Consider the following 135,405-nt stretch of genomic DNA (forward strand, 5'->3'; position numbering starts at 1 on the left):
TGGAGCAGGATCTGAGAGGGGTGGTGGCACCCACAGAGGAGACTTAGAGGGAACAGACGTTGGCAGGTGGAGACTGAGGCAGGGTGGGAGGTACAAAGGTGTCAAACTACAACAGAAGGAACTGGGGGTATTTCAGGTCTGCAGCACTAAGAGACCATGCTGGGGAAGACAGGGCCCCGGAAGGTATGGAGAAGATAAATCTCTGCTTGGAAGAAACATCTGCAAGTCATAGAATCACAGAACAGTTTGGTCTTGAAGGGACCTTCCAAGGTCATCTAGTCCAACCCCTCTGCAATGAGCAGGGACATCTCCAACTCGATCAGGTTGCTCAGAGCCCCATCCAGCCTGGTCTTGAGTGTCTCCAGGGATGGGGCATCTAGCACTTCTCTGGGCAACCTGTGCCAGTGTTTCTTCCTCATGTCTAGCCTGAATCTCCCCTTCTTTAGTTTAAAACCATTACCCCTTGTCCTTTCAGCAGCTCCCTGCTCTGTATCTGTTCAGCAATGCCGCCTCAGCAGGTGAGGATGAGGGGATACCTGCCCCTGGGGTACCTCCTCCTTACCTAGCCTGTAGGACCTACTGCCTCAGCTGTTAGTCCTTGCACTGGCTGTACCTGGAGGTCCCCAGGGAGACCTTCTGTGCTTAGCACCCTTGAATGTGTGAGGAAAGAAGGGAGAGTGGTGCATGCCTGTGAGAGCTCTCCTGCTTCAGGGACACTCATCAGAGATACAGGCTGGCAATGAGAATGCGTCACTTCTTAATCAATGCTCTAGTAGTCTGTGGAACAACATTGTTTTCAAAATCACCACATCACAAATAAACTGAAAACCCGAACTTTCTAATTTGTGAACTCTAAACTGTCACGGGCTGTGCCAGACCATGCTTAAGCGCAGAGCACAGCATCCCTCCCCAGCGATCACATCCCAGCACACCACCCAGCCAAGAGCCTGCAGAGGCAGCTCAATGCTCCCTCCACCGGGGCGGTCATCCAGGGAAGCTGAGGAAAGTCTGTTCTTTAACTCCGGTGGGCCTGGGATCAGGTTGTATTCCTTTTGAAATCCCTGCCACATGTGCAAACAAGTTGCACTGGGTGGTGTAATTTGAGAGCGAAATTAAAGGAAGAGGTGATACACCAACACAAAACAAGGGAAGCAATTCCAAATTGCAAGCTGCCACAGAGCGAGGACTTTTTACATAATAGCAAAATTAGGGTTTGGATGACTGGTATTCTTCAACAAACTTTTCAGAAATATTTCCTGGAGCAAACCCAAAGAGAGAATCCTCATTTACCCTATTCCTTTCAGAAGTAATTGAATTCACTTGTTTAGGGTTTCTGCCTCCTCCACCTTTCATTCAGCAGTGATGTGAATTCTGCTAATCTCTCTACAAAACAGTCAATCTCCTCTAGTCTCACTAACCATCATTCAGCCACCCAGTAATGAAAAATTGCTTTGATCCCCTCCATTTGCTTCAGCTCTAAAAAACATCTCCATTAAGAAAAAAAAAAAAAAATTAATAAACTCTGCCACCAGAGGAAAGTGTATGATTAGTTCAGTAGAATTATTTTTTCCCCTGCAGTGGGCTAAGAAACCCTACGAGTTAAGAAGTCTGCAAAAGTAGTTCATAGCTTTGGGAATGGATATACGGCATTAACATGATTATCCAAATGGTTGTGCAAGCCATGGAACATACATATAGGAGAAGAGGAAAAATGCAGGGAGTGGATTAGTAGGCACTCTTTCTGGATACCACACTTACAAGTAAATCTCAGCTACAGATTTTCCAGACTACAGCCATCCTGCTGCATGCAGTTACCCAGTGCCGCATTCACACTGTATTAACTTGGATAAGCAGGACGGTGTTTTCGACATCTAGTTGGGGAGGAGATCTGAAAACCTTTTCCCCGGGAGGTTACATTCCTTGCCAATCATCTATCTACTAGCCAGAACACTCTCCCCACATTTTTGGGAGGCAGCTTACTGCAGCCTGTCCACCTTCATTTAGTGTACACTTTCAGTGGCCCGCTTTCAAATATTAATTTTCACAGCAACTGGTGAAAATTAAAATCTGTTCTGAGAAAATAACACCCACATTCCTTCTCTGTTCTCCTCAGGAAAAGTTCAGAATTGTGGAAAGTGTAAAAAATACTGAACTTCTGTCTGAGAGGGGATACATAAAAATGAATCCTTCCCAGTCCTCATTTTCTTCAGTTCCGAGGAAGCCACAAACACAGCCATTTCTTCACTGGTAAAAGTGGATACCTTTTCTCATGCCTCTATATCCCTCGGAAGAGAGTACAGCCAGCCTGATACAACACAAATCTCCACTAATTTCTGTGATGAATTTGCAGGCTAATTTCCTCCTGGCTACTATTTTGAGTTGTCTGATCATGAGATCTGCTGCTGTAAAATACTCTGTATCACCTGGAAAAAAGTTACCGTGCTTTGAAAGTCATGTAGCACTCTTCAGGCGAGAATCGCAAGGCACTCTGCAAACACTTGGAGCCAGATCAAGGGAACGCTGTGAGTGAGTCATTTTACTTGAATGAAACACACTTCCATTCCCCACACAAATATGTGTCTATATGTGTGCTTTTATTTTCCTAGACACATTAGTTTTAGTTATTTACCCATTTGTGCTCCAGATAATTACATGCTGCGGATTCAATTGGATGCAGATTTATTCTTCACTTCCTGTCCTAAATTCTCTGCAATTAAACAGCTGCTGTGTGCTTGGTGTAATAAATTTACACAAAATCTGGGATGGTTTGGCATAGCAGAAAGGTTGTTTGGCACGGGCTGAGGATGGCTACATTACGTACAACTGGCAACCCCTGCATGGGTTCTGCTTTCTCTCCCAAATGAGAATCGCCCTACTGCTATGCAACCAGAATGGGCTGCTTGCATGACAGAAATGTTTACAAATTTACAACTTGTTTTACTTGGTTGTTTTGAATATTCTCTCCCAACCTGGAAAAAAAAAAATCCTTAGGTTTCCTGGGCAAAGTCTTTTGGGAAGACCTAGTTGTAAAGGAACAATAAGAAGTTCTTCAGGAAGCCTCTGTCTGAGGAAATACCTCCACATCATTTTAGCAGGTGGAGCTTTCTCCCCTGACTGCTGAGAAGGGTGGGAAATAGAGGAGGAGGGTCTTTCACATATTTCTGTACATTCCACAGTATTTTGCAGCATTTTGCACTGTAATTAGTGAAACGCAGATTAGATGGTGATCTTATTCTTTGCAAGGTCACACAGTGCCCAGCATCTCTTATTCCTCCCCAAACTGCACCCATCCATCTCCCCTGGGAGCAGGTTTCACACAGCCTTGAGTCAGACAAGCTCCCTTTTGATATCTGTCCATCGTCCACACAGTGTCCCTATCTCTGATGGCATTTGCAGCCTCAAATGACTGCAGTCAGTGTGCCAGCATGAGCACCACACAGTCCTTTTTGGGGGTGAAGATGTAAAGTCTGCTGTAGTGGGGCCTGCAAACTGGAATTAGTGATGTGCTTCTGCTTGTGAGTTAGCACACGTGTCTTTTTGTTTCCTGATACCTTCTGCATAATGAAGTCAATGAGAGTTAAAGTCCTCAGCTGCGATTCACATATTCATTAATCGCCTGCAGTAACAAGTACAAATTTTACAGCGCATACAGTACGCTTATTACCAGTGTAAACAACTTGCTGGATCCAAAAAAGAGTGTTGCAGGAATTAGGTCCCATTGTATTGAACTGAAGATGAGTTAGAAAAATTTGCTATGCGCTGTTGCCTAGGCCCAGACGGCTGCGATCTGATTATTGCACAGCAGTAATTCTGGATCTTCAGGAGGCAGTCTCAATGTTTCCAGAAGTGTCATTGGGGTTTGCTGAGGACCCGCAGGAATTAACAGGGATTTATCAGACCCTGGAAGCTGCTAAAAAATGCCTAGAGAAACAGAACACGTGAAAGCGAAACACATTGTTTGTTTAACTCATCAGTTCAGGGGTGAAATGATGCACAGGCAAAAGTGGAGAGCAGATCATACTGGGTTTCTTCAGCAGGAGCTCCCGAAGTAGCTTCTTTCTCAAAGATTGTCCCGCAGGCTGGCTTTTGGGGTCACTAACTAAGGCACACCCTTCTCCCAAAGGACTCTGAAGGCATTTCTGTGCTGTATCTTCTCCCACTCCACGATGACAGAGTTGCACTATTGCGGTTCCCTTCAGAAACCCTCGCAGGGTACCCGTTCAACTGCAGGACTGCAGATGCTTCTGAAATTAAAGGGAATGTGACATGCCCAGGATAATCTTCATAGGAAAAGCTGAAGGAACTCAGTTATTTTCAAGAAGAAACATCCATCTCTTTCTTCCAACTCTTTCCAGAGCCTGTATGCCTACTCCTTCCCTGGGAATATCCCTGTTGCTTCACTTCAATAAACAACAAACCCAGTACACCCTTGGGCCTTCAGCATTTGGGGAAGGATAATTTTCCTTTTCTCAAACTCCTTTGCTTTGGTTATAGTGGATTTAGCCACCTTTTTTTTCCCCCTCATTGAGCAAAGGAGGAACAGGATCAGGCCCATGACATGATATTATGATAGTTCTTGTGCTTTCTGCTCCTCAAAGGTTCAGCTCTAATCAACATTTTCTTCCTCCTGTGAAATGAAGTCAGAATTACCAAGGCTTCTTGTCCAACTACCAGGGAGCTCTGGGCCAGATAAAAATACTGCACGGATGGGAGCAGTTAGGAGGTTATTAGCTCAAGGCTGCCTATGAAGATGTATGGAGAGGAGCATCTCTGCAAAGGAGGCTGACATGTTTAGTGACATAAAGTGGCTTGACTGTTAGCTTCTCTTTTTTTTTTTTTTCTTTCTAAATGACAAGACAAAGCCATCTCTGCTCTCCAATACCCCTCACCCTCCCAGCCATCTCCTTCCCCCTAGATGCTTGGTGTTTCTTCTTTTTAGAGGGAAGGAAAAAAAAAAAAAAAAAAGAAAGGAAAAAAAAAAAGAAAAAAAAAGAAAAGGAGAGAGACATTTTCTTTCACACAAGCTCTCAGAATTACAGTTCATGAACTATTCAGTAAACTGACCGGCATGAACCTCCCTTCAACGGCCTAATCTAAGGGGTGGATCTATGTGTTTTGTTGCTTGTCAAAAACAATCACTGCTCGGCCCATTACATTTACAGCACGTCGTCCTTTAATTGGTGTAACACACTGAGGGCTGAAAGGAAGAAAGTCCTACAAAAGCCCCCGAGTGAATGAACCCTGACTCACACAAAAATACTCTTCAGAAGTTCAGAGCTGGGCACTAACAAGGGAGGTAGAGAGTTAGCTTGAAAAGGGGTTAAGTTCAGAAATGTGCCACCTTGAAGACCCTCCCATCAAAGCCATGATAGCATTGACAAGATGCAGGGGGAAAAAAGTTAATATTCTGGCCTTTCGGGCTTGAAGGGAAGGCAGGGAAGGGCTGAAGATTCCTCCTGGCTCCCCTTCCTGGCCTAACCCTTTTCACTTCGGGGCAGTCCTCGTTGTTCTTCGTCCGCTTCAGAAAAATACGAAAGAGAAAAGAAAAACACATAAAAAACCAAACCAACCAACCAACCAAACAAATAATCCACACGGAAATAAAAAAGCCCCACGAAAAGCGAAATGCAGCCCAGCCTGGGCCAGCGGAACGCGGGACAAAGCCTTCCCTCCCCACCCGGCCCCCTTCCCCGGCCGCTCTTCCCGGTCCTTAATGGTTAGACTAATTAACAAAATCGATGTTTAAACGCCCGAAGCCACACTTCGGGGGGAGGGTGTCGAGCTGCGCAGCCGCTGCCCAATGCCCCGCGGCGGGACCGGCCCCGCGCACCGGCCGCACCTCCCCGGGGAGACCTGGATGGGGCCGGGGTCGGATCGCCGAGTCCCCTTCCCTTCGACCCGGTACCTCCGCTGACACTTTTCTCTTCTCTCATATTTTTCCCGTCCCTTTCTCTTCCCTTTCCTTCCTTTTTTTCCTTTCCTTTTCTCCTGTCCTCCACCTCTTACACAGACTATTGCTGCTGCGGGATTTTTTTTTTCTATCTCTAAAGATACAATAACTATTTTGATGTAAATGGCAAGCCTTGGGTGGGTCCCTGAGGTAGGGAGTTAATGATTCTTCTTACACCGGGCTGTTCTTTCACTTTTCCTGCGCACACCATGTTAATAAATTAATGCACCTTTCATTGCTCCTACACGCATCAAACCTCAGCTTTGTATTTTGCGGCCTGACCCTCGTTCCTACACTTTTGTGAGCAAGTTGCCCCATGCTAAGGCTGGGGCACTTTTAAATGCAGCCCCATAGTCCTACCCAGGTTTGTAATCCGTCAAAAAGCCGTTGATTGCTGCAAGCGTTACTTTTCATTAAGAAAACTTAGAAGCAATTTGGAAGAACCCTTCTCAATGAATGCATTTACCCCCAAATGCTTTTTATTCTTCGCCTATACTTGATGAGTTTCTCTGGCACAAATCAGTTCTTACAGGCACAGAATGGGCAATCCCCTGATCCCCATCAATTGTCATCCAGAGTTTGGGCCACTTTGACCGCCAATAGTGGGGAAGTCAGAGCTAATCCTCAGAAGGAATCACGGGAAAAGAAAAGCAACAATAACCAAGTCAAGCGTAAAAAATGAAAGAGAAATCTCTATTATCACTCACTACATTTCCCAGCGATGTACTGAAAAAATCAGCTCGTTTGTCATTCGAGTCAGACACCCGGAGAAGAATATGGGGTCGTGGTGGGTTGGTAGACTCACACGACGTAAGGAACAATATTTTAGAGCAAAAGGCCTCTTCATTTGCCAAATCCTCCTCACATCCGCCATAACCATTAAATACAGACTGACTTTATTCTCTATGGGAAGAACAAGGGGAAAGGAGCCTTCAGCCACATAGCCAGACAAAAGTCCAAAGAGCTGGGGACCGGGGAGGCGAGGCGGGAGGAGAGCTGCCACCCTCCTCCTCCGCACCGGCCCCGGTCCCTGGGTCGGGAGTCTGCGGGGGGACGAGGGGGGTGGTAGTTATTTGGGAAGCGAGGTGTCTGTCTGTCTGAGGGCGTGTGAGCAGGTGAGCTTGCAGGGAAGGTGCGGGATACGTGAGTGTGCTGGGGGCACGCAAAGAGGTGTGGGGGGGGTGCAAGTGTGCAAGAAGAGGTGTGCAAGGGGCTTTGGGGGTGTGAAGAATTCGTGTGCCCAAGACGCCAACGCGCGCGTGTGACTTTGCTCACGAGTGTGCGAGAAACGGAAGGAACACGAGTTTCCACGCGTGAATATGTTAGGGTGGGTCGTGTGCGTGCGCGGGAGATGTACGCACCGCGGCGGGCGAATGGAAAAGAACACCTGTGAAGAAAGGTGTGAACACGGGAGAAAATGAGTGATGGCTGTGGGTGCGTGTAGCCGGAGCACCTGGTCCTGCGTGTTTGTGCAAAGCAGTGTGTGGCGGGGCTGACCGCGGAGCTGCTGGGGGCGAGAGAGACAGTGAGAATTTGAGAGGCGGCAAACATTGCCACTTTCCACGCTGACACCTACAATTAGCCAAAAGAAGGCCGTGAATCCTTTACTCCCCGGCCAAGCGAGGGGCAAAGTTAGCGCTAATCGCCAGCTGCCAAGCCTCCCGCGGCTGATGCCTCTCGGGCAAGCAAAACAACTTTATAGCCACCAGCCCGGTGCTGCGCTCCCTGGATTTTGTGGGGAGCTTCCCGAAAGCCCCATGGGTGTTCTTCCTCCCCGGAGGGCTGCCAGAACTTGAGGGGCCTTGCTTGGGTTTGGGTCTGTCTGTGCGGGCAGAGAGGGGGCAAGACAAGAGGGGAACAAGGGGGAAGACATTAGCCACGGTGAAAGGAGGGAGCACTGGCCCCACTCGTGCTCCGTGGGGAAGGATGTATTCGGGTGCCTGCAGGCAGCGAAACGGGGAGGCGAAGCCCAAGCCTGTCCCGCCTCGGCGCGGCCCCTCGGGCCTCTGCGGCCAGCTTCGGGCGGCGGGGTCGGCGGGGGCGACGGGTGCTCCGCTGCCCACAGAGGTGCGGGATCTGCTCCCAGACTTCTAGGCTATGCGAAACGCTCTCCCTAGCTTTTGGCAACTCGTAGGTCCCCGCAGGCTCATGGGTGCCTGGGTGCCTTTAAAATAAAATTATTTATTATTTTTCATTAGCACGAGACTTACTTTTTATTCTGTTTACTTGAAAGCCGACGGATAAACCATGGAGCAACGTTGAGATTTTTTTTTTTTCCTTCTTGTCGTGTCCCCCCACCCCGCAGATATCAGGGCAACCCCAGCACTTGCTGCGGCCGTGTTTCGCCCAGACGCCCGGGCTGCTCGGGGCAGCCGGAGTCCCACAGGCTCGGTGCGGTGGCAGCCGTGCACACCGGGGCCCGGCCCGAGCGACCGCCAGCCCCGAGGACCCGGCCCGGCCCCGCTCGGCAATCCTTGCCGGGGAGCAGCACCCCGGTCGCGCTGTCCTGCCCTGGATTTACATAAAAGTGCGGTCTCTTCGCATCATCCCTCATCTCGGAAGGGTGCTTGAAAAACTCGAGACACTCTGCAGTCCTAATTAGTGATTTTTGTCCTCTTGTTACGGGGCTCAGCATCTCATGCAAATGAACTCTTCATCGCCGGCACCATTACCCCTGCGCCAGAATTAACTGACTCTTATCTTTAATGATATGCCGCTGAACTTCTCGGAGCCCGGCTAGCTTTTTATCTTGATTACTCTAATCAATAAGAAATGATAGAGTAGAATTATAAACTCTATTGCCTTTTGAATGTTGCCGACAAGTCCTCTAGAAGCGCCCCCCTTTCATTGTTATTTATTAAAATGATCTTCATCTAACAGCGGATGCAAATAGGGAAATGAGCCAGTGAGGGGGCCCGGCACGGAGGGATCCCCCCGGCTTTAGAGAGCTCTGCCGGGGGTGTGCACAGATGGGGGCAGTGGAGCTTTGTAAACAAATTGCTCTTTTTTTACTAGAAGCGCGAGTCAAAAAAAAAACCAAAAAACAAACAAAAACAAGAACTAAAAAAACACATCAAAACAAAAATCCAAAGAAAAAAAACACCACAAAACAAACAAAAAACCCTACAACAAACCAAACCACCAAAAGCCAACCCACAACCTCCCCAAGCACTCTCTCTTCACAACAAATTAGGACATAACCTTCCCACTCCTCCCCGAGGCCCGGTGCCCCCGGGAGCTGCCCCGGGGCGGGAGAGTAGGCACAGGCGGGAGATGGGGTGCTTCCCCCGGGGGAAGCATCCAAAGGGCTCGATCCTGGACTGCCTCCCCATATCCCAAAGGAGCCAAGGGTAGGGGTGCAGGATCCGGCCCGACCTCCCGCACCCGCAAGGCAAGCAAACGCCCGGTCCCCAGCGCCGGGAACAGGGGATCAACATTAAACCAGCAGCAGCTCAGGTCGCCGTGGCGGAGACTTTTCCCCAGCCTCATCTATGCAGGGCTGGCCGGGAATGAGCCCCGCACACCGCAGCCCCAGCTCCAGCCCCCTCGGTCCACACGAAAAGCGTCTTTTCTTATCTGTCAGCAGTAATTAGATATCCTTGCGGGGACAGAGATGCACGGCACCAGCACTTTGTCTCGGACGGAAGAAATACGTGGGTATGCGCGCACACATACACGCACGAACAGAGAGCGCCAATTTTGCCGCTGCTTGCTTTTTTTTTTTTTTTTTTGTTTCCTTTTAAACCTGAAAGAGTGGAACTGGAAGGGCCGGGGATCCGTCCGTCGGTCCCGCTCGCTCCCCGGCGGCCCGAGCGGCTCCTCTCCCGCGGCGGGCGCGGCCCCTGCGAAGGAATTCGGGCACATCCCGGGCTGGCAGCGCGGATCGTTCCCCCGCAGCCGTTCTTCTGGTCCGCCCCGCTCCTTTCCTTCCAGCGAGGAGTCAATTTGTTGTCAGTGCTCGAGATTTTAGCTAAATTGTTAGGTGGGTTTTGGATGCAAATTTTCAGAGCTGTTGAACAGAAAAGGATACATTTAGTTACATGCATTAACATGAAACCTTTCTTAAACGAATTTATAGGGAAGAAACACGTTGGCTTAAATCAGAGTGGTCTGGGGGCCATAATTTCTTCTCATTATGAAGGGCGAATTTCACAGCATTTCCAAACCGCGGGGAAGCTATTTCAAATTCCTGGCTCTTTGCGATCTCCCATCGGAGAACTCTCCATATTTATTTCCTTCCGGAATCTTCAAGCTTGTTCGTAGCGTACTAACTCCTGCAACATTTTTTTAACAGTTTATTTACTTTCAATACTTTCAGTATGAACCTGTGCTTTTGGCTTAGGCAGATAATTGATCAGAGAAGATAAACTGTCGTAAGATTCAAGATGAGTTGGACGGCAAAAATAAAATTAGAAATCCATGAGGGACGAAATTGTTTTTCTACCCTTGTATCTGGCGTACTTTTTTTTTTTTTTCTTATATATTCAGACGACACACAAACACGTAAAATACGTAATTGGTGTATAATGGAGCAGTATACAAAGTAAGACTATCAAAGTAGTCGTAGGCATGAAAATTGAAGTTGTGTGCCACAAAGGCAGACCCTTTCATGGGGGAAGGGTTGAATGTGGCAAAATCATGTAAAATCTCTGTTCTCAGTAACATCTCGTTATTAGGAATGATGACTAAACCTCCAGGATTATTCTGGACTGCAAGTTATCAAGAGCCCACTAATTTCACATTAAAACCCATTGACTGCAACAGCGTGATTGAAGGGTTTTTAACAATTAACATAATCAGAAAATGAGCGGAGATAATTTTTATTCAACTCATTACTTTTTAATCATGTATTTCTTTTAATTAATATCTGCTCCCGGAAAATAACAAAAAGCCGGGTCCCAGCGCGGCCCCGGGCAGGGGAAGCGACCCCACCGGCGGCGGGGCGGGCCGGGCCGGGGGGCCGGGGGCGGCAGGGCCGGGAGAGGGAGGGGGCCGGGGGGCCGGGGCGGGAGGCCGGCATCGCCTCTAAAGCCACCGCCGGGGCTGCAAGAGCGGCCGCTCCTCCAAAAAAAAAAGAAAATGAAAAAGAAAAAAAAAACAAACCACCAACACCCTCCCTCGGGAGCTGACGAGGAGGACACGGCTTGTGTCCAGCTCTCAGTTCTCTGTCCGCCCCCCCCAACCCCCCTGCCAGAGGGATGCAGGACAGCCTCGGCACATCCAAGGTCCCCGTGCAGGGTACCCAGTGAGTCAGCTCTCCCCCATCTCTGCCTGCGGCGCTGCCCTGCCCGGGAGGAAGGGGTGAGGTTTTTTTGGGGGGGTGTGAGGCCGCCCCAGCTCCGGGAGGGCTGCCCGTGCTGCCGCCGGTGCCAACAGGTTGCTGCTGCCTCTATTTTCCGGCAGCCGGTTGCTCAGCCCCGCTCCCCTCGGCTCCAGCCTCACCTGTAATTTGGACGGTGCGCCCGGCTCCCGTCTGCCGGACGCTTGGAGCTCCCTACCAGTGTGTGTGGGGGTGCGGGGCTGTACCTGTGTGTGTGCGCTGGCTTTTCTGAGTCGTTTAAGTCTCCCCTGTGTAAGTTCAGGGCTTGTGGTGAGGAGGGGAATACCTGGCTTGGAAAAACAGACAAACAAACAGACAAAAGCCCCAAATCTGGTCTCTAGATTTCAGCGCTCCGAGGGAAAAAAAATCACGGCAGCTCTCCAGAAGTCTTTGGGGGAGGGAGCCCCAGGGAGGACTGCACCAGCACTACCTACATAGCTGTGAGTGAGGGGAAGGGCACACCTGAAGTCTGTCCATCCATCTGTCCGTCCGTCTGGGCACTTATCTATCATCACCACCCCTCGTCCCTCAGCTTGACGACTCCCCAGGTAAGTCGGAGTCCTGTCGGAAATCGCCGGGATCACCCCATCTTTATGCTTTTTATCATTTGTGGACAAAGATGCGCAGGTTTTGAATAGCTGGAAGACGGTGGAACATCAACTCACGTCAGACACGCAGTCTAAGACACTCACGAACCTGTTACTTTGCTGCTGTAAAAGGATTCTCAAGCTGCTAAAGAATTTACAGGTTCGTGTTGAATGAGTAACTCCTCTCATTCTAAAACTTCTATTAGTACAGTCTAGGGAGAGCAGGAAAACAGAATTTTGTTATTTTCTAGACTCCCACAGCCTGACCTCTCTTTTGCCACTGAAAATTCCCTTCTCAATTAGGTTATTTGCTTGGGATCCCTCACTCGTGCGAGGAGGCAGTGTGACTGTCCCCTTGAAGCTGGAATAGGGCTAAATCCTGCCAGTTTAAGATTTCAGGAGCGTGCTGTGGCCAGGACCCAGGACGGCCAGGGTGCATGCACTGGCTCTGCGAGTAGGCTTCTGCAGTTCCTCCCAGCAGAGAAAGATCGAGTATGTAGTATTAGACCAGTTTTAAGACTGGGAATGGGTTGTGGGGTTTTTTTATTTTTTCCTGTTGTTGTTAGGATTTTGTTTCTTTGTTTGTTTTTGAGGGGGGTGGAACTGACTTTTTTTTAATGAAAAAACTCTAAATGGAAAAATATTTGAAAAAGAAGCTATTAAAAATAAAACATCTGTAAATATCACCCCAGCAGTATAAGATGCATTCACTATATGCGATATTTACCTCTGAGCTACTGTTTGCAGGTTTGGTTTTGTTTTGTTTTTAATAAATTCCGTGTGAACCCTTGGAAGAGGGGAACTGACACTCAGGTCACAGCAGTGGGCAAGGAATGACACTCGGCAATGGATGCTGTGAGGTGTGATGGTGACTGTTTACAAAATTTCATCAAGTTTTCAACTGTGTGTAACCTTTTGGAAGTGCTTGCTGGCTCCTGCTAGCATAAGGAAAGCCATCTGGTATTCAATATTATGTTTGTAGCCTCTTGATCAGAGTGTGCTCCCCTTCTTAAATGCACACAACTTTCGTGAGCTCCACTGAGCAGACCTGCAAATTCACACATGAGAAAGTTTGGCCCTTTGTAGAAATCACAATGGACCAATGCTGGTGACATACCCCGAGCAGGAACAAGGTTTGGCTCTTCCTGAGTCCCTCGCAGCTCCCAACAGCTCAGAGCCCCTGGCCTGTTTTGAGATGTGGTGGCTGCAGAGGCCGGGTGGGAAGCAGCTGTGGTGGATTTCAACCACTGCACCCCAGGTTGTCCCCTCCAGTGGCGTCCTTGCTGACTTCTCACCAGCAGGCATGTTGCTGTTATAATAACCTAAAATTGTGCCAGAGAGTCTTTTTTTTTTTTTTTTCCCACCGAATCAACATATGTGGGGAATACTTCAGATAAGACTGCAACTCTGTAGGATAATCGGTGCTTAAATTTTGATACCTTTGCTGAAATAATTTGTCATGTTTATGTCATCTTCTGTTATGGCTTGTCTTGCTGTGAACTTCTATCCAGAGAAAAAAGGTAAAATTTTACTAGGGAAATAGATTATTTTCTACTACTAAGGGTAAAAGGAAGTATCTCGGTACAATGCAAAGAGGAGATGTAAAGCAAAGAACTCACTGGGACAAATACATTTGGAGTGGAGACCCCTGTCAAAATGTTCTCCTTTAGCTCAGGTGATTAGTTCACATCAGCTCTTGCACCATTACTTCAATCCCAGCCACGTGTGTGCAGGAAGGACTCCTGCTCCTGTGGGGTGCTGGGGGGTGTCCTCCGCTCACCCACCTGGGGGTGTTGCAATACAAGGAGTGAAGCTTGTTGGGTGCCCAAGCATATCCAATGGCTGCTAAAGCCTGGCCATTCTCTTCCCTTATGAACCATGGTTCAGGCCTGTGCTCTGGGAACCTGATGAAATTCAATGGAGATGTATGAGTGGCAAGAAATAATCTGTGCAGAAGAGAAGAACAGGTTTGTGTTGCTTCTTTCTGAAGGGGAGATTGAGATGAAACCACATTGACATCAGGGTAACTAAAATCAGAGCGTGGCTCACTGAGTATTTCTGAGCACAGACAGTCATCCACACTTCAGTGAGCTATAAAAAGAATGTACCTTTCATACCATCTGTGTTGATCAAAAAGTTATTGGTGGTAATTTCACTATTCTGCTGCTCCTGATGTTTCTGCTATGTTTTAAACATCGTTATATTCAAGAGCCTTTTCCCCCACCCCCATATGCTTTCATTCTTTCTCTATACATTAGCTATTACATCAGTATCATCCTGGTTTACTGTCATGAAAAAAATCCAGTCTAACAGCTCTTCTTTCATTTCATAACGAATAGCACAATTAAGACTTAATTAGATGCATATGAGTAAGGAAATGGCACGCCATCCAGGACCTTAAATGTGATATCATTCAATTGCTCAAGTGCAGTATCCTTAAAAATAAAAAATTCCCATAAACTTATTTCAAGCTGGATTTTTTCAGACTGGCATGATTGCCTACTGGCAATTAATTGTTTTCTACTCATTCCAAAAATATATTTTTTTCCCCCAGCAAAAATTCTGACAGGTGTGTGGAAATGACATTTCTACGTGCATTAGATTCATGGAGAGTACTATGTGTAAACATCTAAGGTCTAAGTAAAGATCATATGGCGCTATCTCTGATTTCTCAAGCTATTACACTGTTATACATTTACAGAAAATAAAAGGCTTCATATGAAGATGGGGAGTAGTTTTCGCTCTTCAGAAGTATGATGGTGCTAAATAGGGAAGAGGGTTAGTTGATGGATGGCCTGTCTCGGCACCCTCTCTGTATCTGGAAACAGGAAAATTAATGCTGGCTTTCTGGCTCACCATCTTAGGTCACGTCAGTGCCTTTTGATACCTTCGCCCCAGGATCAGGACTGTGTCCAGAAGCCCTCTACCCACCTTGTTCCAACTGAGTATCCACCAGAGACTACAACAAACACAGTCTTCAGGAGTGGGTGGCTATGGAAATATGCAGACAAGTCCTGGGCAGGTCTCCATGGACAGTGGTGATCAGAAAAGTAATCTCTGAAAACTGAGGATGTTGGGTGGAGGTTTGGCCTCCCCATGAGTGAATCAGCTGCCTGTAAGGAGGAGCTGGACATACTAAGTGGCATCTAACACTGATTAAAGCTTACTCTGGCACAGAGGAGGTTCGTGAGTCTTCAAAATGAGAACATGGGGGTTTCAGTTGGTGTGAACAAGTCATCTGTTCACAATTTGCCATATAATTGACCAAGACAAACAGATTGCAGATCCTGGCCAAGATGGCCAGTCAGGCACAGTAAATCTAGTCAATATCTCTTTGGAAAACTTGACTACTACTAGCTCTTCCTCATTGCATTTGGTAATTTGGGGAATAAACCCTGAATTTGCAGAGCATTCCTAAAAAAGCATTCTATATGAGATACTGACACCCATTTTCTGTAAGTCTAAAATTCCTGAAGTTTTAGTTGGTGATAACAGTTTCTTGTACTCACCCAGAGAATGATGTTCCTGAGTGTGTCTTCACATTTCAGGTGTCTGACCTTCCTTGACTGTCAAGTAGCCAATGCAGCATTATTGCTCCCAAGTGCTTGAGGTTGAAGGACAGGATTTGGCATCTGATTTGCAAAGGCACTAATAAATTTTGGGGTTCTTCTGAATTAAATACTGAAATGGTCGTAAATTAACTGCTTTTTTTTTTTTTTTCCTGACTTGTTATTTTGTTCATTCTTTGTGGTTTAGTGCAGATGTGACTCTGTCTACTTGCCCTGAGTGAAAAGGCTTTCACATTCTTTGCTATGCACACAGAAAAACAATGCTCCAATGAGACAGTGCTAACAGCCACAGTGGCTCAAGCTGGTCGGAAATAGACAAGACAAATTTTCATAAATTGGTTTTAAACAAAGCACATATAATCTTTTGAAAATAAGAATTGGCTCAGACCGTTGTACAGTATTGCCAGGATGATTTTGACTTGCAACTAACAAAAAATGTGTCAACATGATGATAGTTTATTTATCAGATTTATTTCCTCCCAAGCTCATTTTCTTGGGTGTGATGGGGTGTCTGTGCATGCCCTTAATTAATTATGTGCAACTGTCTTCTGGACCTCTTTCTGATGCTCTGAAGCATCTGGAAAATAGTCATTCAATTGGGTAATCTACTGTCAGGCTTCGATATCAGCCACGACCAGCACACAAATTAGTCAACATTGGCCCTGTAAATTAATAGGGACACGCAGGACTGTAATGGAGATGGGGAAGAAAAACTTTCCATAGGCAGGGGATGGCTGTGCAAGGAAGACATAACATGCCGCTCCTTTGCTCTTGTTGAGAGTTGCTATGTTTGCAATGAAATTAGTCAAGATTAAAAAAAATATTTCAGTTTCCACAACCCTGAAGACAGTTCATCATGGGCAGCCCTCACACCATCCAGATATTGCCAGCTCCTATTTCACATGCTGAGCAGTCTGTCTGCTGAGCAGCACTTTTGGCTCTGGAGGCAGACCCCCTTCACCCCTTTTCTCCTGCCCTCTGAGCCGCTGCCTGCCCAAGTCTCCCTTTCCAAGGCCATCCCACTCTCCAAGCACCCAGCCTCTCCCTTGCCCCTGATTCCTCTCCTTCTTTATTCCTTACGTTCAGGTTATCACCTAATTATCTGTCACTGCCTTGACATTTATGGTCTATCCCCCCTCTTCCAGCTCTTTGGTTAAAAGACTTTATCCAAGCCATCATTCTTCAAAGAGAACATGAAAACTTGAAAAATGGGTTCTGTTCTTGGCTCGCAGTGGCACAAATCAGGAGAAAGAGCACTGAAGGCAACAGGGAGACAAACAGAGGGGAAAAGCAGGTTCACAGCCTCGAACTGCTCATTTTCCCTGGTTCGTACTACCATCTCCACAGATCCAGCAAGATGGCATAGGAAATCAATATTAATTTGCTGTGTTCTGTTTCTACACTGTTAAGGTAAGTCTCTTCCTTCTGCTGAATGATACACACTTTTTCTTGTGTTCAGACTGGGTATTGAAATACTTGGATGTGTTTTCACGACTAATTGGGACCATATAACCACAAAATACTTCTGATATTATTAGAATTATGTCTGAGGCTTGCTGGTCAAGGCCAAATCTGCTTGCTTTAGTTTTGAGTTCAACCCCTTTGATGAAACTGAGTGGAAAGGCAATGGCACCACTTGTATAAGAAAACTAAACAAGTTTGCTTGACAGTCAAGTTGCCACTTAGAGCAAATGCCAATTTCTGCCTGGTAACAAAATTCGTCTGTTATCAGAGAAGAGGTCTGTGCCTTCTTCAGACCCTGTTTCTGAACCACAGCTGCAAAAGTGTCTTTCTAATTTTGCCTTGCAATGTCGTGTTTATGACTGATAAAAAGGAGACGTACTTAATGAGCAGACATCTTCCTTACAGATCCGCAACAATGCATTTATTAGTGCCAGAAATGTTTATATTCCAGTTATGCCTCAAAGGTTTAATCTGAAACTTAAGCTTTTTTTTTTTTAACTTTTCTTTTTCCATTTTTCCTTCTTTTTATTTTTTCTTCCTTCCCCCCTTTTTTCTTTTTCCTTTTATCTTTTTTCTTTTCTCTCTTTTATTCTTTCTTCCCCACCCCCCTTCCTTTTTCCCGTCTTTCCCCTCACCCCAAGACCAGTTTTCCACTTGCAGGAGGAACGCATTCCCTTGCTGGAGAATATTTAACTCTCTCAAGACGTGGCAAAACGCATCCCTCCCTTGACCCGCGAAGATGAAGATGCAGCTGTTCCCCCCCGCAGCCCGTCCTGCCTGGTGCCCGTGCAGGCTCACGGGAGGGACAGCCCCGGAGAGGAAGGATGGCGAGCGTCCTTTTTTCCGTCTCTGCCGGGGATGCAGACGCTGTCAGGGCGGTGTGGGACACGCCGAGGGCCCTTTTCAGCCCCCCGGCGCCCCTCGGTGGGGCGACGCGCGGGAGTGCTGCTGCCCTCTCCTGGGGGATGCGGGCAGCCCGCCTGCGCTGCCCCTCCTGCCCGCCCGCAGCCCCCGCCTGCCTGCCCGGTGCCCCGGGGGTGCAGTGCGGGACCACCCCTCCCCCTGTGCCGAGGAAACGAGGGTCTATGGCCGCCGGCTGGGCCGAGGGTCGCTTAGGGGTGGCAAGAGGCCCCTGTCTCCATCTCAGGGCTGCGGCTGCCGGCTTGGTGCAAGCAGTGGCTCTGTCCCGAAATGTCTCAGCGTTTGGGCTGCACCCCTGCTAGTGAACTAAGCAAAGGGGGATAGCCTTGTTGCGGCCTTTCAGTACTTAAAAGGGGCCTATAAGAAAGACGGGGACAGACTTTTTAGCACGGCCTGTTGTGATAGGACAAGGGGTAATGGTTTTAAACTAAAGGAGGGCAGATTCAGGCTACACACAAGGAAGAAATTTTTTACAATGAGGGTGATTAAACACTGGCCCAGGTTGCCCAGAGAGGTGGTAGATGCCCCATCCCTGGAGACATTCAAGGCCAGGCTGGACGGGGTTCTGAGCAACCTAATCTAGTTGGAGATGTCCCTGCTCGTTGCAGGGGGTTGGACTAGATGACCTTTGAAGGTCCCTTCCAACCCAGACTGTTCTATGATTTTACGATCCTCTCTTCCTGGAGCCACCTGGCCACATGCATCTTGCTAAGCAGCTTCAGGCTTCCAAAAGCAGTGGCCTTGCTGGACATGGTCCCCAAAACCACAGGTGCTGTGTGTGGGGGTATTGCCTGGGCTCAACCAACACCTCAGAAGGGCCTGCCTGGAGACTGGGCAGCGGGGCTCAGGGAAGGTCCAGCACTCAAACAAGGGCCCTCACCCTGATCAGTTTGCAAGTACAAGCAATCTGTTGCATTTTTGCCCACACTGTCGTTTTTCTGTGTTGTACCCATGACATGGTTTTCATCTATTTTCATTCATCAATTTGAAAGGCATTTCTTTTGAGCTGAGGTGTTCAGCCCACCCAGTGAAGTCAGCTGCTCTCTAATGGGTCCTCTTTGCCTGTCTGATGGCATCTTCATCATCACCTTTTCTGTTATGTTTTGATCCAACAGCAGGTCCATCCTGGATGTTTCCATGCTGTGGCATGTGACCAGGTGGACCAGGTGACACAGAGCTGGTGGTGCTGAGTACAGTTGAACATGGGGAACCAGTTCAAGCAGCGCTGAACTCCTGGCAGCTGCCACAACCATCACACCATCGCGAGCCAGTGCTGCCTCCTGTCACTGATACCATGTGTGCCGCACTGAACTAGTTGCAAGAAATGGATGTGTCCATTCCTGCCTGACTCTGTTGTTCCCAAAGCACCATGGAGGTGCAGAGCACTGCTCTGCCTCTCTGATGTGCATCTCACCAAAGCATCAAAAAATCCAGACTCAGTCAAAAGCCCATTGAGATGACTGTAATGGGCTTAAGTGAAATGGGACAGGCAGGAGGTCACGGAAAGCCTGGCACTATAGCCCCCAGCAAGGGGGTTACCTGCTGTTGTACTTGCTCCTCCTGCTCTGGAAGGAGTTTTCCTTTGGTGGCTGGAGTTTTATCTGGAAGTGGCCATAGGAAAGTTTGGGGCCACATACCTACAAAAGTGCCCAGCTTGAGATAAAACATGGGAAATACTTCGTCTGCAGAAAGGTGCAGTTTATTCCTTCCTCATCAACTCTGTTTTGGGGATTTTTTTCCTAGTTGTTGCTGCATTTTCAGCACATTTCAAAGCCACTTCCCATGTGACACTGTTAAATCCCCTTTTCGGACGAAGACGGTTGAAATACACGGCACAGAAACCGCGCTGCCCATGGAACACAACACGTTTCGAGTCAGGTGCACCCTCGCGGGTTCCACCCCCGAGCCTGGGGTCACCCCATCGCCGCGCCCCAGGGACACGCCACTGCCGTGTCCGGGGACACCCCACCTCCGCATCCAGAGACAGGCAACCCCCTCCCGCTACTCCCCTCCCCGTCCCGCCAGCCCTCGGGGCCGCCCGCCTTGGCCTCGCCCATTTCCCCGCCCCCTCCCTGCCGCTGCCAATGAGCGGCGGCATCCCGCGGCGGAGGCGGGCTGTTTGCCGGCGCGGCGCTTCCGGTTCCTCGGCGCGGCCGCCATGGCGCCGCTGCGGTGGCTGCTGTGGCTGCTGTCCGCCCTGGTACTCGCTCTCGGCCCCGCCGCCTCCGCCGGGGAGTTGCGCCGGCCCCTGGCGCTGGAGGCCCTGGGCGAGGCGGAGGGGCTGGTGGGGGAGCTGTGGGGCGCGGGGCTGCCCGGCGACCTACCCGAGCTGGAGCCCGAGTGCCGCCGCCTCCTCGCCGCCTTCGCGGAGGGCAGCGCGGCGCTGACGGACTGCCTGGGCAGCCACGCCCGCCCGGTGCGGCTCTGCCAGGCCTGCCACCGCCACTACCGCCGCCTCCTCGAGCAGTACGGCGACATCGCCCGCGCCGTCGGGGTGCGTCTGCAGGGCCGGGACTGGGCGGGCGAAGCGGGGTGCGAGACTGCCCGAGCCGGGGCTCTCCCCGCACCGGTGGCGGGTTGGGTGGCCTGGGCTGTTCCCTTAGGGCCTCCAGTCGCGTAAGTTCTGTAGCAGCGCACGGCTGGGCCGTGCGCCAGTGGTCTCGCCCCTGGGTACCGCTGCTTCGCCCTCCCCCGCGGCGTGACAGTGGGAGTCTGGCCCAGCTCTGTGTGTGTGGTGGTGAGACCCGTGACACTGGTGTGGCCAGCGGGCCACCCTCGTGTTTGGTATGTGGATCTCCAGATCCGTTCCCACGCTGTCAGCCCCACCGCTGGTGGGGGAGGTGGTTTAATGGGCGCTGGGGGTGTTTGGGAAGCAGTGATGTTGGCCTTCGGCTGCCTGGTGGTGTGGCGTGGTCTGTGCTGGCAGCTCCTGGCATGGTTACGGGGAAGTAGCTCCACCAGCAGAAAAAAGCTTTGCTCCTCTGTGCAAGTGGAAAAACTCGAGTTGTTCTTGCTGATGAAGCAATGGCTAAAGCACTAATGAGGAATGCTGCCAGAGCTTAGTTGCCCAGTGCTTCGTGGAAAATTGATGGTCTCTGAAGCTGTGGCGAGTGATGCACATTGTCTGTTGGGAGTCATGTCACAGTGTTCTTGGCTCCAAAGTTGGTAAGAGTGTGTGGCAGCAAACTAGAAGTCCTGAGCACTGGCTGGAGCCTGTGGACCTCCCCCCTGGGAAATCTTGACTGAAGCTACGTCTTGTCTTTACGTCCTTCAGACTCTTGATCATATATATTGTGTTGGTTGGTTGTTGTTTTTTGTTTTGTTTTATTTTTTTTTCACCTTTCTTAGTGCTGGAGATGCTTCATCACTAGTTTTGCATTTTCTTATCCAGTTTATCCATTTGTAAAAGTTAGCCCCAGTGGTGATGTGAGGATGACAATAGTGGATCAGACCAAAGGACCTTTGTCTGTTATGCAATGGTGGCTGGAAGTGGGTACCCTGGTAAGAGTACAAACAGCCAGCAAGTTTGTAGCAGTGTGTCCCCTGGATGGTGCTTCCAGTCTAGAGATTTCTGAAGCTGCATTTAGAATCGCCCTTGACAAGGCAAAATTGGTTGCTGTTTAAACCCAGGTAAACTTCTGATGCATCAGTATCCTGCTGCAAGCCATTTCACAGCTTAATTACCTGTTGCGTGAAGAACTATCACTTTCTAGTTTTGATGTGTTGTCTGCCTGTTTCCTCTCACCACCCTTGTGCTTGTATTGGAAAAGTGCATGGACTTTCATTTGATAATTGTCCTCTCCAGGGCAAATATCCAGCTAGTGGTCTGTTGTTTTAGTTTGCAATCCTGTAGTCTGTTTCTCATACTGAATCTGTTCCATACCAATAACCAGGTAATGTGAAAGTGAGAAATTGAGTATGTAATTCTCCTGGGTGCTTTCAGGATGATGATTTGGCTAGGATTAGGTTGTGAAACATGTCCTAGTACTTTAAATATATATGAACTTGTTGCAGCTGCTGTGCTTGAGAACTGGTCCACTATGTGGTCTGGAAGACACATCTGTATTAGAGAGTGTTTGGCTTTTCTTCTGTGCGTGGATTAACTAACCAGATAAATAAAGGAGGTGACCTCTTGCCACCTCAGTCCATGATCACAAGTGATCAGGTATCTGATGATGTTATCTTTGCCATCCTACAACAGTTACAGTGTGATGTGAAAACAGCAGCCAAGTTAAGTTTTGGACTTCTCTGAAGTGTGTAATCCTCCTCAGTAGGATAACTAAAGAATAAATTAGGCAAACATATTCAAAGAATTGTATGGGTCTACTTGATTCAGTTTTGGATTTAAAGTGCTTTTTCCCCACTCATGAGTCCAGCTGGTGAGGAAGTTTCACAGCTAAAGACCTTCATGAAGCAACCAGAGAGTTTCCTGCATCAACAGCTTCCTTGCATATCTGATTGTAATTTAGTAGATATGAAAGCGGGTGGACGTAGGAGTTACCAGATGTGGCAACATTTGACTTCTGCAGTTGAGTCTCCAAGGGAAGCTTCTTATTTAAAAAGTAAATGTGTTTTAACAAAGAGAGGAGGAAACTAGATCTCTCATAAAGCTTTGTAAGCAACATGTTTCTTGTTAAAGAGATTTTCTTTTATGTCCCATGTCACATCAAAAAGGTTTTTGGCAGCTTTAGCAATTTTGACGAGTGCTGGAGTCAATTTAGCAGCCAGAAACCAGGAGTTAGAGCATAGGAGTCAGATGACTGAAGGTTGTGGTTTCATATCAGTTGTCTGTGGGAGAAAATAAAGCTTTGAAGGAGAAAAACATGGTTCTGAATTGTGATGGGGATGCTTCCTGTTCATTCTGTAACTGCTTTTGTAGTTGCTCTACATTTTTTTTTTTTTTTTTTAATGAGCTTGATCCAGAGAATAAGTGGCTGGAAGATTTGTTCCGGTCCCCGCTTTGGGGATGGGGTGCGCTGGGTGGCTGAGGCAGATGAGCTTGGGATGTGCCTAGTGGGGGGGACCAGAGCCTGGCCTGGCTGTAGGCTTGGGGGATCAGGTTCTGCTTCACAGAGGGCTGTGCTTCTAGTATTGCTGCACTGAGGAGAAGTTTGCTGCTGATAGAGTACATTGATACAGTGGTTTTGGAGGTTGCTTTCTGTTGTTTGAGTTTGTTTTGTTTAGAGACCAGTCTGTTGGTTCAGCTTCTTCAAATGTCCCTTCAGCCCAGTGAGAATGACCCCGTCCTTCTGTCTGGCTGCGCATGCCTTGAGCTGGCTTCTGGAGCAGCAACCCAGAAATGGATGAGTATCAACTACCTGCCAGATGAGGCCCTGTGTCTCTGCTTGCTTTTTTTTTTTTTTGCGGTCACACATTTTTGGCTGACTTTCGTGCAGTCCTAGTAGGTCTTTAAAGACCATGTGCTGTGTTGCTCGTACTGTGAAATGGGGGATCAAAGATTTTTATTGTTCCGTCAGTTCTGCTCTGCCTATTCTAGAAATATCAATGTAATGCATTGTGAGTGTTTAGCTGTGCTTGTCTAAAATACATTTCAAAATTTCCCCTTTGTATTTTTAACATTTAATTGCTTTTTTGTTGTTGTTTCCTTTTTCTTCTAGAATTCTTCTGAGAGCCACAACTGTGCCAAAAGCATCTTGACCTCAGACAGGCTGCAGCTAGTTGTGACCCTTTCAGAGTTTTTTAATGAAACCTGGGAGGCAGCCAACTGTGCAAGTACGTGATTATGCTACTGTGTTATGCTACTGTTATGACTTAGCCCCTAAAATTTGCACAGGTCAGAATTGTATGTAGTTGTGTAAATACAGTCAGTAGATAACATGACAATCCTAAACTAGAGCCACTCCAATGAAGGGTACCAGAGCTTTTTAGTCTCTAATGTGTACTGCCAAAATCTGAGGGCACTAGTCTGTTGAAAAACTTAGTCGTCACATAAATATTTATTTTAGGCTATTATTTCAATAGGTAGTCTTGCTAGTTTTCTGTGTGATTTACAGATCTTGCTGGAGACTTTCCTTAGCTTCATTGTGGTTTCTTCTGTTTTTCTCCGTCTTTCTGGTTTTTTTAGAAAACTTACTTAAGAAACTTTTCCTTGTTTGTTAATAAAGTCGGTAACTCTGGGATGCTTACATGTTGAACAGTATCTGCCTCCACAGCTGTGCTTTTGGTTTCATTTTATGGGTGGAGGGTGTCCAAGTCTATCCCTGTACCTCACTGTCCCCGTGCTGATGGTGCTGTGCCACACTTACAGCTAAACTGTGGCTTTTTGCCATTTCCCAGATGTAGGAAGTGGGACCCTGCACTAGAGGTGGACTAGAAAACGGGAAATAGCACTGTGCAGTTGAGTATTAAAGGTGCTGGGTTGGCTGCAGAATCCCTTGAGAGCTCAGAAGGGAGTTTGTTTTTGTTTGTGAGCCTGAGCTGTGTGAAGACTGGAGAGGCAGCACAGGAGGGACTCTGTGGTCTGTACTGTCCTGCTGTGCTGAGCTTGTGACCTCTGTGCTGCCTTCCCAGCGTCCAGCTGCATAATGCTCGCTCTCAACACTGATGGCGCTTCCTTCTTTTGGGAGAACTTTCTGGGGTGTTGGCTTGCTCTCACAGTGCCGTTGCTGAACATCTAAATTTCCAAACCACTGTTCGTTTGTTTGTTTGTTTGTTTTCAAGAGTCTGTCTGGTTAGATCACCTGAAGTGGGGTGGGATGGATGGAAGCAGTAACATGGTAGGGTTGAGCCTGTGATGGGGGTGGAAAGCCCCAGAGCTAACCTCAAAGCTGGTGAAACAGTCAGCTCTTTTCTTAATCAATAATAACCTACACTCTGATTCTGCTGTTGCATTCATGGTCTAGCTGTTTCCTGGGTGCTGTTTCGTCTCTGCTGCTTCTGTGTTCACATAATGGCTGTTACTGTTGCTGGGCAAAGCCAGATTTGCAGGGTAGAAAATAAAAGTAATGTCTTATTTTATCTTAAAGTCCAGAGATAATTCAGACCCCCTCTTCAGAAAGCTCTTGATGATAGTCTTCATCTTTCACTTAATCAAGGCAAATGAATTCTGAAATATGTTTTCGATGAAGAGTTAGGTCAGCAGGTCTGAGACATCACTGGCAGGCAGATAAGGGAACCGCAGTGTTGACTAGACCCATCTTTTATAGTCGAGAGCTCTTTTTGCAAGAGTGGAGTGTCTGGGGCTTGTTGGCTGTGGAAATGTTAGAAATTAGAATATCCTGATGTTTTTCTTTTTCTTTGACAGATTGTTTAAAGAACAGCAGTGAGGGATTATCGAATTCTACTGTAGAATTCCTGGATTTATTCAATAAATCTCTGACATGTTTTGAACATAACCTTCAGGTATTTGTGCTGTGTATTTGAGAGAAACACTAAATCCTCTAATTGCTAGCAAAATCTTATTTGTGCTGAATAAACTGCAGATATGCATTAGGCAAATAAACTGCTGGTGAATTTGTGAATTTTAGGAAGATAAAGCAACGATCTGTAAAATGTAGATGTTTACAGATTTAAGTCTAAAATTAATTCTAATTGATATTCACCTTGATGTAATTTTATATGTAATTGCAATGCTACTCCACATCAGAACTTCTGAATTCGCAACAGTTGGTAATTATATAGTAAGAAACGTCATGTCTGCATCCTGCAAGTCTCTTTTTTTTACCTCTTTGGAGAACCGTTGTCTTCTGACTTAATAATTCAGTCTTCAAATAGCCTTTTGATAATATAGACTAGTTCAGAAAGACCAGTATCTTAAATCATTGCTACAATTCTTTTGGCTAATAAATTTATGGGTAGATAAAGTTTGTCCATATGGCCAAGTCAATATAATTCACTTTGTGAAATAAATGTGGTAATTGTCCCCAAAGAAAACGCCCTAAATAACCTAAGAAATGGCATGTATTCAGTTTCAAACGGAAACTGGCTACGTTCTGGGATCATTCAGTGGTAAAAATGGGAAATGATAGGTATGAGACAATCTCTGAGGAAGCTGTCTGCTTGCCTTATTATTATGTCTGGGAAATGTGCCCTTATAGGCCTTGGCCAGGAGCAGTGTGGACTGGCCTATTGATTAGCTCAAGTGTCGGCACTAGAACTTAACCCAGTGGTTAGTGGGTAGCTGATATAAGCATTACTGGGTTGGAATATCTTTAGAGATTGTACTATTGTTTTCAGGTGTGTTGTGTTTCATTCGGGATGGTGAAGGCCACAGATGAAAATAATTACTTACTATGGCAGAGTCTATCCCTGTCAGTACACCTCAGCAGCAACAACAGTTACTTGTTAGGTGTGGGCAAATGAGAAACAAAACATAGTATTAAGGAACCTTCTGGGAACTGGTACTTTAAAAATACATGGTAAAAAAAAAAACCCCACAAACAACAAAAAAACACCAAAACCCAAAAACCCTAACAAAAACAGCCCTTCTCCACCCCAAAAAAAAACCGAAAAAAACCCACCAAAACAAAAGAAATAAAACCCACAAAACCAGAAACAACAACAAAACCCAACAACAAACAAACCCAAAAAACAACTGCTAGTTCAGGGAGCAGTTTGAGATGTATAATCTGCAGGAAGTGGATCCTGTCTCTAATGAATTAGAGTTGTTCCCTTTTCCTCCTGCATGCTCATGTGTTTTGTCTGTCTGGGCCTCTATTCAATCCAGGATGCTGGAAATCTGGATTTGGGTTCAAGCTTGTCTCTAGTTTTTAAGTTGTATTGGTGTTTGTTTTTTTTTTTTTTTTCCTTTATAATGGTATAAAATCTGTATTAATGCTGTTTTATAACCCTAGGGACAAGCCATCTATCTGTCAACAAATAACTACACAGAAGTGTGTAAAAACTGCAATGAAACCTACACAATGTTGAATGACCTGTATAACCACTTGCAAAGGATGAACAGGCAAGGTGGTGAGTCTGGGCACTCCACGCACTTGTGCATCGATGTGGAAGATGCAGTAAGTAGTTATTAATACTCGGCAGGGAGAGCTTGTCACAGAAGTCTTTATTAATCTGAGCTATTTGCACTTGTCTTGCTAGGGATTGCCTTTTCCCTTTTGACGTGGGGCAGCGGGAGCAGCAGTGCCTTTGGCAGGCTGATGTCCCGTGGGGGGAAGGCAGCTCGGTGGGGCTGTCTTGCTGGGTCCTGTCCTCAGGCAGTGCAGCAGGAGTGTGGCCCAAGCTCCTGATCACCCAAGCGTGTTCCGGTTTGAGTAGCTGCACTTTAATTTGTTACTGCGAAGGGGATGGATTTAAAAAAAAAAAACAAACCACACAACAAAAACCTCTTAATCTTCTGGCTTTTAATGTGAAGCTTTACTGCTATTGTTCTAGCCAGTGTAATAATTGATTCCTTATTACAGCAGCTGTTTCTAGGGGTCCTCAGCATTGGCAACATATGTTTGAAAGAGCTTTGTTATATTGTGGGGTTTTAAGTGGCTGGGCAAAAGGAGCGCTGTCAAAAGTGTGGGATTAGCCCTGTCCGCGAAGGCTGGCAGTGAGTTCTCTGGGAAACAGACATGTGGCTGTGTCTGCAGTGTATTTGAGTGCAGTCTGTTTTTGAAACTTGCGAAAGTTTTAATGTGAAATCTTGGCTTCATTCGAATTGTCTGTTTCTACGTTTCCAGGGATTTGCTTGCTTTTGGGGAGAGATCTGCAAAAGTAGTGTTTTCTGAGGTTATATTTGAACACTTGAATGTCTTGAGGCCTAAGTGTTTGCCACACTGCACAACAAAACTGCGTGTTTTCACAGCTTGCTTCTGTTTTCCTTTTAGATGAACATCACTCGGAAGCTTTGGAGCAGAACTTTCAACTGCTCTGTTCCCTGCAGTGATACAGTCCCCGTGATTGCGGTTTCATCCTTCATTCTCTTCCTACCTGTTGTTTTCTATCTCAGTAGCTTCCTTCATTCAAAGCAGAAGAAACGGATACTCATTTTGCGTAAGTGGTGGTGCTGGCGTTCCACTGTTAGGGTTGGGTGGTGCCAGGGACTTTCTTGGCTCTGGTGGGAGCGGGGGCCCAGCCAGCTCTGCCTGCAGCTGTGCTGACGGTGCTAATAGCAACTATTAGTCTGCTGCTGTCCCCTGAAGAAGGGTAGTAAAGAGCTTCAGCCTTATCTTTTCATTAAAGTTTCTGGACGTGAACAGAAAGCTGTTTGCAAGTCTGTGTCGGATAAATAGAGGGAATGGAGAGACTAGTTTTATGGAATTCTTTGTGTTTAATTTTCATATAATTTTTCCCTTTCTAGCCAAGCGCATCCAGTCAAATGCCAGTCTTGTGAACATCCAAGAAAAATACAGCTGAGCTGTAAAACAAAACCTGAGAACTGCTGCTGGTATACAGTGGGTACAATTGTGTTGGAATGAGGCCGGCACAAAAGAGGAGTTAATTACGGTTTAGTGTAATGATACAGAGCAACACAAGTTAAACAAAATGCTGTCTGACTTCTAAGTGAGGATATTAACAAACATGACAAGGCAGGGCTGTGGGACACTGTATGGACTCTGGTTTTGAAAAATCTGTGGTTTTTTTCATTCTTGGGCTGAAGCTGGTGCTTTTTGTGTTTCTCAGCTTTTGTACTTCTCATCAATAGAATAGCTACACTTTCTTTGCATGATATTTTCCCATATTTATTGTATTTGTTTCACAGAAACATGAGATTCTGAATCTTTTTGAGGAGATTTTCAGAGCCTGAAATAGTATTTGATGTTCCTGCTTGAAACATTGTTTAATTCCACATAATACCCAGTCTTGCAGATTTGGGATGGACAGGAAACCTTTAATAAAGTTCTCATCTTTCCTATACCACTCTAAAGTCATGCTGCTGGTGTCTGTTAAAAAAAAAAGGGCATGAAATATGCAGAGAAAGTGGTAATGTGTATAATGTCCAAAGCCAGCAACAAAAGCAACAGAACTGCCAGTGCTAGGCTTGGATAGTAATAATTGATGACTCCAGTATTCAGTTATCTCTGAAAGAGGTGGCATATTTAGTCATTTGCACACTTTAACCACTAAAATAATTGCTTTTCAAACGTTACATTTTCAGAGGCTTATTATACATGTCTCCTTGGGTAACTGAATGCTTCACTGTTTGTTTATGGTGTTATTTCCTTTTTAATTATAAAGGTGTTTTGTTTTGTAGGTTGTTTTTTTAGAGGACAAGGGGGGTAAAGTCAAGTCACTGGAGATGCTGGATTGCCTGGTCTAGAGCTTGCTATGGCTTAATACAGAGGTGTTTACAGGAACTTTGTAGGGGAAAAGTTACCTTTTCTAGATAATATATATTTTAGCAGTAAATGAACCAGAGGGTTCTCTAACTCAAGAACTGTCCTGAAGGACAATGAAGATACTGTGTTGGGAATTGATGACTTTCAAGAAACAGTTTAAAAAAAAATTAGGGCTGTGAAATACATGAATGTAAACAAATTCAAGCTTGCAGGATTCCAAAGCTGACAGAGAAATTAGTGCAATAACTGCAGGGATGGATAGTGCTAATGACGGGCTGCGAGCACAATTCACCAGCTGCAGCAATAGCGATGGTTCAGTTTGGTTATGATAGTCCTGATTTGGAAGAATGGTGGGGTTGAAACGATTTATAGCTGTAGTTGGGGTTAATGAATGCTGGAGTCTTCGCACCCATTTTTAAATGTGTTCTCTAACTTTGAGATGAAAATGAATGGCCATTACAACTAAAAAATTAAAATTATCTTGGGATCTGTGTGTCTGATACCTGTCAAAAAAACCTGTGAAACAGTGTTATGTATTTTACTTGCTTTGGAGCCTAGAATGTGAAATTTTTCCTTTGCACTGAGGCTCAAATAAATGTATAACCGTGTAACAAAACAGTCCTAAAGCTCTTCAAGTTATTTCTTGTTTTTCTTTTTTTGTTTTGTTTGGTTTTTTAGTTAAGACACACTGTTAGTTTTAAAGACAAGCTGACAGTATGTTTAATATTCAGTAAAATACTGTGTTAGTGATTGGTGTCACCCATGTGATTGCCTTGTATTTTATCAGTAAGAAGTATTTATCTCCTCTGTTAAACATGTGAATTACTAGGTCAACAGTCAGTTTGTTCTAGGTAGTTTACAACAATAACATAAAGCTGTGTTTCTCTTGCCTGTTTCTTAAAGTTACCTTCTTGTGGCTGGGAGAGGCATGCTGCCTTTAAAAATATATATTTTTTATATCTATTATTCTTAAACTTCAACTTTCTGGGACTTTATTCAGCTGCCTGCTCTAATAGCATTACATTGATTTGGGACATCATATGATTGAGAGCTGTTCAAAGCAATCTTTCATTCGTGCAGATAAAGCCAGTTTGTATGCGCAGCATTTCAGAATGACAGCTTTTATACTGTAAGCAGTGGCTTTTTGAGCACATTCATGTTAAGTAGGTCTGAAAGTCATTACTTTTGGATATGGTGGTTAAGCACTTTAAGAAAAAAAAAAAAAAAAAAAAATCAGCTTTTCTTTTTTGTCCCGACTGCTAAGCCAAACGGAAATACTCATGTGACTTTTGTTGTTTTTTATTTTAAAGCAGCAGTAAAGTTTACACTTGAGATTTTTACTATTACTTCTACTGTTTGTCTTTTTTTTTCTTTTCCCCCAGACTTTGTACTACTAACTTTCTTTACACAGTATTATATTTTTGGTAGGATATTTCATATATAAATTGATTGAATTCTCTTTATACTCTATTTCCTAGAGAAACGTAGAAGCACACAGACTGTGTTGAAGGAGAACTAGAATTCTTTTTGCTGCTAATCTATCATCTTGGTTTACTTTTGGCTTTTTTGGTATTATATTTACTAAACAAGATGAACTTTGAAATACTATTTGTTTGTATCTTTTTGTGCAAATAAAGTTTTCTTACTGTGGGGTAGCACTTTGATTCATGTTTATACTTACTAGGAAACCTCTAAACACAGAAAGATCTAATAAAGATTGTCAATAAACAGTGAACAGTGTGGTTACTTAATTGCTTCATTTATAGTAGCTTTTTACTCCTGCTGTTCTGGGTTTGTGTTCAGAAGCACCTGCTTATTATTCCTCATTATGCTATTTGCAGGGAAACAGCATCAGAAAGATTTTTTTGAAGCTGCACTGAATTGCACAACAAATGAAGGGCAACTGCTGAGAGCGGGTGGAGTTTGAGCGCAGTCACAGCCTGCTGAAGCGTGGGGAAAGGCTCCGCTTAGTTGTGACAAGAGTTGCGTGGATGAGTGCAGTGAGTAAGGCTGATGGGGACAACTTGCTGTCTTTGTGGGGAGGATTTTTGTTGCCCGCCCTGGCCACTTACACCACTCCAGCCAGCACGGTGTTGGATCGCTTTTGAGCTGGAAGATTTCTTTAAAAATTACAGCCCAGTGCTTCACCATGGAGAGAGCCGGCTGTCTCGCCTCGTGGTAGGAGCTTGGTGGACTAGAGGGGGGATGTGAAGATCTTGAAGGCAAGTTCAAATCTTGGTGCATTACTTGTGAGGGACTTCCAGGAAGGCTGGGAAAGCTGTGATGCCAGTGTGTGGGGTGCGGCTTCAGCTGGAAAACTGGGAAAGGTTCTGGTTGCCTGTGTGCTTGGGAGAGGGACCTGGAAGGGATTAAGTACAGAAGGGCAAGTGGGAAAAGCAGGGGATTTACCCAGTGCGTGGAGCAGAAGCTCAGGGAGTGACTGAGCGTGGAAATGGGGGTCTGGAAGCACACTCGGAACAAACCCTTTTGGAGGGAGAGGCTGCAAAAGTTCACAGGTGGATGAAAGAACCTGAGAGAAGAGGCTACAAGTAGGGTCTTGGTTGCAGCTGAGCTGAGAACAGGGGGCTTTGTCTCCTTGGTGGAGGTGATGTTGGGGACTGGTAGCAGAGAGATAGAGCAGCTGAACCCAGGTCCCTCACTGGTTTGTGATGGCACACATGGGTGGGCTGCTTGTGCAGAGTGGGATGGCAACAGGGACTTGCTTCTGAGTTATCCAAAAGCAACTGCTTTCTTCTGGGAGGGTGCTTGAATCGTGTGATGCTCTGGATGTTGTTGAAGTAATCCTGGTTCAAAGGCTCTTTACAAAGCTCTTGTTCTGTTTCAAGCTGAGTGAAGGCTCCCGTTTAGCGCTAAACAGGGTACTTTAAAACAAACAAAAAATAGTTGGGTTTTGTGCAATGGTTGCTTTTTTCCATCATTTTTAAATGCCTGCTACAATCACAAAATGGCTTCAGTTTCCTAATGTTTTGCTTCTGGTGCTTTCTGTCCAGTTAATCAAGTACCATCAAATCTTCTTGCATTTCTGCTAATTTATACATTAGTTTTCATGACTTGAATTTAGAGTTTCTCTGGAATTAACTTGTGTGATCAGCAAAGTCACTGCTCTCCTAATCAGAGCATATGGGTAGCTTGCCAATTTTTGTTCATGTTTTATTGTGAATTTTCCTTCTGGGATCGATTTTTAGTCTGATTTTCAATAAGTTTGTGCAGAGTGCACCTTCTGTATTTTTGCCAGTATAAAAAGTTACACATTGAAGAGCAAAGCCAAGAAATTCTGCAACTTCTGTTAAGTGTTACTGCTCCCAGCGGTGCCATCAGTGTCTGTTGCTATTTGCTGGAGTCAGCCAGGGTGATTTATGGGCAAACCAGTAGCCTTGTGTTACTCTGAGAGCTGAAATGTGGTTTGCTATCCTTGAGACCCCGGTCTAACCCAAGGCAAAAATAACATGTAAAGGGAGAAGACAGGAGGTGATGTGATTGGTGATCAGAGCCAGTTGTGTGCTAACCTTTTCCAAGTGCAGGTGTTTAATACAGAAATACATCTCTGCTGGCCATCAGGAGGGGTGCTGGTGTGATCTGTACCCAGGACTGGGTATAGGCTTTAGGAGCTTTCTGACCAGTGTCTGCTGCCATGCACACAGCTTCAACACTTGTGCTGATCCAAACTGGTTTCCCCCAGCATCTGCTATGAGGCCTGAGGAGCTGCCTGGGATACTTTTGATTTGTGCTGGATAATGTGAGGGCGTGGGAGCATCCATGAGCACACATACTTCTCTGTCACAGTGAGCCAGGATGGACCTTCATAGATTTTTGTTACTTTCAGCCTTATACAGAGAAGAAAAAGCTGCAGTTTTCTCCCAGATAAAACAACTTAGAATTGTAGAATCTTAAAATAGTTTGAGTTGGAAGGGGCCTTCAAAGATCATCTAGTCCAACCCCCTGCAATGAGCAGGGACATCTTCAACTAGATCAGGTTGCTCAGAGCCCCATCCAGCCTGGCCTGGAATGTCTCCAGGGATGGGGCATCTACCCCTCTCTGGGAAACATGTTCTAGTGTTTCACCAACCTTGTCTCCTGCTGAGTCCTTGCTTTGATGTGTCTGCGTAAGGTGTGCAGGACAGGAACTTCCTTGCTGCAAATGTCACTGGTGTTCTACAAGGGATCTCCACTCTACATGGACATAGATGAATTGGTGAGGTGAGGCTGTTTGGCACTGGGCAACACTTGGCTTTCACCTAAACCTGAACTCTGTTTCTTCTCCCCTGTCAGTCCCACTTTGAGACCCAGGAGGTCACCTAGTGCAAGTCTCTGCTCAAGCAGGGCCACCTCCAATGTTGGATCAAGTTGCTCCTACTAATTTCTCTGACCTGTGGAAGGATAGTGCCAGGAAACTGGCATAATGGGGAAGCAATATGGGAATACTCTGCAGTAAAATATAGCTTTGAAATGAGTCTGCTGCTTGAAGTGTGAGGTGGGCTTGGGTTTTTTTTACTTCTGTGCATCTTCCTTGCAAATGGGCCTGCGCAGAATAGGGCCGACTGGGTGGCAGGGATGCTGCTGTGATGTTTTGCGGAGTCAGAGACGCGAAGTTGCATTGAATGAACTGCTAATTGTTTCTTTAAAAAAATAAGTAGTGATGGAAATAAGTTAAACAGTTAAATGAAGTCTGAAATCTTCCCCTACTCCCATCTGAGGTGAAAATATTGGAAAGCTCTTTAAAATATTTAATAATAGACACTAGCTAGTAGCTTGGTTGAAGTTTTAACTTTTAATACTGAAAATTCCCCTCTGGTGCCAGCATGGTAAGTATCATGGATTGCTGCAATTAAACCAGTGCCTTAAGTTATTCATAATACTCTTTCTGGGCAGCATTCCCACCTGCTTAATCTGTGCTATACAAGTGTTTATTAGAACTGACTGTTGAAAAACGCCAAGCTAAATTGGACATTTAAAAAAAAAAATCAATATGATGCCCTAAACTGGTTTAATGTGTCTTTCCTCTTCAACAATCCTACGTGTTACTGATTTATTTGCTGTAATGAACATGCCATTCAACCGAAACAAGATTAGCTGCTTAAACGGCAGCTTTAAGCACGGAACAACTTTAATGCTGCTTTCTGTTTCATTGTAATGCTCAGCACTTACAGTGTTGTCTGTTTTTCTCCTCCACAATAAAGAATCTGCGTGAAGATCACAAAGGGCTCCAGAGTGGTGTTTTGTTAAAGCATTTGAAGCAGTAAATTTGAGTTGGGGTTGCAATGCGGTACTTCCTGCATCCAAACCTATGTGGAACCAAACCGGTGAGCAGGATTAATGCATGAATTTATATTTCCTAAAGGATTTTTCTGGGGTTAACCATGAAGTAAATGGCTTATGTCAAACTGATCTAGGTTAAGACAGAAAGAACAGCCACTGGCAGTCAGAATATTCCTTTGGACTTCATTCAGATTTTTTTTTTTAAGCATTTGACACAGCAATTTATTGTGCTGCAGGAAGAACAGACTACAAGGAGTGGGGGTCTTGGTTTTGCAAGGAAGAGTTATAAGATAGATCTGGTAAAGACTGAAGGTTTTCAAAGGAGCCTATAGCAGAGGACAGGGAAATAAAAGTGACAGAGGTATTTTATACCTGTTCCAATATTGTATAATAGGAAGTCTGTTGTATTTTTTAACACTGGCCAGATCTGAAAAGCTTGAGCTCTCCAGTTTCACGGTAAAACTGTGTGTTCTTCTCTTCCTACTACAGGAGCAAGGCTCAGATGTGAGTCTCTAAAGCCAGTGGGTTTTGGTTATTGTTTTGTGCTTCCCTCTGCCATGGAAAGACTGCTTTAGATAATTATCTTCCCTTCTTATTGATTAAGAAGCAAGTTGTATTTGTTAGGGCATCTGTATATTCTCTGTGGTTCTAAAAATTGCAGTAAATTTTCTGTTTGCAGTACAATATAATATTTCTTTTCCTTTGGAAGTCTGTGATGAGTTGTCAATATATATTTCAGCAGCTTTTTAGAGCCTTGAAGTCAGAATGTTAAAACCAGAGAAATAAGTTTCAAAGTATTGCAGAAGCGTGCTGAGTTGAGAGCAATTACTCAAAAATGTAGAAATGAGAAAAAAATGTCAGAAGTAGCATGTTTGCACTGTGCTGGAGTAGGTTTTCAAATGGATGTTGTGGTTCTGGCTCTGGAAGGTGCACATTTCTCCTGGTGAATGGTGCTTTTCTCCAGGTGATCAGAACAGGGAATTTAAAGTGATCTGGCAAAGGAGAGTTGAGGGACTGAAGACAGCTATTTCTGGAGGAGGAAACACACTCTAGAAGTCTGTTTGGAGGAGCAGCCTTACTTTGCATTGCTCAATTGAGGAAAAAATAATAGCCTGAAGATGCTTTCAGAACATCTGCCTGAAGTGTGAGTGCTGGGATGCCAAGAGAGGGCTGACGAGTGCTGGCAAAGATATTAGTTTGCCATTGATATGATGCTTCTTCATGGAAAAACAGAATCTCAGGGTGAATGGGATGGAGTGCCCTGAGAGGAGCATGCATGCTTCAACAGCTGGTTTAAAGTTGGTCAGGGGATGAATAGTAACAGCCGCGTTATTTCTATGAAGTGTGCAAGCGGTGTGTTTTTTCTTTACTATGAGGAGCCACCTCGGCACTGTTTGCTGCTGTTTGCTGTTGTTCTCCAGAGAGCACAGGTTTAAGTGATGCTTGCAGTGAGGCCCTGGGCTCCGATTGCTCTGCATTACAGTGAGCTCTGTCCCTAGTGCATTATAAGTGTTGTGGTGGTTTTGGATGTGGTGGTGGTGTTGTTTTTGTTTGTTTGGTTGTTTTTTTTGGTCACACAGATAAGCAGCATATAAGGAGCAGCCTTTATTGCAGCTACTCACATGAATTCCTTTAGGTCGACTCATAGGCTCTCACACTTATATTTTACTTAAAGACCAAGTGGTTTGTGTGATCTCCTAAATCACAGCGTTGGAAGCACTTGGGCCAACCTGTTTGATGTCCAAGCAAGCATCAGGAGAAGGGACAGTGAGAAGGAAGGAAAGAGGGAGCAAGAGAAAGCAGGATTGAATAGTCCTGGGAAAACCTCTGCCTTGGCTTGTATAATGGGAGCTTATACAACACGTAACCCAATCTGACCCTGACCCTGCCAGTTCTCAGTGACTATATTTTTACTAAGATTAAGCTTTTCTTTCTTTTCCCTGGAACAACTTTCTTGGCTTTTAGCTTGCCTGCTGCCTGGCTGGCGTGGCCACGGCATCCTCGCCTGTTTATTTCTATGATATGTAGCCACCTGCAGCCCAGCGTCCACCCAGCTTCCCCCAAGAAGTCCCACAGCAGCATCTCGCCAGGGAAGGCCACTGGCAGGATGTCCACCACCCACCAGAAATGTTGTCTGTTCTCTGCTGGTAACAGCATTGTCAGGGAAGGAAAGAAAAATGCGGCAAATATGTATATTATATAACATCACCCCTCAGTTTAGCAAAGCAACGGTAAGCTCCCTAGGTAAAATGGGTTTCTCACTACTCAAAAGGCTACAGGACCTACCAGAGCTCAGTTTTATCCAGGAAGCTCAGGGCTTTCTGCCTTCTGGATTTTTATTCATGGTGGGACTGGAGCCTCTGGCCTCAGCCTGCCATCAGCAGCGCTGCCACGTCTTTGTGCACTGGGCAGCTGCTGGAGTCTGACTCACTGACAGGCCCTGCCTAAGCCCAGCAGCCTGGTTTGACACTGGCAGCTTTAAAGCACCTTTCCCTGTGACAGCTGTCCCCACATCTAAGGTACCCATGGGGGAACAGGTTGGACTTCTGAGGGGAAAAATGAGAACTATTTTTTGCCATTAGTCACTTGAGAGTCCAAATCCAACCTTCAGAAGTGTGGTCAAACCCACTGACACCCAGTACACTGTAGCATCCCAATAGCCAAGCTACTCTGAAAGCAGGACTTGGGCTCCTATGAGACTTAGTATTTCAGAACAATATTCCTTCTTGTTCAGCTGCAAAGTATTTTTGAAAATACTTGGTCAAGTTCAGCATGATCTTTAGTTCATGTTTGTCAGCCTTATCTCAATTGATAGTCTCCTGTTTTTTCACTACTGGGGCTTTGAATTTGCTTTATTCAAGGTTTGCTGTATAGGTTATGTGAACTTACTTTTCATGGTCACTTCTCGTGGGGCCCTTCAGTGCAATGTGTGGTACCCCTGAGGTGGAAAACTGCAGCTGCAACTCAACCACAGGCTGTTTGGGTCAACACAAGGGTGAGTATCCTGACATCCCTGACTGGTGCTCTGCACCACACCATCCTCAGCTTCTCTGACTGTTTCTTCTGGCTTTAAAAATCTACAGTCAACATGTTTCAAGTGTTGTTCTGTTCTCCCAGGCCTTGGTGTCCTGTCTTCTAGCTTAAAGTCCATGATGTCTGCTGGTTCTTCTGGCTCCGTGCCACTCCAACATGATGGAATAACATTTGCTATCTCAGAGTGGTTTCTGTACCCTGTGGTTGCTGCTCTATCTTCAGTATCGCAATCCTGATTCAAGCAGGGTGGGTGCAGCATCCTGTGGTTTCACCAGATGAAAGCTGGGTTCTCATAATCCTGGAAATGATTACGGCAGCTTTCCCCGAGGAAGTGTTATTCAGCTGACTGTGAGGGACAGCAGAGTTACGATCACTGGGGTCAGAAAGCAAAGAGAAGCCCGTAGTCTGAGAGGGCAAAAGCGACTATTGGAGATGAAAGTAAGTTTATGTAATCTCCCAAAGCACTGAGCAAAGATGATCTTGCAGCAGAATCGCTTTAACACTTGTTATTTTGCAGCACAAGCAGGTTGTGGCTTATTATTAGGAAGTGTTGCTTATCCCTCACTGGTACCCAAATGCTTCAAAATGAGCTTTACACCTGAACACCGAAATTTTCTTCCCCAGTAATACATTCAACAGTGACTCTGAGTTCACAGAGACTGAATGCTCCAAATCCTCGAGCTTTGCAGAGGGCTGCAATGTACCGGAGCCCTTAGCGAGCAGAGGCTGTTCCCACACACTCTTGTGGCACAGGACTGAAAGAAAAGCTGCCCACGAAGCTGGAAAGTAGACTTTAACCTGGCACTTACCAACCAGGGAGTGAGGAGGCTCTTGTCTCCTGCCTGGTGTCAGTTCAGAGGTTGAAGCAGCACTGACAGGTTTTGTTTTCTCTGCAGAAGCACCTGGTCTCCCTTTGCAGTTTGCTCAGCCACAGGCTCCTTTCCCTGTGTGGCTGCTGTCAGGGACCTGCAGCCTTGGGGCCGGTGGGGCTGCCAACAATGCTCCTGCTGCCCCACGGTAAAGGAAGGTCCCAGGCTCCAGGTCTTCATCGCGGGTTGTGCAGCACGTAGCCTAACAAGGTTCTGGTAGGTAAGCAGATGTTCAGGGTGCTAATGATAACAGTAATTGTTGGCTTTACGTCTCTGAGTGGAGGCTGAGAGAGTCCCGAGAAGCGGTGCCACCAGCGTGCACTGTGTTTGCGTCCTCACAGAACCAGGTAGTGGAGGCTGCTCTTACCCAGCGCCCCGTGTGTGCCAGCCTTGCTGGTGAACGTGAGGTGTCACACAACGGCTGAAGAGCGAGGAACTGCTCCAAAAATGGAGCCAGTGAAGGGGATTCCCGCATCCAGTTACTTTATCACGGCTGCTCTTGTACTCTCCTTGGTGGACTGTGTATGAAAGCTGACCCCCAGTGATTGGTAACAGGGGCAGATTTCTGCTTCTTGTGCATAAAGACATCCACTATTTTAGTCAAAGTGAAAGCAATCCCCGCAATAAGAGATAAGAAGCAAAACCACATGTTCTTCAATTTAGGGCTGGCGATGCAGAGGGACTACAGCTCTGGGAGTGGGATGAGGCTTCTCCTTCAGGCACGGGGTTTATCCTCAGGCAGGGTGACCACGCCGCAGCACACACCTCCCTGTATGGCAGCCAGCAGTCTTGCAGATATGTAGGTAACCTCATGAGAAAAAGCAAAGCATATACAGATGTGCTCTGCCTCAACCTGATCTCTCACCATCTTGGGGTTTTTGCTGCTGCCGTGTTTAGAAGTCTGTAAGCAGAACAGCCACGTCACAGGGATTCAGATTCCTGGCTGTTCTGCATGAGGATGCCAGGATATGACTCACGTGGTCCACATTTGAACTGACTATTCTGAATCAGTTGTAAGATGTCAAAGGCACTTAAGCTGGGCAAAACTATGTTTTCTTCTCTGCTATGGTTTGTGAACATTTAATATTCAAGAGACGTTCATATACACACATTCAACACATATGTGTATGTGAATATTTCAATGCAAGATATGCATGTTTTTTCCCAAAAAATTACGTTGACCCAGCTGCAAGTGCTGAGTAAAGGAACAGCACCATCCTTTATGTGATTTGGGCAGAAATTAAACTTATAGCTTAATGGTCTGACACTAAAAAACTCTCATATTTTCACACTGGCAACTCATTCCAAGGGGAAAATAAACATAAGGCAACACAGACAGGTACAGAAGTGGCAGATAAAAATGCCTAAAATAGATTTTTAAATATGTATATGCGTTTCTTTTTCTGCTAAGTGCAACTTCTTGATTTCAGAGAGCATTAATTCTTAGCTGCTGTATCACGCATGAGTCAGACGATATGTGAAATGGGGATGCATGGTCTGTCTAATGCACTCGCTTCTAGCATCTGAGGGGGAAGATGAAGGAAAAGGGGGAAAATGAAGGAAAAGGGCAAAAAAAGCAGAGATTGTTAAACCTAAGACTAAGATACCCCGTCTTACTCACTGGTAGGAAAAAATGTGTATGCTGCTAAAAGGGGATGAAAAGAGCACAAATTCCAGTCAGATGTGCCTCTTGTAAAAAATGACTAATTAAATGACATTGGTAGCTTAAAAATAGGCCTTGCTTTAATGGGAAAATATTTTAGAGGTCATTTAAAAAGAAATCAAAAACCCAGGAAAGATGAAGAGAGTATGACTGCCTGCCTATGTTTTGTTATTTCTTAGAAGTACATCTTGTTTTGGGGGCAGGTTTCAAGAACAGCAATAAAGCCCAGCACATGTGCAATAGCTGTGCTTGTACAAACAAGCCCAGTCCAGGGCTCATCAAGGGGCCGTGGAGGTCAGAAAACAAGTGCTGAGTGGTGGGCAAGTGATTTCAGCCTCTTCCCAACCCTCAGGCAAACCCTCCTGTGCCTACCAGTTTCAGAGGGCAGACCCAAGATTTGCCCTTGTGGAACCAGGAGCCTTTCTGCCCTCAGGCCACACCAGGAGGGATGCTCTGGGAGGAGGAAAGCCACCAGCTCCCCACACACCAGCAAACCCCCTGTCTTCTTGAGACTGACCTGAGCCTGGAGGTGGCCAGGTACCACTCCTATGCTAGCCCAATGGGGCCATTTCCATACATTCCTTATGTCATAGAATCATAGAACAGTTTGAGTTGGAAGGGACTTCCAAAGGTCATCTAGTCCAACCCCCCTGCAATGACCAGGGACATCTTCAACTAGATCAGGTTGCTCAGAGCCCTGTCCAGCCTGGCCTTCAATGTCTCCAGGGATGAGGCATCTACCACCTCTCTAAGCAACCTATGCCAGTGTTCCACCACCATCATGGTAAAAAATTTCTTCCTCATGTCTAGCCTGAATCTCCCCTTTTATTTTAAAAACATGACCCCTTGTCCTATCACAACAGGCCCTGCTAAGAAGTCTGTTCCCATCTTTCTTTTAGGCCCCTTTCAAGTACAGTAAGGCTGCAATAATGTCTCCCAAGAGCCTTCTCTTCTTCAGGTTGAACAACCTCCAGCCTGTCCTTGTAGCAGAGGTGTTCCAGCCCTCTGATCATCTTGGTGGCTTTCTCTGGCCCCTCTCCAACAGGTCCATGTTTTTCCTGTACTGAGGGCTCCAGAGCTGGATGCAGGACTCCAGGTGGGGTCTCACCAGAGTGGAGTAGAGGGGCAGAATCACCTCCCTCGACCTGCTGGCCACGCTCCTTTTGATGCAGCCCAGGATACAATTGTTTTGTTTGAAATGCACATCCTGAGCATCTGTAGCTTTACAGGGAGGAGCTTTAGGATGGGAACAGCATAAAAGCAATGTCAACTGAAGAACATAGAGCTGCTGTATGGGTCATCTCTAGTACAGGAGTCCATCTCCACTCTGCCTGCCAGTTCTGATACGATGGGTAGGACTCATAATTTTTGGTTCACGTTCTTCTTAATTTCATAAACCTTCACCATTTCTCTTCTGCAGTTGCCTCAGTAGCATGTACACCCCAAATATCTGTTTCTCAAACCATCTGCCTGAACACCTGCAGGATGAGTTTGTTTTTTGTTTGGTGTGGTTTTTTTTTTTTTTTTTTTTCCCAGAATTAGTTTATATACTGAAAACATGAAAAGGATTAATGCAAAAGGGAACTGTTTGATCTCTTTCACCAAATAACCATATCAAAAGCTCTTTTCAATGCCTTTTGTTGAAACATATAAAAGTCATGAACTCCTCGGCTGTCAGCCAAACACATCAGAGCGTACGGGCCAAATTGTTGCCCAGTGTAAGCCCATGTCGCTCTGCTGATCTCCAGGGACATGAAATGACTTCTGCCATGACTGGATTCAGCCTCTGGGGATTAACAAGGTGTTTGTAAGATTGGTAATGCTGAATGCTCTGCAAAGAAATGGGATAAATGTGTTTGAAAAACCTGCAAACGTATTTGAGAAGAGAAGCTAGCTCCTGAAATACAACAGATACTGTTTCCAAGAGAGACTGACAGACTGTTTATCTTTGAGATGATTAACATGAAAACCAAACCAGAACAAACCCCCATATTTTCTAAAACCTGGGAATTTTTGTTCAAAACCTCACTTTGCTCTGAATGCTCCCATCTTGACTTCCTGGTGTTTGCCAGGGAAGGCTCTTCCTGAGTAAAGGAGAAGTTCCCTTCAGATCTCGTTATAGTAACAGCAAGGCTCTATATGGGAAATTCTCCCTCTCTTCACATGAGCCATAGTTCAAAGGGAAAAGAAGAGGTTTCCTACTTCAATTTTTCACCCTGTATTTTACTTCAGAGCTTTTCCATCTAATTTGGAGAGGCACTGAAAAAGGCAAAGATAGAATTATGAGGGTGCTTTGCAGCTGCAGTGAAGTTTATTACCAGGAACAGGGCTGGCACAAACACTTGGTGAACACCAAGCAAGCCAAGGAAGCTCTAGGGTGCAGTCAGGAGGAGCTGATGGGAGAGGTTAATGGTGGTGGTTTTATAAGACCCAGGACAACCACGGCCCCGTGCCACCAGCCTGGGAGCTCACTGGCCAGGAACCACTGGGGAGCCCAGGGAGCTGTGATGCCGAGAAAACCACTGCCAAAATGGGCAGGGACGTGGAAGGGAAGCAGGAGCTCAGAGCGGTGCATGAGTTGCTTGGGGTTGGGTTTCCCAGCAGTGGTCCACCTCTTCACAGTTGTCCAGGGCAGGACAGTTGGCACAGCTCCTGGAGTCCGCAGGGTGGAAGAAACTCCTGTGTCCTGTAAGGGGCTTCTTAGAATAACAGAATCATTCAAGTTGGAAGAGACCTTCAAGATCAACGAATCCAGCCATAACCTAACTCTAGCACACTTCTTCTGCCTGGTTTTCACACAAGTCCTTGGTTCTTCCCTCAAGTGCTTCCTTGCAGCATTTCAGCCATGTCCATGAGCAGCTCTCCACTTGCTGCTGCTATGTGAGCCTGCAGGGTGGCTTTGAAGATTCATTCATCACCACTCCAATAGTGGTTTGATTCCAGAATACCTTGCTTCATGCAAGCTATGAAATGAATCCACATCTCAGTATTGTTCTATATGTCAAATATAGACTAGTCTTCCTCACAGTATGGCAGATCCACAGAATGGTTGAGGGTGGAAGGGAGCTCTGGAGATCATCTGGTTCAACCCCTCTGCTCAAGCAGGGCCACCTAGAGACAGTTGCCCACTTTTGCAGGGGCACCTCTGAAATCGAACCCGATGGCTCTAGGAAGGTGCTGACAAGAGGCTGCTGCTGGGTGTCAGACCCCATGCCCAGCTCATTGCTGGGGCAGGATAGTGTCCAACATCATCCTACAAAAATCTCTTATTGGCTGCCCCACGTTCTCCAGGGGCTGTGGCTCCTTCTCCTGATGCTGCGGCTGTCCTGTGCTGTATTTCTGTTGGGATCTGGCTCCAAACACAGCTGTCTCCTGGAGGGACATTGTGTGAGTTTGGTGTGAAAGCTCCTGCCGTGGTCCCTGTAGGTTTGGGCAGTCCACTGTGCAGTAGTCAGGAGGTCTGTGTCTGCTTCAAGGAAAGCCAAATGGTTCCTGAAACGTTTGCTGACCCCAGTCCAGGGTGAGGACAGGGACATCTGCATGGTGGCACTCCTCCATTTTGGGGCCAGCCTTAAACCAGGCCCCTTTTAACCATGACAGAAACTTCTGCTGCTATTGCTGCTGCTGCTGTGTGACACTCAGTGCCTGTTGTAAACATGGGATTGTTTAAAGTGTGCTCTCAACATGGTATTTCAACAAAAAAAGCCCTCAGTGAATAAAAGGGCAGGAACATTTCTGAGCTTGGCTTCCTGGGCAAAACAAGCTTGTGTGCTTATGGGGTGTGAATGCAGATTATGCCCTCCTGGCTTTTGAATCTCTCAGCAAATCTTAATCAAACGGGATGCTGGGGAGATGATGTGGAGAAAAATGAGTTCCTACAAGTTTTCTGATAAGGGCAGCTGAGAAGAGGAAAGAAATTACCTGGAAATTATCCCTTGGAAAGGCCGCTGCCCGACCTCACTGTTGGTGAGACATGACAAAAATCTCATGTGACAGAGCCTGTACAAGTCCCAGCTGCAGGGAAAGCTTCGGTCAGACTTTGCATCTTCCTGGGCACCACAATCAATAGATGACAGGGCACAAATGCGGCTTTGTTAGCTCCAGTCCTCAGGGGGTACCCTAAGTCAGTTCCGGTTTACCCCCGCCTTGTCTTTCCATGCTGTGCTGGCAGCACTGGGGCCCTCCTGGCCCTGGTGCAGCTGCCAGACTGGTGTGAGGGCAAAATAACAAGCCCACAGCAGTGGTGGAACCATCCTTCTTCAGTAAGATCTCGGGAAGGTATGGCACATCAGAAATGTATGTATCCACAATGCTGATGATGGCTGTGGTTCTCAAATACAAGAGAATTTTCTTTCCCCTTGATACCAAGGGGTTTTTTGCTGAGTTGACTGAATAAAACTTTATAGCAGAATAATTTCCCTGAAAGATTAAGAAAGTCAAATATTTCTTAGGACCTCTATCATGTCTGAAATTTCTTTATCCCACATATTAATTACCTTTTCTTTTAAACTGACATACTCACTAAAGCTGAACTCAACGCTTTTCCTCCCAGCTGGTGCTGTTTAGCTACTCCCCTCTCTACTTAAAAACTTTTTAATTTTTCTTTTTTTAAAGGCAAGAGCCTGAGAGAGGTCAGCTGGAGCGCAAGTGCTCTGCTTCTCCCTTTCATAAGCACGAGTCATGGCTACCCACGGATTTCAAATTTGTTTCAGCTCTTACTGAGAGCTCTTTGCAACCTGAAGCAGGGATTGATTGTTGAAGAGGTTCTATGATAACGGAGGCAGAAGTCAGGCAGGAAAGGTCTGACATGTGAGCTGTCAGAGGTGGTGTCACTGCCAGCTGACCCATCATAAGACCTCTGGGGGAAGCCAACGGGCGCCCTGCTCGGGAGGTTCTGGTGCCCTGCTCCCCGCTAGTTTGTGCTTGGAAACAGATTGACTAACATAATAGAGTGATTTTGTAATCTGTCATAATACCATAAGCTACAGATCCACAGACTTTGACCCCTCGCAGGTATAATGAGCTCCTTTATTCAGCTGCACATGCTCTCTCGATGGGGGAGGGGGGGGGCTTTCTAATTATATATCCAAAGCATATGTTTTGCTCAGAAACAAAGCATTATATTCATTAGTAAAATCCTATAAGCTAGGCTCTTTTTATTAGCCAGTTAACTAATTGACAGTTAAGAACGTGTATTAATATCATGGTGTAACCATGCAGTCACTTAATCTGACAGCTTTATTAAAATCAGAGCATTGCACCTCTAAGTTGTTACAGTGAAAGGTTATAGCATTTGCATTAGAAACCCCGGTGTTTGAAAATATATAGCTCAGCTGTGAAAAAAAAAATCAATATAACTTCATACAAAGCCTCAGCCTAGTGGTGATCTCTGTTAATCCTTTGATAGAATTGGAGAAGAATGCTAAAGGCCCTTTCATTGGTCTTTAAAAATCTGCTCAATCGATTTTAAGTAGGTTTTAGGGGAACACAAAACATATGGTAGTATATTTTCCTTTTTTCCTTACTAATTCAGAAAATGATCTCACTGCAGCAAATTGCAGAGTGTTACACATCTCAAAGAATAATGTGAAATGATCGGTGCAGTTTGGGCAGGGGGTTTATGCTATGCCAGGGAGAAGGGGGAGCCTGAATACGGCTCTTCCATTTGGTATGGTAGTTTAAAAAGGTAAATGGCCTTTATATGAAAAGCTTAGAAAATAAATACTGGTGATGGAATCAATGTCATCACAGTATGATGACATTGTACAAATCAATTTTACTTACACACCTCATCTAAGTAACAACTCTCTATAGCAGCTCATGTTTGAAAAGGTTGTGGTCACAGATTTCTGTCACAAAGTACAGAGCTTTCTTGAGGAATGATAACAAAAATCCTACAGAATCACATTATTTCCTTCATTATGCTTGCACACCCTCTGAATTTGTATACAGATCTTCATCACCTGGTGCCTGACATACAAGTTTGAAAATACAATATGATTTTGGGTTTGACAGCCTAATAGTTAAAGAGCAGGGGAAAAAAATGAAAAGGCAAACTGGAAATCAGTGAAGGAAAAATAAATATGAAAACACATAATGGTGTTTTTACAGGTCTTTACTTCATACAGATGGGCAGACATCAAGGTAAAATAGAAAAGCTTCAAGACAAACCCTGACTGAGCAGCAAAGCTACCTGTTGCCTGAGCACACTGTCCCCATTGCAGCTGTGAGAGTTGTGTTTAGCTGCACTGAAGCTACTGAGTATCTGCTGACCAGGGGTGAATCACTAGATGGTCAGGATCTCCTGGCGGCCTGGCCCTATCGATAGCAAAGATGTGCGTGTCCCTGTCCCTACTAGGTCGGATTCAATCATTCTGATTCAAGCATTTACCTCTGCTCCCTGCTGTCTGTGCCTGGATCTTCCCGTGATCATTATTTTAGCTCACCAAGGGAAAGATCAGAGTCTGGCACCAAAGGCCATCTTACTCCTGATGCTGCGGGCACACAATTCAGTGAGGCACTCCATGCCCAGAGGTGTGTAGCTATAAGTTGCTGATGTTCTATTTTTTCACGAGCTGTCCCAGCTCCTCACCAGTAACTCTCACTGCAGCAGCTGTCCCATACTGGGAGTGTCCCAGGCTGAGCTGCTGCTGTGATGCACCAGGACAGTTTCAGAGCACTCCGTGGCCCCACCCCTTACAAAAGAGCCTTCACCCCATCTTCATTTATTGCAGCCTTACCACCTGTTACCATGAGCAGCATTGAAGTACATGTCATGGAGCTGTGTGGCCAGGCTGATCCTGCATCCAATTCCCATTGCAGGAAAGGTCTCAGCGGGGATGGTTGGAATCAAATGGAAATCACCTTGGGGTGGACATTTCTGACGCAGAAGCAGAAAAGTCAACATGTCCTCAAGAGACTGCAGACCAGAAGGCTGTTTGTGATAAAGGTAGTTTTCTGAAGCAAAGAAACCTCTCTGCCAGAGGGAAGGAGTTGAAGTCAGTGGCTATGCATGAATATAAACACATATCTTACTGCTTTCACTGGGCAGAGGCAAGAGGAGAGGTTGTCCAGTGAGAGCACCTGAGCCGAGCCACCTCCTGTAGCCCATTGCCCCCTTTCTCTGCTGTATCTAGTGCTGCTGGGCCAGGGATGTTCAGGCATATGTCCTGGCCTTGTCCTTTTAGTGCCCATTCATGGATCCACTGCCCATCTAACCCCTTTATCAGCTTGCTGATACTGTCTGACACCCCCAGTTTAATTGCATCTGTATAAAGAATGTCTGGTTTAAACCAACCTCCTTCTAGCTTCTTTCAGTGTCCCCCATGCTGATGTTGCAATATTTGCAAGCAGCTCTTCTGCTTGGCTGCTGTTTCCAAAGCTTCATAAACCTCCAACACGTCCTTTTTTGGCCACCTCCTCTGCAGAGTCCCTGCCTGCCTCCTTACTCCCTGTCAGACAGACCTAAGAAGATCTCCTTGATCATTTCAGTTGCGCCTGTTCCTCCTTTAGCTCTGCTTTCCATAGCAAGGGTATATACCAACATTCATCTGCTTTAGCCATGTTTTAGTGAGGCGTAGATCAGTTCAGCCAGTAGGTACTATTTTTAAAGTCCCTTCTATTTTTTTGCCATGACTTCTCTTTGATATTGCTTTTTAACCTCAATGAAAAACAATTTTTATCCTTTGCCTTCTGACACTTTAATCTAAACCCAGACACTCTTACCCCTTAAAAAAAAAAAAAAAACCCAAAACGCAGAGGACAAAATAAACCAGAGAACTATAGTTAATTATAAATCAGTAATGAAAGCTGATAAAAACTCTGGAAGCCAGCACAAGCCCCTGTGCATAACATTGCATTTGTGGTTTTGCAATCATTTCTCAGGCAACTCTTGCACTGGTATCAGCCAGGCAAAGGTGTCAATGGGAATTTCGCCTGATCACCAGCAGCACGATTGAGATTATTGAGCAATAAACAAAATGTCAGGGAAAGCCCTTCTTAAACATTAAAACAATATTTGTTAACAAAGTCCAGCCATGGTGAACAGACGGCAGCGTTATGCTGCACTAAGCTACTGTACCTTGGAGTTGGCTTGTGGCATGGACCATAATATCACACTTCCTGAGCATTTTCTGAGCAGCAGAGGAGTAAACAATACCTCTAATGCAAAATCAGAGGTAAAATGAATTAGGTGGTGATAACCCTTTAAAAAGAAAAGGTGTTTTGTGAGTTTCTGTGCAAAGACCGTTTGAGCTCTAAGCTTCATAATCAGCTTGGAAAATAGTTTAACCCGCGGGAATCTTTGTGACTTACTTCTGTCTTCTCCAATTTGCAAGGTCAACTATCAAAACAGATATTGTCTGAAGAGCTCTGAATGCCAAGTAGTAAGCATGATTTACAAATAATTTTCCATTTCTAAAGGGAGTGCTATTGCATCATTTTTAGGCCATGTTTAAAAATATGGTGTAAAATAGTTAATTTAAAGAAAAATGTGAAACTCGGAGGAAAAAAGGGGGGGAGGACTTTTCGATAATCCACTTACTGCATCTTTGTTGTGCCTATCCTCATAATACCCCTGAGTCCCAGTTGCTGGATTTAACCACAGCACTTATTAATTTCCAGAGAAGCAGCAGCCATACTCCAGCTTTCATTGTTAGTACTCCCAACATTAGTACCCTGTTCTAGTGCCTGTGAAGGCCTGTGGCAAAGGCTGAACCTCCTCAAGGTAAAGGTAGAGAAAAGGAGAGAGAGAAAGAAGAGAAAGGAGAGAAAAAGAAGAGAAAGGAGAGAAAGAAGAGAAAGAAGAGAAAGAAGAGAAAGAAAAGAGAGAAAGAGAGAAAAAAGAGAAAGAGGAGAGAAAGAGAAAGAAAGAGAAAGAGAAAGAGAAAGAGAAAGAGAGAGAAAAAGGTGAGAAAAGAAAAAGAAGAAAGACAGAAAGGAGAGAAAGGAGAGAAATAGAGAAGGGGTTTTTCTTCACCAAAGGACTAGAAAAACTGGTAAGAGACCTCCCTTGGACACTGTGCTACAAGTCAGCCTTTTGGACCTAAGTCAGTGGAAACCTTCAACCCCTAAAGCACTGCTCAGCTTCAGTATTGCATCCCCACAATTACTCCCTGTCACCCAACAGGAAAGAAGAAAATGGGCCAAAATGCCAACCAAACTGATTTCTGATGTAACTCAATGATTGGATTTTCTTCTAAGGGTGAGGCTCCGTGGAATCACAGTACAAATGCCACAGATGAGCTGATGAGGTACATAAGTTCTTCTTCTCCCACTGTCCTGGCTCTTCTGGCACCACACTTTGTTCAGGAGCATTGTGGGGTTTTGGGATGCCATGAAACTCTACACAACTGAGAAGCAAACTGCCAACAACTTACTCCAGTACCTTTTTCCTGAATTTGCCACCTCCCAGCAGGAAAAACTCCCTGTTTCCTGTCATCTGTAGCTATCCACGGCATGAAGTTCTGCAGTACTCAGTACACTGCCCAGGAAAGCTCTATTCCCCCATCCCACAGATTTCCATACCGCTGCCCTTCCACAGTTCCCTCTGCCTCCCTGATCCCCTTGTTATCAGTCTGGCCAAATCCTTGTGCCCAGTCAGGAGTGGATCTACAGACGTTTTTGTGGAAACTGCACCAAAATGTTAGGAAGCATGCCAAGGAGAATATGATACCTATCTTTTCTCACTCCTGCTTGGAAGCAAATTGTACATTGGGGGATGCAAGCATGTGGTAATCCCAACCAGAAGGAGTTACACTCTTATGGACACCCCAAGAAGAGGTTAAAACATTGGACCTTTCTTCCTTGTTCGGCCATGTTAGTTGTGCTGTACAGTTCAACTTCTCTAAGGTCATGGGCAACTGTTACTATTATTCCCCTCAAAACCAACATGCAAAGAAGACAGGTCCGCTGTGGTCTCAGGGTGGATCACTGGGCCATCAATTTGCATCTGGATTCTCTGCTGGAAACAAATAGGGGCAGTAAAAAGTGCCAGTGAGAAAGGCAGGGTGTTTGCAGGGAAATGGGTGCAGACACTCGCCTGCCCTGGTGGAACTAGCTGCAGGCACCTTCCCTCCTATCATGTATTTCACTTAGTGAGAATCTTTTGTTGGTTCATGGCTCTCCAGGTTTGTCACACACAACTTTTGCTGAATGGACAACCTTGTGTCATGAGACACACACAGAGGAAGAACATTTCTATAATATCTGGGTCAAACATAAAGGCTCCTGTGTGACACTGCCTGCAGACTGCACCACAAGCAGAAGAAAAGCAGAGATCTGCCTGGCCACTCAACACCACCGGGCAAACTGAAGTAGATCCCAGCTACACGTGCAGTGCAGATCCCACCGCCTTTCTCACACCTGTAGCTTTTCCATGGCTACAGGTGCTTCTGAAGCTCTTACAAAGAGCTATTTTGTTAGCAATGCCCATTTCAATGAAATATGCCATGCAAACCTGTTATCTTCTCTCTTTCTTACCTATACACACTAAGCGCCTTCTTCCTTTGTTGGTTTAATGGCTGAGATATGCTAGACTTATATAAAGTCACGTTGCATTTTGCTGGAAACTAATATACCTATAAAACTGGCAATTTGTTGGAAATCCATCACTGTCTTATACGACTTCTTTTGGCAATGGCATGAGCTGGAGAACTTCCCAGCGCTGTGTTGGATTGTCATTGTTGTAGAAGAAGTTAGTCAAAACTTAGCACTACCAGAGTAGACATTAACAGTCAGACTAGACAAAGACTACAGATTGTGGTATATGAATGCTAACAATGATATTACAACATGCCAAATAGCTACCTACAGAACTGGCCAAAACTGACCCAAGAGGATGTGTAACAGGATATAGAACCACTGTATATTGTACAAGAAGATGTTCACTTAGTAACCACTTAGTAATGAAACAGCGCGCAAATCAAACCAATAAAAGCAAGACCACCTCAGACTCTAATATTACCATTGGTCCAAAGTGGTAGGTGAGGGGTGGGGAACTTGGATTGAAAGGGTATGATGACCCAGGGATTTCTTTGTTTGAGGTCCCTTGTCAAAGGCATCCAGCTCAGGCTGTAGAGCTGTTGATAAAAAGGACTTCACAGAAGAATCTCTTTTTGGTTTATTGATTCAGCAGAAACTGAGATTTGAACCCTGTTATGGTGCCTGCCATGTGTAATTTCCAGAACAGTTTAGTGACCCCAGTTGGACTCTAGGCAACCACCACTGGATGTTGGACTCTCTTGTCTCCAAATGTCCAGCTGCCAGCATCAGGTGAGTTCACCTGGGAACTTTGAGGATGGGAGGCACCAACTGGTGAGTGTTAAAGTACCACTACTAAATTCTGGATATTCGGGATTTGAGTGGGTTCAAGTCCCAGCTCAGAAATGCTCTAGAAGAGGTGTGTGTGGCCTGATCAGTGTAAGGCACATGAATTTGGCATACAGATATGGGGAATGTACCAGCATAGAGAAGGGGACATCCTTGGCCAAGGTACTAGAAAATTGGAGGAACATAGTGCTGCAAGTCTATAAAAAACCCCAAGCAATTGCATTATGCAAAGAAGAATGGCCAGCAACGACTGGATGGTGTGGGGGAGTGGTGGTGACACTGTGAAGGATCCTTTGACCAAAAGCAATTAACTTTACTTTGACATATTCTGGAAGATGAAACACCTTGTCAAATGGCTTTTTAGTATGTATGGGACAATTGAGCATATGACTGCCATAGAGAAGGCGGGTAGAAAAGTTCACAGAGAACCCAGGTTACAACTCCAGCTGCAGCAGTCGAAAGTGATCCAACAGATGTGCTTGTGGCATCTGCTCCACCCTATGCACCTCCTCTCTGCTTTCTTCTAACCCATCTTTTGCTAGTGTTTCTGCCACTCCTCCAGTTACTGCTGCTGCTAATGTTCTTCCAAATCCAGCTGTGATGCAGCCTGCAGTGGGGGAGCTTCTGCTCCTCCTCCAGTATTGCATATATTTACTGATCAACCCAAGAATCCAGGAGATTTAGCTGTGTGGGGGAGTAAAATGCCTAGACTGAGGGAATTTGTGGGTCAGTGTGCCCAATTATTTTAAAGCATTTGTACTGGATATAATTTATCATGAAGGGATACTCAAACATTATTGAAGGAGATATTTTGATCTGATGAAAGGGATAAAATAATTGAAAAGGATGCAGAATTGACGTGACAGGCAGGGGAAAGTGGAATCCTTGGCTGGCAAATGATCCAAATGGGGATTATAATAATGCAGAAGACAGAGCCAACTGTCAGACAGCAATTCAGATTTTAGTGGAAGCTATTAGAACTTGTATAGAATCAGGAATGAACTGGACAAAAGTACAGGAATGTAGGCAGAGTCTAGATTAACACCCTAGTGACTACTGGGGATGATTATGGTGACCTTTATTAAAATCTGGAGGAATGACTGTGCAGAACTTTAACAATGAGCTAGAGACAAGTGTGTTTTTTGATTGCACTGCCCCAGATATACAGAAATATTTTAAATAACATATGCCTGGGTAGCAAGAGGAGACATTGCAAAAGATCCGAAGTGTGTTGGTGTTTATGTTTCATGGATGGGGGAAAAACACACAGCTGAACTGACAAAGAAAGAAAAGCAACAAGAAGCTAGTCTTTCAGCAGCAGCACAGGCACAGAGTTTACAACTAAGAGGGCGAGAGAGGGGATTTCCCCACTTGAAGGGGAGAAAACAGGAATAGGCAGGTTGGATAGGAGATTTGAAAGAGGAATGAGAAAACTTGGAAATAACTGGGAGGAAAAGTGTTATTACTGTGGGAAACATGGTCACTGGCAAAGAGAACGCCTGCTTCGTTCTAGGGCACCTTGGAGGGAACCGGACATAGGAGGTGTAAAATAGGAATCAAGAAGTAATCTGCAACGACTGGAGACAGGGGACTCCGATGATTCTGTGGAAATCAGAGTCTATGGGATGTGGAATGCTTAGCTGAATTGTACGGGACATATAATTGGGAAAACAGAAAGAATGGAAACTATGTTTTTAGTTGACATGGGAGCACTGCCATCACTTTAAAGTTTTATACCAAAGGAATCTGTATCACAGGGCAAGATATCAATTCAAGGGGTAAAGGGAAAAGGAGACCATGTTTTAAGTAAACTATTACTGTTAACAATAGGAAATGAAGGCGTGTGAGGAAGATCTGTAATACAATGGCAGAAGAGTCCCCTGCTTGTTTGTTAAGAAGAGATCCCCTCCAAACCCTGGATGTACAGTTACAGCCAACCCCCAGGGGCATTGATTTGATAATCACGGGCGTATGCACAGTGTCTGAAGTGCAGGATCCCGACCTTGAGACACCAAGACTCCTGGAAGCGGTGCCCAGGGAGTTGTGGAGTGAAGGGGGCGCTGGCGTGGGATTTCTGACACGGGGACAGGACACGCCACAAGAAGGGGCGGCGCGCCCCCTGCTGGACAGCGGTGTCCTGGCCCGGGCGAGCAGGGGAAAGTGCAAAACCACCTAGATAATCAGCACTTTGCCCAAGGAATCCCGAACGCGAATCCCTAATATAATACCCGAATGTTCCTAGTGATATAAAAGCAGATTTGATGAAGATGGGAATCCTGAATTTCGATTTGTTCAAAATTCGAGAACAATTAACCAGTGTGTTATTGTCCCACATCCCACGTGCCAGATCCCTCTACTGCACTCTTGCAAATATTGCATTGGTATAAGGCTCCAGGGAGACCCTATAGCAGCCTTGCAAAACCTAAAGGAGACCTACAAGAAAGATGGAGAGGGACTTTTTACAAGCGCATGTAGTGACAGGATAATGGGTAATGGCTTTAAATTGAAAGAGTGTAGATTCAGATTAGATAAAAGGAAGAAATTCTTCCCCATGAGGGTGGAGAGGCACTGGAACAGGCTGCTCAGAGAAGCTGTGGATGCCCCATCCCTGGAAGTGTTCAAGGCCAGGTCAGATGGGGCTTTGAGCAACCTGGTCTAGGGGAAGGTGTCCCTGCCCATGGCAGGGGGGTTGGAACTAGATGATCTTTGAGGTCCCTTCCAACCCAAACCATTTCATGAATCTCTGACTGGGCTATGTGGTTTGGTGTGACTGATTTGACTGCAGCACTCTTCAGTGTTCCCACAGATGAAGAAAGCCAACCTTTGTTTGCTTTCGTTCGGAAGGGATAACAGTTGATGTGGACTCACCTTCCACAGGGGTTTACTGGGTCTCCCACCATATTTTCTCAGATATTAAGAGTTAAACAATATTTCATTTCCTGGCAGATCAGTTTTAGTGCCATATGTAGATGATTTACTAACAGCTAGTAGAAATTGTAATGACTGTTTAAAAGATACTATACATTTATGTACTGCCTTAGCAACAAAGAGACATTCCACATCTCAACCTAAGCTCCAGCTGTGTCAAAAGGAAGCAAAGTATCTGGGATTCATTTTTAAATAAGGATAGCAGGTAATATATCCAGAAAGTTAAAGCCACAATTAAAATTCCTCTGCCAGTCATGAAAAAAAATGCCATGAGTGTTTTAGGAGCAGTTGGGTTTTGCTGACCGTGGATAACATGATGAGGGGAACCAACCAAACCTGTGACAGAGGGAACAAAAATTGAAGAAATAGAACCCATTACATGGGGGGCAGCATGAGAAAAAGTCTTTAGAGGTATAAAAGGGGCCTTGGCTTTGGCTTCAGCTTTAGGATTTCCAGACTACATGAAAACTTCCAGTCTATATATAGATGAATGAAAAGGGGCGAGTAGTGGAGTGTTAATGCAGAAATCAGGGCCTCACCAAAGACCCATGGCATGGTATCCTATTCAACTGGATCCGGTGGCAGCTGGAGCTCCAACGTGTTAGTTCAGTGGGAGCAGCAGCTACAATAGTTGCAAAATGTCGATCTTTATTATTAGAGCTCACAATTATGATCTACGTGCCTCATGAAGTTGAATTACTTCTCAAGCAATATGCGAAATAAGCCTTCTCTCCCCAACAGGCACATAAATATGCACTAATTCTTTAAATGCAGATAATGTCACTCTAAAGAGGTCTAATACACTGAACAGAGCAACACTACAATCAACACCTGGAGAGTGGAAGAGCATCACCAATGTGACATAGTAATCTAGACTATCAGTAAGCCATGAGCAAACCCCACAGACCTCTCCTTACAAAACCCAGATCTTGTTTTATTCACAGGTGGATCGTCCTACTATTTACATAGGCAACAAAAGACTGGCTACACCATTGCAGACTAATAGCAGGTTGTAGACACCAGACCCCTTCCAGCAATGGTCAGTACTCAAGGGGCAGAGTTGTGTTAGCCCGAACAGCTTGCTTGGGAAGTGCAAAGTGAGCATCCATCTCTACAGATGCAAGGTGTGCTTTTGGCATGTACCATGCAATAGGTGTATTGTGGAAAGAATGAGGGTGTCTCACCTCCTCAAGAAAAGCTGTGTCTAATGAAACAGAAATTTGGGACTTGTTGGATGCAGTTCAACTTCCCAAAGAGACTTCTGTGGTTCACTGCCCAGCCCATGCAAGGGACACTGCTGTGATCAGCAAAGGGAATGCCTCAGCTGATGCAGCAGTGAAAGCCATGGCTCATCACCCTGTGGTGAAAATTAGGACAGTTACTTCAGATAAGAGCTCACAGCCTGATGTTGACTATCCAAAAGAATTATACCAATCAGATGTGACAAGTGAAGAAAGGGAATATAGACAACACGAGGAAAACCTGTCTTATCAAAGAAATACCTGGTGACTGTAACTAGATGGTTCCATAATAAAACTCATGGAGGAATGGACACAGTGTCTACTGAAGTACAGCAAGTATGGTCAACCCGTGTGTCTATGCAGCTGCTGAAAGAATTATTAATACCTGCCCTACCTGTCAAAAATCCTCAAATATAAATCCTGTGTGTGAATTCAGAAATCAACCATGGACATTGTTCTCATTCCAAAGACTGCAAGTAGATTATGCTGATACACCTGCAGTGTGTAGACAGAAGCATTTGCTAGTGATAACAGACCAATTATCAGGATGGATAGAGGCTTTCCCAACAAGAAAAGCAGACGCTGGAGGAGTCATAAAATTCTCCTTAGAAAAATATTGTATTGAATCAGACAGAGGGTCACATTTAATTGCAGAAATAATTGACTGACTTTATAAGAGTTTAGGGATAGAAAAAATATTGCACACTGCTTATCACTCTCAAGCATCTGGGCAAGTAGAAAGAACAAATAGGACTATTAAGGAGAGAATAGCTGAAATTTGTACACATACAGGATTAAAATGACCAGAAGCATTAAATTTAGCCTTACAGGACACTAGGAATGCCCCAAGGCAACCCTTAGGACTACTGCCTACCAAAGTTCTTTTTGGGAAACAATTAGCTATACTGGGAACTTATATCCCGGTCAAAACCAGCTTCTTGAATGGAGATGAGTGTTGAACACACTATGTCCTAAATTTACAAGAAAGTTGCAAAATGAAAAGGGACCATGCCCAGTGGTACCAACCCATCCCTCCAGAGATACAGGTTTACGATTTGCAGCCTGGGGATAAAGTTCTAATGAAAGTATTTTCCCCTAAATCTAAACAAGAAGCCAGGATGGAAGGGGCCATATACTGCCTTATTAAGTTCTTACTTTGCTGTAGAGGTTACAGGAAAGGAAGCCTGGATCAACCACTCACATATTAAAGGCCTACCTGAGGATCATTTAGTTGATGAACAATGACTGGTGACAGAGGAATCTATCATGATCGTTACTTTGGAGACTGAAACTATTTCAGTTTCTGAAGGACAAAGGAGTTCTGAATTTGTGTCACTTTTGTTTCTTTTCCAGAGCTACTTGGGACTACCCAGGCACCTGGTTAAATAGACTATCTGAGACTGTTAATAGGAGAGTTTACCCCTCTTCGTATAGATACCACCCTTATAGGAGAGATGGTGGAGATTTGATGGGTAAAGTTACTAACGTTTGTTGTGCTTCTTACACAGGTAAAGGAAATATCTACATCTGTACAGGCCTATTATGAGTGGAGAGAAAATCTCTACTTTCATTTGTCACACACCATAGTCCAAATTACCAAAGCAAACTGTTGGACACGTTCTCACTGAGCTTCAAGCACTCCCCTGTTAGGGATCACTATACCAAATAACTACTTTTCATTGAGACCACATTGATTCACAATGAGAGGTGGTAATCCCAGGAGCAAAGAGCAAATATGCAACATGTGTAAAACACCAGGGTCTCCTCAGTCAACTGAAGCTCCTATGCAATGGTACTACCCTTGTGGGTAACTTCAACGATTGTAACCAAACAATGAAAATGGGAATAGCAGGAATACTTGGGGACTTTTCCAATATACCTTGGCCTATACCCGAGGGAAAAGGGTGGACACATGGTAAGAGAGCTCGCAAAACAATACCAGATTCGTTGGGAACTTGTACCTTAGGAGCTGTTACTTCTAATATTTCCTGTGTTCTCATATTTGTCTATGAAATCAGGATCATGGTTACAACCATTTGTTCATATGACCAAACGTAGTAATCCACTAGTAGAAACACTAACCGCATTCTGTTCCTTCACTATACGGCTTCTGCCCTGGTTGGGAGGGAGTGAATTAGAAAAGGCCTTAGTTAACATTTCAGCAGCAATAGAATTTCTTGGCAATAATACTGATTATGCAATGATGGTGTTACAAGGAGAGGTTTCACAACTCTCCAAAATTACACTGCAAAACAGAATGGCATTAGACAGTTTGAAAGCCTCACAAGAAGTATGTACTATTATTACCAGTTGTTGCATGTATGTTGATCAGAGTGGAAGGATTTCAGCCGATGTCTGAAAGTTGTGGGAAGAAGTAAAATTAATGCATAGAATACAACTGGACAATATTTCAGCAGGATTTCAAGAAGTATGATCTTGGCTCAGCTCTTGGCTACTGGGTCCTAGTACCTGGGTACTATGATTCCCTCACTATGTAGCTAATGCCACAGGCAAACCCCTCATGAGCCAACAGGGCAAAGGAGCGATGTTGGCACAACTGACAGAAAATCCACAGCTGGGCTTCAAAACAATGGCATCAAGCAGTGTCATCATCTGCAACACAAGCGATACCTGCTTTCTTCCTGATCTGGCTCCCATGATCACCTGAATGCATTGACCAGAGATCTCCTACAGGGCGCTTACTCACGCTGTCTCCCATGTGGATTTTACAGTGTCTAGTAAGATTTTAGCTCACTCACTGCTGGGCCTTCATGCTGGTGTACCCACGAGCCTTCCTCATCTAACAGGTTGATTTCACAAGACCTGTGGAAACTTAATCGTCTTTGAGAGCTTTGCCCCTTTATCTGGCTGAAGTAATAGACTTTGCAGATGAACACAGTTGCAGAAAAAGGGTTTTCTCTGCTTATAAAACTGAGCTAAGTACATGTGCAGGTTTGTATCTTTTGCATTTTTTTTTTTAACTGTATAGAAGCTTTTAACTTCCTCCCTGTGAAACATTAAGGACTAGAAACCCACAGACAGAGGTGACTTACATGCATTCAGGTATCTTCCAAAACAGCTGTTGCAAGACTTGTCACTGCAGAGGGTTTACAATACTCAGAGGCAACGTACATAGCAGAAGACAAAGAAGGAAATACCTTAATTTTGCATATGAACTCTACAAGGATCTAACTGGGAACAATTACAAAGAGTATCAATGAAAAAAATATTAACTCCTTTTTAAAATAAAAAAATTAATTAACACAAAATCCTTTCTCAGAAAAACTGAGGACTTTTCTTCCATCTATGGATTACTATGTCATGGCACCAAGAGATTCAGTGTCAGTCACTGGTTGCAATCTTTCTTTCCATTTCCTGCATCAGAGCCCTCCTTAATGCTGGGACAGCGCTTTTTTTTCCCACTAAGGTGTATGTGATGTCATCACAACTTCTGTGTCATGTTTTCCCATCTTCTGAACTTACAAGTACTGCAACTCTGAAGTATTTATGAGATCACATTTATGAGCAACTACACCCTTGACTATGAAGCTGCAGAGATGGGCATGTTCTCATGAATGGGCACAATTCTAGCCTTTTCTACTTCAAAGAGGTAACTTGCCATTAGTAGTGTGATGAATGCCAACACAGTATCTGCCTTTTGCTTTCACACCTGTAGGGTCACATCCTCTTGTACAGTATGATCATTGCTGCAACTAAATTCAGTATTAGACACATTTAAAATGTTTGCCCTCACATGGCTGCTCAGGATCTGCCATCCAAATCCTGAAGACTTTTTATGTCTGAACTACTTTCCTTATCTAAGTTCGTAAACATCTTAAGAGCACTGTGGCTTTTTGTCTCTTATTTACCCCTGAATGCTGCTTCCTGACTTCTACTCTCCTTGCCTTCCTCTCTAAACGACCCCAAGTTGTGCCAGGGAAGGTTCAGATTGGATATTGGGAAAAATTTCTTCACGGAAAGGGTTGTCAGGCATTGGAACAGGCTGCCCAGGGAAGCGGTGGAGTCACCAACCCTGGGGGTTTTTAAAAGACGTTTAGATGAGGCTCTTAGGGACGTGGTTTAGTGCTACAATTAGGTTATGGTTGTACTCAATGATCTTAAGGGTCTCTTTCGACCAAAATGATTTTATGATTCTTCCCTAGCCCTGTTCCCGCAGCCTTCCCCGCTCCCGTCCCGCCGCAACCCTCGCTGCCCCACGCCCAGCGCACACCCCGGCCGCTCTCACAGGCCAGCCCAGCTTCAGCCCCATGTCGGATAAAACCAGCGCTGCCCCCATAAGCTCCTCTCCGCACTGCAAATAGCCCTTCCAGGCCCAGCCGTTCCCGCGGACACCCCTTTGGCGCGGGGTGAGGGCAGAACAACAGCGGACGACCGCGCCGCTACCCCGGAACAGTGGCGCCACCTCGCGGGAAACAGGCGGCGGCCCAAGGGAAAGCCGGCGCTCGGCACCGCGCTCCCAGCAAGCTACCGCTTTCGGACACTCGCCCGCGGTAGCCGGGCGGGGTCACGGCGCCCCTCGGGACCGGGACAGGGCAAGTGACAGCGACGGCTACGCAAGGTGACGGAACAGCACCGCCCCCGCCGCCCCTCACACGCTTCTCTCGGCGCGGAGGAACGCGGGGGGCGGGGCTTCCGGCGAGCCAATCAGCGGCCGGGCGGGGTGCGTAGGTGGGGGCGCGCGCGCGCCGCCCGTGACGCCACAATGCCTATGGTGGCTGCACAGTGACACGTCTCCTTCCGCGGCGGTGCCCGGGAAGGGGCGGGGGGGAGCGTCCGTTCTCGCGGGATCCTGGAGCGGCTGGTCCGGCCCCGCGCGCAGCCGGGACGGCGAGACCGGGCCGCCCGGCGGGGACAGGCAGGCAGGCAGGCGGCCGGCGCGGCGCTGAGCTGAGCTGAGGCGGCCATGGCGGGGCAGCAGTTCCAGTACGACGACAGCGGCAACACGTTCTTCTACTTCCTCACCAGCTTCGTGGGGCTCATCGTCATCCCCGCCACCTACTACCTGTGGCCGCGGGACCAGCACGCCGGTGAGCGGCCCTGCCCCGGGGCCTGGCCGCCGCCTCCCCTCCACCCTTTTACCTCCCCCCGTGCCGCGGCAGAGCAGACCGGGGCCGGGCCGGGCCGTGCCTCCCGCCGGGCCGGGCCCGGCCCGCAGCGGCGCCGCTCCGCTCCGCCCCCCCGGGGCTCCCGGCCGGCCCTGCGGGAAGCTCTGCGGAGCGCGGCCCCGGGGGCTGCCGGGCTCGCCAGTGTCAGCCATTTAGCGGTACCTGGCGACAAACGCGGGGTCCGAGCAGGCTCCGCGCCCCTCTCCTGCAGAGTCATTGCTGCGCTGGGGAATAACGCTTTGTTTGGGTTTGTTTTTTTTTTTTATAAATTTTCCTATGGTGTTTTAGGGAGGACGACCTAAATTTTTATCGTGGGAAATGAATAAACCACTGAACGTTGATTTGGGGTTGAGCCTGAAGAGGAGAAGTTACCAGGCTCTGCTCTGATGTGCCGTGAGGGTCACAGTGTGTGTGAAAACGGGGCTTTAATTTTTCCCGATGCAAGTCACGCTTAGGTGTCCTAAGTGCTAGATTCCTTTTCCGCCCTTCGGGATGAAGTTTTATGGCCCAAACGATGCTACAAAAGTTTCTCTGAATACTCCTAAATTTAATTTCCACAATCATTTCTCTCTTTGTTCTCTTTGCATCCCTCTGTTCTTGGAGAGAGAAAGCATTTTAGTGTATGGGCTGCCAGGACTACATTTTTAGCTGCAGTTTTGGGATTAAAAAGACTGTAGAAATTGTGTTTAAAGGCAGAATAGTAAATGCTCAGTAGACCAGGGATGTTTGATGCCGATTCCCATTGCTGAAACTACTGACCTTTTAAGCACACCTGTGCTTTACAGCCTGAGAAAAAAATCCCTTTTGTTCACTACATCTTTTTAGTGTTCAGTATCTTGTGGTTATTTAGTGGGTTTGTATACTATTTTAAATGGCTTGTGTGGTTCTGTTTAACTTGGTTTTATATGTAAAAGAAATACTCAACAATGAAATTTTACTCCTATGCCCTCTAGTAAGGAGTAAGTAGAAAAAAAATCAATAGAACAAATGCAGTTTTGGTGCTAAATCATGGTTGTTTACAGTCTTGGTTGCCGGCAAGCATGCCTGGGGCTTCTGGCAGGGCACTGGCTGGAGAACCTCTGCCATCCAGATACTACCTGTTGTACAGCTGAGGAGTTAGTTTTTTCTGTTGTAAAGAAAGGTTTCTCTGCCTTGTCTTGTAGAGTCCTTACTGTTGCAAGAGTGAGGCGTTACTGTTGTTGAAGACATTTTGTAATCTTTGGGTTGTTTTTAGGGATCGGGGGATCAGAGAGGGAGGACAGCTCTTCTTCTGTAACCTTTCCCCAAAACTCAAGATTTTTTTTTTTTCTGGAGAAGAGTGGGAGGCAATATGGGGAAAAATTGTTCTTTCTCTTGAATAATGTTTTGCTTCTTCCATAGTGCTTAACAGCTGCTTTTTGGGAACCCGATGTGACTTAGTTGAGATCCTGTGCAGAATGGTATGGCCAGCAGTCACACTCTGTGCTCTTTAACTTCAATTTCAAAGGACAGACAGCTGCAGGAAAAGCTGTAGAAATGCTGTCAAACTTGGAAATGCTTTGCTAGCTTTCTATTTGATCTTCAGTTATCCTTACAGAATGACAGAAAATGAAAACCTAACTTTGGAATATGCCTGTCAGGATTGTACCCAGTTGCCAAATAGGCCTGCCATTAAACATTACTCATTTCTTTACCTCTAGCCAGTGTTGTCAAGCGTGTGGAGGTTCTGCTGCATATCTTTCTGCAATTAGTGCTAGATTCTTACAAAGCTGTGTCAAACCATACTTTCCAAAACACAAGGTAAATTTTATTATGCTGTTGGTACAAAAATGAGTCAACTAAGTGAAAATCACCAGGCATGGCAATGAATGGAAATGAAAGGATTATTTCTGCCTCGTAACTGCCTTAATGGATTTTAAAATCTGAACATAGTCCAATTTTTGGCACACAATTTAATAGCACGCTTGAGTTCTGTTCTGCAGGCTCTTTTCAAAAAAAGAGGTGTTCTGCAGATCATGTTCCGGGCTAGTGGAGCACTCCCATGCTTCATTGTGGTGTTCTAGTTGTTTAATATATGGCTCTTGTGCAACTTGTTTCCAGCAAAGCCCTCTAAATAGTGTTCACACAACTTCATATGTATTCAGCCATACATGTTCCAGCATTTGAACTGGATTTCAGGAATCAGTTAAAACCTGGTGATGATGCAAAGTACCGATTGTTTAGCCATGACGTCTTGTTTTCAGAAAAGTTCATTAAAAAAAGCCAGCAAACCAAAACACATGTATAATTTTGGAAGCTAAGAGAAGACCTTTGTCTTCAGAAGATAATTTTTTTTCAGCACTGCTAGCATTTGATCCCGGTAAGAAGCAGGAATATCTAGACTTCGATAAGAGATGTTTGTTTTGATACTAATTTAGAGCAGGTTTTTCAAACAGTGATGCACAGTACTGGGCTAGACTCAATAAGCTCTGCCAACACCTCTGCTCTCCCTCTGTAGAACCAGCTGACATTTTTGTTTTGGAATTGTGTTTTGTCCTCCATGTGCTAGAGAAGCCAGCATAGTTTCTTTGTGGTCTTGGGTGAAGTTGATGAGGTCCAGGTGGACTTCATAGCTGTTATATCTCTGGCTGCAGCAGAGCCTGGCAGGAGTGGGAAGAGTGGATTGTACTGAAATTCTGAAGCAAATCACCTGGCTGTCTTCCTCACTTCAAGAACCTTTTGCAATGTGAACCAGAGCACCCAAAAGATAGAGAGCAGATTCATTTTTTGGTAGAAACCAGGTTGGAAGGTTGTGCTTCGGTCACATTGTGTTATGAGAGTGGACTAGAGCTAGTCTGAAGCAAGAGGGAAATGTTCATGGTGGGGAGGTCCAGCCTTTGGTGCTCACTGCTTCTTTCTGCAGATGTGCTACCACAGACTGCTGGTACTTGATACAGTAGAGAGTGCCAGTGGAGGGCAAGGAACAAGAGTGCAAAATGTTCATGGCTCTCTTAAGTGAGGTTTAGCACCAAAAATCTGGGAATTGCTAATGGTCTGTAACATTTTAGCATTTGTTCTGTGCTGTGGTTTTGTAGTAAGTGACCACAGAGTAAATTAAAGATAAAAAGTTGGTGTTTGTTTTTGCCGTAGTAAAGTCTGGAAATTAAGCAAATATATATATATATGTTGCTTTACTACTTGAAGAAAACTCAAAATGTGTTACCTAATGTCAGTTTTTTAGTAGGATAGTTTTTTGGCAAGCTGTTAAGATTTGCTCTTAGATATTTTTTAAAAACTTTGAAAAGCCTTTTCAGTACCACTGTCTTGGAAAACAATATAATTTAACTTTTTTGTCTCTCTCAAGTCTTGAATAAAATCTGAGCTGCTTTTATTTCCTAGGTGTCTAAACCTGCTTTCTCAAGAGATTCTGAGAGAGAGTTCGTGTAAAGTGTTGCTGCAACCTGTAGTAAGGATCAGTAGTTATATTTGGGAGGATTTTACTGTGGTAGTCACCCTGTGAACTGTCCTATAACTTCATTACCTCAGCTTTGATAAACCAAACAAGCAGGTAATTGACTCTGTAAAATGGATTTGTCACAATGACTATGTCTCCTTGGTGTTCATTGTGGAGCTAATAAGGTTCTTGTAAAAGGTTAATTGTTCAGCTTTGTGTCTTGGGCTGCAGTTTCATAACCACTTCAAGGTAGCAGTGCTCTGACAGAGCAAGTCTTATATTTCTCCCCCTCACTTGTGCAAAACAGAGCACCCTGGGCAGCATGAGGCACTGGAAGAAACTCACTTGAGCTAAAATGATTTTTTGCCTCTTTTTTTTTCTGTGTTTTAATGTGTATTAGTTTCTGTGTAGGACTCACTTTGTGGATGTCTGGGATGGTGCAGGATGTGACTGTGAGCTGGGGGAGAAGACCGATTCTTTCGGTGGTGTCGATGGCTTCAGGTGATGGTGAAACTGCCAAGTCTTGGCTTGTATCTGGTTTATTATTGGAAAAAAACAAACAAATCATGCTTTTTGTGATTTACCTCTGTTGTGGGTAAATATTGGTATAGCTTTAGCATAATTAATGTAAGGCAAAGTATTTCAACGACTGTTCTTGATCTGGAACAAAAGTACAGTTACTAGAAAGTTATTCTGGTGCAGATTCACTTCTTAACTAAAAAGTATTTTCTGAAATGGGGATTTTAAAGTTATTTTTCAAGAAGTTAATCGTGGGAGTTGAAGATAATTTTTTTTTTTTTTCCCCCAGCAATTAGGGGTGGATAAGTGCCCATCAAAGTATCTTTGGATTGTTGGATTTGCTTTGAGCCAGTTTCCCTGTAGGCTTCTGTGGATTGAACATCAGTGTCTAGAAAGGAAATGGAAAGCAAGAGGTGAATGAGTTTAAGTTGGTTAGTGCACCAGTTGTTGCTCAATGCTGATGTGTTTGCTGAACTTTGTGTGCTTTTTGACTTGCACCTGTGCTGCTGAATTGAGACACATAATTAAAAAGCTGTGCTGAAATGTGGTCGTAGATCGTCAGGTGCTACTAATTTTTGAGTTGATTTAGGACCATGTTAAATAAATTAACCTATTTCAGGGCACTGGGTATTCATAATGTGTTCCAAAGCTGCTGGAAAGAATATAAGTCCCTTTCCTGAATCTTTTACAGTAACTTGAACAAAACAAGATGTTGGAAACAGTTCAAAAACCTTGAAGAATAATATCTGTGAATGGAGGGATAACATTAATGAAAGTTTTCTCTTGCAGTCTCTTCTCTGAGAGAAAAGAGGCTGTAGGAGCTATTGCTTGGAACATAAGTCTTACTTCTTGAAGTGTGAGAATAGAAAAACCTGCTATAGGAATGAAGAAAAAAAAAAAGGGATAAGCTGCTGCATTTTCATAGCTTAAAAAAATTGAAATAAAGGCTGTTCAGTTTACTTTCATTGTGATAGAAACCCAAATAAAGTGTGTGTGTTTTTCCTTGGTCCACACCCCCACCAGCTATATATATATTGTCCTATTGCTCACTAACCTTCTCCCCTGCACCCTCAGTTCTCAAATGTTTCTGAGATGTAGCTAAAGGTTTCTTGAAGGACACTGGGCTAATACAAACAAAAACTTAAAATCTGGTTAAAGGGGGCTATTGCCTGCTAATCTTTGAAGATGCTGTGCCTCTTTGCAGATGAACACAGTTGCAGAAAAAGGGTTTTCTCTGCTTACAAAACTGAGCTAAGTATATGTGCAAGTTATCTTTTGCATCTTTTTTTTTTTTTTAGCTGTATAGAAGCTTTTCACTGCCTCCCTGTGAAACATTAAGGACTAGAAACCCACAGACAGAGGTGACTTACATGCATTCAGGTATCTTCCAAAACAGCTATTGCAAGACTTGTCACTGCAGAGGGTTTACAATACTCAGAGGCAACGTACATAGCACAGGCCATTTGAGAACTGCAGTTCTAGTCTAGTCTTTTTGCGTTGAGGCTGGGCAAAGTACAGAAATACTATAAAAATATAGCTTGTTAGGTGGGTACTAAGAGGGGGAGTAGACTATAATGGTGATACTCAATACTATTTTGTTAGCTTTTTACTTTATTGCTATTTCGAAGCAGTAGGATTTTTTGCGAGTTACTGTGGGTAGGTAACACTTTGCATGTGTTCAAATTCTTGAACGGAAGTCCTGAGAAAGTCCTTCCGTAAAGGTTTACTGTATCAGGAACCATACTTCTCTGCATATCTGCCCACTATACTGGATATCCAGTAGTAATATGCATATGAAGGCTTCTCTAAGTTTTTTGGTGTATTTTTCATCTGTAGATCTCAAGACTGTCTTGAGAGATCCATATTAATCTCTTGCTTTAAGATGGAAATAGAGGAACTGAGACTCTTTAAGGACAAACAGTCTGCAACTTGGATGTGACTCAAGCCAATGTAGGGAATGCAGGCAGCATTTCTTCTGTTTTATCTGTAATGAGCACTTGTACCTTACGGCACCTGAGGGAGAAGAAGGGCATCTTGATGCTACCTGATAACTGCTGCTCCCACTCCAGGGTAAAGTTCTTATGTGTTGCTTCTAATCCTGTGGTGAGATCAGATTGGTTGGAGTGGGTTGACTGTGACCCCTGTCCTTGCTCACAGCTCATTGAAACCTTATTAATCTTGCCTCAAAAGTATTTCACAGCATTTTGGTATTTGGTATAGTACAGGATGCTGGTAAAGAGCAGGATAAAAGGACAGAATAAAACCACAGGATGCCGTGCTTATTGCTGATACTTCTGTGGTGGATGGGCATAGATGTGAAAACTTGATATCTGTGAATATAAGCATTTTGTGCCCACTTGTGTGTGTGCTTATCCTTTCCTGTTAATATAAACTTTGAGCAGTGTGTCAGGAAATGGGATGAGAGTCAGTGAAACTCAATTATGCATTTAAAAACTGTTATTACATATAAATGGATTTCTTTTGGGGTATTGAGAGTACTGTGGTTACCTTAAACCGCTTCAAGTTCAGAAAATACAGCTTATTAGTGACTATTAAAAAAGAGACTATAATATAATGGTGATACTTATTACTATTTTGTAGTGTTTTACTGTATTGCTATTTTGAAGCAGTAGGGTGTTTTTACAGAAACGTTTGAAGGGCAAACATCATGAGATGTCATTACTAATGCCTAGCAATTACCTCTAAAAATGCTTTTCGAAACAAAACATTTGGACAGTTATCTAAATGGCTCTGTTATTTGGAAAAAAGGCATGTCTTTTCCTATAATTTTTTTGAAGTACTGTAATCTTATTATAAGCATTGTAACCTCCTAGTAGTAAAATAAAATTAATAACCCTGTACTAGAGATTAGTTGAGTAGCTTCAAGACTGTCCAGAACACTTAATTCTGAAAAGCTTTTTGTTGCAAGATAAAGATCAAGCTATTAAAGGAAGTTTATCTCTCATTACATGTAGATGGAAATAAAACTGTTTCTTTAAGTTCAATCTTTGTTATGGAAGCTTATAAAAACAGTGTTGTAGAAGTTTATTATATACCTTGTTGTTAATTTTCTACTTGCTGTGGGAATATCTTGACTGCTCATGTAGACAACACTAAACTACCAGGATGTACAGACTATGTACTAGAGAACTCAAGTTAGTGCTATTTAACCTGATATATTCAAGGGTAAAGTGTGATGGGTCAGTTATGGTTTCATGAGCAGCTAAACCATTTTTGCAACAGGAGCAGGAACTTGAGAGAGGAGCAAGGTCAGTGGTGAGGGATGGGATCAGTAGTGATTTCGAAGTGAGGATTTGGTGGGCTTGGTGGGGTATGTGGTTGTTTTTCTTCGTGTGTGTTGTGGTGGTTGGTTTTTTGTGTTGGTTTTTTTTTTTTTTTTTTTTTTTTTTTAATTAATGCCTGCAAAGAGGGGTGCAGATCTGCAGGATTTTGAACAAGTCTCGAGTGGGGCTGATGCTGTGTCCTTTCCCCCTGTCGTGCTGCCATCTCCTGCTAAGGGAGCCATAGTCCTTTCCCTCAGTTGTCAGCCAGGATCTGACACAAGTGGTGCCTCCATTTCATGGTAAGGGAGATTGTGCTGGCTGGACCGTATCAAGAGTAGGGAGAAGCCCAAAAGAGGTACTTCATTTCTTTCCTGAGCAAGAAGATTTATGCCTGGACCAGGTTTTTAAATAAGTGTACAATTAATTGAGAAGATTGAAGAGGTGATTTCAGATTTTCACTTAATTTTTCACTTGGACAGGAAATTATAAGCATTCTAAATATGTTTCTGCTGGAGGTGATGCATTTTAGATTCAAAAGATGCTTTTGTCTTGATTGACTGGTTGAACTGTTTGAAACTAGGATATTTGCTAATATTGTGACTTCTGCAAAGGCTTACCAATAAAGTTGCAAATATCTTTTTTTGAGAAACAAAGGAGTGGATATACTAGGTCAGGTCAGATGTCTTCTTTATACAATATTACAAAAGTGTATGCCTTAAGGAGAGAATAGCAGGACAAGCATAAATGATGCTTCCTTTCCCAGTTTCCAATGGTTTTCAGTTCAATGACTTTAGCACAGCATCCCTGCCATCCTATGGCAAGGAGTTCACCAGCTCTGCTTTCCACATAGCAAATACTCACTTTTGTTTTGTATCTGCTGCTTATTTTACTTTATGATCCTTATTTGCTCTAATGGAAGAGGCAGTAAACATTCAATCCTGCATGTCCTGGCTGTCACTTAGGCTTTTTGCAGCCTTCTGTTACCTCTCCATATACTCTTCTCTCTCCCAGCCAAAATATTTGTAGCTTGTATTTGTGCCATAAATTTTCTCACACATATGATGGCCCTTGTTCACCTTAATCGAATGTTTTCTAGTTGCCTCTCTTTAAGAGGTGGGAACTGGGACTGTGCATCATACTTACAGTTATACATACCTTAAGCTTAGGTGGTGGAATAATGTTCTCTTCCTTTCCTCACAGGAATGCTCTAAACATTTGCTTTGCTTTTTAAAATGAATAGGCATTCAGCTGAGGTGTTCACAGGGCAGTTTCTCACAACACCAAGATTGCATTCCTGAGAGGTGATGGTGCCCATTGCTCTTTACATTTTCATACCCCGAATTCCACATGTCATTCTGTAGTCCATTTGTTTGATCTTTGCGATTCTTTAGGGTACCCCTGCCTCCTAGAATAAGTTAATGTTGTCCAGAAGCTTTATTTTATTGCTTAATCCTTTACCAGTGTTAGTTCTTAGTGAAATGTGAGTATCATCGCTCCAACACAGATTTCTGCAGAACTTCTGGTGATTTTCTTCTGCTGTTAGAACTGACCATTCACTCTGTGTTCTAGTCTCATTTATTTTTGTAATCGTTAGGTAGTTGTCCTTAAAGACTTTAAGAGGAGCCTTTCAAAAGCCTTCTGGAAACCACAGACTATGTCCGTAGGATCTCCTCTTCTATACGTTCACTTCCGTTAGAGGACTTAAGTTTGTAAAGCTCACTTTCTCTTTACAAAAGCCCTATTGATGATAAATGGGTGTATGTTCACTAATTCTGTCCTTGATTATAGTTTCTTCAAGGTGTGTTTGAGAACTGTACTGAATACAGGCATTTTTAGTGACTGATGGTATGCTAAGTGACTTCTATCTGTATTTGTTTAGGATTGAATGTGTTCTGGTTTTCTCTCTATACCACATTCATAAAATAAACCTGGTAATTAAGGATGTGTAAGTCTTGGAGCCCAGTGTTCTTGTTAATTTAATCTAAAATTGTTAACCTTGACTCATGGGTGTCATTTCATATTAAAATGGCTGGTTTTCTGATTCAGATTCCGTTAAAGTTTTGCTGATGCACATGTAGGTCTAACCCTACTATAAATTTGATAATTTAGGTGACGTAGCTTAAAAGTTATTGTAGTTATTCCCACTTAGTTTTGCCAGCACAAATGAGAGAATATACTAGTAGGAAGGAGAAGGTTTTGAAATGGCTTGATTAGGAGTAATGTAATGTAATGTGGAACTGTGTCCTGAGTCCAGCAAGGCTGACTGTAAACAGAAAGTCCAAGTAAGTCAGCTCTGAAAATAAGTTAACTTTCAAGATGTTGAATCAACTTATGTTACTGTTTATTAATGTCATTAGTAAAAAAATGCTGTCTTTTAGTCAGGAAACACATGTGGAACTGTGTGAATGCAAAGTTGGGTTACTTTTTGTCCCTTGTACTAATTGCTGCAAAATATGCTACAGAAAAGAAGCAACCTTGCTATTAGGGTCTTTCACAGGACTTTCTGTAGCTTATGAGCTGCTTGGAGTTTTAATAGTCAACAACATGTTACTCAAACCAACTAATATTATTTGATTATTTCCATGAATATTTACTAGACAGAAAAATCACTCTGAAAATGAGGATCAGATTATTCAGCTATAAACATTTAAGTGAAGAGGCTAACTTGGGCATGACCTCTTTAAAGATAAACTTGGGGTGATGAGGAAAATTCTTACAGTAATAGATATTAAAATCAGAAAGCATCAGTTTAGATCACTTAATTCTTCACTGGAATGGTCAGTTCAAAGTCTTTCACCAGTATTTTATGTGACTTGCAATTTTAATTGAAATGCTAGTGGTCATTTGAAGGGTTTTGGATTTAAGCAGCTGCATTTTAGAACACTTTTAAATCAATCTATTTTGTTTCCTCCCTTGTAACTTGAGATTTTAAACTATAAGTCAATCCTATTATAATGAGGTTTGAAATTATTAGTACTTCAGAGGAGCTGCTGACTTTGAGTTACTTTGAGTTTGAATCCTACCTCTTATTTGCTAGGGTTTAATAGGGGTTACTACTTTAAAACATCATTGTCAGTGTTTGTCAGTGTCTTCATTTGAAAGTAAGTGTAGGGTTTTTTTCTAATCTTCTGATTTTTATTTTTTCCCAGATATATCCGTGTAGAAATTGTTTTATAATAATTATTAAGGAAAATACCAATAGAGGTAAGCTAAAGTGACTTAATAATGCAGTAGGGTAGTATTTTCATACTTATATTCATCACCTGTTATCTGAGAAATGGTTCTGTGATTAAAAAACGCAAATTTGTTCAGAAAGCTCCAGTTCAACACCTCAATAAATAATTTGTAACATTGTTTAATTTCTGTGCTTGTTGAAGTTCAGCATTGGCATATGTATGTGTATACATAGTATATATTTACACATATATGTAGCTGTTGAAAGGAAACGGGAACCTTTTGAATGCACAGAGGATTAAAACCGTAGAACTCTGAATTAAAAGCAGCAAAATCAGAAACTCGAGCAGTGGTTCTGCTGAGCCCTGTTACCCTCAGTTTTAATGGAACAGGTTTAATACTTAGAGCCATGGTACCCTTGGGTCATAACCTTTACTCAAGGCTTGCAGCCTGTGTGTACTACCTGTATCTCTTGTAGTCCACAGGTACTAATTTCCTAGACAAGGGTAGAGAGGGGGTGATACGCTGCAAGTAAGGTTTGTGAAAGTCTGTCTTTTAAGTGATCTTTCAAGTTTTTGGGCTGCAGAAGTCTGTCACTCCATGTTCCTTGCTGGAAGAAGTGCTTTTATTTTGAAACCAAGCAGTGTTCCACTTTGGGTAAATTGTCTGCATCTGGTGTGCTGGATGTTTCATATGCACCTCCTCGTATTTCTTTTTCTGATGCAGTCCACCAGAACTGTATTTTAGACTTGCTGCCTTTGCTTTTCTCAGTATCCTGAAGGCAGAAAGGAGACAGGAGGCTAGGAGCTATTTCTGTTCTTTCCTACTGTTTGAGACAGAATGATGGAAAACTGATTGCTTCTATTTATTCTGGATATTATGTTTTTAGTTAGTTTTTGATTGTCCTAAAAATTGACTATATGATCTCTTCAGACTTTTATATGCTTTTAGAGTACTGATGCCAGTAGTCTTATTTTGTGGCATTTTTTCCTAAAACTGATGCGTTTGTTGCAGCTGAAACAAGATTCTGGTGATGAAAATTTTTCACTTTTGTATCATTCCAGGTGTATCTCTTTCCTTTTCCTTCTTTTCCCTTCGCTCTCTTCCAGAGTTGCCCATCTCCAATGAATGTGTAAGCTTGTTTCTTAAGAGGATGTAAAATCTCTCTTAGGCTTTCTTTTGGAGCAGTTGTTGGACCCTCTAGAACCTGAAACAGAAAGATTAGGTCTAGGTAGGGATAATCTGTCAAGCTCTTTCAATGAGAACAGTGAAGACCACTTCTGTTTCACTGTCAGAATGGTGTAAGGCAGAAGTAATTTCTGAAGTAAAAGCTAGATTATGTTACCCTACTTGGGTTACTAAAAATGAAACAAAACTTGTGCAGTGCTGTTGTATTTGTATTGCTTTATGGTGTTGACCCCAAAATGCCTTGTATCCCACATCTTTCTTTTGATGGTTGTATGTAATCTACAGAAACTGTGGATGCAGCCTGTGATCAGCTTCCTTGTGTACCCTGTGTTCTTCACCCAGCATGTGGTGAATAAATGAACAGATGTTGAGACAGACATGAGAGATTTTTTTGCCCTATGAGGCTGATCAAATGCTAGAACAGGTTGTTTAGAGAGACTGGAGTCTCTGTCCTTGAAGATACTCAAAAGGTCTACAGCCAGAGCCCTGAGCAACCTGCTTTATTGGCCCTCCTCCGAGCAGCAGTTTTCGATTAGATGATTTCCAGAGATCTCTTCCAACCTCAAATATTCAGCTGTTCTATGATACCCAAGAACTGTGGTGTCTGGGTTACCCACCAAGAAAAGGTGGACACATCTGGCTTATTCATACTAAAATCGCTCTCTCTGAAGACCTGGATATTCAAGAGACATACATAAGTTCTGACAAAAAAAGAATCAATTATTGACTTAAGCGTTCTCTGCTGATACCTGTATTGTTGCCTGGAATACAAAGGAAGAAAACCTTTAATCACCAAATAAAAGAAATAAAGATCAAAGATGATTTTTTTTTTTTCTCCTTTTTTAGTACTTGCTTTGAGCTTGTAATTCAGATGTTGCATACATCTTTGGATTCAACGTAAAGTTAACTAGAGAATGACTAAAGATCAAGGATCTGTAAATTTGAGATATAGTTAAGGTATGTAGCCAAATGGACAGCTGTCTTTAAGGAAGCAAAAGTCTAAAGTATTTGTTAATTACTTTATTTTCATCCAAAAGTAGTAAGCAGGTTAGTGTACAGATGAACTTTTTCCCCCCTCATTTAGTTATTAATAGCCTAGCTGTGCTAGGATCTTGATTTTTGTTTTCATTTATCTAAAAACTTTAGACAATGTTAGATTAAAAAAAAACCTGCTAGTATCGCTGGAGGACTTGACTAGCTCTTTCTGAATATTTGAAAGAGATGGCACTCAGATTTCCTTTTGTACCAGTAATTGGTTTATTTCTTGAAAACTTGAAGGGTGTATGAAGATGTAGTTTTGGCTGGATATTCACATACATTTGTTAAGATATTATAAGCATTCGTGAGAACCCTCTGAATGTAAGAGTTGTACTGATGAAAAGTTGCTTGTGAATCTCAGAAACTTTGGATGCGTCTATAATAATTTGGAGAGAAATGGGGGAAGTATGGCGTGCTTCCCCAGATTATTTGCAAAATGAACTTGCACCTACATCCTCCTCTGAGAGATGTGCTTTAACAATATTTTGATGCATGGGTTATTGTTAGCTAGATTAATTCGAAAGCACATGGATGCACCACGCCTTAGCTTTTCAAGGCGGTTTAATATCTATTTTAAAAGCCATAGAAGAGATTGAGTATTGTTGAGGGTTTTATCCATCAAATGAGAAGTCGTTTTGACTAGAGGAAAATCATTGCCCCCACCACTTGTCTCCCTGTAATGCCATATCAAAGCATGGTGTCTGAAGTGCTCTTATGGTTTAATGGGGAGCCGTGATCTGAAGCAAGAAGAAACAGAGAACTCTTATCTGCCTTTCAGACTCTGAACCTCTTTCCCTGACAGAGCAAGGACTCCAGAGCTAAAATCCAAAGAAGGTGCAATTCCTCTTTTGCTGCAAAGCTTTACCCTGAGCAGCATGTAATGTGTTTACTTGTGTGTGCTTGGGGTCTGCAGGATGCTGCAGGGACTGTGGCACTTCTGTGGCACTGCAAATCCACTTCTGTAAAAGAAAGCTGCTTGGGAGAGGAAGGTAAAGCAAAGAAGGACCCAGTTTATCCATAGCTTCTCATTAAGAATACATTACTGCTTAATTTATTTTTTTTTAAGCACAGTACTTATCTGTATTCTGGCTCTTGGTAGCTTTTTTTTTTCCTTTTTCCTGCAGCCAGTTTTTTCTTAACAATATAAATGTTTTCTTTGGTACAATCACATATGTTGTCTGTAAATTAACAGGAAGCCGTTTTTTTTCTGGATACAGCAGGAGTATAGCTTTTTTAATCAGGATGATGTTTTGCCAGTGACCTTCTGCCTAAGCTGGGAGTGATGCTGTCTGCACTTCTGTAGTCCTCCTTCTTTCTCCCAAGTAGCTGCTTGTTTTTGAATTCCACAAGTTAATACGTGTTAATGATGACATGTGACAGAGAGGAAGTGCCTCAGGATAGCCCTGAATAATTTGAATAGTCTGGACTTCAGCCTTAACTTAGAAAGAATGTGGTCCTTTATGTTCTGGGTAGATAACCATAAACATTCATCTTTTTAGTGCTCTGTTTCCTCTTAGCATTCTTAATCGGATGAGACCATTACAATCCCAAGATCGGAAATAAATTAATGAGGTGCTTTTGGTTTTTTATAGTTTAATCAACTGTAATTAGATTTGATCCAGAGTTGTTCAGATGTGTGTGCACTGTTCCAGGACATAATTGTCAGGGATTCTTAACTGACTTAGGTGGAGGGCTTAAGTTTTGCTCATAGCACTTGCCTTGGTGGTGGTGTTTGGTGTGTGTATTAGTTTGTGTTGTGGGTTTTCCCCCCGCTCAGACTGTTCACAAAATGTGACTTCTGCAGCTGCTGTAGGAAAGCTGTTCCAAAAATCCTCAGTTCTCTCTTTAATTTCTACCTTCATTTTCCCCGTGGTCAGTTTTTATTTGACTTTATCCTAACTTTTTAATTTACTGTGTACACCTATTTTTCTGTTGTCCATGGTGCCTTCCCCTGAGGGCTTTTTGGCACGGTAAGGTGAAGGGTATTGGCTGTTCTTGCAGGGAGGATGCAGAGGATCATCTGGCACTTGCGGGGCTGGTCGGTAGGCAGGTTTGAGAACTGGGGCATTGTGTTGCAAGGTGGCACAGATTTTTTTTTTTAAAGACAAGGAACAGCAACTTGCTAAAAGCACCCTAGCAAAAACACTAAAAGGAGTCATATCCTGTTAGGCTTTGCTTTACAGCGTTGGGTAAACGAAGTTGTCTCTCTTAGTCAGCTTCTCTTTCTCCGAACACACTGGTAATGCTTTTTCATGTTAGTTTTAGGTATTTGTGCACTGTAGTCAGTTAAGACAGCTACCGAACAGCACTCACTTTTGGTTTTCTGGCTGGTAATGTCTCTTACTTCTGCATTAAAAAATCATAGTTTAATTTTAAGTAACAATTAGCTCACTACTAGCTGTGGTGGATTCAGTTCTCAACTAATAGAGATATCTCACTATTTTTGTCTTAAAAAAAATTGCAAATAGAAAGTGATAAATTAATTTGCATTCTACCAGTAGGGAGTCAGAGTTGCATTTTAACCCTGTTTTAATTGCCTTATGAATCTTCCCTTCACAGTGCTTTCTAAAGCCTTACACAAGTGAGGTGAAACTGAGTGGGCAGTTGCTTAACCAAATATTAGTCATATCCTTTTTTGTTTAGAATGTTTTGTGTTTAATATCTGATTTAAGTATGTGAACAATCTTTGCAGATTAGGAGAACCGCAAAATACCAGTGCGATTTATCTGTTGCACGAAATTGTAAGACCAATTCGGAAGCTTATTTTGAAGCCCTGCAATAGTCAGATCAGATGTGGGGGGCTGAATCATCTTCCATTGCCCCTCTCTCTCCCTCTTTGGGGGTGGTGGGACGACTAATCTGGTTCTCTCAAGGAATCCCATCAAACTCTTGAGTGTCATATTGAGTTTTGGGGAAGATACACTGTATAGAATTAAGTAGTTCAGAATAATCCGATACAGTTTTTTTCTGGTTCCTGAAATATGTCTCTGCAAGCTTTAGTATTTTGTCTGCTTTACTAGTTTGTGGGTGGCCAGGTGGTATCTGTGTTCCCACTCTCTATTTCTCCTAAATCAGCTGGAGTTTGAAATACCATCCTGTGCTCACATATGATCTAGGCTAAACCCAAATTTGTGGTTGATCTGGTATGCGATATTGGCATTTATGATCATGTTTCTTTGGCCTCGGATAGTTTGGTGACTGCAAATTGAAGTTCTAGATGTTTAATCTGAGTTGCATGCTTGCTTAGGGATTCGAATAGATCACTAAGCACCATATCCCACCTCTCAGTATATTCAGAATAACTAAACAGAGGTGGTCACTGTCCTTCACAATCACCTTTTCAAAATTTGCCGAAGAAAAATGTTTCCATTGTATCATAACTGCTATTCTATTTAAGATGAGGGCATTGTATTCTTAAAAGTGCAAAGCTGAGATTTAAGACTTTTTAAGATGATTGACATGTGCTTTGGATCGAAGTTGGTAATATAATTTCTGCATTTAGATAGTTCAAAAACTCAGTTAAATTGGGAAATTTAGTCACTTTGTTCATCAGCAGTATCTAAATATATTGAGACAGGATGATTTTTTTTTTTTCTTTTCGTTCTTTCTTCTTTAGTCTGAGAAGGGCCTTATTCTGTTGCAGGTAAGGTAATTACAGTGACCTTACTTCAGAAGTGTTGCATGTCAGACTGCATAGCCTATGGATAGACAAGTTACTTACAAGATAAACAGGATTGAAGTCACTTTATAACATATAATTTCAGTGCTAACATATAATTTCAGCGCTTACAGAAATTCTGTCCAAGTTATTTGCTTTCCACTGTATTTTTCTTAGCATAGAAGATGACTTTGACTGGGTTGGTCTTGATTCACTCTGAAATACAACTAAAACTCTCTTAATGGAGAGAGCTTTGTCACTGTGACATTGACAGTACAAATACCATTTCCTTCCAACCCCATCCTGTCCTGAAAGGACACAGGAGGGAACCTTGTTGGCTACTAAATGTGTGTGCATTCTTGCCAAGGGCCGATATTATAGGTCTAGATGGCCTACAAGTAGCTGTTATCTTACTCTTCCTTCCTTTTCCCCTTCAAAAGGAAAAACCTAAGTGAAGGAAACTTATTATCTAAAAAGCAGATGTTGCGAAGAGGAGGAAAACGCATCGTATTTTGTATTGAGGCAGTAGCTATTGCTCTAGCTGCACTCTAGCTGCATGGTTTTGCATTTGGGTTGGGATTTTTTTTTTTGTGGCTTGTTTGTTTTTTCCTGTACACAGTAGCTGACATAATGAAATGGGAAGCTTGTTTGAGTCAAGTATAAAATGGCAGCAGGAAAATTTGGAGTTGGGTATTAGCCAGGCAAAGGCTGGGTTTGCAAGTGACGGTTGCTATGTGGCATGTGGAATATAGAATGGATTCCTTTTATGTAGCAGAGAATAATCTGACCAACTTCTTATGTTTGTGGATGTGTGGTATCACTTAAATGGATACAAAACATTCTTTTCTCCACTATTGCTGGAACTTTTGTTAGTTCTCCAACTGACCTTGTAGTACCTACTCCAGGATGAAGTGAGTGTGTTTGTCGTTCTGCTTTTTGTCACGTTGGTTAATCACAGTCTTTCTCTTTATTTTCACAGAGCAAATTCGATTAAAGAATATAAGAAATGTATATGGAAGATGCTTGTGGTATCGTTTGCGACTGCTAAAACCACAACAAAACATAATTCCTACAGTAAAGTATGTTTCATTTACATGACTTTCCATTAAAGCAATTACTATATTTTTATTTTTATAAAAATACATCTTTTGGTAATCAAAACAGCTGGAATTAGTTGTACAATAATTACTTATATACAATAATTACTGTCACAGAAGAGACATTTGCAAGCTGCTATATCTGAATAATAATAATAATAGTTATTATCTAGTAGGGCTTGAAATCAAGATGGATTCTGTTTGTCCTTGATAAAATACCTGATAAATGAAACCGGTGAACCTCAGCACTAAAAAAAGTAAACAATACATTTATTTGTTCTAGAAAATAGTCTTCCCTCTCTGAAATTGGTGGTGCTAATGATGTCTTTTGATTTAAACATTTAATATGTAAACATATACATTCAAATATGCAATAATAATAATTTTTATGTTCAAAGTTGGTGGTTTTATGTCCTTCAGCTCTTTTTTTACAACTCCCACCCTCAAAATAGTTTGTCATCTGTTATGAATCTGTTTCAGCTTTTTTTTTTCCCAAACATTGTCTATGATCAGGTTGAAGTAATCCTTTAAAACCAGGAAATACTGTTGTATTCCTGCTGAGGACAGAGACTTAAAGAATGGGAAGAGTATTTTTTTGAGTGGCTTACCTGAATTAAACAAAACAAAACCCAGCAAAACCCCCACAAAAACCAACCAAACCAAAAAAGCCCCAAAAAACCCACACCCAAAGAAAACAAATTAATTACAAGTCAGAGCAGCTGTCTCATCTGTGTCAAAGGTGGTGTTATAACTGAAATACTCATACCTGGTTTAAAATGGCTTTAATGTGTCTCACTGCTTTAAGATTGTGTCTTGAAGACTGGTATCAAGTGACTTCTTGTGTTACTTGTAGAATTATACTAGAGCCAGTGGATTTGTACATTAAAAAAATTATTTCTTCCAAACAGGAAAATAGTCCTCCTTGCAGGCTGGGCACTGTTTTTGTTTCTTGCATACAAAGTTTCCAAAACGGACCGAGAATATCAAGAATACAATCCTTATGAGGTTTTACATTTGGATCCTGTGAGTAATAGCATCTTTCACTAGTCTGTACTACTGCAACTGTATATTCTATCTCTAGATGTCAAATTTAAGACTTTTTTTTAAACAAAACAAGCTAGCTTTAGTGATTGTACCTAGTGATTTCATTCTTCTTGGCATCTGAAAATTACTGCTGCTTATTGTAAAGTTAGTCTTTACATATTCTTTGCCTATTATCTGTGCTAATTTATAACTTCTGTGTCTAACTCCTTCAAAATTTTGATGACTTTTTTAATATAACGAGGTGGATTTTTTTTAGTCTATTTTGAGTCTTACTGTGATGTTTATTTCCATGCTTAGTACAGGAAAAAAGTCGTACTGGGTGTGAAAATCCTCTCAATAGCCATTTTTATGCTGCTGAGTAATGTGTATAAACAAGAATGTGAATTCATTTGATTTACAGCCATTGTACGGCAATATTTCTCTTGTAAATGAAAGGTTTCACTAAAGGTTATTGGTGATGCACATTTTGATGTAGTAAAGGATACCTTGAATCTCAGTTGCATCTGTGAATGCAAACATCAAATTCTGTATAGCGATACCAGCCAACTGGTTTATTGAACTGAAAAAAAAAATATATGTAGTGTTTATCCAGAAGGCAGATGCAGTACTTGATTTATATGGAAGGTCAGATTCAAAATGGATATAAGAAGTTATTTATCCTGAGGAGACAAATAAGTCTTCTGGATGTGTCTTAAACTCTTTAGTCTTGTCAAACTCATTGCTTCATCTTAACCACAATACCTCGAGCAAATTCTTTGCTTATGGTAATTATTCCCTGATATAGCTCCTCTTTTGAATAACAGTAGAGTAGTCTTCAGTGCTGAAGTCTGAGGTATGTTTTACTCTCTGCTCTAAGGAAGTACACCGTGTGTACAGCTCAACAGAAGAACCAGTTTTGATTAAACTTGATGCATATTGTTACTGTGGGAGAGCTTAATATGTATGTGAACATGAACAAATACATCTCTTCCCATTAGTGACATGACTCATTGGCATAAGGACAGGCATCACTGGTACTGCTGCTCTAGGCTAAGAAAGCCACTAGAGCAGAGATGTGATTCCATCCTGTTTCTAGCTGGACAGGTAGAACAAGACCCCACCTGTCATGTGCAGAGAAAAGTTATTTCAGTTCAGCCTCTGCTCAGTTCCTCTGAATGATCAATTGCTGGCTTGTGTTCTCTCACTGACACACAGGAACGAGATAAATTTTTGCTATTGGATGTTATCTGCAGTTTAAATGTTCAGCTATCTGGGTTAACTTTGGTTAAACAAATCCGGCTAAGGATTAAATCATCAGAGGATTTTCTTTTGTCATCTTTGGCAAACTTCTACAATAACAACCCTGAGCGGGGAAAATGTTCATGTCTAGTGAATTGTAACTGAATGTTTGTTAATGTAAACCTGTATGCATGCTGGAGAAATGTGCATCTCACCCAGGCAAAGAAACCAATATGGGAATGCTCTGGTCACTGATCGAGGGATGGAGCATATTGTCATAAGGACAAGTTGAATTAAAGCCAGTATGTTCCAAGGGGGATGAAGAGATGGGTGTGAAGATAGAGCAGTTGAAGCAGGGTTCAAATTAGAGTTCAAGATTCCAGAGCATGTTTGCTTTTTGTACTTGAGTGCTATCAGAGGACTTATGTTAGGTCTCCTTGAAAAACTTCTGTTTTGGGCTACATGAAAGTGAACAGCTTTCTTCTGTTACCATTGAAATGGAACCTTTAGGGTTGCTGTCCGCCCTGCTGATGTTGAGGTGATACAGATGTTGAAGTGCTGTTAGATAGTGGAAATGTTGCTGTTAAAGAAACCCGAAACTTTAAAAAGAAGAAAAAATTTGCAGACAGGCGCTTGAAAGTTTTGGTACACGATAATTAATTTGCTTCTCTATATTCACCCTGTGGCCAAGATTTTTTTTTTTTCTTTGAATCTTCTGTTAGCATATCAGCGTATATGACAAGGCTGTTTCTCCAGAGGAGAACTGTAATATGGACAGAATCAGATAATGTACATGCGCCTTATTTTGTATAAAATATCAGCCCTTTGTTTTGAATATAGAATGGCTCTTTTTGGAGCACATCACTTGAATTCACTATTTTATTGAATAAACATCCTTACTACCATTTTCCAGGTAGGATCCGAGACAGAAACGTAAAGCTCAACACTAATTATAGTTTTGAATTCTTTAATTAAGATGATCGGGGCATTAATTTTCTTTTGTAAGTAGTTAATAGAAGGAAGCTCTGTCTTCCAAGCAGCGTGCTGACTGACACCAGCTGTCCTAGGCTGCTGAGCATTTCTATAAGTCAGGCCTAACTTCTGTAGCCTAGCATTTGAAAATGAGGAGTAAGCAATTAATGATAAACTGATGACAGACTTTCCACCTATCAGGGATCACATGCAACATCTGTGGCAGAGAGAAAAAATTAGGATTTTTTTTTTTTTAATAAAGTGCAGCATTCATGTGAGCCATGAAAACCCACCTCTTCCTGTCCAGCAAACTTTTTTTTTTTCCATTTTCCAGCTTCTGCTACTCATCTGGCATTCTTCATCTAGTTTTGAAATGTTTTTTTTTTTTTTTTACTTGAAATCAATTTTATTATGGAGTAAATGAATCCTGTGCATTAAATGTGATAGGCATACTGTTGAAAAATAGTGTTGGAAAATGATAGACACATTGTATAAAGAGAGAGAATGTAACAGCAAATGAAGCCACAGGGCAGCTTAATTTTTGGTTTGATTTTTTTGAAACAGTACCATTATTTTTAAATAACTTCTTGTGTGTTAATTATTCACTTAAGGTCAACATGCTGGACCTCTCTACCACAAAATGTTAAGAAGTCTTTGGTAATGGTTTTGTGAAACTCAGCAGGTAGCTTACTAGAAAAACTTCATCTGTGCTTGCTATAAACCTGAAAGTTAATGAATAGGGGGTTGTGTTGGGGGCATTTGACAATCTACTGTAGTAGAATAAAAATTGATCTCTTTCGTAGTTATAGGTCGTATGTTCCCTTTGTTCAAGAAGTTTGAAATAATTTATAGGTAGGATGATTCTAGTAAAAAATATTCTCAGGCAGCAGGGCAATCCACTGTTCCTGGTGACTGACAGATTTATTTCTGCTTACAAGCTGCAAGTGAACCATCGTACGAGATCTATGAGCTCTGCTTAAATAGAAGAATACTGCAAGTGAGAATTCCTTGTATTCATGTGAATATTTATGAAAACATAAGATATGTCAAACAGATAAAAAGGCCCTTTTTTTTTTTCTATGGATGGTTGAACAAGGCAATCCAGAAAAAAAAAAGTACCCAGTCATCTGAAAGTCTTTTTTTCAGACTGTAACCTCTAACTTGATTTAAAAATATAATGATTTTAAAATTTTTTTTTTAGAAAAATAGTCATGTTTCCATGAAATACATATGTAGTGTCATGATTAGAACATAATTCTTTAGTTCATTTAATGGTTTAGAGAAATATTGCACAATGTACTTTAGAATATGTAGGAGAATGGATTTGATTTAAGATATTTATTAATAACTCAAAACTTTCCTTTTTAAGGGAGCAAGTATATCAGAGATTAAGAAGCAGTACCGTGCACTATCACTAAAATACCATCCCGATAAAGGAGGAGATGAAGTTATGTTCATGAGGATTGCCAAGGCCTATGCAGCGTAAGTTTATTTTTTGCCTACAAAAATGGGAACTTAATACTGTGAGGAGGGAAACCTTTAAGGTAGTAGCAACCAGGAAAAATCTGTTTGGATAGGTAATGAAAGTCAAAACATGTCTTTGTTCAGCTCATACTTGCTTTGTGCAAGTTGGGAAGGATAACTTAATTGTTTAGCAGCTGTCAGAATACTTCAAGGTGTTAGGTCTTTGTATGAAACTTCCATGTCATCTAGGAAGAGTGTTTCCAGTGTGATACATATTAAATCTTAAAGGTGACAAAGAACAAAACGGGTGATGTGGATTTTAACCAACCAACCCTGTTGCAGCAATTCTGAAATGTTACTTAAAGAATAAATACACTGTTTATTTTTCTGATTATAAAGCTGAAGAGTAGGAGACAGTATTTCAACTCTGTTCCTGTCTAGGATAGAAATGTTTCATTCTGGTTCTGACTTGGTTTTCTGTCAGCTCTCCCACATCCCTTTTAATTTACACTTGCCTTGTGGTCCTGATTTTTAACTCTGTGACTGCTTCATATTATCAGCGTAGTTCTTAAAAGCTGAATCCTTGAATCCCATTTTCCTCTAGAGTATTTTTTGGCCTTACCTCTGATTATAGCTTTTTTCTTTTTTTGGTCTGAGAGATTATGTGTAATATTACAAATCTGTATAAAGGAAATCCCTTTTTATTGAGTTTTTCGATATTCAAGATGTGGGTTTGGGTTTTGTAGTGCTGTTCATATGTGGAATGTTAATGCAGTTTTATATTTTCTGCTTTAAACAGTTAGCTGTCAGAGTCAAATACTCTCTGACCAGGTTTGCTTAGATATTCCACATGTGGAGTGTGTAATGTTTGATATCAAATTTGCCTATCTGATGATAGTTGATGTTACATGGGATTTCTGATTTTGTGGAGTGATACATTTGTTTTGTGGTTTTAGTATATTTTGTAAGTTAGATTTAGCAAAATACAGCAGTTGCACTACATGGCTCAATCACAATACCAGTGTTATCCCTGTTGCCGGGATCTCTAACACAGTTACTGTGATGATGCTGGGCATCCCCAGACACCAGGAAGGTGTATGTGGGTTGAAGCCAGCTTGAACCTGTTGTTCTCTTCAAAAGTCATACACTAGTTGTCTAGTTTTTATACTCAGTGTTGGACTGAGCCAGTTATGCACTTCACTCATGCTAGTCTGGCAAACTTGAGAGACATTCATACTGTTTTAATACACTCGAGGAGAAACATTTATACTATTGATTGATCCATTCAGCTGTTGGTAGGTGTTTATCTAAAACAAAGGCCACCCTCTGGTCCCCTTGGTGTTGTGATAGAGTCAGCTGCTTTGCAACAGCTGTGGTGCATCACTGTGGTCAGTCTGAGTGTCATGGAACATCACCCTTGCCATTCTCCTCCAAACCTTCTTCCATTGTAGAGGGTTATTGGATCAGTCACATCATCTGAGAACGCAGCAAGCTGGTGATCTCTGCTTTTAAGTCAGTTGTCTATGTGGTTGACTTTACTGACCTGAGAGTCCTGTTTGAGGTGAGGCGTGAAGCAGAACCAACACCACCCTCACTTGTGCAATTTTGAAGTTGTCCTTTCTGCTTGCACACATCTGCATCACTATTGAAAGTCTCTTGAAGAGGATATTCTGTTACTGCTTTCTGAGCTCTTGCAGCCTAGCAAACTAGCACTCAATACTTGGTAATACAGTTTGGTAGTTCAAACACTAAGTGCAAGGGCTGTGGCAGAGGCACATCCTGAAGTAAATGACAGTCAAGTTCCTTAGCCATGCAGTCTTGAAAGAATGTGAAAGCGACCCATTCAGTGAGTCTGCTTGTTAATGGCTGTGAGACTTGGAGATGATCAGGAGATGTCTGACTCACTGGGTTCCTTCTGTGAGACAAAGTCTTCCTTATAGTGAATGTGTGATGTTCTGTTTCCTAAAGCGGTATCCTTCTCCTGTAGTAGCAGGGATTCTGTTAGAGGTGGTGTAGTATTGCCAAGAAACTGTCACTACAGGACAAGCATAGAAACTTTAAGATTTAGGATGTGGTGTCTTCATTTATTTCTCTCTTCTTAGATATGAAACTAGGGAGTTCCAGGAAAAAACAACCACCAAACACATACTGTCAAAGGCTAAAAATGTAGAATAAGAGAACAAAAGCTTATATGGACAACTTCTGCTGTATGAACTCATCCTGCATGTTCACTTTTTTTTTCCAAAAAAAGATGATGTTTTCAGCCTTTGTCTTTCAAAATTTGCTCTACTGTAACCTGGCATTGGAAAGTGCTCCTTGAGCGTGCAGTCAGTCTTGTGAAAGGGAGATGTGATTTGTCAGTCTGCAGTATGAGGGTGCACCTTCTGCGTCTGATTTCTTTTGCTGTCAGAGTGCTAAAAGAGTTTGCCTGTGTGTCATGAAGGAATACAACAGCATTGTTTCATACAAGAAATAGCAGAAGCTGTTGAGTTTGTTATAAACCATCTCTGAAGGATAGTATAAATATCACATTATAGTTTTTCTCTATGTTAATGATTTAGAGAAATTAATCTACTTATGTATTAACTCAATATCTTGTCTTGAATCTAGCTTAACTGATGAAGAATCACGAAAAAATTGGGAAGAATTTGGTAATCCAGATGGACCGCAAGGTAACAACTGCGAATGACAGAAGTCCTGTAATTTCTGTGTATTGAGCTCTGTAATACCCGATCATTTGAGAAGCACTCAGATAATAATATATATGTATATATAGAATATATTTTTCCTACGATTAGAAGGAATGCATCTGATCAATTCCCTCCTTGTAAAACTGACTCTGGGGTGGTGGTAGGAGGGAAAGGCAGGAAAGAGTTTGCGTTCTCATTTCTCAAACTTCCTATTTTGGGGGAAAAAAATAAAGGGTATTTTTCTAATTAGACAGCTTCAGTCAGTATCCGGAGAGAATGGCCAATATTGAGGGAGGTATAGGTTAAAAACAGAATATTTCCAAGCAGGAACTTCCCGATTTTAAATCTTTCTTGGTATTTAAAATCAGATACTGTAAATGTATGTTGAAAAATTAACAACTAGCCATAATGCAATAAACACATTTCAAAGGGATGTATGTGAGAATATGTATACGTTTAAATAAATACTGTATACAAATCTCCCTTCAATTTGCTGGAAGCAGTACTGTGTGAGTGTAGCTCTATGCCATCTTCATCTTGAAGAAGTCCTGGTGGTTGTCCCTATGCTGGCAGATTGTTCCTGGGCAGGTAGCTATGTGGGAATTATCCTGATGGTTGTGTATTGATGTTTTACAGTAAACAATTGAAACTAAAACAACTTAAGACTGAAAGTTCAGAGATTTTTTCCACCCATCTCTTGTTTGCAGTTGCATGAGTCACTTGCAAAACATTTTTGTGACTGTTGTTTAAGTGGGCTAGTTGTGAGGAAGAATATTGTATATTTAGCTGTGCTTATTGCAAGCAAAAAGGAAACATGCCATCTGTTAGGACAGGTCTCCATAGATAACTGCTTGTTGATGCCCTGCACTTTGCAGGACTAAGTTCTACTGCATATCAACATGGGATGAGTCAAGACTGGCTTGGAAGCAGTAAATGGAATTTGTAACTGAATTGTGAAGTTACAGGATGGCATGAGGGAAATCTGTGCTGGAAATTCTTCTTCTGAATGATATCAAGCCAACATGGGAAATTAATTTTTAATGGGGGGAAAAAAAGTGCCCCTAATCCAGTGTTTCAAAGAAATTATCTTCCCTCTCCTCTCTAAACAAAAACAGCAAAAAAAACCCAACTCTGCCAACTAAATTGTAGTGTGACGAAGGCATTTCTTATGGAGTAAGGTGGTGGTTCTCTTTCTTTAACCACTGCTTTATAGCATAGCATATTTCTTTCAGTCCTAGCTTCTCTTGGTTTCCTAGCCAGGCAAGTAGGAGGACTGCGTCCCTCTTGCTGAAAAATACAAACAAGATCTTGCTTCAGAAGTGCTGTCACAACATCAGCAACATGACACTGTAAATTTTAGCCTGGTACATGCACAGATAGTTTTCCTAGGACCTTTCTTGATGCTGAACTGTTCTTTGCACCCAGAACTACAAACTTTGTGTTGCCAAGTCACAGGATTTCAAGTTAGGCAGCATGTCAGTGTCCTTGAATGGACCTGAGTCTGTGACTTCAAAAGAAAGCTTGCCCAAAAGCTGAGGTTTTAAAGGCATGAAGACCCTTGTCTGATTGTCTCAGAGATTGCTTTCACAAACTTTAGGGACTCTGGCTTCCCAAAGGGCAAAGTGAAATGATTCCTTGGTAGGGCAGCAGTTTGTATTGTGAGTGTGAAACCTCCTGCTCTTCTGAAACTCTGATTCAGATTATGGTGGAGTTGAAGTTCTCTGACTTGCTTCTAGGTCTCTCATCGTTGCTTCATTTGAAGGGTGGGAGGAAGCCTAAAATTTTCTTTCTCCCATCATCTGCTCTGTAACCTTGCTCCACATTGAGGTGTGAAGAGCATAGTGTAGTGTAAAAAAAAAAAAAAAAAAAATCTGTATTGAAGATATGCACTCTAGTTTTTTAGTTCTGTGTGGTCAAAAATGGAGACAGTCTCTTCTAGAGGTGTATTCTGGGATGAGATGTAGCATATCTGGTGTTAGACATGTCTAATCAAGTTAGATGAGGTACATCCCACCCTCTGTGCCTAGCACAAAGGACCAGCAAGGAGTATTCCTCTCTGTCTAACCAAAGCAGCATGAAGGTTAGAAGCAGGCAAGAGTTTCTTGTCTTTGGCATGACCTGCTCGTTTGCTAAAAGTGAAATACTAAATGTGCAGAATCATTTGAAGAGTGTTTAAAAGCAGGTGAGGGGACCTGGAAAGCAAAAAGATATGGTTTTGATAATGTAAGGCAGTTTTAGTAGAATCTTTCCCCTTGGTATTTGCTAGTGCTTCAGCTCAGCGAGCATGGATGGGGGCAAGGAGACTCGCAGACCAGGAGAGAAAGAGCGAGCTTTGTTCTGAACTACTTTTGTTTCTGGAACAGTTTGAAGCTACTGTCCTAAAGGTCAGAAATACTGTGGGAAACTGAAATTGCTACCACCAGTAAAAGACAGATATTTTTAGTAGATTCTTCTAAAAATTCGTAACCATTAACAGATAGGGAAGTGTCTCTGGACTCTTCTCCAGAGGAGGGCATTTCCCATAACTTGATGTGGTAAGTTCACTGACTGTTATTCTGTTGACCTCCTAAGCTTGAGGTGTGGTCAGGTTGGTCAGATGTGTGAGTCTCAACAAATAGTTGTTTCCACCTTACTTACACAGAAGTCATGTTAGGCTCATGTGTAACAACTGGATGTCTGAATTGATGGCTGTCACAGTCTGTTAGATATAATTCTGACACTGTCTCCAAGTACATAGAGGATACTAGCCTGTCCTTATTGAAGTTAATACTCCTAATTGATACCTGCTAGTTCTGAGGAAAGTGTGTTTTCTGGTTTTGTTTTTTTATTAAGCAGATCCTAGAAGTTTGTAGTTTCTTTTTTTACTTTAGTGTTGGGATAATTAGCGTTTTCAAAGTTCAATTTATTACCACCACAGTGTCAGGCTATTTTATGCTATTCTGTATTCAGATCTGTGTATTGTACAATGTTACTGTTACAGAGTCATGTCTTCTGCAAACTAAATCCTTTCTAATTGAAAGGTATTCCTTTCCCTTGCTTACTAATCACACAAAAATTTGAGCTGGCAGAGGGTTTTGTTTTTTACAATTTACAGCTTGGAACACTTCTGCAAAGTTATAAGTAATAAAACTTTTTTCGTATAATTCATTTGCTCAAACAGTTTCCTTGCAGTTCATGTGTTTACGGAACTATATGTGTTTAGACTGCTGAAAACTCTGCAAGGCAAAGCTCATAAATATTTCCATCTGTGAAATCTTTCTTCTTTTTTTTTAATATATATTAATAAAGCTTGCACGTCTTTCACTGCAATATGTTAAACTAAGGTCTTTGGTATTTCAGATGTTGCATTTGTCTTACTGCTTACTTGAGTGTATTTCTAATTTGTTTTTTGACTTTGCTAAGTTTGTTAGGATTTTGCTTATCAAGAGTGATAAACATGAGGATTTTTTAGTGGGTTGGTGGTTTTGGGTTTTTTTGTTTGTTAGACTTAATGTGACTTTAAAACAATTCCTTAATATTTCATAGTGAATTCATTTTCTTTCATCCTGCAGCTACAAGCTTCGGTATAGCTTTGCCAGCTTGGATTGTGGATCAGAAAAATTCCATTTTGGTGGGTCAACTTTCAAGTGTTCACCTTAAAATGTCTTTTCTTAATACTGTGCATTTTAGTCAAAAACATCTAGTTAATAAAACTTCGGTGCAAATGCGCATCTTTGAAGCAAATTTCAGGAGTCAGAAGTGATAAAATAGCTTAAATCTAACCTTTGAAAGTAAAGTAGTAACATCCTTGGAAAGATCTCATTGCAATAATAATGAAGTTGTACTGTGGTTGCCCCTGCTACAAAATGTGTGTTTGCTGTTGCAAGGAGACACCACATAGAACTGTTATATGCTGGACTTCTGTAGTTCTATCTAGTTTGCTAGCAATGCTGTAATCAGACAGTGTCTAAATGCTCTTCCTGTTGCATTTGTTGCTGCAAAGTATTTGGCTTACCCGCTTGATTTCCCTTAAAGCAGTAGTCATCTCTGTCCACTGCATCACAGTTCAGCTGCCAACTCTTTCATTATTAAAGAAATCCACCTGAGACAATGCGTGGATCATTGAAAAGATTACTTACACTGAACTGATGCTCCTTATTTAAACCCTACCCAGCTGATTATATTACTTGTAAGCTGTTCTTCAGAAATAGTGACAGGCATTATGCAATAAGCTTACTTTAATTATTGCAGGTTTGTTGTAATAGTACTTGGCTATATTTTAGAATAAAGATTAAGCAAGAGTGGAATTAAGTAGCTGAAGTATCTAATGCAGTATCTTTCATAATCTTTCTCTAGGTTTTGCTTGTATATGGATTAGCATTTATGGTTATTCTTCCAGTTGTTGTGGTGAGTATTACCTAATTAATTTTCTACCCTCTGTAACCAAGCTGTAAGCAAAGCTGTTTTGGACATAAGTAGAGTTGTTTGTTCTCGCCTTTTGTGGAGACAGTGAGCAAACAAGCTTTTAAGCTTTTCCTTTTTTTTTTTTTTTTTAATATGGGTGTTTTATTATGGAAAAAATGTAGCTGCTCTAGAGTATCCAGAAAAATGCAGTGTCATGATAGAGAAAAGACTATAGGGAAAATATTTAGATATCACAAGAGTTAGGCTGAATTATGTAATTTGTCTTGTACCTTCTGTCATTCATCACATGAAAATTAATACAATGTGATGAACTCAAGAGTATGTTCAGTGGTGTTAGTGTAGAGCCAAGACTGACATGTCTGTAGCTGATGGTACTAGAATGATTAGTGCATGTGGAACAGGCTGTTGATTTGTTTTCTCCTGGCAGCCTTTTTTTTTCCTCAGTTTTTATTGATCTTTAGCATGCCATGAGATATCTGCCCTTGAGTTTTCTTTGTGTGAGGGATCTGTTGCTGGGTGAGTGGTATTTCAGGGCTCGGGTTTGCCCTACAGTATCGGTTTTGAACAAAGTACCTTATCCAGTGATGGTGCATTTGGAGTATGGCATAAAGACTCAGAAAATTGGCACCCAGAAATAATCATGCTCTGGGAAGATGATTTTCATTTGAGAAAGTGTCCTGGGGTCTTGGCAGCTGCTTGTATCTCTTTGTGCAGAGGCTCAGGCAGGTATTATCCCTTCTCCTTGAGAGTCTTGCTCCATAATTGAAGATTTAGTGTAGAAAATTAGATGTGTCAGTTTCAACAACTTGTTGAATAAGAAGTCTAAAATCCAGGGTACAATGTCTATGTAATTTTGCTGTCTTTTGTTTTAGGTTTCAGTTGATGTCTGTTGATGCTTTTTTGTATACGTGTGCTTTTAGCAATTTATACCAGGTTTATCGTAGCTCAAGTGACAGTAAACATCCTTTCTGGTGTTACAAAACAATGTTCTGAGCAGAGGAAGGAGAAATCTGCCTCTTGCCCCTATACCAGATGTAGACTACTTCATTCAGACTTGTCACTGTAAATTTCTTTTATAGTCAGTGAAGAGGAATGGACATTTTTATGGAGCAAGTTATTTTATAATTTCATTCTAAAGTAGACATACAAGATGATTCATGCCTTTAATGGGTCTGTTTCTAGTTTGTGAATCAATAAAGAAGCCGAAGTTAACTACACTGTGGTCATCCTATATCTGAGATAGGCATCTAAAATAAAGTAAGGGTAGTTCCACCGTTTGAATCCAGATCAACAAAAAAGGAAAATACTGTTACGTAGTTCTTCGTAGACCTCCACTGACCTAAATAATATTCTGTGCATGACCTGAGACAAGCTGTATCCGCAAAAGCGGTTAGGGCAGCCTCTTTCATGTAGGTTTGGACTGGTTATAGTTATATTTTTCTTTCAGTACCTATACTTAGCCAAAAATTTGGTAGCTATGGGATTATAATCCAAATTTTTCTGCAGAAAAAGCTTCAAAAAAGTTGTATACTGTTTTCTGTCAGGGTTCATCTATTTGTGGAATAATCGAACCTAAGTTATTTAAAAAAAAAAGTTTGTGGGAAGCCAATCCTAGAGCATTTCCCAAATAATTAAGTGAATTGTAGAGCTCTTTCTGTAATAGGGGAATTTACACTGTTGCCTATTAAATTAGCAGTAGTAAGCATCACTTACTACTTTGCATCCTGTTACTTTTCACTTGTGAGAAACTTCACAATAGATTGAGATGGATCTTGGATGTTTTTTTCTGATACTGGTGAGCTTTGCTTACAAGGACATGAGCAGACTGCAGTTTATAACCCAGCACATCATTTTTCTTAAAATATATTATGGAGAACACTCACTGTACAGTGAGTTCCATAATTTGAAGTCAGTGGTGTAATGCTAATGAGCGAATTAGTGGAGTGCTTCTGAAGGTTTAGAAAACCTTTTCTGTCAGCCTGAAGGCGTATGGCTTAATTCTGAAAATCTGCAGCAGGAGCACTGAGCTACCTCCAGATTCCCTTTCTGAAAAGAGTTTTCTCCTTTGGTGATTTAAATATGTATATATTTTTTTTTAATCTGATGAACGAAATCTCTTATGTTGTTATTGGCTTGGCGCCTTGGTCTGCCTAAACTGAATGTGATTTGAATGCTGTGTTGCCTGGTAAGGAGAAAGTGGTAAATCCAGTGAATTTACTGTTTAGTGGATTCACTAAAATAACACCAAAACTAAAGCAGTGTATATGTGCATGTGTGCCTATGTTGTGGGGGAATTCTTGAGGCTAGAGATCATCTAAAAGCTTTTAGCATCAGATTCTCTCAGATGAATATATTGGTGTGCTTTTAAAATTTGTGTCAGCAAATAATTTTTTGTTGCCTTCTCCTTTCTGAAATTCAGTTGACTTTAACATAGGTAAAATCAGTTGGGCTGAGTTCGCTGGTTGTAAACAGATTTGAGATGATCCAGCACAGCTGTTTTGATGGTGCATTGTAGCTGACATCAGTTTGTTTTTAAATGTCGCAGGGTTCCTGGTGGTACCGATCAATACGATATAGTGGAGATCAGATTCTCATTCGGACAACTCAAATATATACATATTTTGTCTATAAAACACGGAACATGGACATGAAACGTAAGTAAAAGGCACTTTGAAATGTTGCTATGTCCATCTGGAAATATCAATCTGCTGATGTTAAAATGCTTTTGCTTTATAAGCCTTTGTTAGGTTAAAATAATGTTTCTTAGTCTTTAGAGTGTTTTTAATAACTTCATTTAGTTTTAAGTGAAAAATACTCTGTAAGAAGACTTGAGTATTTGGGAGAGGGAGTTATATAGATCTATATGTCTGTTTAAAAAAAAAAAGATATTTCATGTTGGGAAAAACATGCTGATCTGCCTGTGGTCCTATTTTTGCAAGCAGCCAAAAATAGCTTTGATTTGTTCTGAAGAGAACTTCCTCAAAAATTAGGAAAGAAGCTTGAGTAACCGTTGCTGAAAAAGCTGCTTTTGTGAAGACAAAGTCATATGCTGGACTTGGTGCCGTGCAAAATGGAGCCTTGAGTGAGCTCTCTTGTCTTGTGCCAGGCATTGGTTCTTGCCTCCTTTGCCCTGTGGCAGCAGCAACTGACCCACTGAATAGAGAACGAGGATATTTATGGTTGTTGGGGGAAGAGTGGGAGTACGTTTTATGGCTGATGGTTCTGAAGAGCTCAGTGGCATAAGGATGTTGCTGACATTTTCTCTGCCTGCCTCTAATTATCTTTGCAGGGCTTATCATGGTTTTAACAGGGGCATCCGAATTTGATCCTCAGTACAATAAAGATGCTACGAGCAGACCAGCAGACAACATTCAGATACCACAGGTTAGTTGTATCAAGAGATGTTTTATAAATAATCAACCCATTCGAAGGAAGAGGGATATGGTGCTTCTAGGTGAACAGCTGACAGAATTCGATTTCTCAAGGCACTAATTTTGTTGAGATGTCACTGTATCCCTTCAGAATTAGGAATTAGAAGCTAGACTTGATTTATTTTCATTTTTTTACAGAAAATATAACATTAATTGGTGATAATGCTTAAATGGAATCAGTTTAGTATATAGACTACTGGGTAGGGTTTTTGGGGAGGAGTAAACTACATAGGGAATTGGTGTCAGTCCTTATAAATTTTGAGTATTGATATAAAGAGATGATCATCATTTGATGAAGTGCTTTAGAATCACTAACACAGATCTGGTTAAATATGTTAATACTGAAATAAAATTATGTGATGTCTGAATTAATAATGTCTTTAGATATTATAAAGATTCCTCAATGAATGTGTGTTCCCCTCTGGTTGCCTTTTATTTTCATTTCTATTCAGTCTTCCCAGCAGAGATGATATAATGCATACTGTGGCAAATAATTATTACTAGCAGAATTTTAGGAAGCCTTACTTATCAGAAGCAGTTTGGTTTTAAGAAGCTTAAAGTGCAGTATAAAAATGCTTCAATGGAAGTGTTTCAAGTTGGCAAAATGGGGGGATGGTGGTCTCACAGATTTAACCTTTGAATGCACACAATTGAATTTTCAAGTCATAAACATACTTTGATGTCCTGAACATAAAGAAAATAGACTGAGATACCTCTCTACTGAATTGTCTGTCTCTTTTATGAATTCTTTATCATCTTGTGTACTTGAAGAGAGGGAGTTGGAATTGTCGTTAGGTGAAGTTTTTCAGCAGTGGGAGCACAGGACTGGAAAAGATCACCTTGGTCATCACTTCTTCTCCTGTGCTGTTGTAAGCATTGGTATTGTGCAAGTCCTTTTGCATTTAATTGTTCTTTATTTGAAAGGCAGTCAAGCCTCCTGTAACCATGTCCTACTGAGAAGCTGTTCCAGAACTTGCTTTTCTAGTGGTTAGGAAGTCTTGTTTGTGACCGATTTATAGCCGTGGTTTTTGTCATCATTATTCTTGAGTCTAAATGATTCTTGATGATACACATGTCATTAATGCATTTATAGGCAGAAAAACAGCCCCATTTGTTCTCTTTTTATCTTTATTTAGGTAAACTAGAAAAGCTGCTGTCTTTTAATTCCCTCTTTCCCAAAAGGCTCTTAATTTCCCTCATCCTGCTATGTGCTGAATGGGATATAGTTCCCAGTTGACGTATTTCTAAATTTTACATTATTTTTTTAGCTTTATCTGCTTGGAATTGTCCACAGCATTCCGTGTTGTCTTGGTGCCACCAATGAATGCACTGCTATTATTCCTGTATATCTGCAGGGAATAACTTCCAGCATGCTGTTCTTCACAACTGTTTCCTATGGTGGTTTAATACAACCTGTGTGGGATCACTGCATTTTGTGAATTTTTCTTGTCTTACATACCTCTGTCTTCCAGCTAATAAACTGGAAATCTTCGACCTGTAGTTCTTGTTAGTATGCAAGTGCATGACCATGCATTTTGAAAAACTGGATTTAGGTCTGTTTCTAAAGGTCCAGTAATCAGTGTCATCTGTGTTCTTTTTTTTCAGCAGTACAAGTCTCTGAAGCATCTGTACAGAAGGGTATTGCTAATCATTTTTATTGGTGTATCCTGCTTTTGGTGGCCATGATCATCGTTCCCGTTTATATTTAACTGTTTTGTCATAAACCAATACTTTATAAAAAGTTTTCTTACCGAAGTTTTACTCTTTTTGGTCTGGTGTTATATGAGGATGTGCTTACAAGCAACTTCTTGTTAAAAGATTTTTTTTTCACGTGTAGGGAAAGACTTGTCAAAGGTCAGCATTGCCTGACTGCTGTTATCCTAGCTTTGCTTTGTGGCTGGATATTTTGGAACCTCAGTGTCTCCTCAGGTGGCTTGTTGGTTTAAAAAGTGAAGCTTCAGGGTCATGTGTGGGTTCTTATAAAGCATGAGCTTCTGTTCCTCAGCGTTGCAGCTTCTCCCTCCAGAGTCTTCAACAAATTCAGATGAGAGAGAACTGTTTGAGCTGTGCGTCTTGGACTAGTCAGGATCAGGAGAGATCATCCTGAATAAAGAAAACCATGATTTTTTTTCAAGTTATTGTTTATGTAGAAGTTAAAATACTTCATCTACAGCCTACCAGGCAGTTCAGACTTAAAACACCTCTTCTTGTGGTAACTGTGACTATTTCTGAGGCAGGTGGCTGGGTCTTAGATGGGTAAAAGGTCTCAAGGTGATGATGCTGCTGATGTATATTGAGTTTAATATAAATACCTTTGAAAACCTTGGCAATAAAATTGAATTTAAAAACCCTGTATCTATCAATACAAATTTACTCATTGCTATTCCAGGCAAGTTTCTTGTATGCAAGTCTTAACTTCATCCCCACTCCCACATTGAAACAAGGCATTTAAAGACTTTTTTTACTTTTTGAAGCTGTGATCTGGGTAAAAATGGCTAATGTTCATCTCTACAGAACTTTTCAGGGAAAAGTTACTCAAAGGCTTGCTTTTGTGAATTCAATGTCTTTCTTTGTAAACTGTTCTCCTCCTGTGTTTTTCTCTTTACCACCAAACTAGCTATTTGTGTTTAACTACTTTATTTTAGCTCATCAGAGAAATTGGTGGCATAAATTTAAAGAAGAATGAGCCTCCGCTTACCTGCCCTTACAGCCTGAAAGCCAGAGTTCTGCTATTGACTCATCTTGCCAGGATGAAAGTTCCTGAGGTCCTTGAAGAAGGTAATGGCTTCTCCTCTAATCGAATATTGTTGGAAACAGAACAACACATTGCATGCTACAGTACTTGTAATTCTTGTCCATTACAGAGTTGTATGGTTCTCTGTTCAGTAACCTCTGTGTAGGGTACTTAGTTTTTCAACTTCAGTGACTTTTTAAAACATTTACTTAGCACTTACTCATTCTCTTGGCAGCCCTGTAATACTGATGTCCTACTTTTTAATGTTTTTTGGCTGCAAATATGACTTTGATAATTTTTTTCTCTCTGTAATAGAATAAAAATTTAAACATTTGAAGTAGATTTGCTTTTCAGAGTCAAGAAATCCAATATTAGCATAATATCGCTCTATATAGCATTTCCATGCATGGTTATTTTTGGAGTTTTTTTGCTTGCTGTGTGAAGCAAAGATTATAAGATTAGAACTTTAAATAGCAGTTACATATGAGCTTCAGGTTTTGTTTTGCAGTTAATTCATACTTAGAATCATAGAATGTCCCGAGTTGGAAGGGACACACAAGGATCAATGAGTCCAACTTGTATCCCTGCATATGACAACCCCACAGTTCACACCATGTGTCTAAGGGTGTTGTCCAGTCTCTTCTTGAACATCGTCAGGCTTGGGGCTGTGACACCTTCCTGGGGAGCCTGTTCCAGTGCTCCAGCACCCTCTGGGTGAAGAACCTTTTCCTAATGGCCAACCTAAACCTCCCCTGGCACATCTTCCTGCCATTCCCACAGGTTCTGTCATTGGTCACTAAAGAGAAGAGATCAGTACCTGCCCTTCCTCCTCCTCTTGTGAGGAAGCTGTAGCTGCCGTGAGGTCTCCCCTCAGTCTCCTCTTCTCCAGGCTGAACACACCAAGTGACTTTAGCTGCTCCTCATATGGCTTCTTCTCCAAACCCTTCACCAACTTTGTAGCCCTCTTCTGGATACTGTCCAGTAGCTTTATATCCTTTTTATCCTGTGGCGCCCAGAACTGCACACAGTGCTCCAGGTGAGGCCGCACCAGTGCAGAGCAGAGCAGGACAATCACCTCACTTGCCCAGCTGGCAATGCTGTGCTTGATGCACCCCAGGACATGGGTGACCCTCTTGGCTGCCGTGGACACTGTTGGCTCATGTTCAACTTGCTGTCAACCACAACTCCCAGATCCTTCTCTGCAAAGCTGCTCTCCAGCATCTCATCCCCTAGTCTGTATGTACAGCCAGGGTTGCTGTGTCCCAGGTGCAGACTCCAGATCTTGCCCTTGTTGAACTCCACGCAGTTGGCCAGTTCACTTGTAAATATGCAAACTGAAATGTTTCTAAGTGTTCTTCTTAAGTTTCAACCATGAAACTCATGGTTTCTTAGGCTGACCAGCAATCTTGAGTTGTTCTATATTTTGGTGCAAATTAAAAAAGAAGAAAGAAACAACAAACCAGTGAAGATGCTAGAGTTCAAATTTTCCAGTTTCTGTTAAAAGAAAAAACAGTTTTAAATCTTCACTAAAAATCTCTCATCTTCCTTGCTTCTTTTCTTAGTTGCAGTTTTAACTTACACATTCACAGATCTATATTGAAGAGTAGTTAGTACTTTACAAATGTTTTTCCCAAAACTAGTGTTTCACTTAAAAAAAATCTTTTTTTTTTTTTTTTTTAACCTGTGATTACCTGAAGAATTCACGCTTGTTTTAATAACACTGGTAAATTCCCTGTGCCATACTGTTGCTTTTCTAGATGAATGTAATAAGTACTTCGTCGTTTGGTGTGGAATCTTCTTGTCTGGCTTACAAAATGTGTGTTCCCTCTCAGCACTTGTTCTTTCCTGTTTTGTTAGGGGATCTTGCAAGTGGATGTGCCAATGAAAATGAAGCGGTATTTTCAATAATATGAGAATGAATGAAAATGAAGACCATACCATTAAATGTCCAGTTCCTGTAAAATGTCTCCTTTTTCCCCTAATAGAAGTGCAGCATAATTGCAGCCAGTTATTTCTTGCAGATCAGCAGTTTATCCTGAAAAAGAGTCCTGCACTACTTCAAGAAATGATTAATGTGATCTGCCAACTCATAATAATGGCTCGAAGTCGGGAAGGTAAGAAAAGAAACTGTGTAATTAAAGCTAGTAAATATGATTCTTCATTGCAGTACTTCATGAGGTCTTTGGTTCTTCTGGAAGACTTAACCTGTGATATTTAGAAATGCCTAAATGCACTTTTGCTCTTTTTACTATAATGAGTTCTCTATTTTGGGAATGGAAATGCTGCTGCCTCTGCTAAGCTCTGCTTTGGAATCTTGAGTATAAGAGTATGGCTTGTAACTTTTGTAATTAAAAGCTTATCCTTACATGCAATTAAAAACCTGTTCTTCCAGATCTGGTGCATTTTCAGTAGAAAAGCTCTTAGTATAATACAAATTAAACCTTTTGTTCATCCATCTTCTCATTTGCACTTGTACAGTTCTTTCCTGTTTTGAGTGTCACTTCTTTTTTTGGGTCATTTCTTTGCTGTCATTTTTGATTGTTGTTCATATTTCTCTATTTCAGGATCCTATGCTGTTTAGCCTGCTGTGTAGGATTTTTTTTTTCTGAGCTTGTAGAGGCAGGTGCTTTGCTGTAATTGCCATAGAAATTACAATTTAATTGAAATAGAATATTTAAGTTGTTATTTTAACTGTAAAAAGGCAATTACACTCAAGGTAGTTGCTTGCAGTGTAAAAAGCCAAAGACTTGGATCTTATTGCTTTATTACAACAAACATAAGCAAGGCATTTTTTTATGCCAAACTGTTGACCATTTTGTTTGCTATCAAGTAATACATATTGGTTGATCTTTACTAGACCAAAACACCGTTAACAAGCATTGATAGCCTCCTAAAAAGAATGGTTTGGAGCAAGATCTTTCCCATCACTATTGCAAGTGGTACTGGAAATTGTGTTCTGTAACCAAATGAAGTATGAGAGAGGGGTCATGAGCAGATAAGGATGTTGTGTGCTGACTTACATGTCTTACTTTAGAAAAAAGTATTGATTAAATCTATTTCTAATTATCTTTTAAACCCTATCTTTACTAGCCTATGAGACTGCTGGGGAGAAAACTTGAAACATGGAAGTAATCAGTAGCCATATTTCTTGTTGTAGAAGTAATCTTTGCCTAACATTACATTTATTAATGAGTGTCATATTAAGAGTTCAACCATGCATGTTTTTTGTGAATATTCTCCAGACTAGCACTGTAACAAAGTTGCAAAGATATGCTGTGAAACTTTGTTAGTTTAATGGTTTAATAACTTTTTCCTAAAAGCTAAGTAGCTGTTTTAGAAATGTGGAATGGGTTTTTATATATAGAGAGATAGCTTAATAAAAATACTTCAAACCTCCAAAAGATTTAAGATAACCTGTGCATATATTGGTCAACTAGGAAATACTTGTTTTCTCTTGTGCAGAATGCAATCAAAATAATACAGCCAGGAAAACTTTTGTTATGCAACAGAACTAGAAGTCTTTGAAAAATAAAGAACACTATAGCTCCTCTTTTGAAAGCTGAAATAAGATACTTAACAGAGTATATGATATTACAACTTGAATAACCTCCAAATAGCTATATTCTTCTCCTCTTCTATAGGTCCATGGAGATATTTTAGTTTGACAGTAAAATGATTATTTATAGATGCAGTGTATTTATTAAACTGCCTTGAAGCTCCAGAAAATTTAGATTTCAGCTTAAATTAAAATAAAAAAATCAAACAATATTTTGGAAGACAATAGCGTTAACTTAAGTTTCCATTTGCATGTGAAATGGAAGTGATGATTATTAAAAAACAAAAACAAACCTAAAGAACTTCTAAATTTCTAGAGGTTACCATGATCCCTTCCAACATCAATGAGTCTGCCAAAGTGGGTGGAAATTTTTAGCTGTCATTATGTATGGTACCTTCCATAGATTTGGAAAAAGTGTATCACAGGTACAGTTGGGAATTTGTCTATTTCTTTAGCAGGTTTTCTCAAAGTTATTTCTGATGTTTTACAATGGCAGTAGTCAGAAACTTGTACCAAACATTTCTTCTCACTCCCATGCCAGCGCTCTCAGCACAAATCATTAAATAGAAGGTGATACCAAACAGTTGCCCATCAGAACAACAATAATGAATTTGAGGACTTGAAGAGTTTTGGTCTTTGATCTAAAGGATAATCACTATTTTACTACTTATCACTTAGCAATTTTAAAATGTTGACCCTATTCTTGATGACCATACATGTAGAGGGAATTTTGCCCCCCTACTGACTAACATTTGGAAACAACTGGATTTTTTTTTTTAAGATACGAGTTAAATTGTAGTTAGATATTGACATTTATGAGAGTCTGCTTTGTTTAAATTTGTGTATTTGTCATCTTAATGTAATTTTAAATTGCTTTAAACTTAACTACAGATGTTTTTAGGTTTAGTTCTAATTTTTGCTTAAATCAGCCTTGACGTGGTGCGTAAAATTATGACATGCTATAATTAGCCATAGATGTTCAGGAGTCCTGATCTGTGAAAATACAGAGGTGATGGCATATATTAGTATTATCTAAAGAAATATTTTGGGGACAGATCTTATTTTGTGAAACCTAAATTGCTGGTGGGATGAGGAGTCTCACTTTGCATGACATTCATTTATGTCTTTCAAATATCCTGAATTACCGTTATTATTGTTATTAACTTAAGAATATCTGTAACCATTTATGCATGCTTTGTAATCAAGTCTTTTGAGGTAGAGTACCCTGATGAAGCCGTAGAGCATTCAGGTATTGATCCAGTATCAGCTGTTCTTGAAGATGAAAGAAAGAGTGAGAAACACTAAGGACAGCACATCACAGAATGAGATTTAGGAAGTTCTGCTGTCTAAGCCCTTTGCAGGGACAAACATCCCGCCTGGTACGTCAGGCTGCTTATGTATCCTGGAAACAACCTGGCCTGAAATGATGAGTGTAGGTTTGGCATAAAAATGAGTTAATCGTGGTTACTTCTTAATTTTTAACAGAGCTGTCATTCTTTGCCAATGAGTTTTGATTCGTTATTACCTGGATTTGTTTTTGCAAGGAATGGTTTTAATTTGCTTTCATAACAATAAAATGGATAGTAATTTAGTTTTGGCTTTTAGTTACTGCTGAGCCCTTTATGGCTACCTTTAGATAAAATGTCTTGTACCATCTTACCTGATTTCTGCATGATCTCTGAGACTTCATTTTTATGTACAGTTCCCTGAAAATACACTTTGCTCCGTAGTGTCCCTTGCTTGCATCCGTTGTTTTGTGATGCTTAACTGATAGTTGATAATCCGCGGGTCTAAATTATTTTGATGTAGTCTTTGAGATCATCTTTAAGTATCATAAGTAGACAGCTGCCCTGCTGAGGGCACATGGAATGTGCTCCAGTGACTGTATGCAGACAGGTGAGGCATCACTTCAGCTGTCTTAAGCGCATTTCTTAATTCAGATTGGAAGCTGCAGTGTCGTGTAGAAGTTGTTGTTGGAGCCAGCTGTATACCATTCCTTCACAAGCAACTACGATTTGCATTTAAATTTGTGATTGACTACTTTAATGTCATTTTGGATGACTTTATGACCTTGGATGAAAGATCATCTGGTCTTGTGCACTTTGACAAGCAGAAGATGTCAAAGTATGTGCAGCAGTGGCGTTCATTCTGTGGCGGGGACAGTTGGGTGTTAAAAGCTATACTGTCCTCAAATTCATTCTTGGGGAATATCAAGTCCTATGTTATTTCTTGAGAAACCAAAATAATCTCCAATTTTGTTAAAATATTTTTCTGCTGACATGTGAATGATGAGTCAGTGCTTTAAGAAAGAGAAGAATTTCTACTGTGACTAGTGCTCGGTGGTCTCAAAGCTCTGGCTGAATTTCCTGCAAAACCCAGTTTGTCAGAGAATATTTAGGATTCTTTTATTAACTTGGTTTGCAGCGTGGGGGTTTTTTAAATGTAAAACATCCTGTGGCTTTCTGTAGCAGCAGCCAAAACAAATCACAGGGGACATGGAAGATAGGTGAGATGGAAAGTACATTTTGTGCTATTTAGTTGGGAGATTAGTCTTTCCATTACTTTTTTTTTAAAGGTAGAAGTTACTTACCAGTGTGTCCAGCCAGATCGTTCCATTCACATGTTATTTTTCTCTTCACATTGCATGTAGTCTTCACAGTGTTTATTAGTATAGTAGGTTAAAAAAAATCCTGCTACGTAATTTCATTTGTTAGCTGATTATAGCTTGGTGTGATTAATGAAAAAATAAGCCATTTGAAGGTGGAGGTGGGCAGGTAGAGAAGAGGTGACTTGAGTGATCTTTTGAGTGCGTTTAATGTGCCATAGGAGCTACTTACAGATTTGCAGAAAGGTAGCGGTATAAAGGAAGGAGAAAACATACTGAAGACACTTTTGTTTTGTTTTGGTCAGATTTACTTTTTCATACTTCCTCTGTAAAATGTTTTAAAGTTAACTTAAACTTACTTTTTATCAAAATGCATGGCCATTGGCACTTAAATTACACATTCAGCAATTTTTGCTTTGGTACCATTTTGTTCAGGTGCAGTTTACAGCCCACCTGCCTTTTCACCCAGGTGTAAGTGAACGTGCATTTATTCACATCTCTAATTGCCTCGACAGGTTGATAAGCTCCATCACACACCCCTACCGGAGTGAGCATATTCCTTCTGATAGTCCGTCTAATCCATCTATGGAAAGGTGCCTCTATGGCCCTGTTGTAGTGTCCCAAACATACTGATACCAGCCAAACACATCCTTACCAAATGCACATATTTGTGTACATGAGTATATTTGTGTATATGCACACACAGGTACCTCTATTCCTACTTATCTATTGATATGCAGAATATGCATGTAACAGTCAAGGTAATTGAAGTTTGGTTTTGTTTGTTTGTTTTCCTAAGAAAAGATTTTAAAGTATAGGGAAAATACCTATGCTGATTCTTAAATAAAATGGTAGGAGTCATAAATAGCAGGTGTTTTTTTGAAATACATGTTTAAAATTGCCTTCAGTTCTTTCATATGCCACGTACGAGTTCAGAAAAAGAGTTAAGTAACTTAAGTTCCTCTTGGCTCCCAGAAAAATAAGTTAGATTCTCTTCAGTTTTATGGTAAAGTATATATGCAGCTACCTGAATGCTGCCGATTCTGGACCCGCAGCAATGCTTGGGCTTCAGAGGAATTTTGAAATAAGTTTTCTAAACAGCCTTCTGAAGTTTTGTTTATGAGTGGACAGTGTCTAACAGAGTTAAAAAGCAGTATGTGGAAACCCATCTGCTTTGCTTTTTCAGTTCTTTGCAGACATGATGAAGGGTGTTAAATGACTTTTTTCTTTTGCTCTGTTCTGGTTAAGAGTTTTTCTTTTTCTCTCTTTTAATAATTTTAATTGTGTAGAGTTTATACCTCTTTATACTTACAAACATTAAAGGAATTAGAGAAAATTTCTAAAGGAAAAGTCAGATATTTGCTCAGACACCCCTCCTAACCTTTAGGCTTAGTTATAAAAGTCATGCCTTTGATATTTTTACAGCTATTCTTGTTGCCTTCTAACATAATATACTCTGCTTAGCTTCAGTTATACCTGTTTATTTACTTGCATTCAGTGGGCTGCTACCTTTATGTTCACCTGTTAAGAGGAAAATCTTATAACATGTTGTGTTGTTAAAGATTTGTCTACTGATAAACTATATTTAATGATATGCTTACAAAGTAGAGCTAAACATGTCTTACACACACATCACGTGTGTTTAAGAAATTTAAAACAAGTTGGTTTTGATGCTGCCTTTATTTTAAACTTAAGTTGTGGCGTTTTTGTCTGTAATAATTGCATAGATACGTTATGCTTTTGTTCCTGGAGACAATGTTAGATGGAAGTTTGGTGTTCAGCTGTGACAGCCCAAATAGAGGGAAGGAAATATCTGTGGAGCTGTGTGACTGCAATGAGAGTAAAACGGCTGTGTGATTAATTGTGCTGGACATCTTAAGATGTGTCTTTTGCTTGACTGAAAACAAGGTTTTCTCTGGTCTGTAACACAACTATAAACTGTAAAAGTTTAAGGAGAAAAAAAAAAAATGTTGTCTTTTTCATTCTCCCCAAGAAAGGGAGTTCCGTGCTCCATCTTTGGGATCTTTGGAAAATTGCATGAAGCTTTCCCAGATGACTGTCCAGGGACTTCAGCAGTTCAAGTCTCCCCTTTTGCAGCTGCCTCACATTGAAGAGGACAATCTTAGGCGGGTCTCCAATCATAAAAAGGTATAAAACTATGAATGATACTTGGTAATGCCATTCAAATGTTTTCTGTTACTGTTTTTACCTCTTTGCCTATAGGGAAGGAAGTTTATGAATGTTTATTCATAACTAAGAGAATAAAAGTACATTTATCTTTTCAGGAATTCAGTACAATACTTCACAGATCTGTGTTACTTTAAAGTCCATCTCAGGAGGTGGGAGTTAAGAACATCAATCTTATAAGTGTAAAAGATCAGTCTACATTGACCTCGCAAACAAAAAGAAACAGTTTTCTTCTTATTGTAGAGTACTGTCTCCTATTTAATAAACGTTTTTCTGGAATACAGATGGAATATTCTACTGGGACTTTTTTTTTTCCTTGTTTGGTTTTATATCATTCTTAATTTAGTTTGATAGGAAATTTATTTGGAAGGTAGCACAAGTAGTTCATAAAAGGAAAATAAAAATCAATTACTTTGAGAAGCATTTCGGATTTTGTGATCCTGTTGCTGTGTAGTTGGGTAAGTGTTAGTATTTGTAGAATTTAAGGACAAAAAAACTAGTCTTCTGTGAATACCTGCTTACATCTTCACCCCTGTTGCACCAACTATATCTCTATATTCAAACCTGCTTGTTTGTTTGACTGTAGTATGTCTTCTAGTAATGCCTGGCTAGAAACAAGCAGTTATTTTCTAGTAGAAGCTGTTGACTTTTGTGATAGTCTTATTACAATGGTTGATTCTTATCAATCTTAAAAATATTCCTTTTATCTCATGGAAGTTTTGTTTAGTTTTGACTGTAGCGTTAGGTAGTATTTAAATGTTTCTGTGTTAGTATGAAGGTAAAGAATTCTTGAGTACTGCATTTTTAATCCTCTTTGAAGGTGCTTGTTCATCAAACAGTCAAGTAGTGTTTTCCTTTGGATCAAGTAAAAGAACTGTTCTCCTGTAGGTATCATCAAACACTTTTCTTAATCCAGCTCTGAACTACAGGGAGCATACAAAAAAGTACATAATTTTAGATGTATTTTTGGCATGTGCAGTGTAACAAAGTAAGAAGTCAAGAATTTGGCTATCTCATAATCCCACCTGTCCTTCCTTTGAAAGATGGATGAGACCAATTTATTAGGCTTGTTTGTACAGGATTCCCATACACTGAAGTCTTGAAAAATACAGTCCTCTAAAGGGGAGGTATGATCAGTCTACCTCAGGGGTGTCAAACTCATTTTCACCGGCAGCCACATCAGCCTCATGGTTGCTCTCAAAGGTCCAAATATAATTTCAGGATCGTATAAATGTAACTACTCCTACTGTGCTTGTTTTACTGTTTTCACTCTGCTCTGCAGTTCTTAAGATGAAAAGTTTTAGATTTGTTTGTGATTCAGTATTAAAAAGAAGGAAAAAATGTAACTAGTTATCCCTGCTAATACAAATATAAAATTTATTGGCTCAGCTTTCTGAAAAAGCTGTCTATAGTAGTAGTTTTGTAACAAATGTATTCAGTTTCTAAGAGGTGACATAGCATGGAACACACCAGTATTCAAAGCAATACTATTTAGCAGGTTTGAATGCAACCTCTTTGTTTTATTGTTTCTCAAGACATATGCTTGATAATTTCCTAAAGTATGGTTTTTATAAGAACAAATCAAATAGTGTGTATGTGTTACTAGTGTGAAGAGACAAGCGATGTATTATCAAGAGCTTATTTGTGGACTATGTTCTCTGCTACAATGTGACTAACTTGTTCTTTTTAAAATTCAGTATAAAATCAAAAGTATTCAAGATCTGGTGAGTTTGAAAGGCTCTGATCGTCGCAATTTACTACATTTCCTAGAAGATAAGAAATATGATGAAGTTATGGCTGTCCTTGGCAGCTTTCCATATGTCACTATGGATATAAAACCACAAGGTGAGTGGGAGGTCCTTTTGTTCTGTAGATGTTGCTCGTCTGACATTTTGATAGTGTGTCAGTAGGCTTTTGGAGGACGCTGAAACACAACTCACTGTTATTTATGTGGCCTGGAAGTGACCTACTTTCTTGAGTGGCGGACTCTTGTACATGAGATTTATAGTCTGAGGAGATAAAGTACATTGAAACATTTCACAGATTCCCAAGCCAGCAGTAGTTTCTCCTACAGGAGCTTATCTGATATTTCATCTGTTGATTTAATATTTCACAAGCAACGTGGAATTCTGGTTGAAATACCACTTTTATTAGCTATCTTAAAATGTTCTGCTGTGCCAGAATTTATGCTCAACTTACTCCAGTGCGGAGAGTCCTTTGTGAGATTTTTTTTGAGTTGGAGACCCTGATGCCTAAATATTCATGGGTTCATTTGTGATAATCCTCATACGGTTTTAATATCTGGCAGAATTTGTCTATGCTGTGCTTAACTACCTCTTGTGTGTAATGTTTCAATGACTGTGTAGTGTTCTTCCTCTCTGAAGATTAGGTATGTTACGAAGCAGTTCCCTGTTAGGCAGCGTCTCCATGGAAAGTGAATTGCTTCTGTGGCCTCTCTTAAACAACATTTAGAAATATCAAGCGTATGTGTGTTTCTAAAAACAAATACAAAAATAGATTCTATCTTGTAACACAGGATTGTGCACAGGCCTGTTAATCTGCTTAAAATCTAGTCTTGAAGTACCTTCTCGTATTTTGGCAAGCAATCCTTTTCTGCCCGTAGTCTTTGTCACACAACGGTACTCAGGTGTGATATGGGGGATTAAACAATGCATATGCTTTTCTATTTAGCTTAATATTACCTTTATATAAAATATATATGTAAAACTAGTGAATAGTAGAACTGCTTTCTTGAGAGGGGGAATCCACACTGGGTTATAACTCTATTCTTCCTCAACCTGGCACATTCTCCAGTTCATAGACTGGAGATATAAACTCCTCAGTGGCTTTCCTGTGGGTTTTATGTTTGATGTTTTAGTTAAAATAATCAGTACTTTCTTTTATTTTCCTTTGCCTTCTACTTAAATAAAAGAATTAAATGCATGATTGTTAATGTGGCATTGAAATTGAGTTGTTAATCATATGAAAGTCAGGAAAATCAAAGTTACGATTCCCAGAACAAATACAACAGGGTCCCTTTGGTCATGTGTGGTATTTCATGTTTCTGAAGTTTTATGCTTTAATATATAATGCACAATATTATAGAGTTATGGATCCCACAGCAGCTATAACTTTGAATTTTCTAACTTTCATGCAATTAAAATTTCAAACTCAATGTTGCTGGTTTATGGCTTGCTGAACTACCAGCCCTAATCCTGGTAGTAGACTTATTAAATAATATTTTGGAGGTTTGTTTTTTTTTTTTTGTTAAAATTTCTGGAGTTTGTATGCTTATAGTTTGGCATAACAGAAACAATGTTTAAAGGAAAAAAAGGTTTTAAAGAAGTTTAATAGGTGTGTTACTTTTCTTTTCACACTAGTTTTGGATGATGAAGACAGCAACAATATTACAGTAGGTTCTCTTGTCACTGTTCTGGTCACACTAACAAGACAGACCATGGCAGTAAGTACTAAGAATGCTTGTTCTTCCAGAGTAACTGCAAGTGTATACTAATAAATGGGCATTTCTTCTTTGCAAGCTAACATAGTGTTTTGTAAATGTAACTGTAAAATTAAGATTTGAAATTGAGAACTTGTACTCTTAGTCCTCCCTTATGTTTTTGTTTCTGAATGAGAAAGTTTTCCTGGAATCAAACCAAAGTTCAGTCTGACCTGTTGCAGTTGTCTAGGGAACAGTAAAATAATACGACAAGTGATACTGCCCTGAGGTTTGTGAATAACAGGAAAAGAGACATTCAGAAACTTAGTTTTTGAGCCAGAATAAAGTATTCACTCAAGTCCTTTGGACAGTTTGATTTCGCTTTATGTGGGCTCATAATGTTACAGATCTCTTGGGTGTTTTAGACACTTATGAAAGAAACTCAGTCCCGCAGAATGCAAAATATACATAGTATAAAGGAAGTACACCAGTGCCACATGAAGAAAGTGGGGTTAATATGACATGATCAAAAATACTACTACACCCTAGTAGTTAAACTTCTGATTTTAGCTCATTTTTTAGCTTAAAATGTAGTAATTAATGACTTACAAACATTTTAATGCAAATAAACTAAACAAACTTTTATCTAACAAAGCCTACAGTGTCATTTTTTGCATCTGCACTGTTCAGGTGATTGTCTTAAGTAAATAGAAAGTCTTGAGTTTTGCCTCTGAGGTAGGGCATACAAACATGAGTAAAACAGTTGAGGATCAGATGAGCCACTGCAGCCAGTTCAGCAGAAAGCAGCCTGTTTATGTAACTAAGTGTTAACACTATGGAATTTCAGAATGCATCATCTCAGTGATAACTGAGGATGTAGTAAGTAGAAAGTAAAAGCACAGTATCACTGTGCTGGACCTTAAAAACGAAGGAAACTGAAAATTGTGAGCATATATGTGTACTTGGAAATTAATTAAAGTGTCTGAGAGCATACAGAAAACTCATTTAGGATGTTTTCTATGTGAACCCCACTAGGCAGCCTGGCATTGAGGTATATGACCTGAAAACTAGAGCTATCCTTTTATATGATGCTTTTTTCTTTGTGGTGGTATTTAATATTTGCCATCTTTGTATAAGACAGCTCCTTATGACTGTGTTGTTTCTTTTTTTTTTAATGGCAAATAGTATATTTGGAAGAAATGCATGAAAAAATTCCATTTGCATAGAGATGTTCTGGTCTACATAATACTAGTGTTGTGTTTTGTCTTAACGTTTCACATTTTTGGTCTGATTTGTTGTCTTGTGTCCCTGAGTAGCAGTGCAGCTGTTGAAGTTTTTAATGCTTTGGCAACTGGAGCAGAATTTACATTTTACTACTGCTTGCTTTTGTGGTACAGGGTTTCTGTGCTTTATAAAACACGTAGATTCTTCGGAACAAGATGACACGTTGTTACTAAATTTCTTCATAATGCTAGTGATGGAAAAACCCTAGACCAAATGTTAGAAACTGTTTGATTTCGATCTGTTAATGCTCTTTTGTGCTTATTACTGATTAAAGAGTTTGCCATGATGAGTAAAACCTTCAGGGCTCACTAAGGTGTTTTAGTTGAGGTTAAAAAATAAAATAGTATTTTGGTCTTTTGGTACAGAAAGGCATTAATAGTTTTCACATCTTTCCCTAACCAGGAAGTGTTTGAAAAGGAACAGTCTATATGTGCAGCAGAAGAACAACCAGCAGAAGATGGGGTAAGTGAAAATGAATGTTCCTTGTGCTAGCTAAAGAGAACTTTATTTCAGATCTTGAGTTGTCAATTGTGCACTTCTCAAGCATTTTTTTTCCCAGAAATACCTACTGAAGTGTCTCTTGAGCTGTGCTTTCTAACTTTGGTTCTCAGCTTAAAATGCTTAAAGTACAGCGAATGCCTGAAGTTTAATGAGCAGAATAAATATTTTAAATTCTGCTTTCCTACAGCAGGGAGATGTCAACAAAGTTAAGAGCAAAGGATGGCAGCAAAAGAATAAAGGAGCCAAGAAAGCTTCAAAATCAAAGAAAAAGAAGCCATTGAAAAAGAAACCTCTGCCACCTTCATTGCAACCACCGAAACAGCAGAAGCAAAAACAAGCTAATGGGGTAGCTCATAGAATTCATTGATATTTTAGTATTTTGTTCAGTTTATCATTCCTAATCTTATGGGGTTGTTGTAGCTATCTGTTAGATTTCATTCTATGCTTTTGTAAAGCATATTTCTTAGGCTAGCTTTTTTTTTCTTTACACTTAAAAATCACTTGTAAAATAATCAGGGAACCACCACATTAGTGTTTCCAGTGGCCTACTGAAAGTTGTGCCCTACTACTTTAGAAGCCTGGCTTCACAGTCCCTTTTTATTAGTTCTTGTTACGCTGCCTTCTGGGCGGTGAATTGTTTTGTATCTTTTACTTTTCCTTTAAAGGAAAAAAACTGAAATGAGACTTTTTTCTGGTAAATTAAGTAGCTTTAATACCTTCATGCTCCCACTGCATTGTGTTTTCTCTACCTCCTGGGCTGTGTTATAGGTACTTTCTCTCATTTTCTCATGACTTTTTGAAATGTGAACCCAGAATCAAATACTATTTTCTCCTCTTTGTGTTGTAGATGCCATATGGAAAAGTAAAATTGCCTCCCTACTCCTCATAGCACGTGAGGGGAAAAGATTAATCTTCCCTGTAGACATGCTCTGTGAAACCAGAAGAGTGTAGATCAAAATAGGAAATAAGGTCTATGACCTTAAGACAGGTGCTGTGAATGCTGCATGCTACAATAATGCGGACAAACTAAGTTAGAGGTTTTCAATGTGTGTTTTTTTCCTTTCCCACTAGGAAGTAGTTGCGAAGGAAGAAGAGGAGGAGGTTTCTGATAAAGGAAGTGAATCTGAAGAAGAAGAAACAAACAGGGACTCTCAAAGTGAGAAAGATGATGGAAGTGACAGAGATTCTGACAGAGAGCAAGACGAGAAGCAAAACAAAGATGATGAAGCTGTAAGCCTGAGTTTTTCTTGAAGGGGAATATTGCCTCTGGGGTTGAAAGCAAATGCATTTTAATCCTCCAGCATCCCCTCAGGCTAGGCAACATTAGGATGAAGGAGCAATATCAGTTTTCCAAAGGTTTTCAGACCTCATTACAGCATAAGAGCTTTGTCATTGCAAGTCTGCTTTGGAGAGACCAGTGAAGGATCTTTGGAGAACAGACAGAAAAACGGTGTGAGAAAAACAGCATGACTTCAGGGAAAGATTGTAATATTTGTTTCGGCTTAATTTGATTAGTAGCTGCTATAGATTTTGTGAGATAAGTCTCTTCTTTGAGCTTTATTCTTTAACTGTAGTGGCTGTTGCATACTGCATACTATAAGCATGCAATAGTTGAATGGACTTGTACATGTGCTTAATAAAAAACTCTAACTGTTAATTATTTAGTCACTCAAAACTGTGGATTAAGAGATTGTAATGGGAGAATGAGGCATTTTGGTGGTAGATGATTTCTGTGCAATGGGTCTTACAGCCGAAGACTTGAGACTGACAGCTGGAGGTCCTGGACAGGATCAGAATAAGTTTGAGCGGAAAAGAATCATTAAGCTTTTAATCAGGACTCTTACAGCTCAAGTAGAGAGTGTTTGTAGGCAGTGCTGTAGAAGTGAGTTTTGAAGAATGTTTGCAAGCCCTGCAGATCTGTGGTTTGGGTTTTGTGTGTGTGTAATTTTTATTGTTTTGTTGTTTGTTTGGAATTTGTTTTGGTGGGTTTTTTAGTATTTTACATGATTGGTTTTTAGTTTTACTGTTTGATTTTTGTTTTTTTTAATCATACTGTGTAACATAAAAAAGGGAAATGCACATACAGATTAATGTATAGTGTAGCACAAAAACTTGACATATATGTCATTTCCATGGGCTAAAACCTTTTTTTAATGTGAAAGACGGCGAGCACACAATAACTCTTTAAACTTGTCTTTGACAGGAGTGGCAAGAGTTACAGCAAAGTATACAGAGAAAGGAACGAGCCCTTCTTGAAACGAAGTCAAAGATAACGCATCCTGTTTATAGTCTTTTTTTTCCTGAGGTCAGTAACAGAAAACATTATAGTTGTGAAACATGAAAATTAATATTATACAAATTAATTGCTCTTTTTATAGTAAATACCGGGCTTTTTAAAAAATGCTGATCTTCATTTGAAAAGCTTTCATTTATTAAATCCTTTGAAACTTCTTCAGATACTTCCCTAGAGAACTTCTAATATATTGTTCTCTCTATTCAGATGCCAGAGACTTGCAAACTTTTAAAGAATTTAAGGTTCTTTTCTGATGGCAATAATGTTGAGTTTTGTTTCTGCTGATCTGCCACATACAGATAGATTCAGAATGAAACCTTTCAGATATATAGGGATCTAATTTATAGTCCTTTCTTTTTTTTTTTCTTCCTATGGAATGTGAAAGCACAGCAGTAGCTCTAATACAGAGTTAGGAGTAAACCATTATTTGCTCTTTAACTGACTGCAGGCACCTGTAAGAGGGGTAGGTCCTGACCCCCCCTGTGTTAAGGGTAATGGCAGGAGAGTCTGAGGGTCATTTGGATTGGTTGTTTTGACTTGCTGCTTGACTTCCAACCTCAACACAACAGCGTGGTGGCAACACAGAACACAGCTGTGGAAGATGGAGAGGGTTGGCAAAGCTGCCTCTTCCTACCATAGTGTGATCTGGAAGTGGCAGAAGCCAATTGTGGAACAATCTTTCTTATAGAGCTCAAAAATAGAAGATCAGGTGTGGATGGGTATCAGAGAAAGGGATGTATTTGAGAGTGGTCACTCAGTATAGTAGATAGGCTGATGTGTCTCTACAGCAGCCTTTGATGTTGAAAAGATGTTCTGATATGTCAGTTGTTACTCACACAAACAGCTAACTGCTGATAGATGTCTGAAAACCCATCACAGCGATGAAACCTTGACAGAGGTGGGATTTTTCAAAGTGTGGGTTTTGTCTTCTGAGCCAACAAGTTAAGTCTTTGGGAGGCAACGAGATTGGAACCAGGAGGAAGGAGTATTTGGCCACACTTTTCTTCCCAGGCCAGTGGTTCAGAGGGTTTCTTTGCTTCCCTGCTGTCTGACCTGAGAGCTGATCTGGGATCTCTCCCTCTCTTGTTGTGCTGTTTCCAGTAACAAGGAGGTGGGGTGCAAGGCTTATGCTTCCTCTTGTAGCTTAAAGGAGCCAGTTGAGATGGGGAAGAACAAAAAAAGATGAGAAAAAGGGTAGATGCTGTGTATATTTGCTCCCTCTTTTCAGTCCCCAAAGCTCTTTGTGTCTAGACCATGTACAGCTTTTTGCATGTGTAAAACATACTCCATGGTCCCATGCTTGTAATCATACTGCTTCTGCTGTTTTTACCTAGTTCAAAGTGTGGGAAGCAAGACCCACTGCTAAGGAACCAGACAAGATATCCAAATAAACCAAAGAAATTGTTTTCCCAAAGGCCTTAGCCGAGAGTTGTGTGGACTCACCACATCTAGCTTTGTAACAGCTGAGCTTAATACTGTGTTTTCCTGATGCTGTTAGGTACCCTCCCATCTCTCAGTACAGCTTCCAGCAGTACACCAGCATAGCAGGAAAAGGTGTACTGCCGTTCTGCTCTTCTGGCTGCCTTAGATCATGGCAAATACGCAGCAGAGCCTTAATACCTCCTTGCTGCGAAGGCAGCTGGCCTTGGTCATCAGTCTAAGCTCAAACACTGAGTATGTGCTATGCCCAGTGCCACAGGGGCACTAGATGTTCATATTTCTTTTATACTGCGCAGAGGGTTCCGTTGGAGACTTTGCTTATACTTACTCTGTACAAAGCTGCTTAAGCTTCAGCTGTGTGTAATGAAGCTGCTGATGGATTTTATAATAAAAGCTAAGTACAGTACTATGCTAAAAAAATAAAGTCTAATGCTGAACTGAATACTTGAAAGAAACACATGTGTTATCTCATGGTACTGCAGCTGTAAATTTTCCAGCTTCTCTTCACTGATTTCCTGAAAGCTGAATGTTGCTGTGCTTTGTGCTGGAGCTGCAGTTGGAGCATGTTCAGATAGCTGATTTCCAGCATCTGAAGAACAAAATCCATCGTATTCTGTTTTTTTTCATCTGTGGTTTAGAGTATTGCATGTATTATGATGGTGGCCAGTTCAGAGATGCAGAGCTAAGGACAAAATTCTGTAGTTAGTGAATCTCTATTTTTCCAGAATTCATGGATGTTTGAGTGTAACTGAGCATAATATACTCATTCTCAGAAGGTAACCTTAACACTATTTCATCCAAATTTTTGGGCAGTTGATTACTCTGCCAGGGATGCATCTTTAATCTATGCAGATTCCTAAATAATTATCTTCTGCTCCTGCGTCCATGGATCCAGAAACTGCACAGATTGTAGTTTTGACATTTTTAGGTAGAAACTGGCCCTGTTGTTCCAGTTTCATGAACATACTGGTTCACTGGCATGCCAAACCTTGCACCCATCTGTTAAAGGGCATTTTGCCCGCTTGCCTGTTAGCTTGCCAGATTCTCACAGGCATAAACTTCAAATTCCACCCAATAAGAGAGAGGAGAATGACACTCCTGCACAGTTGTCCTTTTTATAAAAAAGCTGTGGTACTTTGAGGTCAGGAGCTTTACTTGCAAAGAGTTTACTCTATAGAGTCCTTTGAGCATTAGATCTATGAATATCATTTGTTCTATTATTTCTTTCCCCTTTTGGCTGTTATTTTTACCAGTTTTTGTGGAAGTGCAGTTGGCATTTTTGATCTTTGTTCTAAAAAGAAAAATACTCCTTGCCATTGAGAATGATGGAAACATACACAATGTATGGTAAGTCAGCACAGTGTTTTAGTAACATCAAAAATAATGTACTGATACAAATGCAGATCCTCTTTTCTATAGTCAGAGTCCTTATAGCCCCCAAATGGTGAGTAGCCATTTCTGTGATGGATCTATCTTCTGTAGTTCTTGTTCATCTGTACTATTTATGCTGTTTATCCTTCTATTCCGAGAGGCCCTTGGGCTAGGAAATAACACTTCAGCTACATAAGATTTTTCTTTGCTACAGCTGTCAAGCACATTGACAATATATGTATTATTGAAACTTACAGATAAAGTAACTTATGCTTTATAATGACATGAGGAACTTCATAAAGAAAATTGCTTAGAATAATTGGGAAAAGAACTTCTTACAATTCTACAAATTCTGGTATTAAATACCATCTGAAAAGTTTTTTGGCCTGTTCTTGGCACCTGTTGTTCTAAACACGTCAAAGAATGCTGTCACTTTACTGTGATGCAGTTGCTTTTACTTTTATACACTGTAAAATAGGCATTAACATTGAGTTAATTTTACACTGGTCTGCTCTGCGAATAGCATTCATCAGGGTGTTTGGGTTGCTGGTGTGAGTGTCTTGCCATTGTAAATCTGTAGTTTGTTTGTTAAATGCTACAGTTAGATGGTGGTGATTATTAAAAGCATAACAATTAGTCACTTCAAAAAAAGAAAAGGAGTTAATTTAGCTTTTGTAATTTTCCAACCTGCATTATTTAAATATCAGATCACCAAACATTGGCTTCTGAAGTGTTAAAAACAAACCTCAAAACAACAACAACAAAAGCAAAAACCAAACAAAGCCACAAACAGAAAAAACAAACCCAACGCGCACACACACACAGAAACTGCTGAACTTTTGACTCTTTCGGAAGAGACAAATTATTCAAATTCTGCATATTAACAGTATTTGCTTCCCACAAACTGTATTTGAAAGGGGCTCACTGGTGGTGTTGAAGTCCACTGTATCCTTTCATTCAGTCCTTCTAATGAAGCAAAACAGAACAACCACATTCATGTGATACTGAAGCAACCACCTGATTGTTGTCGGTGTGAGTATCTAAAATTTGCCTTCTGGTTTGGAGCTTGACTTTAAACTGTTACAAGCTGCACAAGGTTCTCCTTTCCCTCTACTCTGCGGTGGTGAGACCACACCTGGAATATCGTGTCCAGTTCTGGGCCCCTCAGTTCAAGAAGGACAGGGAACTGCTGGAGAGAGTCCAGCACAGGGCAACAAAGATGATTAAGGGAGTGGAGCATCTCCCTTATGAGGAAAGGCTGAGGGAGCTGGGGCTCTTTAGCTTGGAGGAGACTGAGGGGTGACCTCATTAATGCTTACAAATATATAAAGGGTGAGTGTCACGAGGATGGAGCCAGACTCTTCTCGGTGACAGCCAATGATAGGACAAGGGGTAATGGGTTCAAACTGGCACATAGGAGGTTCCACTTAAATTTGAGAAGAAACTTCTTCTCAGTGAGGGTAACAGAGCACTGGAACAGGCTGCTCAGGGGGGTTGTGGAGTCTCCTACTCTGGAGATATTCAAAACCCGCCTGGACACCTTCCTGTGTAACCTCATCTAGGTGTTCCTGCTTTGGCAGGGGGATTGGACTAAATGATCTTTTGAGGTCCCTTCCAGTCCCTAACATTCTGTGATTCTGTGTGTGCACTCTTTTGGGTTCCAGTCTGTTATGTGATCAGTTACCAGACTATGAGGGTTGAGTAAAAATTGTTTTGGAATACAGTTCAGCGATCTAACATGTGGCTTGCCTAAAACATGTGGATTTTTCCCGTTTTTCTTTCCTAAGGGTAATGACTGCAGTACTAAACCAACCTCTTTGCAACAGAAAGGTTTCAGGTTCTATTCAAACAGAGTTGGATTTTGCCTGAAATGTGTGCCAGAGGGTTTACCAAGAAATGGTTAAATGAAGAGCATTGATGTTGAAGAGCTGTAGTCTTTCCCATTTGAGAGTGGTTCTGTCTATGATGCTGAACTGCACCACAGTCTTAAAAATCCGACTCCAATTGAGGGATAAACTCTTATTTTTGTGAAGTGTTGCTGTCTCTTCTGAGGAACAGCTCACTTTTAGTTTCATTTAGGTTAGGATGATCAGTGCCTGCAGTGGTGAAACCTTTGAGACCTGTAGCTTTTTAGAGAGCTCTGTGTGACAGCAGCAGATGTTGGGTATCCTTTACAAAAATCAATATTGCCTGTGGTTTGGGCTTCCTTGAAGTGAAATCTCAGTATGTCCAGATTCTGACTTTCAGCAGATTCCTACATTTTTGGAGGGGAAGAGAAGTAGAGCAAAATGTACTTTACTGGAAAAGGATTCTTTTTTTTTTTAACTGAGAAGAATACTTTGTCTATCTTTTGACATGCCTTGCTCTATATGCTGACCTTTTTATCCGGGCTGGATTTCGGTTGAAGAACCCAAGGTAGTATTAAATTACATAATAGTTGCTTGTTAATCATCAGTAGACACAATTCTTCAGAGCAGTTCCATGTCTGATGTGATAGCTTAGGCTGAATATATGAAATGAAGCCTTTGGAGACCAGCAGTTATTTGTGGTAACCTTTGCTTTCAGTGTGCAGTATATACTGTATATTAATACGCATCCAAGAGCTTAAAACAAAACCAAACCTGCTTCTTTTCTGTGTGTATTATAAGGACCAGTGAAACATAATTACCTGTTTACAAAGTGCCTGGGCATAATTTTTTATGACTTCAATAATCCCTGTTTTGTATTTTTTTTTTTTCTTTTATGAAAGGAAAAACAAGAATGGTGGTGGCTGTATATTGCAGATCGGAAGGAGCAGATGCTAATATGTATGCCGTATCATGTTTGTACGCTAAAAGATAAAGAAGAGGTAAAGTACTTGAAGAATTTTCTTTTGTGGTATTACAACACTGTACTAAAGTGTCTTCTGGTGTGCAAATACATTTAGATTTTTTTTTCGTACTTATCTCTTAAGACAGAAAACAAATGTTGCTGTCCTGATAGAAGTAGAGGGGAACCTTTTAACTCTGAAAATGGATAATGGAGAAAGAAAATATAATTTAAGACTACTTTCAAGTTTCTTTGCAGAATGTATTTTCCCCTGATATCAAAAGCTGATGAAAACTGGTATTCGTACACAATGAACGTTTTTAAAGTTATTCAAATGTGTGAGAAATACTAAGTGTTCTTTTTCTGTAAAGCAGGGGTTGTGACAAATTAATTACTCTCGGCTCATGTGTTCTTTTCTGAGACTGTAACCTTTGGCTGTGTTCTTTGCTCTTCTGAAAAATTTAGATTTGATGTATTTTTTTCTTGCAAACTGAATTATGTTCAATTTCAAGTAATAGAATTAAGCTAATATTTTCAGCATACTAAAGATTTTAACCTGTTTGGGTTTTTGAGATTTAGGGAAGCATACAACAGGGTGAGATTGTGTACTGAAAAGGGATACTTTGGTCTAATTCAGAAAAAAGTGTGGCTCGATTATTTATCTTTCGTGGAATGTATTGTGCTTGGGTATTCTGTCTCTTTTCTGTGGGTATCTTATTATGCAGGTTTTCAAGTAAGTGTCATTTGTAAATAGCTAATACTTTTTAAATTAAAAAAATATTATCTGTAGTAGTTTTTTTCTTATTATAGAGTACTTGTTCTAATGTGTCACTTGAAAGCAATAAGAACTTAAGGCATGAGTTATGTTTTGTAGGTAGAGCTGAAGTTCCCAGCACCAGGCAAGCCTGGAAACTATCAGTACACGGTTTATTTAAGATCGGATTCATATATGGGATTGGACCAGATTAAACCATTGAAGGTGATGTTTCTGTTATGTATTTGTGTTATATTGAAAGCTACTTCATATGACTATTAACACCCTAGAAGTCCTGTCATCTTTAAGAATTCAAGCTGTTCTTTTTCAAAAACAGTGGCAAGGAGGGACTTGTAAGTGATTTCTGCATGATGTCAGTAGTGACAATTTTATGATGGATTAAATGGGACTAAAGTTTGCAGTGCTTTCCAGTGCCTGCATATTTTAATAGATGTCTTTCCATATTTATTCAATTTTTGTAGTATGGCTGGCTCTGGATTTGTACCTTGAAGTCTGCTATGCTATTTCCCTGCCCTTAGTCCTAGGTACATCCAGTTAATGACAAGAATTTGGCACACTTTATTTCTTGAAGCAGGTGTTTTTGTGTTGTTTTTTTTTTTTTTTTTTTTAATTATTATTACTGTTCTTTTGGTTTGGTTTTTGTTTTTCACAAATTGGTGTGTATTGTCTGTAACACTTCCCCCCCACACCCCTTTTTCTTTTTGTTTGTGCAATTACAGCTGGAAGTTCATGAAGCAAAACCAGTGCCAGAAAATCATCCACAATGGGATACAGCAATAGAAGGTGATGAGGACCAGGAAGACAGCGAGGGCTTTGAAGACAGTTTTGAGGAGGAAGAGGAAGAGGAGGATGACGACGATTAAACAATACTGTTGATTGACTACAATATCTGCACACACTGCGAACTCATGGTCTGGCTGTGGAACTGTACAATAACCAAGCAACACAGTACAGAAGCTTTGAGAAGGCTGAGTTTAATTTTTCTTTACCAATTAAGAGTGCATTATTATAACTTCTCATTGGAGGTGAAACAAATCTGTTGCCATTGATACACCTTGGAATATGCTTATGGCTCATTATAGCCTTCAAGTGCAGGATGGTGCATTTGTTTCAATTGAAAATAAAAGCTTTTTTATTATAAATGTCTGGAAGTGTGGGCTATGTATTGTCTGATCAGTTTAGGGTCCAATTTAAATAAAAGGTACTATTAGCTAGGAACAAACTTTAAATCAATGTTTCTGCATTAGGAATTTATTTTAGAAAACATTTTGGTATATTTGACATTGCAAATCTCTGTTGATTGAAACAACATCTGCTCAACTTTAAAACTTGATTGGTTCTGTGGTATTCATTAAATATTTTGCTGTGATAATGCTCACATCATTGATAACATTAAAAACCTGTTTAACTTCATGAAATCATTATAAATTGGCATTACACCCATTGCCACATTTCATGTATTCTGGAGGGCTGCTTTTTTTAGGACTGTTGCCTTTTTATGCCCAAGATTATAATGGAAGTCATAAACTTTCTTGATTCTGCCATAAGGTACTTACTAATGGCTTAAAACATTTTTAAGCCTTTATTTAATCAGGTCAGCGGAAGATCTGAGTCTTTTGATAAACAAAATGTCTGAAGGCAGTTTTGGGACCATGTGTAACATAAGTTTGTGGCTTTTGTGTAATACCTTTATGAAAGGTACATCCTGAAAGCCGAAGTATATTCTTAACTCTGAATCTACCTGACGCTGTCGGAAACATTTTAAAGGTTAAATACGACATGCAAAGAGGGCATGTTTTGTATAAATTTTGAATTCCCATCAATAAACTGGACAATTTGATGGCTGTTTGTATTAGTGTGCATCTCTGAGTTGTTTTTTACCTCAGTCTCCTGCAGGGCTCTAAAGAAGACAGTGATTTAAAAGGACAAGTCTAATCAGATAATAAATTCAGGGAGGAGATGATCAGGTCTGTTAGTGTATCGTGTTACTTGACAAAAGCCACAGATGATTTTTTTCATTTTCTTCCTCTAAATAAAGCAAATGAAAGTGATTAAAAGTTGTATTTCTATATTTTGGACAAATCATCAGGCAGGAAAATTTCCATCCTATGAAAATTACCCGAAGCCAGAATAGTTGCACACTAATTTGTGACCTTGTTTATTAGAAAGGGTTGCCACTTTAAATGCAAATTTATGTTGTTATATTATTTGTAATTGCAATAGTTGCAAATAAAATGTGAAAGTGTTCTAAATGAGATCACTGTTATTTTTCAAAGTGCTTCTGAAGTGCATATAATCCAGGGAAAACTCTTGTCAAGCATAAGCAGTGTCAGATGTTCAAACTCAGGAATGGAGATGAGGTTTAAATTAGATGGTTTGTACACCTGACACCTTTTAACTCCAGTTTCTATTTGCAAAATACAGCAGAGAAATATCGAAATGCACTAGTTGCGTTCCATAGGTGTTGAAGCCAAATACTGCACAGATGAGAGAAATGCCTGAGGAAGAGTCACTGGACTCCTTTCTATGAAGTAGGCAAAATGAAGGCTAAACTGGAATTATTCTGCCACAATTCATAGCGAACTGCTGCAGTTGTTGAAGTTGGGAAGTGATCATCGTTAGGAGAGATAATTGGTAATGAGAGCATGGGGAAGGGAGAGTGCTCTGACTCCTGATCGCTGAATTTTACTATTAAAACCCAAGGTGTATACTTGAAAGATGTAAATGCATAAAGTGATTTAAAAAAAAATCATGTCCTTGGTGTGAACATTGAATTATTTTCTTAAAGATTGTAGCTGACAGCTTTACATTGAAATGCTGCAAACCAAGGATCATTTTATTGAGCTAACAAAGGCTAATTTTAATAGTTCATCGAATGTGGGTCTCCTGTGTAGTCAGGGTATCTTAATAGAAGATGGAAGGAAAATAATTGCAGTGGTATTGGCAACAGTCATAATGTGAAGAGGCCATGCTGATGCTTTCTCTCCTCAAAATGTCAGCTATGTAGTTGTGCACCATCTTGCAACACCTTCCAAGACAGATGCAAAAATGGGGCTCAGGATGTATTTAAGAGTTTCATGCAATTAAAACCACCGACTGCAAATGCTCAACTCTTACTAAGAGTGTTACTATATTACTGAACTGCTAGTTGGTCTATCATGTGATGTGACCATATAATCATTTTTTGAAGAACGATTTTGTTTGTCATGCAAAGATTCAATAGCTGTCTCAATTAAGAGTTACTGGAATGGGTAAAAATATACAGGAAGAGCCAACATTTCATGTTTGCTGTTATGGGTGCCTTGCTTTTTGATGGGATTTAGAGATTAATTCAACTGATTTTTATATCTCACTCTTCTGAAACTCTGGAAGAGTAACTAAAGAGTAAAAAAAGTTATAGAAACAGAATCTACTTTTCTGCTGCACCCCCTGTTCAGTAATGACCCCAGTATCATTTGGAAGCATCTAGGACTGTTTCAGTGTCAATAAATTAATTTTTGCCCTTCCACTGTCACATTCCCGCTGGTAGCCTTTTGTTCTAGATCCAAGCAGGTATGTGCACAGCTGACTGTCCACCCCAGCAGAGATGCTCCAAATACCTTCAGGACTTGCAGAAGCCACTCTGAAAGGGAAGAAATTACATTTGGCTGGATTAACCAGAAGGGGGATGCAGCGCAGCTGGCCCTGCTCCTCCTGGCCCAGCTTGGAAGCTTGTGGTTACCAGATGGAAGTACCGTGAGTCACTTTTGGAACAGGTAAACACTGCTTGTTGAAATATCAGATAAATTTGAAGTCAATATGTGCACGTAAAAGGAACAAGTTATAAAAGTGGGATTTTTCTGTTTTTGTAAAATTATTTAACCCTTCTGCCCTCCAAAAATGTTGCCAAGTGTTTGGTTAATATTAAAGGAAACTTCACTTTTTTTTTTTCCTAGTCTGCTGCAGGATGACTACAAAGTTAAAGTTCTGCGAAAAACTGATAAACTCTCTCTAAGTTGCAGAAGTCTTGTCAGTGGGAAAATCCCTCAGCTCTAGAGAAGAAGGTGCTTTGCCAAGTAAGCGGGTGCAGTTCCCGCCGTACTCAGCAGAGGGAGGCAGGGGCACGGATTTATTCAGGAAACCCCGGGATTCTTCCAAGGGATGACTGGTGTATTTTGAGCTGTAGGTTTGGTTTTGTCTTCCCACTTTCTGGAGGAGGAAGGCATAAACAGACGTTTCTTTTCTCTGTTTCTTTTCTTTTAAGCAAATGCTACTGTTATATGTGCATTCTCCCTGGTTTTGTATCTGTTTATCTTGGCTTTTTTTCCTCCAAGCACCTTGTAGACTCTTCATTTAAAAAACGGCTGAAGGAAACCCCTTTTACGATTGGAATAATAATAATAATAATAATAAGTATTATTATTACTACTATTATTATTAATTATAATATTTAAACATAAAAATCTGTCAGAGAAAGAAAGGCAGAGCCTTCTTTTGTAGCAGGAACTGGGGTGCTAATGAGTCCATTTTGAGCCTTTAAAATTGCTTTGCATTAATTTTTGGAAAAGTGTTTGCATAAGGTGGACATCATGAAGGTATCTCCAGTTCGGCTGTATTTTAAGTTCTGTGAAGTGAGATGTGTAAGTGGTTCTACCATGAGGATGCCCATGCCCCGAAGAACTGATTTATGGTGCACCTGGGGTGCCTTGCAGGCAACTGCCAGAATCTGCAGCATGCCGTGGTCACTCGAGTTTCACATTCTGTGCAGAGACACATTTTAAAAGCCCCTGGCAGTATTGTCTTTAAAATCTGCACAGGGCAATGGCACTCTCTTTTCTTACAGTTTGTCAAAGACTTGGCAGAGCCCCCGAGTGCTGGGTTAGAGACAGAGCCTGGGCTTAAACTCGCTTCTGTTCAGTAAGGTGAGCAGGTGCGTTGTTGGCTGTGCTATGTTGGAGCCTTAGCAGATCGGGGAACAAATAGAAGAGAGAACTTTGGGTGACCTGTGTTCAGTATTGAAAAGTGTTGAACTCTAGACAGAATACCAAATTTGTACACACTGTACATCTGAGAGATGTTTATGGTTTGCACTTTGTTTCTTTCATGTCAATGTTTTGTTTCAAGATGCAGTTTGAGCTCACAAAGACACTATTCAGGTGGTAGAAATAATTTTCTGCCAAAATTATTTATATTTATCATTCAATTAAATAACAGAACTGTTACTGGCAACTAAACCTATTAATAAATCTAATTAGCACAATAGATTGTAAAGCTAATGATAATATTTTTAAGCCAAATTGCATATACTCTACCTAGAATTTTATTTGAAATGTGTGCCGAATCAGGAAGCATTTTCAGCCTTTCACTGCATATAAGCCTCCCACATATATGCTTGTCATGGCTTAACCCCAGCTGGAAACTACATACCACCCAGCTGCTTGCTCACTTTTCCCCTGTGGGATAGGAGGAGAGAATCAGAAGGGTAGAAGTGAGAAAACTTGTGGGTTGAGATAAAGACAGTTTAATAGGTAAAGCAAAAGCTGCCCATGCAAGCAAAACAAAACAAGGGATTCATTTGCCACTTCCCATGGGCAGGCAGGTGTTCAGTAATCTCCAGGAAAGCCAGGCTCCATTGCATACATGTGGTTGCTTGGGAAGACAAACGCCATCACTCTGAATATCTTCCCCTTCCTTCTTCTTCCCCAGCTTTAAATACTGAGCCTGATGCCATACGGTGTGGAATATCCCTTTGGTCAGTTTGGGTCAGCTCTCCTGGCTGTGCCCCCTCACAGCTGCTTGTGCACGTGGGACGGTGTGAGAAGCTGAAAAGTCCTTGACTACTTAGAAACAGTTGAAACATCAGTGTGTTATCAACATTATTCTAATTCTTAATCCAAATCACAGCACTACACCAGCTATTAGGAAAAAAATCAGCTCTGTCCCAGCTGAAACCAAGACAATGCCCTAATTATTAAACAGGGCACGTATTACAGTTACGTTGCGGAATTTAATAGCAGAAAGGAGGGTGCATTTGTTTTTAATTTACTGCATTTGCTTTCAATTTTTCTACTTTTAAAATAAGGTATGAGTGCTTTTCTTTTTATGCAAGAAACATAGGTGAATCATGGCACAAAGCCAGAGGCATTCTGGGGAGAAACCCTAGAAAAGCTGAACATCTTGCAGGTATCTCCTGCAGGGCAGCCCCCGAGCCAGGAGGGACCCAATGCCACTGAGGTGTTTTCAGTCCCACACAGGCCAGTGAGGATCACCCAGGTGTTGATTTGGGCTTTGCTTGGGCACAGTTATTAGATGCTCCAAAGGCTGGAATGGAGCCAGCTTTAACTTCAGGTGGCTGAAAACAAAATGCGGTCCTTGCTGTGAAAGGTTATCCTGGCTTTTATGCATGGTTTTCCAGCACTGGAGTTGTTCACATGTATGCCACAGATACAGCATCTTTTGTAGGCTTTATGCCCTGTACGATCATACCCGGTCAACCCACACTGCTCTCTCCAATGGATACACACCCCAAACATATGCAGGGATCAGGCTGTACTCAGCAGTACTCCAGGCTGATGTTTCCCACAGCTGGGAAATAGGATAGCAAGGACAGCAGGGTGTTTGACTTTGTACCTCCAAGTATCCACATGGGGATGCCTGGATTTATTTGTGTGCCATCCTCCCATCAATGAGGCCCTTCAAGAGCTGTGGAAGGCCAGTGGTGTATTGTTTATTGGGTGTTTTATTTTTTCCTTCCCAACACACAAGCCTTTCTCCATGCCTGGATGAAATCTATGGAATTTGTGCTTTCTAATGTATGCGTGTGCAGTAAATTAAACTCCAATTGAATGACTAATTTCCTTACAGCTGAAGCTCCATTAATTACTATGTGTAAATCACATTAGCTGAAATTAGGTTATAATGGCTGTAAAATATACACTGTCCGTGACAGGGTGGTGAGATCTGGAGACCCAGGTGACAATCACTTTGATCACTTGAAAAGAACAGATGAAATGTGCTCGTTCTTGCTTCGTTTTGCATGAGGCATTTGATCCATCCGGGCTGCCCAGCTGTGCAGGTCCCTTCAGCTCAATTCAGATGCAGGAGAGCCCGTTGCTCTCTGGGTCTCATGAACAGCACAGGGCTGGCAGTTTCACATCACAAGACAATCTGAGCAACCTCAACTTCTCTTAAATGTCATGTGGTAGAAGGCACTGCTGCCCACAGGTACTTCTGCCTAAAGCTATGAGGATTTACTTTTTGCAGTTAACTTCCTCACATAAGGTTTTATCTCGATAAGGTTTTATCTCGGTTGTATCTTTTTATGGTTCCCTGCTGATGTAAATTTGTTAGGTGTATTTCATTCCTTTTTTTTTTTTTTTTTTTTTTACCTCCTTCATAGCAATCAGGGCTGAATAGTTCATTCAGGTGATGAAAAGCTGTCTCATTATATTTTACATTCAAATTCACATTTAGTATGTAGTGTGTATACTACAAGTCACTGGGGATTTAAAATACTGAGACTTCTATGCACAGGCCCTCCATTTCATGGCAAAACCTGCCTTTAAAATGTCTGGCCCATCTCTCAGCAAGCTTAGAGGCAATCTGGCAGAGCAGCTGGGGCCAGAGCTTGCAGTGGGGTGCAAGTGATGCATGTCACCTGTTTGTCCCCCTGTCTGTCCCCCCAAGAGACCGTCTGCCCCTGGCTCCCCGTGTAGGGGGTCAGGCTGTTTTGAACGAGTGAAGAACCTCTTCTCCCAGAAGTATTTTTGCCTGGTACCTGTGGAAGTCAGGACGATGGGCCCCCACCACCTAAGGGGCTGTCACTTTCAGAAAAAGGGTGTTGGATGCTGCTGCTCCTCATCCCATGACCTCATCCCTATTGTGGTGACATCGGTGCTGTCTCTGTTGGTCACACAGCGACAGGGTGCTGCATCGAGCACTCTGGAAGCAAGGAGACAAGCCAAGCACTAAAGAGAAGGGCGTGGGTGGCAAGGCCAAGGTGACCATCTGCATCATAAACTCAACAGAAGCAGGGGGTTAAAAAGATAAATAGTTGGTATTATAGAGTCATAGAATAGTTTGGGTTGGAAGGGACCTTCCAAGGTCATCTAGTCCAACCCCCCTGCAATGAGCAGGGACATCTCCAACTAGATCAGGTTGCTCAGAGCCCCGTCCAGCCTGGCCTTCAATGTCTCCAGGGATGGGGCATCTGCCACCTCTCTGGGCAACCTGGGCCAGTGTTTCACCACCCTCATTGTAAAAAGTTTCTTCCTCATGTCTAGCCTGAATCTCCCCTCTCTTAGTTTAAAACCATTACCCCTTGTCCTATCACAACAGGCCCTACTAAGAAATCTGTCCCCATCTTTCTTATAGGCCCCTTTTAAGTACTGAAAGGTCACAATAAGGTTTGCCCAGAGCCTTTTTGTCTCCAGGCTGAACAACCCCAACTCTCTCAGCCTGTCCTCATATGAGAGGTGTTCCAGCCCTCTGATCACCTTGGTGACATCCTCTGGATGATATCCAACAAGTCCACGTATTTCCTGTACTGAGGGCTCCAGAGCTGGACGCAGGACTCCAGGTGGGGTCTCACCAGAGCGGAGTAGAGGGAATTCTTTTTCTTTCTTCTTTTTTTTTTGATGAAAGCAACTTACTTTGTCCAGTCCATTGCGCCCTTGCAGCATTAACACTGAAGCCAGCCTGCTATGTCTCCAACCTTTTCCTCCAAAGGCCATTGCTGGAGGTGCCTCTAGCGAGATGTCAGCAGGACGTCAGTGCCAGGCAGCAGCCGCAGGTCGGCACGAGCCGCCCGCACGCTGCCCGGCCAGCCCTCCCCGGCGCCGCAGCTTCCGTGCTCGCTGCTAAAAGCCAATTAAAACAAAAAAATAGAACTATATTGTTCAAACCCCGGCATCTCTTGAAAGGGAAGCATGGCCTTCTCGGTCAAATGTGAGCCAGGGAGACTCGTAGGAGTGACAGCAATTAATCACAACGCTGCTTTGAATTTTTATGTAAGTGCAGAGTGCTAAATATTACAGTGGAACAAACACGAAGGCTGACACCAGCCTTTGTAATCCAGGTCTCTGTAGATGCAAGGTTGTAGGCTAGACAATAATAAAATCATTCAGCTGGTTAGACACAGGCAAGGTTTTTTGGTATGCACATCATGCCAGCCTCTGAAATGATGGAAGTGTCAAAATAGTAGAGAAAATACACGGAAACCCTAAAATCAAGCCTTTTCTTTTAAAAATATCCCCACTAAAATTAGATTAGTTTTATTATAATGACAATATAATTTCTGAAGTTTAGTATGTGAGCAATTAATCAGCTAGCTCAGATAATGACTGGGAAGTATATTTTTGTTTTTTTTTTTTTTCTTTTTTTTTTATTTTCTGTTGGCAACTATTCCACAGTTGAAAAGAACATTTGTCCTGTCTCTGGCATGGAACAGTAAAGTTTACACCTCCTTTGGTAGGTCAGCTGATTGCTTGCCTGTGACAGGTTCTGACAAGTCATTGCAGATTAACATGTGGATGAATGACAACAGAGCATGTCCTGAGATTCTGGATTTCATGAAACTTTGGGTTACTGTGGGGCTAAACTACACTGAAGTACTTCCCCCACCACTGATTAAAAAAAGAAAAATCCAGATATAGATCACCCTCAGAAGCTAAATGAATTATGAAACTGTGATGTATTTCTGATCTCTGCTAATTTTTTTAATTATTTGCTTGTTTAGAGTGTTGTATGTCCAAGAGATGTGGCTGGTGCCTGCTTGTTAGCAAGGCAAATGTGTGTGTTCATGCCACAGCTGCCTGGGTGGCTGCACAGCTGCATTTCAGTCCAGCAGCTGGATGGCCCTGCTCCAGGGCTCTGCTCCTGGGCATGCTGGGGGCTCCCCGTGTCTCCCACAGCCATCACCGATCTCTGACATGTTTATGGAGAAGCATCTGTGTATTGGCTCCAGTTTGGGGAAGTGCATGGCGTGCCCTGGGCAGAAACTGGCCCCTGTGACCAGTGTCAGATGTGGCATTTTGCTAAACTGACAGAGGAGTGACACCCATCTCTTCATGCCCATCCTTCAGGTCTTTGTTAAGTGGAGTGCTGCATTTAGGTCCCCAAATCCACACTCATCACTGAAGTGCCCTCTTCCACTCAGGCACCCCTTCTCTCCTCCAACCAAAGAGCTGTGGTGTTTGAGCCCTCGGATCGTGATTGCTGTTCAACAGGCTCCAAACTGTACCAGGGTTTGGCTGCTGGAGAGGGTCTGCCCCTCCTCGGTCGTATGAGCAGATGCTGTGCGGGGAAGTTTCTCTACTGAGTTTATATACAAACAACATACAGCTCCTGACTGCTGATGGCTATCCAACTCCCTGGCTAATTAAAATCTATAAACTACTCTGGCATATGTAATTTAAAAAATAGCTATGCTATAGTATGACTAGGCATGCATATTGACTAAAAATATTGCTTGCCAAGAGAAAAAAGATAATTACAGTGAATTTGGATAGTGACTGATTTTATTTTATCTGTTGAATTAAGGAAAAGGAGTATGCAAATATAACTTATGTAGAGACAGATATCTTTACTGCTCTTTTAGCTATGGAAAAAAATCTAATCTACTGGACCTGGACATTTGTATAAAATTTTATTATATGCAATTGATGTTAATGGCTTTCTCACTGATGACTTTTGTTTGAGGGTGGCAGCTGAGCCCGTTCCAGCCAGTGAGATGGAGCAGTCGTCTTGCAGAAGTCAGGAGATGGCACCATTGCTCCTTGTCTCCCTCCATGCCTGGTGTGCAAGCAAGTGTTCAGGCTGGGGCAGAGGGGCTTTCTCTGTGGCTTGGCCCTGCAGGGGCTGCTGGGCACTATGTGGGGTGGAAGCATAATTTCCTCCCTGCTGCAGTCATTAGTGTTTGGAGACCAAAATTTTGGATTGAACTGAGAATGACTTTCTCGGTCTTCATCCCTCTCAGGTGTGACATGCATCGGCTGCTATCACCACCCTGTCTAGCGTCTTCAGCGCTGTTTCCCCCATGGTTTCTCTACTAACATGCTCTCAGGAGTGCTGTATTTTCCAGGATGGGAATAACATCTGCTTTCTCAGTGCTGGAGCAGTGTTCCGAGGCCAAGGGAGGAGAGGGGGAAGCTGGGGAGGGTGCGATCCTGCCCTGGTCCAAGGGAGAAGGGCCCACACAGGGTTTGGCATTCACCGTGGTGGCTACTGCGGAGGGAGAAGAGCCCCGTTTGATACCCTTTCTGCCAAACAACAGCTCACCATTCTCCTCTTTTAATCACATCCCTGCAGCAAGCCCAGCAGCTGAGGTTTTGGGGCTGTAAGGCAGAACCGGGCAGGCGGGGAAGCAGAGCACGAGCATCTATGCTGCTTGTGTGCTAAATGGGAGTCGATTAACAAAATCTGGTCGTACCTCGCATAAGAATGGGGTTTGCTGGCTGCTGTCTCCTGCTGCTGAGCAGGGAGCTGCTGGCTGCTGCCGGGCTGTAGCGGTTTAATTGGTTAAGTGCCTGGGGATGCCCTGGGCTAGAAATGGCTGTAAAACCAGCAGAGTAATCCGAGGAACAAAAACCCTCATCTAACGGATTTTTTTTTTTTAAATTAATGACCAGACCCAGTTATCTCTACTGCAGAAAGTTATGCTATTTGAGCCAAGTTATTTGAGAAAGATGTTCAAAATAGGAAATGTTTAGATATGTGCTTCTGTTTTCATTTCATGGAGCTATTAATTGAACTTATTATTGTACTATGATATTATATTTGTTTTAAAATAGATAATTTTAATTTATCATAGGATGTCCTGGGTTGGAAGGGACCCACAAGGATCATTGAGTCCAACTCCTTTCCCTGCATAGGACAACCTCAGAGCTCACACCATTTGTCTGAGGGTGTTGTCCAGTCTCTTACTGAATGACGATAACACTTTCCAGCTCACAGTCCCTTACTAAACAAAAGCCAAAACTTGAGAGATAAGAATGCTGGTGAATCAGCTCCTGGAAACTTCCCAGGATCATGGGAAAACCCATTTAGGAAAGATAACATTTTAGGAAAGGTACCCTAATGCTGTTTAAACCATTTTGCTTTCCATGATGGTAAAAAGACAATTGAATTTTTCCCTGTGAAAGTGGCGTGCAAGCCTCTGGGACTCTGCAAGGTATGATCTGCTGTAAAACACACCCCCAAACTGCACCCAAGCTCCCTACTCTGTCTGGTGGGATCGCTGCGAGGACATGTACCTTTTCATGTCTTGTCCTGTGCTGCAGGCATGGGAGGAAAATGGGCTGCTCTGCTGCAAGGGCACTGCTGGGTCTGCCCTGGCCGGCCCGACGGGAGCACAGTGCTGGCTGTGCCTGGTACCAGGTACAGTATCTGTGGGAAAGGAAAATACACTGACTGTATGAAAACCTTCTTGTCTGTGCTTTATTGCAGTTCTTACAAGAAAACGCTAATGTTTCAGTGCATCGCCTCACAAATAACAGTTCTGTTGCACACTCAACAAAGAGTTTCTAATTCAGCCTTTCAATGCCTTACTCTTGTCAGGCACTTCTCATGTAATTAGCAGCAGAAAGTTATGCAAAAACGAAACCTGACTATTCCTTCATCTTTCCCGTGGAATGAGATGCTGTAATTGCCTTCCATTTCAGTGTTCCTGGAGCAAGCCCCTCTGCCCAGTATCTGCTGCACTAGGGCTGAACGAAGATGCTGGGCTATGCTATGCCACGGCAGTGTGTCTGTTCTGGGAATGGCCTCTGGATATGCTGGTTCTGGAGCCAGTGGGAGCTTTGTCAGCTGTACAGTGACATTTGTCAAGGCAGAACAATACTGTGTTCACTCTTGGGCCCCTCACTACAAGAAAGAAATTGGGGTGCTGGAGAGAGTTCAGAGAAGGGCAATGAATCTATTGAAGGGTCTGGAGCACAAGTCTGATGAGGAGCGGTTGAGGGAACTGGGACTGTTCAGCCTGGAGAAAAGGAGGCTGAAGCTGAGACCTTATCACTGCCTACAACTACCTGAAAGGAGGTTGGAGCATGGAGGGTGTTGGTCTCTTCTCCCAAGTAGCAAGTGATAGGACAAGAGGAAACAGCCTCAAGTTTTGCCAGGGGAGGTTTAGATTGGATATTAGGAAAAAATTCTTCACGGAAAGGGTTGTCAGGCAGTGGAACAGGCTGCCCAGGGCAATGGTTGAGTCACCATCCCTGAAGGTGTTTAAAAGATGTGTAGATGAGGCTCTTAAGGACGTGGCTTAGAGGTGGACTTCGCAGTGTTAGTTTAACAGTTGGACTTGATGATCTTTAAAGTCTTTTCCGATGAAAATTGTTCTATCATTCTATAAAGCTGGCACTGTGTCCCTGAGGGGCCACCCCTATGCCACTTCTCCCTGTTCACAGGAGGGTTTGTGGGGTTGCTGGCACCATGGGAGAAGCCTCCAGCTGCACCCAGGTGCTGACCAGCGAGGCTGTCACCCCCAGGGTGACATGCACAAGGCTGAAAGAGGGTCTGGGGGCCAGAGGGGAGAGTAAGACTCCTTCCCCTAACCCTCACAGCTTTTCCGTATGCCAGCACCAGAGCTGCCTCTCCGAGGAACACTGGTGCCACTCAGGGGCAGCACCATTTGTCTGCAGCAGGCACAGGGGACGCATGTGGGGCAGGAGCCCGGCAACCTGTCTGCTTCAGCTCTGCCCCAGCAGATCACGGTATGCTGGATCTCAAGGGACTTTCATTACAAAATGTTTGCAGATAAGCAAGTTAGTGTGGCACACCACAGCTGGCACCGATGTGATCTCCTTGTGCTAGACCTTGAGGTGCATCACTGTTTTAGCATCACTGCTGATGCTGGACGAAGTCCACGGTCTGTTACCTCAGTTGTATAAAGAAACATATTAAAAATGACCGTGTAGTATGTCAAGCACCTTGACTGAGGGGAATGAATAAGGTTTCTTTCTTTCTTAGCTGCAGGAGGTTGCTTTGGTGCTCCAGAGTTTTGGCTGTGACTTATTATACCTTATTCTGCCTTCCTGCTTTGGGTGTGGTGATTTTGCCCAGGCACTCAGCCTTTTGGTTACTGTCGTTCTTGTTTTTTTGCTTGATAGAAGCTCAGAGGAAGGGAGAAGGCACAAGGCACGATTTCTGCAGCTCAAAGGCTTATTTCTTTTATCACTAAGGATGCTGCGTGACTTTATTGCCTTTCCGAGCTCTTTAACACAGCAATAAATGAGCTGTTAAAATATTTTAAAATCAATAAATGTAATAAAGAACCAAGCAAATTACAAAGCCACTCCTGATGTTTAGTGATTTGGGAAATAATCATGTCCTCAAGTGAGCAGTGAGTCAAGGTGGGGAGGTGTTTGAGTGACCTTGCAGGGGCTGCTGCTCCAGGGGGTGGGGGAGGCAGAGCCACTTCGGAGACCCCACCAGGGCAAAGAGGGCTGTGGGGCAGCCAATGGGTGTGGGTTGAGCTGGGTGGGATCTGAGTGAGATGGGAACCCTGCTCTGCCACCTCTTGCCCATCCAGGCTGCTGCCAGGCTTCTATTTGGGACTTTCCCTTTGCCTTTTCTGCAGCACACTCAGGCATGAGCTCAATTTTCAGCTCAGCCTCCTGAGCAAACCGCTGGAGCGCATCAGTAAGTCACCGTGGCTTCATTCATGTGTAGCAACCTGCCTAAAGGAAGGGTGACCTCCAGGGAGGGGCTGGGCAGCAGATGGCTGGTGGATGGTATGGGGGTGTCCTGCTCACCTGAACACTGCCATTCCACCTCACCTCCTCCGCTGGGCTCTGGAGAGGGAGCTGGGGTGCGAGCGGGGAGCAGTGGTGGCGGTGGCTGGAGTCACAGTCCCTCTCACCCCGGTTTTCAAAGGCTCACGTGTCTAAATGACTTTTCAGCAGCTGTCCTCCCTGGAGATGCGCCTGTTTGAAAGATGATAGTGCTCTTGTAATTAAGGTAATTGTATAAATTCAGTCCCTTAAGCCAGACCACATCATATCTTAACCAACTATGTCTTTGCAAGCATCGTGGGGTTGAGGAGGGTCATGGGGCTCTCACAAGATTGATTTGGCATCTGGAAAGATTTATAGGTAAAAATCCTGTTAAACTGAAATGCCTAATAAAGATGCAGGGAAAAATCACATACAGGGCACAACCCAGGCAGGCAGCTGCCCCCAAAGACCCACTGCTGCCTCTTGTGCAGTGGTGACTGACAGAGTGAACATCACTCCCACAGCCAGGCATTTATTGGTGACAGAAAGAAGAGCTCCAAACCCCCTCTGCCCTGCTCATCTTCTGTCCAAATAGCAGGTAGGGCTGCGCATGCTTAGGCTGTTTAAGGATATTTAATTTCCTTTCTTACTCACCCTGAATGCTTTCTGATTTCACGGAAAAACCGAACGTAATTGAATGTAATTGTTTAAAGAATTGAATTATTTAAATTATAGGGTAATGCTTGAAAAAAAATGACTATCTGTGGGAGTTTATTGATGTTGGTGGTGGATGGAGATCAGAGGAGCACCGTGTGCCATCTCGTCTGGCACAGGGATACAGGGGGAGGGTGGCTGGGGAGGGATGATGGCACGAGGTCAGGACCTGGCACACTCCTGCATGGGTGGCAGCCCTCTGGGATGCTTGTCCCCCACCAGGAGAGCCAAAACTATGATAGGGTTTGTCCTCCATTCAAAATGCCTTGGGCAGCTCAGCAAGAGGTGGTGGGTTGGTCCCTCTTTGAGGGTCTTTCAGGGCATTTTTGGGAGGTGACAGAGATTACCATGGGGATCAGGGCTGTTCCCATACATGTTTCCCATATCCGCATGGATGGTAACAGGCATGGGCAACCCCAAACAATGCTGCTAGTAAAAGAGGAGCCCACAGCAGACAGCAGGGCAGGGCTTTGGTGTGGCTGTTGGTATTTCAGGTGTGGCTTCAAATGGCCAAGGATAAAACTAAGATAAAATTTGTACCGATGGCACAGAAAAATACCCAGAAAGTCTGGAGGGAAGCAAGCAAAGCCCTTGTACCCAGGCGAGCTAGGGGCTAAACCAGCACTGAAAAATTCGTGTCCAAACCCCGGATGTCAGGCTGCCTCCCCGCTGGTCATTAAAGCCCTGGCCTTGTGCCCTTTGCTGTGCCACCACCTGCCCCAAAAGCTTCATTGCCATGTCTGGGGTCTGCTCCTGCTCAGAGGAGGCTGTGAGGACAAGACACAGAGGGAAGGGTTGAAAAATAATCAATACAAATATAGGTGAAGGACAAATATCTGGACACTGACGAAAAGAGCACAGAGGGGGATAGAGGACAAAACAACAAAGATCTGTATTTAAAAAAAAAAAAAGAACATGAAGTTTGATGGGGGCCTGTGGCTCCAATAATCAGACAAGCAGTGACAGGAGGCAGGAAACTTTAGTCAGACTCCTTGCTCTGCTATTGCCTGCCTCTCTGTGCAGAGATCCTTCATATTCATATGCAGTGTCATATTCATTTGCAAACCCTGTGCCTACAGAGGAAAGTGTTCTAGCGTTTTTTGACGCTAGCTCATTTTTTCCCCTCAAACTTTGTCACCTTCTTCATTTCTACTTGGAAATGAAATGATCAATTGCTTCACTCAACTGCGTTTGTATCGTTTGGTGTTCAGATTCACTTGGACAGGGATTTAAAGCTCCCCTACCTCTTCCACCTCCACCTGCCACCCCGCAATCAAGCATGCCTCTCTCTGCATGTGGGAGAGTGGTGTGGGCAAGCTGCGGGCTGGAAGGGCCAGTCTGGGGCTGAAGCACATCGATGTGTGACCACGACTGCTCATGTGCTGCCCATCTCTTGTGCGAGCATGCATACAGATTGCTCCCCTGAACCCAAGTCTGACAATGTTCAAGAAGCATTTTGCCAATGCTCTCAGACATGTGGTGTGAATTTTGGGGTTGTCCTATGCAGGAGCAGGAGTTGGACTTGATGATCCTTTTGGGTCCCTTCCAGCTCAGGCCATTCTATGATAACTGGAAAACTTTACCCTTGCCCTCACCTCTGGCTCATTTCCTTTTGCCCTGCATTCTTCTCTTGTGGTGCCCAAGATTTGGAAATGAGCCCTACATTTGCCTTCGTAGCAGATGTAAACGCTTTGAACTGTTCCCCTGGTGCTATCTCATCTTCTTTTGCTTTTGGCTGTAAGTTAAGCTGCCCTACAGCCCAGCTCTATGTTTTAAACTAAAATTCAAGCCTCTTTAAATTAAACTCTAAATTCAAGGCTGTCAAATAAGCCCTGTAAAGAGCACAGTCCAAAGAACTCTGCAATCCTTCACTGAGCAAAACTTGCTCCCAAA

At 42.0% G+C, this 135,405-nt stretch overlaps 2 protein-coding genes across 2 annotated transcripts; both read left to right on the plus strand.

Moving 5' to 3' along the window:
• Nucleotides 1–19,961: 19,961 nt before the first annotated feature.
• OSTM1 (osteoclastogenesis associated transmembrane protein 1) lies at nt 19,962–30,792 on the plus strand. Its single transcript, XM_065835360.2, has 6 exons — nt 19,962–20,305; nt 23,430–23,544; nt 25,076–25,173; nt 26,625–26,789; nt 27,606–27,771; nt 28,079–30,792. The coding sequence occupies exons 1-6, from the start codon at nt 19,970–19,972 to the stop codon at nt 28,132–28,134; spliced, it is 936 nt and encodes a 311-aa protein (XP_065691432.2). The 5' UTR covers nt 19,962–19,969; the 3' UTR covers nt 28,135–30,792.
• A 29,328-nt stretch (nt 30,793–60,120) lies between these two features.
• On the plus strand, nt 60,121–120,360 carry SEC63 (SEC63 homolog, protein translocation regulator). Its single transcript, XM_065834594.2, has 21 exons — nt 60,121–60,444; nt 77,775–77,874; nt 78,801–78,915; nt 82,496–82,608; nt 85,201–85,262; nt 88,832–88,890; nt 89,616–89,666; nt 92,230–92,338; nt 92,974–93,068; nt 95,761–95,893; nt 97,871–97,963; nt 104,004–104,158; nt 105,895–106,042; nt 107,578–107,660; nt 109,323–109,382; nt 109,609–109,767; nt 110,493–110,651; nt 111,625–111,726; nt 117,275–117,373; nt 118,208–118,312; nt 118,828–120,360. Exons 1-21 carry the CDS (start codon nt 60,321–60,323, stop codon nt 118,969–118,971), a joined length of 2,268 nt encoding a protein of 755 aa, XP_065690666.1. The 5' UTR covers nt 60,121–60,320; the 3' UTR covers nt 118,972–120,360.
• The last annotated feature ends 15,045 nt before the right edge of the window (nt 120,361–135,405 follow it).

This window comes from Patagioenas fasciata, chromosome 3 (genome assembly GCF_037038585.1).
Source record: "Patagioenas fasciata isolate bPatFas1 chromosome 3, bPatFas1.hap1, whole genome shotgun sequence".
Lineage (NCBI taxonomy): Eukaryota > Metazoa > Chordata > Aves > Columbiformes > Columbidae > Patagioenas > Patagioenas fasciata.

What these genes read in the sequence shown, in the direction of transcription:
- OSTM1 (XM_065835360.2), top strand. Translation starts at nt 19,970, where the DNA reads ATGGCGCCGCTGCGGTGGCTGCTGTGGCTGCTGTCCGCCCTGGTACTC. An exon ending in GTTTTGAACATAACCTTCAG is followed by an intron (nt 25,174 to 26,624) that starts GTATTTGTGCTG and finishes TTATAACCCTAG; the next exon opens with GGACAAGCCATCTATCTGTC. An exon ending in GCATCGATGTGGAAGATGCA is followed by an intron (nt 26,790 to 27,605) that starts GTAAGTAGTTAT and finishes TTTTCCTTTTAG; the next exon opens with ATGAACATCACTCGGAAGCT.
- SEC63 (XM_065834594.2), top strand. Translation starts at nt 60,321, where the DNA reads ATGGCGGGGCAGCAGTTCCAGTACGACGACAGCGGCAACACGTTCTTC. An exon ending in ACAACATTCAGATACCACAG is followed by an intron (nt 93,069 to 95,760) that starts GTTAGTTGTATC and finishes ACTTTATTTTAG; the next exon opens with CTCATCAGAGAAATTGGTGG. An exon ending in ACCAGATTAAACCATTGAAG is followed by an intron (nt 118,313 to 118,827) that starts GTGATGTTTCTG and finishes GTGCAATTACAG; the next exon opens with CTGGAAGTTCATGAAGCAAA.